This window comes from Triturus cristatus, chromosome 8 (assembly GCF_964204655.1).
Source record: "Triturus cristatus chromosome 8, aTriCri1.1, whole genome shotgun sequence".
NCBI lineage: Eukaryota > Metazoa > Chordata > Amphibia > Caudata > Salamandridae > Triturus > Triturus cristatus.
In genome coordinates this window covers 1292316948-1292461126 of record NC_140591.1, presented here as the reverse complement: position 1 = coordinate 1292461126, position 144179 = coordinate 1292316948, and positions in this window count along the sequence as shown.

The following is a 144179-nucleotide window of genomic DNA, read 5'->3' as shown; positions in this document are numbered from 1 at the left end:
TGCTGACGAGAGGCAACTACCTCGAAACACGTGTCCAGGGATGGCTAATGCGACACTTACTTTTTTCTAACACTGTGGCACAGGCGTACTCGCCGTCGCCACTACATGGACCATAGTTCCTTGGGGCAACTTGCTGGTAAGACGAACAGAGTGCGGCCAATTGGATTTGTTGTATTGACGCTCCCTTGAGCCATTGGGCTGACGAGCCCTGGACCAGCACCTGCGCGCCATGAGTGGTACGTTACCTGTTAATACATTTTTGACAGTCTACGCGGCACCCCCTTACACTCACCCACTCCCTGCTGATGAGAGGCAACTACCTCCAAACACGTGTCCAGGGATGGCTAATGCGACACTTACTTTTTTCTAACACTGTGGCACAGGCGTACTCGCCGTCGCCACTACATGGACCATACTTCCTTGGGGCAACTTGCTGGTAAGACGAGCAGAGTGCGGCCAAGGGCTCCCTTGAGCCATTGGGCTGACGAGCCCTGGACCAGCACCTGCGTGCCATGAGTGGTACGTTACCTGTTAATACGTTTTTGGCAGTCTATGCGGCACCCCCTTACACTCACCTACTCCCTGCTGACGAGAGGCAACTACCTCGAAACAAGTGTCCAGGGATGGCTAATGCGACACTTACTTTTTTCTAACACTGTGGCACAGGCGTACTCGCCGTCGCCACTACATGGACCATAGTTCCTTGGGGCAACTTGCTGGTAAGACGAGCAGAGTGCGGCCAATTGGATTTGTTGTATTGAGGCTCCCTTGAGCCATTGGGCTGACGAGCCCTGGACCAGCACCTGCGCGCCATGAGTGGTACGTTACCTGTTAATACGTTTTTGGCAGTCTACGCTGCACCCCCTTACACTCACCTACTCCATGCTGACGAGAGGCAACTACCTCGAAACACGTGTCCAGGGATGGCTAATGCGACACTTAGTTTTTTCTAACACTGTGGCACAGGCGTACTCGCCGCCGCCACTACATGGACCATAGTTCCTTGGGGCAACTTGCTGGTAAGACGAGCAGAGTGCGGCCAATTGGATTTGTTGTATTGAGGCTCCCTTGAGCCATTGGGCTGACGAGCCCTGGACCAGCACCTGCGTGCCATGAGTGGTACGTTACATGTTAATACGTTTTTGGCAGTCTACGCGGCACCCCCTTACACTCACCTACTCCCTGCTGACGAGAGGCAACTACCTCGAAACACGTGTCCAGGGATGGCTAATGCGACACTTACTTTTTTCTAACACTGTGGCACAGGCGTACTCGCCGTCGCCACTACATGGACCATAGTTCCTTGGGGCAACTTGCTGGTAAGACGAACAGAGTGCGGCCAATTGGATTTGTTGTATTGACGCTCCCTTGAGCCATTGGGCTGACGAGCCCTGGACCAGCACCTGCGCGCCATGAGTGGTACGTTACCTGTTAATACATTTTTGACAGTCTACGCGGCACCCCCTTACACTCACCCACTCCCTGCTGATGAGAGGCAACTACCTCCAAACACGTGTCCAGGGATGGCTAATGCGACACTTACTTTTTTCTAACACTGTGGCACAGGCGTACTCGCCGTCGCCACTACATGGACCATACTTCCTTGGGGCAACTTGCTGGTAAGACGAGCAGAGTGCGGCCAAGGGCTCCCTTGAGCCATTGGGCTGACGAGCCCTGGACCAGCACCAGCGCGCCATGAGTGGTACGTTACCTGTTAATACGTTTTTGGCAGTCTACGCGGCACCCCCTTACACTCACCTACTCCCTGCTGACAAGAGGCAACTACCTCGAAACACGTGTCCAGGGATGGCTAATGCGACACTTACTTTTTTCTAACACTGTGGCACAGGCGTACTCGCCGTCGCCACTACATGGACCATAGTTCCTTGGGGCAACTTGCTGGTAAGACGAGCAGAGTGCGGCCAATTGGATTTGTTGTATTGAGGCTCCCTTGAGCCATTGGGCTGACGAGCCCTGGACCAGCACCTGCGCGCCATGAGTGGTATGTTACCTGTTAATACGTTTTTGGCAGTCTACGCAGCACCCCCTTACACTCACCTACTCCCTGCTGACGAGAGGCAACTACCTCGAAACACGTGTCCAGGGATGGCTAATGCGACACTTACTTTTTTCTAACACTGTGGCACAGGCGTACTCGCCGTCGCCACTACATGGACCATAGTTCCTTGGAAAAACTTGCTGGTAAGACAAGCAGAGTGCGGCCAATTGGATTTGTTGTATTGAGGCTCCCTTGAGCCATTGGGCTGACGAGCCCTGGACCAGCACCTGTGCGCCATGAGTGGTACGTTACCTGTTAATACGTTTTTGGCAGTCTATGCGGCACCCCCTTACACTCACCTACTCCCTGCTGTTGAGAGGCAACTACCTCGAAACACGTGTCCAGGGATGGCTAATGCGACACTTACTTTTTTCTAACACTGTGGCACAGGCGTACTCGCCGTCGCCACTACATGGACCATAGCTCCTTGGGGCAACTTGCTGGTAAGACGAGCAGAGTGCGGCCAATTGGATTTGTTGCATTGAGGCTCCCTTGAGCCACTGGGCTGACGAGCCCTGGACCAGCACCTGCGTGCCATGAGTGGTACGTTACATGTTAATACCTTTTTGGCAGTCTACGCGGCACCCCCTTACACTCACCTACTCCCTGCTGACGAGAGGCAACTACCTCGAAACACGTGTCCAGGGATGGCTAATGCGACACTTACTTTTTTCTAACACTATGGCACAGGCGTACTCGCCGTCGCCACTACATGGACCATAGTTCCTTGGGGCAACTTGCTGGTAAGACGAGCAGAGTGTGGCCAATTGGATTTGTTGTATTGAGGCTCCCTTGAGCCATTGGGCTGAGGAGCCCTGGACCAGCACCTGCGCGCCATGAGTGGTACGTTACCTGTTAATACGTTTTTGGCAGTCTACGCGGCACCCCCTTACACTCACCTACTCCCTGCTGACGAGAGGCAACTACCTCGAACCACGTGTCCAGGGATGGCTAATGCGACACTTACTTTTTTCTAACACTGTGGCACAGGCGTACTCGCCGTCGCCACTACATGGACCATAGTTCCTTGGAAAAACTTGCTGGTAAGACAAGCAGAGTGCGGCCAATTGGATTTGTTGTATTGAGGCTCCCTTGAGCCATTGGGCTGACGAGCCCTGGACCAGCACCTGCGCGCCATGAGTGGTACGTTACCTGTTAATACGTTTTTGGCAGTCTATGTGGCACCCCCTTACACTCACCTACTCCCTGCTGACGAGAGGCAACTACCTCGAAACACGTGTCCAGGGATGGCTAATGCGACACTTACTTTTTTCTAACACTGTGGCACAGGCGTACTCGCCGTCGCCACTACATGGACTATAGTTCCTTGGGGCAACTTGCTGGTAAGACGAGCAGAGTGCGGCCAATTGGATTTGTTGTATTGAGGCTCCCTTGAGCCATTGGGCTGACGAGCCCTGGACCAGCACCTGCGCGCCATGAGTGGTACGTTACCTGTTAATACGTTTTTGGCAGTCTACGCTGCACCCCCTTACACTCACCTACTCCCTGCTGACGAGAGGCAACTACCTCGAAACACGTGTCCAGGGATGGCTAATGCGACACTTACTTTTTTCTAACACTGTGGCACAGGCGTACTCGCCGTCGCCACTACATGGACCATAGTTCCTTGGGGCAACTTGCTGGTAAGACGAGCAGAGTGTGGCCAATTGGATTTGTTGTATTGAGGCTCCCTTGAGCCATTGGGCTGAGGAGCCCTGGACCAGCACCTGCGCGCCATGAGTGGTACGTTACCTGTTAATACGTTTTTGGCAGTCTACGCGGCACCCCCTTACACTCACCTACTCCCTGCTGACGAGAGGCAACTACCTCGAAACACGTGTCCAGGGATGGCTAATGCGACACTTACTTTTTTCTAACACTGTGGCACAAGCGTACTCGCCGTCGCCACTACATGGACCATAGTTCCTTGGAAAAACGTGCTGGTAAGACGAGCAGAGTGCGGCAAATTGGATTTGTTATATTGAGGCTCCCTTGAGCCATTGGGCTGACGAGCCCTGGACCAGCACCTGCGCGCCATGAGTGGTACGTTACCTGTTAATACGTTTTTGGCAGTCTATGCGGCACCCCCTTACACTCACCTACTCCCTGCTGACGAGAGGCAACTACCTCGAAACAAGTGTCCAGGGATGGCTAATGCGACACTTACTTTTTTCTAACACTGTGGCACAGGCGTACTCGCCGTCGCCACTACATGGACCATAGTTCCTTGGGGCAACTTGCTGGTAAGACGAGCAGAGTGCGGCCAATTGGATTTGTTGTATTGAGGCTCCCTTGAGCCATTGGGCTGACGAGCCCTGGACCAGCACCTGCGCGCCATGAGTGGTACGTTACCTGTTAATACGTTTTTGGCAGTCTACGCTGCACCCCCTTACACTCACCTACTCCATGCTGACGAGAGGCAACTACCTCGAAACACGTGTCCAGGGATGGCTAATGCGACACTTACTTTTTTCTAACACTGTGGCACAGGCGTACTCGCGGCCGCCACTACATGGACCATAGTTCCTTGGGGCAACTTGCTGGTAAGACGAGCAGAGTGCGGCCAATTGGATTTGTTGTATTGAGGCTCCCTTGAGCCATTGGGCTGACGAGCCCTGGACCAGCACCTGCGTGCCATGAGTGGTACGTTACATGTTAATACGTTTTTGGCAGTCTACGCGGCACCCCCTTACACTCACCTACTCCCTGCTGACGAGAGGCAACTACCTCGAAACACGTGTCCAGGGATGGCTAATGCAACACTTACTTTTTTCTAACACTATGGCACAGGCGTACTCGCCGTCGCCACTACATGGACCATAGTTCCTTGGGGCAACTTGCTGGTAAGACGAGCAGAGTGTGGCCAATTGGATTTGTTGTATTGAGGCTCCCTTGAGCCATTGGGCTGAGGAGCCCTGGACCAGCACCTGCGCGCCATGAGTGGTACGTTACCTGTTAATACATTTTTGGCAGTCTACGCGGCACCCCCTTACACTCACCTACTCCCTGCTGACGAGAGGCAACTACCTCGAAACACGTGTCCAGGGATGGCTAATGCGACACTTACTTTTTTCTAACACTGTGGCACAGGCGTACTCGCCGTCGCCACTACATGGACCATAGTTCCTTGGGGCAACTTGCTGGTAAGACGAGCAGAGTGCGGCCAATTGGATTTGTTGCATTGAGGCTCCCTTGAGCCATTGGGCTGACGAGCCCTGGACCAGCACCTGCGCGCCATGAGTGGTACGTTACCTGTTAATACGTTTTTGGCAGTCTACGCGGCACCCCCTTACACTCACCTACTCCCTGCTGACAAGAGGCAACTACCTCGAAACACGTGTCCAGGGATGGCTAATGCGACACTTACTTTTTTCTAACACTGTGGCACAGGCGTACTCGCCGTCGCCACTACATGGACCATAGTTCCTTGGGGCAACTTGCTGGTAAGACGAGCAGAGTGCGGCCAATTGGATTTGTTGTATTGAGTCTCCCTTGAGCCATTGGGCTGACGAGCCCTGGACCAGCACCTGCGTGCCATGAGTGGTACGTTACATGTTAATACGTTTTTGGCAGTCTACGCGGCACCCCCTTACACTCACCTACTCCCTGCTGACGAGAGGCAACTACCTCGAAACACGTGTCCAGGGATGCCTAATGCGACACTTACTTTTTTCTAACACTGTGGCACAGGCGTACTCGCCGTCGCCACTACATGGACCATAGTTCCTTGGGGCAACTTGCTGGTAAGATGAGCAGAGTGTGGCCAATTGGATTTGTTGTATTGAGGCTCCCTTGATCCATTGGGCTGAGGAGCCCTGGACCAGCACCTGCGCGCCATGAGTGGTACGTTACCTGTTAATACGTTTTTGGCAGTCTACGCGGCACCCCCTTACACTCACCTACTCCCTGCTGACGAGAGGCAACTACCTCAAAACACGTGTCCAGGGATGGCTAATGCAACACTTACTTTTTTCTAACACTGTGGCACAGGCGTTCTCGCCGTCGCCACTACATGGACCATAGTTCCTTGGGGCAACTTGCTGGTAAGACGAGCAGAGTGCGGCCAATTGGATTTGTTGTATTGAGGCTCCCTTGAGCCATTGGGCTGACGAGCCCTGGACCAGCACCTGCGCGCCATGAGTGGTACGTTACCTGTTAATATGTTTTTGGCAGTCTACGCGGCACCCCCTTACACTCACCTACTCCCTGCTGACGAGAGGCAACTACCTCGAAACACGTGTCCAGGGATGGCTAATGCGACACTTACTTTTTTCTAACACTGTGGCACAGGCGTTCTCGCCGTCGCCACTACATGGACCATAGTTCCTTGGGGCAACTTGCTGGTAAGACGAGCAGAGTGTGGCCAATTGGATTAGTTGTATTGAGGCTCCCTTGAGCCATTGGGCTGACGAGCCCTGGACCAGTACCTGCGCGCCATGAGTGGTACGTTACCTGTTAATACGTTTTTGGCAGTCTACGCGGCACCCCCTTACACTGACCTACTCCCTGCTGACGAGAGGCAACTACCTCGAAACACGTGTCCAGGGATGGCTAATGCGACACTTACTTTTTTCTAACACTGTGGCACAGGCGTACTCGCCGTCGCCACTACATGGACCATAGTTCCTTGGGGCAACTTGCTGGTAAGACGAGCAGAGTGCGGCCAATTGGATTTGTTGTATTGAGGCTCCCTTGAGCCATTGGGCTGATGAGCCCTGGACCAGCACCTGCGCGCCATGAGTGGTACGTTACCTGTTAATACGTTTTTGGCAGTCTACGCTGCACCCCCTTACACTCACCTACTCCATGCTGACGAGAGGCAACTACCTCGAAACACGTGTCCAGGGATGGCTAATGCGACACTTACTTTTTTCTAACACTGTGGCACAGGCGTACTCGCCGTCGCCACTACATGGACCATAGTTCCTTGGGGCAACTTGCTGGTAAGACGAGCAGAGTGCGGCCAATTGGATTTGTTGTATTGAGGCTCCCTTGAGCCATTGGGCTGACGAGCCCTGGACCAGCACCTGCGCGCCATGAGTGGTACGTTACCTGTTAATACGTTTTTGGCAGTCTAAGCTGCACCCCCTTACACTCACCTACTCCATGCTGACGAGAGGCAACTACCTCGAAACACGTGTCCAGGGATGGTTAATGCGACACTTACTTTTTTCTAACACTGTGGCACAGGCGTACTCGCCGCCGCCACTACATGGACCATAGTTCCTTGGGGCAACTTGCTGGTAAGACGAGCAGAGTGCGGCCAATTGGATTTGTTGTATTGAGGCTCCCTTGAGCCATTGGGCTGACGAGCCCTGGACCAGCACCTGCGTGCCATGAGTGGTACGTTACATGTTAATACGTTTTTGGCAGTCTATGCGGCACCCCCTTACACTCACCTACTCCCTGCTGACGAGAGGCAACTACCTCGAAACACGTGTCCAGGGATGGCTAATGCGACACTTACTTTTTTCTAACACTATGGCACAGGCGTACTCGCCGTCGCCACTACATGGACCATAGTTCCTTGGGGCAACTTGCTGGTAAGACGAGCAGAGTGTGGCCAATTGGATTTGTTGTATTGAGGCTCCCTTGAGCCATTGGGCTGAGGAGCCCTGGACCAGCACCTGCGCGCCATGAGTGGTACGCTACCTGTTAATACGTTTTTGGCAGTCTACGCGGCACCCCCTTACACTCACCTACTCCCTGCTGACGAGAGGCAACTACCTCGAAACACGTGTCCAGGGATGGCTAATGCGACACTTACTTTTTTCTAACACTGTGGCACAGGCGTTCTCGCCGTCGCCACTACATGGACCATAGTTCCTTGGGGCAACTTGCTGGTAAGACGAGCAGAGTGCGGCCAATTGGATTTGTTGTATTGAGGCTCCCTTGAGCCATTGGGCTGACGAGCCCTGGACCAGCACCTGCGCGCCATGAGTGGTACGTTACCTGTTAATATGTTTTTGGCAGTCTACGCGGCACCCCCTTACACTCACCTACTCCCTGCTGACGAGAGGCAACTACCTCGAAACACGTGTCCAGGGATGGCTAATGCGACACTTACTTTTTTCTAACACTGTGGCACAGGCGTTCTCGCCGTCGCCACTACATGGACCATAGTTCCTTGGGGCAACTTGCTGGTAAGACGAGCAGAGTGTGGCCAATTGGATTAGTTGTATTGAGGCTCCCTTGAGCCATTGGGCTGACGAGCCCTGGACCAGTACCTGCGCGCCATGAGTGGTACGTTACCTGTTAATACGTTTTTGGCAGTCTACGCGGCACCCCCTTACACTGACCTACTCCCTGCTGACGAGAGGCAACTACCTCGAAACACGTGTCCAGGGATGGCTAATGCGACACTTACTTTTTTCTAACACTGTGGCACAGGCGTACTCGCCGTCGCCACTACATGGACCATAGTTCCTTGGGGCAACTTGCTGGTAAGACGAGCAGAGTGCGGCCAATTGGATTTGTTGTATTGAGGCTCCCTTGAGCCATTGGGCTGATGAGCCCTGGACCAGCACCTGCGCGCCATGAGTGGTACGTTACCTGTTAATACGTTTTTGGCAGTCTACGCTGCACCCCCTTACACTCACCTACTCCATGCTGACGAGAGGCAACTACCTCGAAACACGTGTCCAGGGATGGCTAATGCGACACTTACTTTTTTCTAACACTGTGGCACAGGCGTACTCGCCGTCGCCACTACATGGACCATAGTTCCTTGGGGCAACTTGCTGGTAAGACGAGCAGAGTGCGGCCAATTGGATTTGTTGTATTGAGGCTCCCTTGAGCCATTGGGCTGACGAGCCCTGGACCAGCACCTGCGCGCCATGAGTGGTACGTTACCTGTTAATACGTTTTTGGCAGTCTAAGCTGCACCCCCTTACACTCACCTACTCCATGCTGACGAGAGGCAACTACCTCGAAACACGTGTCCAGGGATGGTTAATGCGACACTTACTTTTTTCTAACACTGTGGCACAGGCGTACTCGCCGCCGCCACTACATGGACCATAGTTCCTTGGGGCAACTTGCTGGTAAGACGAGCAGAGTGCGGCCAATTGGATTTGTTGTATTGAGGCTCCCTTGAGCCATTGGGCTGACGAGCCCTGGACCAGCACCTGCGTGCCATGAGTGGTACGTTACATGTTAATACGTTTTTGGCAGTCTATGCGGCACCCCCTTACACTCACCTACTCCCTGCTGACGAGAGGCAACTACCTCGAAACACGTGTCCAGGGATGGCTAATGCGACACTTACTTTTTTCTAACACTATGGCACAGGTGTACTCGCCGTCGCCACTACATGGACCATAGTTCCTTGGGGCAACTTGCTGGTAAGACGAGCAGAGTGTGGCCAATTGGATTTGTTGTATTGAGGCTCCCTTGAGCCATTGGGCTGAGGAGCCCTTGACCAGCACCTGCGCGCCATGAGTGGTACGCTACCTGTTAATACGTTTTTGGCAGTCTACGCGGCACCCCCTTACACTCACCTACTCCCTGCTGACGAGAGGCAACTACCTCGAAACACGTGTCCAGGGATGGCTAATGCGACACTTACTTTTTTCTAACACTGTGGCACAGGCGTACTCGCCGTCGCCACTACATGGACCATAGTTCCTTGGGGCAACTTGCTGGTAAGACGAGCAGAGTGCGGCCAATTGGATTTGTTGTATTGAGGCTCCCTTGAGCCATTGGGCTGACGAGCCCTGGACCAGCACCTGCGCGCCATGAGTGGTACGTTACCTGTTAATACGTTTTTGGCAGTCTACGCGGCACCCCCTTACACTCACCTACTCCCTGCTGACGAGAGGCAACTACCTCGAAACACGTGTCCAGGGATGGCTAATGCGACACTTACTTTTTTCTCACACTGTGGCACAGGCGTACTCGCCGTCGCCACTACATGGACCATAGTTCCTTGGGGCAACTTGCTGGTAAGACGAGCAGAGCGCGGCCAATTGGATTTGTTGTATTGAGGCTCCCTTGAGCCATTGGGCTGACGAGCCCTGGACCAGCACATGCGCGCCATGAGTGGTACGTTACCTGTTAATACGTTTTTGGCAGTCTACGCGGTACCCCATTACACTCACCTACTCCGTGCTGACGAGAAGCAACTACCTCGAAACACGTGTCCAGGGATGGCTAATGCGACACTTACTTTTTTCTAACACTGTGGCACAGGCGTACTCGCCGTCGCCACTACATGGACCATAGTTCCTTGGGGCAACTTGCTGGTAAGACGAGCAGAGTGCGGCCAATTGGATTTGTTGTATTGAGGCTCCCTTGATCCATTGGGCTGACGAGCCCTGGACCAGCACCTGTGCACCATGAGTGGTACGTTACCTGTTAATACGTTTTTGGCAGTCTACGCTGCACCCCCTTACACTCACCTACTCCCTGCTGACGAGAGGCAACTACCTCGAAACACGTGTCCAGGGATGGCTAATGCGACACTTACTTTTTTCTAACACTGTGGCACAGGCGTACTCGCCGTCGCCACTACGTGGACCATAGTTCCTTGGGGCAACTTGCTGGTAAGACGAGCAGAGCGCGGCCAATTGGATTTGTTGTATTGAGGCTCCCTTGAGCCATTGGGCTGACGAGCCCTGGACCAGCACCTGCGCGCCATGAGTGGTACGTTACCTGTTAATACGTTTTTGGCAGTCTACGCGGCACCCCCTTACACTCACCTACTCCTTGCTGACGAGAAGCAACTACCTCGAAACACGTGTCCAGGGATGGCTAATGCGACACTTACTTTTTTCTAACACTGTGGCACAGGCGTACTCGCCGTCGCCACTACATGGACCATAGTTCCTTGGGGCAACTTGCTGGTAAGACGAGCAGAGTGCGGCCAATTGGATTTGTTGTATTGAGGCTCCCTTGAGCCATTGGGCTGACGAGCCCTGGACCAGCACCTGCGCGCCATGAGTGGTATGTTACCTGTTAATAAGTTTTTGGCAGTCTACGCGGCACCCCCTTACACTCACCTACTCCCTGCTGACGAGAGGCAACTACCTCGAAACACGTGTCCAGGGATGGCTAATGCGACACTTACTTTTTTCTAACACTGTGGCACAGGCGTACTCGCCGTCGCCACTACATGGACCATAGTTCCTTGGGGCAACTTGCTGGTAAGACGAGCAGAGTGCGGCCAATTGGATTTGTTGTATTGAGGCTCCCTTGAGCCATTGGGCTGACGAGCCCTGGACCAGCACCTGCGCGCCATGAGTGGTACGTTACCTGTTAATACGTTTTTGGCAGTCTACGCGGCACCCCCTTACACTCACCTACTCCCTGCTGACGAGAGGCAACTACCTCGAAACACGTGTCCAGGGATGGCTAATGCGACACTTACTTTTTTCTAACACTGTGGCACAGGCGTTCTCGCCGTCGCCACTACATGGACCATAGTTCCTTGGGGCAACTTGCTGGTAAGACGAGCAGAGTGTGGCCAATTGGATTTGTTGTATTGAGGCTCCCTTGAGCCATTGGGCTGACTAGCCCTGGACCAGTACCTGCGCGCCATGAGTGGTACGTTACCTGTTAATACGTTTTTGGCAGTCTACGCGGCACCCCCTTACACTCACCTACTCCCTGCTGACGAGAGGCAACTACCTCGAAACACGTGTCCAGGGATGGCTAATGCGACACTTACTTTTTTCTCACACTGTGGCACAGGCGTACTCGCCGTCACCACTACATGGACCATAGTTCCTTGGGGCAACTTGCGGGTAAGACGAGCAGAGCGCGACCAATTGGATTTGTTGTATTGAGGCTCCCTTGAGCCATTGGGCTGACGAGCCCTGGACCAGCACCTGCGCGCCATGAGTGGTACGTTACCTGTTAATACGTTTTTGGCAGTCTACGCGGTACCCCATTACACTCACCTACTCCGTGCTGACGAGAAGCAACTACCTCGAAACACGTGTCCAGGGATGGCTAATGCGACACTTACTTTTTTCTAACACTGTGGCACAGGCGTACTCGCCGTCGCCACTACATGGACCATAGTTCCTTGGGGCAACTTGCTGGTAAGACGAGCAGAGTGCGGCCAATTGGATTTGTTGTATTGAGGCTCCCTTGATCCATTGGGCTGACGAGCCCTGGACCAGCACCTGTGCGCCATGAGTGGTACGTTACCTGTTAATACGTTTTTGGCAGTCTACGCTGCACCCCCTTACACTCACCTACTCCCTGCTGACGAGAGGCAACTACCTCGAAACACGTGTCCAGGGATGGCTAATGCGACACTTACTTTTTTCTAACACTGTGGCACAGGCGTACTCGCCGTCGCCACTACGTGGACCATAGTTCCTTGGGGCAACTTGCTGGTAAGACGAGCAGAGCGCGGCCAATTGGATTTGTTGTATTGAGGCTCCCTTGAGCCATTGGGCTGACGAGCCCTGGACCAGCACCTGCGCGCCATGAGTGGTACGTTACCTGTTAATACGTTTTTGGCAGTCTACGCGGCACCCCCTTACACTCACCTACTCCTTGCTGACGAGAAGCAACTACCTCGAAACACATGTCCAGGGATGGCTAATGCGACACTTACTTTTTTCTAACACTGTGGCACAGGCGTACTCGCCGTCGCCACTACATGGACCATAGTTCCTTGGGGCAACTTGCTGGTAAGACGAGCAGAGTGCGGCCAATTGGATTTGTTGTATTGAGGCTCCCTTGAGCCATTGGGCTGACGAGCCCTGGACCAGCACCTGCGCGCCATGAGTGGTATGTTACCTGTTAATACGTTTTTGGCAGTCTACGCGGCACCCCCTTACACTCACCTACTCCCTGCTGACGAGAGGCAACTACCTCGAAACACGTGTCCAGGGATGGCTAATGCGACACTTACTTTTTTCTAACACTGTGGCACAGGCGTACTCGCCGTCGCTACTACATGGACCATAGTTCCTTGGAAAAATGTGCTGGTAAGACGAGCAGAGTGCGGCCAATTGGATTTGTTGTATTGAGGCTCCCTTGAGCCATTGGGCTGACGAGCCCTGGACCAGCACCTGCGCGCCATGAGTGGTACGTTACCTGTTAATACGTTTTTGGCAGTCTATGCGGCACCCCCTTACACTCACCTACTCCCTGCTGACGAGAGGCAACTACCTCGAAACACGTGTCCAGGGATGGCTAATGCGACACTTACTTTTTTCTAACACTGTGGCACAGGCGTACTCGCCGTCGCCACTACATGGACCATAGTTCCTTGGGGCAACTTGCTGGTAAGACGAGCAGAGTGCGGCCAATTGGATTTGTTGTATTGACGCTCCCTTGAGCCATTGGGCTGACGAGCCCTGGACCAGCACCTGCGCGCCATGAGTGGTACGTTACCTGTTAATACGTTTTTGACAGTCTACGCGGCACCCCCTTACACTCACCCACTCCCTGCTGACGAGAGGCAACTACCTCCAAACACGTGTCCAGGGATGGCTAATGCGACACTTAATTTTTTCTAACACTGTGGCACAGGCGTACTCGCCGTCGCCACTACATGGACCATAGTTCCTTGGGGCAACTTGCTGGTAAGACGAGCAGAGTGCGGCCAATTGGATTTGTTGTATTGAGGCTCCCTTGAGCCATTGGGCTGACGAGCCCTGGACCAGCACCTGCGCGCCATGAGTGGTACGTTACCTGTTAATACGTTTTTGGCAGTCTACGCGGCACCCCCTTACACTCACCTACTCCCTGCTGACGAGAGGCAACTACCTCGAAACACGTGTCCAGGGATGGCTAATGCGACACTTACTTTTGTCTAACACTGTGGCACAGGCGTACTCGCCGTCGCCACTACATGGACCATAGTTCCTTGGGGCAACTTGCTGGTAAGACGAGCAGAGTGCGGCCAATTGGATTTGTTGCATTGAGGCTCCCTTGAGCCACTGGGCTGACGAGCCCTGGACCAGCACCTGCGTGCCATGAGTGGTATGTTACCTGTTAATACGTTTTTGGCAGTCTACGTGGCACCCCCTTACACTCACCTACTCCCTGCTGACGAGAGGCAACTACCTCGAAACACGTGTCCAGGGATGGCTAATGCGACACTTACTTTTTTCTAACACTGTGGCACAGGCGTACTCGCCGTCGCCACTACATGGACCATAGTTCCTTGGAAAAACGTGCTGGTAAGACGAGCAGAGTGCGGCCAATTGGATTTGTTATATTGAGGCTCCCTTGAGCCATTGGGCTGACGAGCCCTGGACCAGCACCTGCGCGCCATGAGTGGTACGTTACCTGTTAATACGTTTTTGGCAGTCTACGCGGCACCCCCTTACACTCACCTACTCCCTGCTGACAAGAGGCAACTACCTCGAAACACGTGTCCAGGGATGGCTAATGCGACACTTACTTTTTTCTAACACTGTGGCACAGGCGTACTCGCCGCCGCCACTACATGGACCATAGTTCCTTGGGGCAACTTGCTGGTAAGACGAGCAGAGTGCGGCCAATTCGATTTGTTGTATTGAGGCTCCCTTGAGCCATTGGGCTGACGAGCCCTGGACCAGCACCTGCGCGCCATGAGTGGTACGTTACCTGTTAATACGTTTTTGGCAGTCTACGCGGCACCCCCTTACACTCACCTACTCCCTGCTGATGAGAGGCAACTACCTCGAAACACGTGTCCAGGGATGGCTAATGCGACACTTACTTTTTTCTAACACTGTGGCACAGGCGTACTCGCCGTCGCCACTACATGGACCATAGTTCATTGGAAAAACTTGCTGGTAAGACAAGCAGAGTGCGGCCAATTGGATTTGTTGTATTGAGGCTCCCTTGAGCCATTGGGCTGACGAGCCCTGGACCAGCACCTGCGCGCCATGAGTGGTACGTTACCTGTTAATAAGTTTTTGGCAGTCTATGCGGCACCCCCTTACACTCACCTACTCCCTGCTGTTGAGAGGCAACTACCTCGAAACACGTGTCCAGGGATGGCTAATGCGACACTTACTTTTTTCTAACACTGTGGCACAGGCGTACTCGCCGTCGCCACTACATGGACCATAGTTCCTTGGGGCAACTTGCTGGTAAGACGAGCAGAGTGCGGCCAATTGGATTTGTTGTATTGAGGCTCCCTTGAGCCATTGGGCTGACGAGCCCTGGACCAGCACCTGCGCGCCATGAGTGGTACGTTACCTGTTAATACGTTTTTGGCAGTCTACGCTGCACCCCCTTACACTCACCTACTCCCTGCTGACGAGAGGCAACTACCTTGAAACACGTGTCCAGGGATGGCTAATGCGACACTTACTTTTTTCTAACACTGTGGCACAGGCGTACTCGCCGCCGCCACTACATGGACCATAGTTCCTTGGGGCAACTTGCTGGTAAGACGAGCAGAGTGCGGCCAATTGGATTTGTTGTATTGAGTCTCCCTTGAGCCATTGGGCTGACGAGCCCTGGACCAGCACCTGCGTGCCATGAGTGGTACGTTACATGTTAATACGTTTTTGGCAGTCTACGCGGCACCCCCTTACACTCACCTACTCCCTGCTGACGAGAGGCAACTACCTCGAAACACGTGTCCAGGGATGGCTAATGCGACACTTACTTTTTTCTAACACTGTGGCACAGGCGTACTCGCCGTCGCCACTACATGGACCATAGTTCCTTGGGGCAACTTGCTGGTAAGACGAGCAGAGTGCGGCCAATTGGATTTGTTGTATTGAGGCTCCCTTGAGCCATTGGGCTGACGAGCCCTGGACCAGCACCTGCGCGCCATGAGTGGTACGTTACCTGTTAATACATTTTTGGCAGTCTACGCTGCACCCCCTTACCCTCACCTACTCCATGCTGACGAGAGGCAACTACCTCGAAACACGTGTCCAGGGATGGCTAATGCGACACTTACTTTTTTCTAACACTGTGGCACAGGCGTACTCGCCGCCGCCACTACATGGACCATAGTTCCTTGGGGCAACTTGCTGGTAAGACGAGCAGAGTGCGGCCAATTGGATTTGTTGTATTGAGGCTCCCTTGAGCCATTGGGCTGACGAGCCCTGGACCAGCACCTGCGTGCCATGAGTGGTACGTTACATGTTAATACGTTTTTGGCAGTCTATGCGGCACCCCCTTACACTCACCTACTCCCTGCTGACGAGAGGCAACTACCTCGTAACACGTGTCCAGGGATGGCTAATGCGACACTTACTTTTTTCTAACACTATGGCACAGGCGTACTCGCCGTCGCCACTACATGGACCATAGTTCCTTGGGGCAACTTGCTGGTAAGACGAGCAGAGTGTGGCCAATTGGATTTGTTGTATTGAGGCTCCCTTGAGCCATTGGGCTGAGGAGCCCTGGACCAGCACCTGCGCGCCATGAGTGGTACGCTACCTGTTAATACGTTTTTGGCAGTCTACGCGGCACCCCCTTACACTCACCTACTCCCTGCTGACGAGAGGCAACTACCTCGAAACACGTGTCCAGGGATGGCTAATGCGACACTTACTTTTTTCTAACACTGTGGCACAGGCGTACTCGCCGTCGCCACTACATGGACCATAGTTCCTTGGGGCAACTTGCTGGTAAGACGAGCAGAGTGCGGCCAATTGGATTTGTTGTATTGAGGCTCCCTTGAGCCATTGGGCTGACGAGCCCTGGACCAGCACCTGCGCGCCATGAGTGGTATGTTACCTGTTAATACGTTTTTGGCAGTCTACGCGGCACCCCCTTACACTCACCTACTCCCTGCTGACGAGAGGCAACTACCTCGAAACACGTGTCCAGGGATGGCTAATGCGACACTTACTTTTTTCTAACACTGTGGCACAGGCGTTCTCGCCGTCGCCACTACATGGACCATAGTTCCTTGGGGCAACTTACTGGTAAGACGAGCAGAGTGTGGCCAATTGGATTTGTTGTATTGAGGCTCCCTTGAGCCATTGGGCTGACTAGCCCTGGACCAGTACCTGCGCGCCATGAGTGGTACGTTACCTGTTAATACGTTTTTGGCAGTCTACGCGGCACCCCCTTACACTCACCTACTCCGTGCTGACGAGAAGCAACTACCTCGAAACACGTGTCCAGGGATGGCTAATGCGACACTTACTTTTTTCTAACACTGTGGCACAGGCGTACTCGCCGTCCCCACTACATGGACCATAGTTCCTTGGGGCAACTTGCTGGTAAGACGAGCAGAGTGCGGCCAATTGGATTTGTTGTATTGAGGCTCCCTTGAGCCATTGGGCTGACGAGCCCTGGACCAGCACCTGCGCGCCATGAGTGGTACGTTACCTGTTAATACGTTTTGGCAGTCTACGCGGCACCCCCTTACACTCACCTACTCCCTGCTGACGAGAGGCAACTACCTCGAAACACGTGTCCAGGGATGGCTAATGCGACACTTACTTTTTTCTAACACTGTGGCACAGGCGTACTCGCCGTCGCCACTACATGGACCATAGTTCCTTGGGGCAACTTGCTGGTAAGACGAGCAGAGCGCGGCCAATTGGATTTGTTGTATTGAGGCTCCCTTGAGCCATTGGGCTGACGAGCCCTGGACCAGCACCTGCGCGCCATGAGTGGTACGTTACCTGTTAATACGTTTTTGGCAGTCTACGCGGCACCCCCTTACACTCACCTACTCCTTGCTGACGAGAAGCAACTACCTCGAAACACGTGTCCAGGGATGGCTAATGCGACACTTACTTTTTTCTAACACTGTGGCACAGGCGTACTCGCCGTCGCCACTACATGGACCATAGTTCCTTGGGGCAACTTGCTGGTAAGACGAGCAGAGTGCGGCCAATTGGATTTGTTGTATTGAGGCTCCCTTGAGCCATTGGGCTGACGAGCCCTGGACCAGCACCTGCGCGCCATGAGTGGTATGTTACCTGTTAATACGTTTTTGGCAGTCTACGCGGCACCCCCTTACACTCACCTACTTTCTGCTGACGAGAGGCAACTACCTCGAAACACGTGTCCAGGGATGGCTAATGCGACACTTACTTTTTTCTAACACTGTGGCACAGGCGTACTCGCCGTCGCCACTACATGGACCATAGTTCCTTGGAAAAACGTGCTGGTAAGACGAGCAGAGTGCGGCCAATTGGATTTGTTGTATTGAGGCTCCCTTGAGCCATTGGGCTGACGAGCCCTAGACCAGCACCTGCGCGCCATGAGTGGTACGTTACCTGTTAATATGTTTTTGGCAGTCTATGCGGCACCCCCTTACACTCACCTACTCCCTGCTGACGAGAGGCAACTACCTCGAAACACGTGTCCAGGGATGGCTAATGCGACACTTACTTTTTTCTAACACTGTGGCACAGGCGTACTCGCCGTCGCCACTACATGGACCATAGTTCCTTGGGGCAACTTGCTGGTAAGACGAGCAGAGTGCGGCCAATTGGATTTGTTGTATTGACGCTCCCTTGAGCCATTGGGCTGACGAGCCCTGGACCAGCACCTGCGCGCCATGAGTGGTACGTTACCTGTTAATACGTTTTTGACAGTCTACGCGGCACCCCCTTACACTCACCCACTCCCTGCTGACGAGAGGCAACTACCTCCAAACACGTGTCCAGGGATGGCTAATGCGACACTTACTTTTTTCTAACACTGTGGCACAGGCGTACTCGCCGTCGCCACTACATGGACCATAGTTCCTTGGGGCAATTTGCTGGTAAGACGAGCAGAGTGCGGCCAAGGGCTCCCTTGAGCCATTGGGCTGACGAGCCCTGGACCAGCACCTGCGCGCCATGAGTGGTACGTTACCTGTTAATTCGTTTTTGGCAGTCTACGCGGCACCCCCTTACACTCACCTACTCCCTGCTGACAAGAGGCAACTACCTCGAAACACGTGTCCAGGGTGGCTAATGCGACACTTACTTTTTTCTAACACTGTGGCACAGGCGTACTCGCCGTCGCCACTACATGGACCATAGTTCCTTGGGGCAACTTGCTGGTAAGACGAGCAGAGTGCGGCCAATTGGATTTGTTGTATTGAGGCTCCCTTGAGCCATTGGGCTGACGAGCCCTGGACCAGCACCTGCGCGCCATGAGTGGTATGTTACCTGTTAATACGTTTTTGGCAGTCTACGCGGCACCCCCTTACACTCACCTACTCCCTGCTGACGAGAGGCAACTACCTCGAAACACGTGTCCAGGGATGGCTAATGCGACACTTACTTTTTTCTAACACTGTGGCACAGGCGTACTCGCCGTCGCCACTACATGGACCATAGTTCCTTGGAAAAACTTGCTGGTAAGACAAGCAGAGTGCGGCCAATTGGATTTGTTGTATTGAGGCTCCCTTGAGCCATTGGGCTGACGAGCCCTGGACCAGCACCTGCGCGCCATGAGTGGTACGTTACCTGTTAATACGTTTTTGGCAGTCTATGCGGCACCCCCTTACACTCACCTACTCCCTGCTGTTGAGAGGCAACTACCTCGAAACACGTGTCCAGGGATGGCTAATGCGACACTTACTTTTTTCTAACACTGTGGCACAGGCGTACTCGCCGTCGCCACTACATGGACCATAGTTCCTTGGGGCAACTTGCTGGTAAGACGAGCAGAGTGCGGCCAATTGGATTTGTTGTATTGAGGCTCCCTTGAGCCATTGGGCTGACGAGCCCTGGACCAGCACCTGCGCACCATGAGTGGTACGTTACCTGTTAATACGTTTTTGGCAGTCTATGCTGCACCCCCTTACACTCACCTACTCCCTGCTGACGAGAGGCAACTACCTCGAAACACGTGTCCAGGGATGGCTAATGCAACACTTACTTTTTTCTAACACTGTGGCACAGGCGTACTCGCCGTCGCCACTACATGGACCATAGTTCCTTGGGGCAACTTGCTGGTAAGACGAGCAGAGTGCGGCCAATTGGATTTGTTGTATTGAGGCTCCCTTGAGCCATTGGGCTGACGAGCCCTGGACCAGTACCTACGCGCCATGAGTGGTACGTTACCTGTTAATACGTTTTTGGCAGTCTACGCGGCACCCCCTTACACTCACCTACTCCCTGCTGACGAGAGGCAACTACCTCGAAACACGTGTCCAGGGATGGCTAATGCGACACTTTTTTCTAACACTGTGGCACAGGCGTACTCGCCGTCGCCACTACATGGACCATAGTTCCTTGGGGCAACTTGCTGGTAAGACGAGCAGAGCGCGGCCAATTGGATTTGTTGTATTGAGGCTCCCTTGAGCCATTGGGCTGACGAGCCCTGGACCAGCACCTGCGCGCCATGAGTGGTACATTACCTGTTAATACGTTTTTGGCAGTCTACGCGGCACCCCCTTACACTCACCTACTCCTTGCTGACGAGAAGCAACTACCTCGAAACACGTGTCCAGGGATGGCTAATGCGACACTTACTTTTTTCTAACACTGTGGCACAGGCGTACTTGCCGTCGCCACTACATGGACCATAGTTCCTTGGGGCAACTTGCTGGTAAGACGAGCAGAGTGCGGCCAATTGGATTTGTTGTATTGAGGCTCCCTTGAGCCATTGGGCTGACGAGCCCTGGACCAGCACCTGCGTGCCATGAGTGGTACGTTACATGTTAATACGTTTTTGGCAGTCTATGTGGCACCCCCTTACACTCACCTACTCCCTGCTGACGAGAGGCAACTACCTCGAAACACGTGTCCAGGGATGGCTAATGCGACACTTACTTTTTTCTAACACTATGGCACAGGCGTACTCGCCGTCGCCACTACATGGACCATAGTTCCTTGGGGCAACTTGCTGGTAAGACGAGCAGAGTATGGCCAATTGGATTTGTTGTATTGAGGCTCCCTTGAGCCATTGGGCTGAGGAGCCATGGACCAGCACCTGCGCGCCATGAGTGGTACGCTACCTGTTAATACGTTTTTAGCAGTCTACGCGGCACCCCCTTACACTCACCTACTCCCTGCTGACGAGAGGCAACTACCTCGAAACACGTGTCCAGGGATGGCTAATGCGACACTTACTTTTTTCTAACACTGTGGCACAGGCGTACTCGCCGTCGCCACTACATGGACCATAGTTCCTTGGGGCAACTTGCTGGTAAGACGAGCAGAGTGCGGCCAATTGGATTTGTTGTATTGAGGCTCCCTTGAGCCATTGGGCTGACGAGCCCTGGACCAGCACCTGCGCGCCATGAGTGGTACGTTACCTGTTAATACGTTTTTGGCAGTCTACGCGGCACCCCCTTACACTCACCTACTCCCTGCTGACGAGAGGCAACTACCTCGAAACACGTGCCCAGGGATGGCTAATGCGACACTTACTTTTTTCTAACACTGTGGCACAGGCGTTCTCGCCGTCGCCACTACATGGACCATAGTTCCTTGGGGCAACTTGCTGGTAAGACGAGCAGAGTGTGGCCAATTGGATTTGTTGTATTGAGGCTCCCTTGAGCCATTGGGCTGACTAGCCCTGGACCAGTACCTGCGCGCCATGAGTGGTACATTACCTGTTAATACGTTTTTGGCAGTCTACGCGGCACCCCCTTACACTCACCTACTCCCTGCTGACGAGAGGCAACTACCTCGAAACACGTGTCCAGGGATGGCTAATGCGACACTTACTTTTTTCTCACACTGTGGCACAGGCGTACTCGCCGTCGCCACTACATGGACCATAGTTCCTTGGGGCAACTTGCTGGTAAGACGAGCAGAGCGCGGCCAATTGGATTTGTTGTATTGAGGCTTCCTTGAGCCATTGGGCTGACGGGCCCTGGACCAGCACCTGCGCGCCATGAGTGGTACGTTACCTGTTAATACGTTTTTGGCAGTCTACGCGGTACCCCATTACACTCACCTACTCCGTGCTGACGAGAAGCAACTACCTCGAAACACGTGTCCAGGGATGGCTAATGCGACACTTACTTTTTTCTAACACTGTGGCACAGGCGTACTCGCCGTCGCCACTACATGGACCATAGTTCCTTGGGGCAACTTGCTGGTAAGACGAGCAGAGTGCGGCCAATTGGATTTGTTGTATTGAGGCTCCCTTGAGCCATTGGGCTGACGAGCCCTGGACCAGCACCTGCGCGCCATGAGTGGTACGTTACCTGTTAATACGTTTTTGGCAGTCTACGCGGCACCCCCTTACACTCACCTACTCCCTGCTGACGAGAGGCAACTACCTCGAAACACGTGTCCAGGGATGGCTAATGCGACACTTACTTTTTTCTAACACTGTGGCACAGGCGTACTCGCCGTCGCCACTACATGGACCATAGTTCCTTGGGGCAACTTGCTGGTAAGACGAGCAGAGCGCGGCCAATTGGATTTGTTGTATTGAGGCTCCCTTGAGCCATTGGGCTGACGAGCCCTGGACCAGCACCTGCGCGCCATGAGTGGTACGTTACCTGTTAATACGTTTTTGGCAGTCTACGCGGCACCCCCTTACACTCACCTACTCCTTGCTGACGAGAAGCAACTACCTCGAAACACGTGTCCAGGGATGGCTAATGCGACACTTACTTTTTTCTAACACTGTGGCACAGGCGTACTCGCCGTCGCCACTACATGGACAATAGTTCCTTGGAAAAACGTGCTGGTAAGACGAGCAGAGTGCGGCCAATTGGATTTGTTGTATTGAGGCTCCCTTGAGCCATTGGGCTGACGAGCCCTGGACCAGCACCTGCGCGCCATGAGTGGTACGTTACCTGTTAATACGTTTTTGGCAGTCTATGCGGCACCCCCTTACACTCACCTACTCCCTGCTGACGAGAGGCAACTACCTCGAAACACGTGTCCAGGGATGGCTAATGCGACACTTACTTTTTTCTAACACTGTGGCACAGGCGTACTCGCCGTCACCACTACATGGACCATAGTTCCTTGGGGCAACTTGCTGGTAAGACGAGCAGAGTGCGGCCAATTGGATTTGTTTTATTGAGGCTCCCGTGAGCCATTGGGCTGACGAGCCCTGGACCAGCACCTGCGCGCCATGAGTGGTACGTTACCTGTTAATACGTTTTTGGCAGTCTACGCTGCACCCCCTTACACTCACCTACTCCATGATGACGAGAGGCAACTACCTCGAAACACGTGTCCAGGGATGGCTAATGCGACACTTACTTTTTTCTAACACTGTGGCACAGGCGTACTCGCCGCCGCCACTACATGGACCATAGTTCCTTGGGGCAATTTGCTGGTAAGACGAGCAGAGTGCGGCCAATTGGACTTGTTGTATTGAGGCTCCCTTGAGCCATTGGGCTGACGAGCCCTGGACCAGCACCTGCGTGCCATGAGTGGTACGTTACATGTTAATACGTTTTTGGCAGTCTATGCGGCACCCCCTTACACTCACCTACTCCCTGCTGACGAGAGGCAACTACCTCGAAACACGTGTCCAGGGATGGCTAATGCGACACTTACTTTTTTCTAACACTGTGGCACAGGCGTACTCGCCGTCGCCACTACATGGACCATAGTTCCTTGGGGCAACTTGCTGGTAAGACGAGCAGAGTGTGGCCAATTGGATTTGTTGTATTGAGGCTCCCTTGAGCCATTGGGCTGAGGAGCCCTGGACCAGCACCTGCGCGCCATGAGTGGTACGTTACCTGTTAATACGTTTTTGGCAGTCTACGCGGCACCCCCTTACACTCACCTACTCCCTGCTGACGAGAGGCAACTACCTCGAAACACGTGTCCAGGGATGGCTAATGCGACACTTACTTTTTTCTAACACTGTGGCACAGGCGTACTCGCCGTCTCCACTACATGGACCATAGTTCCTTGGGGCAACTTGCTGGTAAGACGAGCAGAGTGCGGCCAATTGGATTTGTTGTATTGAGGCTCCCTTGAGCCATTGGGCTGACGAGCCCTGGACCAGCACCTGCGCGCCATGAGTGGTACGTTACCTGTTAATACGTTTTTGGCAGTCTACGCGGCACCCCCTTACACTCACCTACTCCCTGCTGACGAGAGGCAACTACCTCGAAACACGTGTCCAGGGATGGCTAATGCGACACTTACTTTTTTCTAACACTGTGGCACAGGCGTTCTCGCCGTCGCCACTACATGGACCATAGTTCCTTGGAGAAACTTGCTGGTAAGACGAGCAGAGTGTGGCCAATTGGATTTGTTGTATTGAGGCTCCCTTGAGCCATTGGGCTGACGAGCCCTGGACCAGTACCTGCGCGCCATGAGTGGTACGTTACCTGTTAATACGTTTTTGGCAGTCTACGCGGCACCCCCTTACACTCACCTACTCCCTGCTGAGGAGAGGCAACTACCTCGAAACACGTGTCCAGGGATGGCTAATGCGACACTTACTTTTTCTAACACTGTGGCACAGGCGTACTCGCCGTCGCCACTACATGGACCATAGTTCCTTGGGGCAACTTGCTGGTAAGACGAGCAGAGCGCGGCCAATTGGATTTGTTGTATTGAGGCTCCCTTGAAACATTGGGCTGACGAGCCCTGGACCAGCACCTGCGCGCCATGAGAGGTACGTTACCTGTTAATACGTTTTTGGCAGTCTACGCGGCACCCCCTTACACTCACCTACTCCTTGCTGACGAGACGCAACTACCTCGAAACTCGTGTCCAGGGATGGCTAATGCGACACTTACCTTTTTCTAACACTGTGGCACAGGCGTACTCGCCGTCGCCACTACATGGACCATAGTTCCTTGGGGCAACTTGCTGGTAAGACGAGAAGAGTGCGGCCAATTGGATTTGTTGTATTGAGGCTCCCTTGAGCCATTGGGCTGACAAGCCCTGGACCAGCACCTGCGCGCCATGAGTGGTACGTTACCTGTTAATACGTTTTTGGCAGTCTACGCGGCACCCCCTTACACTCACCTACTCCCTGCTGACGGGAGGCAACTACCTCGAAACACGTGTCCAGGGATGGCTAATGCGACACTTACTTTTTTCTAACACTGTGGCACAGGCGTACTCGCCGTCGCCACTACATGGACCATAGTTCCTTGGGGCAACTTGCTGGTAAGACGAGCAGAGTGCGGCCAATTGGATTTGTTTTATTGAGGCTCCCTTGAGCCATTGGGCTGACGAGCCCTGGACCAGCACCTGCGCGCCATGAGTGGTACGTTACCTGTTAATACGTTTTTGGCAGTCTACGCTGCACCCCCTTACACTCACCTACTCCATGCTGACGAGAGGCAACTACCTCGAAACACGTGTCCAGGGATGGCTAATGCGACACTTACTTTTTTCTAACACTGTGGCACAGGCGTACTCGCCGCCGCCACTACATGGACCATAGTTCCTTGGGGCAACTTGCTGGTAAGACGAGCAGAGTGCGGCCAATTGGATTTGTTGTATTGAGGCTCCCTTGAGCCATTGGGCTGACGAGCCCTGGACCAGCACCTGAGCGCCATGAGTGGTACGTTACCTGTTAATACGTTTTTGGCAGTCTACGCGGCACCCCCTTACACTCACCTACTCCCTGCTGACGAGAGGCAACTACCTCGAAACACGTGTCCAGGGATGGCTAATGTGACACTTACTTTTTTCTAACACTGTGGCACAGGCGTTCTCGCCGTCGTCACTACATGGACCATAGTTCCTTGGGGCAACTTGCTGGTAAGACGAGCAGAGTGTGGCCAATTGGATTTGTTGTATTGAGGCTCCCTTGAGCCATTGGGCTGACGAGCCCTGGACCAGTACCTGCGCGCCATGAGTGGTACGTTACCTGTTAATACGTTTTTGGCAGTCTACACGGCACCCCCTTACACTCACCTACTCCCTGCTGACGAGAGGCAACTACCTCGAAACACGTGTCCAGGGATGGCTAATGCGACACTTACTTTTTTCTAACACTGTGGCACAGGCGTACTCGCCGTCGCCACTACATGGACCATAGTTCCTTGGGGCAACTTGCTGGTAAGACGAGCAGAGCGCGGCCAATTGGATTTGTTGTATTGAGGCTCCCTTGAGCCATTGGGCTGACGAGCCCTGGACCAGCACCTGCGCGCCATGAGTGGTACATTACCTGTTAATACGTTTTTGGCAGTCTACGTGGCACCCCCTTACACTCACCTACTCCTTGCTGACAAGAAGCAACTACCTCGAAACACGCGTCCAGGGATGGCTAATGCGACACTTACTTTTTTCTAACACTGTAGCACAGGCGTACTCGCCGTCGCCACTACATGGACCATAGTTCCTTGGGGCAACTTGCTGGTAAGACGAGCAGAGTGCGGCCAATTGGATTTGTTGTATTGAGGCTCCCTTGAGCCATTGGGCTGACGAGCCCTGGACCAGCACCTGCGCGCCATGAGTGGTACGTTACCTGTTAATACGTTTTTGGCAGTCTACGCAGCACCCCCTTACACTCACCTACTCCCTGCTGACGAGAGGCAACTACCTCGAAACACGTGTCCAGGGATGGCTAATGCGACACTTACTTTTTTCTAACACTGTGGCACAGGCGTACTCGCCGCCGCCACTACATGGACCATAGTTCCTTGGGGCAACTTGCTGGTAAGACGAGCAGAGTGCGGCCAATTGGACTTGTTGTATTGAGGCTCCCTTGAGCCATTGGGCTGACGAGCCCTGGACCAGCACCTGCGTGCCATGAGTGGTACGTTACATGTTAATACGTTTTTGGCAGTCTATGCGGCACCCCCTTACACTCACCTACTCCCTGCTGACGAGAGGCAACTACCTCGAAACACGTGTCCAGGGATGGCTAATGCGACACTTACTTTTTTCTAACACTGTGGCACAGGCGTACTCGCCGTCGCCACTACATGGACCATAGTTCCTTGGGGCAACTTGCTGGTAAGACGAGCAGAGTGTGGCCAATTGGATTTGTTGTATTGAGGCTCCCTTGAGCCATTGGGCTGAGGAGCCCTGGACCAGCACCTGCGCGCCATGAGTGGTACGTTACCTGTTAATACGTTTTTGGCAGTCTACGCGGCACCCCCTTACACTCACCTACTCCCTGCTGACGAGAGGCAACTACCTCGAAACACGTGTCCAGGGATGGCTAATGCGACTCTTACTTTTTTCTAACACTGTGGCACAGGCGTACTCGCCGTCTCCACTACATGGACCATAGTTCCTTGGGGCAACTTGCTGGTAAGACGAGCAGAGTGCGGCCAATTGGATTTGTTGTATTGAGGCTCCCTTGAGCCATTGGGCTGACGAGCCCTGGACCAGCACCTGCGCGCCATGAGTGGTACGTTACCTGTTAATACGTTTTTGGCAGTCTACGCGGCACCCCCTTACACTCACCTACTCCCTGCTGACGAGAGGCAACTACCTCGAAACACGTGTCCAGGGATGGCTAATGCGACACTTACTTTTTTCTAACACTGTGGCACAGGCGTTCTCGCCGTCGCTACTACGTGGACCATAGTTCCTTGGGGCAACTTGCTGGTAAGACGAGCAGAGTGTGGCCAATTGGATTTGTTGTATTGAGGCTCCCTTGAGCCATTGGGCTGACGAGCCCTGGACCAGTACCTGCGCGCCATGAGTGGTACGTTACCTGTTAATACGTTTTTGGCAGTCTACGCGGCACCCCCTTACACTCACCTACTCCCTGCTGAGGAGAGGCAACTACCTCGAAACACGTGTCCAGGGATGGCTAATGCGACACTTACTTTTTCTAACACTGTGGCACAGGCGTACTCGCCGTCGCCACTACATGGACCATAGTTCCTTGGGGCAACTTGCTGGTAAGACGAGCAGAGCGCGGCCAATTGGATTTGTTGTATTGAGGCTCCCTTGAGCCATTGGGCTGACGAGCCCTGGACCAGCACCTGCGCGCCATGAGTGGTACGTTACCTGTTAATACGTTTTTGGCAGTCTACGCGGCACCCCCTTACACTCACCTACTCCTTGCTGACGAGAAGCAACTACCTCGAAACACGTGTCCAGGGATGGCTAATGCGACACTTACTTTTTTCTAACACTGTGGCACAGGCGTACTCGCCGTCGCCACTACATGGACAATAGTTCCTTGGAAAAACGTGCTGGTAAGACGAGCAGAGTGCGGCCAATTGGATTTGTTGTATTGAGGCTCCCTTGAGCCATTGGGCTGACGAGCCCTGGACCAGCACCTGCGCGCCATGAGTGGTACGTTACCTGTTAATACGTTTTTGGCAGTCTATGCGGCACCCCCTTACACTCACCTACTCCCTGCTGACGAGAGGCAACTACCTCGAAACACGTGTCCAGGGATGGCTAATGCGACACTTACTTTTTTCTAACACTGTGGCACAGGCGTACTCGCCGTCACCACTACATGGACCATAGTTCCTTGGGGCAACTTGCTGGTAAGACGAGCAGAGTGCGGCCAATTGGATTTGTTTTATTGAGGCTCCCGTGAGCCATTGGGCTGACGAGCCCTGGACCAGCACCTGCGCGCCATGAGTGGTACGTTACCTGTTAATACGTTTTTGGCAGTCTATGCTGCACCCCCTTACACTCACCTACTCCATGATGACGAGAGGCAACTACCTCGAAACACGTGTCCAGGGATGGCTAATGTGACACTTACTTTTTTCTAACACTGTGGCACAGGCGTACTCGCCGCCGCCACTACATGGACCATAGTTCCTTGGGGCAACTTGCTGGTAAGACGAGCAGAGTGCGGCCAATTGGACTTGTTGTATTGAGGCTCCCTTGAGCCATTGGGCTGCAGAGCCCTGGACCAGCACCTGCGTGCCATGAGTGGTACGTTACATGTTAATACGTTTTTGGCAGTCTATGCGGCACCCCCTTACACTCACCTACTCCCTGCTGACGAGAGGCAACTACCTCGAAACACGTGTCCAGGGATGGCTAATGCGACACTTACTTTTTTCTAACACTGTGGCACAGGCGTACTCGCCGTCGCCACTACATGGACCATAGTTCCTTGGGGCAACTTGCTGGTAAGACGAGCAGAGTGTGGCCAATTGGATTTGTTGTATTGAGGCTCCCTTGAGCCATTGGGCTGAGGAGCCCTGGACCAGCACCTGCGCGCCATGAGTGGTACGTTACCTGTTAATACGTTTTTGGCAGTCTACGCGGCACCCCCTTACACTCACCTACTCCCTGCTGACGAGAGGCAACTACCTCGAAACACGTGTCCAGGGATGGCTAATGCGACACTTACTTTTTTCTAACACTGTGGCACAGGCGTACTCGCCGTCTCCACTACATGGACCATAGTTCCTTGGGGCAACTTGCTGGTAAGACGAGCAGAGTGCGGCCAATTGGATTTGTTGTATTGAGGCTCCCTTGAGCCATTGGGCTGACGAGCCCTGGACCAGCACCTGCGCGCCATGAGTGGTACGTTACCTGTTAATACGTTTTTGGCAGTCTACGCGGCACCCCCTTACACTCACCTACTCCCTGCTGACGAGAGGCTACTACCTCGAAACACGTGTCCAGGGATGGCTAATGCGACACTTACTTTTTTCTAACACTGTGGCACAGGCGTTCTCGCCGTCGCCACTACATGGACCATAGTTCCTTGGGGCAACTTGCTGGTAAGACGAGCAGAGTGTGGCCAATTGGATTTGTTGTATTGAGGCTCCCTTGAGCCATTGGGCTGACGAGCCCTGGACCAGTACCTGCGCGCCATGAGTGGTACGTTACCTGTTAATACGTTTTTGGCAGTCTACGCGGCACCCCCTTACACTCACCTACTCCCTGCTGAGGAGAGGCAACTACCTCAAAACACGTGTCCAGGGATGGCTAATGCGACACTTACTTTTTCTAACACTGTGGCACAGGCGTACTCGCCGTCGCCACTACATGGACCATAGTTCCTTGGGGCAACTTGCTGGTAAGACGAGCAGAGCGCGGCCAATTGGATTTGTTGTATTGAGGCTCCCTTGAGCCATTGGGCTGACGAGCCCTGGACCAGCACCTGCGCGCCATGAGAGGTACGTTACCTGTTAATACGTTTTTGGCAGTCTACGCGGCACCCCCTTACACTCACCTACTCCTTGCTGACGAGACGCAACTACCTCGAAACTCGTGTCCAGGGATGGCTAATGCGACACTTACCTTTTTCTAACACTGTGGCACAGGCGTACTCGCCGTCGCCACTACATGGACCATAGTTCCTTGGGGCAACTTGCTGGTAAGACGAGCAGAGTGCGGCCAATTGGATTTGTTGTATTGAGGCTCCCTTGAGCCATTGGGCTGACAAGCCCTGGACCAGCACCTGCGCGCCATGAGTGGTACGTTACCTGTTAATACGTTTTTGGCAGTCTACGCGGCACCCCCTTACACTCACCTACTCCCTGCTGACGAGAGGCAACTACCTCGAAACACGTGTCCAGGGATGGCTAATGCGACACTTACTTTTTTCTAACACTGTGGCACAGGCGTACTCGCCGTCGCCACTACATGGACCATAGTTCCTTGGGGCAACTTGCTGGTAAGACGAGCAGAGTGCGGCCAATTGGATTTGTTTTATTGAGGCTCCCTTGAGCCATTGGGCTGACGAGCCCTGGACCAGCACCTGCGCGCCATGAGTGGTACGTTACCTGTTAATACGTTTTTGGCAGTCTACGCTGCACCCCCTTACACTCACCTACTCCATGCTGACGAGAGGCAACTACCTCGAAACACGTGTCCAGGGATGGCTAATGCGACACTTACTTTTTTCTAACACTGTGGCACAGGCGTACTCGCCGCCGCCACTACATGGACCATAGTTCCTTGGGGCAACTTGCTGGTAAGACGAGCAGAGTGCGGCCAATTGGATTTGTTGTATTGAGGCTCCCTTGAGCCATTGGGCTGACGAGCCCTGGACCAGCACCTGCGCGCCATGAGTGGTACGTTACCTGTTAATACGTTTTTGGCAGTCTACGCGGCACCCCCTTACACTCACCTACTCCCTGCTGACGAGAGGCAACTACCTCGAAACACGTGTCCAGGGATGGCTAATGTGACACTTACTTTTTTCTAACACTGTGGCACAGGCGTTCTCGCCGTCGTCACTACATGGACCATAGTTCCTTGGGGCAACTTGCTGGTAAGACGAGCAGAGTGTGGCCAATTGGATTTGTTGTATTGAGGCTCCCTTGAGCCATTGGGCTGACGAGCCCTGGACCAGTACCTGCGCGCCATGAGTGGTACGTTACCTGTTAATACGTTTTTGGCAGTCTACGCGGCACCCCCTTACACTCACCTACTCCCTGCTGACGAGAGGCAACTACCTCGAAACACGTGTCCAGGGATGGCTAATGCGACACTTACTTTTTTCTAACACTGTGGCACAGGCGTACTCGCCGTCGCCACTACATGGACCATAGTTCCTTGGGGCAACTTGCTGGTAAGACGAGCAGAGCGCGGCCAATTGGATTTGTTGTATTGAGGCTCCCTTGAGCCATTGGGCTGACGAGCCCTGGACCAGCACCTGCGCGCCATGAGTGGTACATTACCTGTTAATACGTTTTTGGCAGTCTACGCGGCACCCCCTTACACTCACCTACTCCTTGCTGACAAGAAGCAACTACCTCGAAACACGCGTCCAGGGATGGCTAATGCGACACTTACTTTTTTCTAACACTGTGGCACAGGCGTACTCGCCGTCGCCACTACATGGACCATAGTTCCTTGGGGCAACTTGCTGGTAAGACGAGCAGAGTGCGGCCAATTGGATTTGTTGTATTGAGGCTCCCTTGAGCCATTGGGCTGACGAGCCCTGGACCAGCACCTGCACGCCATGAGTGGTACGTTACCTGTTAATACGTTTTTGGCAGTCTACGCAGCACCCCCTTACACTCACCTACTCCCTGCTGACGAGAGGCAACTACCTCGAAACACGTGTCCAGGGATGGCTAATGCGACACTTACTTTTTTCTAACACTGTGGCACAGGCGTACTCGCCGCCGCCACTACATGGACCATAGTTCCTTGGGGCAACTTGCTGGTAAGACGAGCAGAGTGCGGCCAATTGGACTTGTTGTATTGAGGCTCCCTTGAGCCATTGGGCTGACGAGCCCTGGACCAGCACCTGCGTGCCATGAGTGGTACGTTACATGTTAATACGTTTTTGGCAGTCTATGCGGCACCCCCTTACACTCACCTACTCCCTGCTGACGAGAGGCAACTACCTCGAAACACGTGTCCAGGGATGGCTAATGCGACACTTACTTTTTTCTAACACTGTGGCACAGGCGTACTCGCCGTCGCCACTACATGGACCATAGTTCCTTGGGGCAACTTGCTGGTAAGACGAGCAGAGTGTGGCCAATTGGATTTGTTGTATTGAGGCTCCCTTGAGCCATTGGGCTGAGGAGCCCTGGACCAGCACCTGCGCGCCATGAGTGGTACGTTACCTGTTAATACGTTTTTGGCAGTCTACGCGGCACCCCCTTACACTCACCTACTCCCTGCTGACGAGAGGCAACTACCTCGAAACACGTGTCCAGGGATGGCTAATGCGACACTTACTTTTTTCTAACACTGTGGCACAGGCGTACTCGCCGTCTCCACTACATGGACCATAGTTCCTTGGGGCAACTTGCTGGTAAGACGAGCAGAGTGCGGCCAATTGGATTTGTTGTATTGAGGCTCCCTTGAGCCATTGGGCTGACGAGCCCTGGACCAGCACCTGCGCGCCATGAGTGGTACGTTACCTGTTAATATGTTTTTGGCAGTCTACGCGGCACCCCCTTACACTCACCTACTCCCTGCTGACGAGAGGCAACTACCTCGAAACACGTGTCCAGGGATGGCTAATGCGACACTTACTTTTTTCTAACACTGTGGCACAGGCGTTCTCGCCGTCGCCACTACGTGGACCATAGTTCCTTGGGGCAACTTGCTGGTAAGACGAGCAGAGTGTGGCCAATTGGATTTGTTGTATTGAGGCTCCCTTGAGCCATTGGGCTGACGAGCCCTGGACCAGTACCTGCGCGCCATGAGTGGTACGTTACCTGTTAATACGTTTTTGGCAGTCTACGCGGCACCCCCTTACACTCACCTACTCCCTGCTGACGAGAGGCAACTACCTCGAAACACGTGTCCAGGGATGGCTAATGCGACACTTACTTTTTTCTAACACTGTGGCACAGGCGTACTCGCCGTCGCCACTACATGGACCATAGTTCCTTGGGGCAACTTGCTGGTAAGACGAGCAGAGTGCGGCCAATTGGATTTGTTTTATTGAGGCTCCCTTGAGCCATTGGGCTGACGAGCCCTGGACCAGCACCTGCGCGCCATGAGTGGTACGTTACCTGTTAATACGTTTTTGGCAGTCTACGCTGCACCCCCTTACACTCACCTACTCCATGCTGACGAGAGGCAACTACCTCGAAACACGTGTCCAGGGATGGCTAATGCGACACTTACTTTTTTCTAACACTGTGGCACAGGCGTACTCGCCGCCGCCACTACATGGACCATAGTTCCTTGGGGCAACTTGCTGGTAAGACGAGCAGAGTGCGGCCAATTGGATTTGTTGTATTGAGGCTCCCTTGAGCCATTGGGCTGACGAGCCCTGGACCAGCACCTGCGCGCCATGAGTGGTACGTTACCTGTTAATACGTTTTTGGCAGTCTACGCGGCACCCCCTTACAATCACCTACTCCCTGCTGACGAGAGGCAACTACCTCGAAACACGTGTCCAGGGATGGCTAATGTGACACTTACTTTTTTCTAACACTGTGGCACAGGCGTTCTCGCCGTCGTCACTACATGGACCATAGTTCCTTGGGGCAACTTGCTGGTAAGACGAGCAGAGTGTGGCCAATTGGATTTGTTGTATTGAGGCTCCCTTGAGCCATTGGGCTGACGAGCCCTGGACCAGTACCTGCGCGCCATGAGTGGTACGTTACCTGTTAATACGTTTTTGGCAGTCTACGCGGCACCCCCTTACACTCACCTACTCCTTGCTGACAAGAAGCAACTACCTCGAAACACGCGTCCAGGGATGGCTAATGCGACACTTACTTTTTTCTAACACTGTGGCACAGGCGTACTCGCCGTCGCCACTACATGGACCATAGTTCCTTGGGGCAACTTGCTGGTAAGACGAGCAGAGTGCGGCCAATTGGATTTGTTGTATTGAGGCTCCCTTGAGCCATTGGGCTGACGAGCCCTGGACCAGCACCTGCGCGCCATGAGTGGTACGTTACCTGTTAATACGTTTTTGGCAGTCTACGCTGCACCCCCTTACACTCACTTACTCCCTGCTGACGAGAGGCAACTACCTCGAAACACGTGTCCAGGGATGGCTAATGCGACACTTACTTTTTTCTAACACTGTGGCACAGGCGTACTCGCCGCCGCCACTACATGGACCATAGTTCCTTGGGGCAACTTGCTGGTAAGACGAGCAGAGTGCGGCCAATTGGACTTGTTGTATTGAGGCTCCCTTGAGCCATTGGGATGACAAACCCTGGACCAGCACCTGCGTGCCATGAGTGGTACGTTACATGTTAATACGTTTTTGGCAGTCTATGCGGCACCCCCTTACACTCACCTAGTCCCTGCTGATGAGAGGCAACTACCTCGAAACACGTGTCCAGGGATGGCTAATGCGACACTTACTTTTTTCTAACACTGTGGCACAGGCGTACTCGCCGTCGCCACTACATGGACCATAGTTCCTTGGGGCAACTTGCTGGTAAGACGAGCAGAGTGTGGCCAATTGGATTTGTTGTATTGAGGCTCCCTTGAGCCATTGGGCTGAGGAGCCCTGGACCAGCACCTGCGCGCCATGAGTGGTACGTTACCTGTTAATACGTTTTTGGCAGTCTACGCGGCACCCCCTTACACTCACCTACTCCCTGCTGACGAGAGGCAACTACCTCGAAACACGTGTCCAGGGATGGCTAATGCGACACTTACTTTTTTCTAACACTGTGGCACAGGCGTTCTCGCCGTCGCCACTACATGGACCATAGTTCCTTGGGGCAACTTGCTGGTAAGACGAGCAGAGCGCGGCCAATTGGATTTGTTGTATTGAGGCTCCCTTGAGCCATTGGGTTGACGAGCCCTGGACCAGCACCTGCGCGCCATGAGTGGTACATTACCTGTTAATACGTTTTTGGCAGTCTACGCGGCACCCCCTTACACTCACCTACTCCTTGCTGACAAGAAGCAACTACCTCGAAACACGTGTCCAGGGATGGCTAATGCGACACTTACTTTTTTCTAACACTGTAGCACAGGCGTACTCGCCGTCGCCACTACATGGACCATAGTTCCTTGGGGCAACTTGCTGGTAAGACGAGCAGAGTGCGGCCGATTGGATTTGTTGTATTGAGGCTCCCTTGAGCCATTGGGCTGACGAGCCCTGGACCAGCACCTGCGCGCCATGAGTGGTACGTTACCTGTTAATACGTTTTTGGCAGTCTACGCAGCACCCCCTTACACTCACCTACTCCCTGCTGACGAGAGGCAACTACCTCGAAACACGTGTCCAGGGATGGCTAATGCGACACTTACTTTTTTCTAACACTGTGGCACAGGCGTACTCGCCGTCGCCACTACATGGACCATAGTTCCTTGGGGCAACTTGCTGGTAAGACAAGCAGAGTGCGGCCAATTGGATTTGTTGTATTGAGGCTCCCTTGAGGCATTGGGCTGACGAGCCCTGGACCAGCACCTGCGCGCCATGAGTGGTACGTTACCTGTTAATACGTTTTTGGCAGTCTACGCGGCACCCCCTTACACTCACCTACTCCCTGCTGACGAGAGGCAACTACCTCGAAACACATGTCCAGGGATGGCTAATGCAACACTTACTTTTTTCTAACACTGTGGCACAGGCGTACTCGCCGTCGCCACTACATGGACCATAGTTCCTTGGGGCAACTTGCTGGTAAGACGAGCAGAGTGCGGCCAATTGGATTTGTTGTATTGAGGCTCCCTTGAGCCATTGGGCTGACGAGCCCTGGACCAGCACCTGCGCGCCATGAGTGGTACGTTACCTGTTAATACGTTTTTGGCAGTCTACGCGGCAGCCCCTTACACTCACTTACTCCCTGCTGACGAGAGGGAACTACCTCGAAACACGTGTCCAGGGATGGCTAATGCGACACTTACTATTTTCTAACACTGTGGCACAGGCGTACTCGCCGTCGCCACTACATGGACCATAATTCCTTGGGGCAACTTGCTGGTAAGACGAGCAGAGTGCGGCCAATTGGATTTGTTGTATTGAGGCTCCCTTGAGCCATTGGGCTGACGAGCCCTAGACCAGCACCTGCGCGCCATGAGTGGTACGTTACCTGTTAATACGTTTTTGGCAGTCTACGTGGCACCCCCTTACACTCACCTACTCCCTGCTGACGAGAGGCAACTACCTCGAAACACGTGTCCAGGGATGGCTAATGCGACACTTACTTTTTTCTAACACTGTGGCACAGGCGTACTCGCCGTCGCCACTACATGGACCATAGTTCCTTGGGGCAACTTGCTGGTAAGACGAGCAGAGTGCGGCCAATTGGATTTGTTGTATTGAGGCTCCCTTGAGCCATTGGGCTGACGAGCCCTGGACCAGCACCTGCGCGCCATGAGTGGTACGTTACCTGTTAATACGTTTTTGGCAGTCTACGCTGCACCCCCTTACACTCACCTACTCCATGATGACGAGAGGCAACTACCTCGAAACACGTGTCCAGGGATGGCTAATGCGACACTTACTTTTTTCTAACACTGTGGCACAGGCGTACTCGCCGCCGCCACTACATGGACCATAGTTCCTTGGGGCAACTTGCTGGTAAGACGAGCAGAGTGCGGCCAATTGGACTTGTTGTATTGAGGCTCCCTTGAGCCATTGGGATGACGAGCCCTGGACCAGCACCTGCGTGCCATGAGTGGTACGTTACATGTTAATACGTTTTTGGCAGTCTATGCGGCACCCCCTTACACTCACCTAGTCCCTGCTGACGAGAGGCAACTACCTCGAAACACGTGTCCAGGGATGGCTAATGCGACACTTACTTTTTTCTAACACTGTGGCACAGGCGTACTCGCCGTCGCCACTACATGGACCATAGTTCCTTAGGGCAACTTGCTGGTAAGACGAGCAGAGTGTGGCCAATTGGATTTGTTGTATTGAGGCTCCCTTGAGCCATTGGGCTGAGGAGCCCTGGACCAGCACCTGCGCGCCATGAGTGGTACGTTACCTGTTAATACGTTTTTGGCAGTCTACGTGGCACCCCCTTACACTCACCTACTCCCTGCTGACGAGAGGCAACTACCTCGAAACACGTGTCCAGGGATGGCTAATGCGACACTTACTTTTTTCTAACACTGTGGCACAGGCGTACTCGCCGTCGCCACTACATGGACCATAGTTCCTTGGGGCAACTTGCTGGTAAGACGAGCAGAGTGCGGCCAATTGGATTTGTTGTATTGAGGCTCCCTTGAGCCATTGGGCTGACGAGCCCTGGACCAGCACCTGCGCGCCATGAGTGGTACGTTACCTGTTAATACGTTTTTGGCAGTCTACGCTGCACCCCCTTACACTCACCTACTCCATGATGACGAGAGGCAACTACCTCGAAACACGTGTCCAGGGATGGCTAATGCGACACTTACTTTTTTCTAACACTGTGGCACAGGCGTACTCGCCGCCGCCACTACATGGACCATAGTTCCTTGGGGCAACTTGCTGGTAAGACGAGCAGAGTGCGGCCAATTGGACTTGTTGTATTGAGGCTCCCTTGAGCCATTGGGATGACGAGCCCTGGACCAGCACCTGCGTGCCATGAGTGGTACGTTACATGTTAATACGTTTTTGGCAGTCTATGCGGCACCCCCTTACACTCACCTAGTCCCTGCTGACGAGAGGCAACTACCTCGAAACACGTGTCCAGGGATGGCTAATGCGACACTTACTTTTTTCTAACACTGTGGCACAGGCGTACTCGCCGTCGCCACTACATGGACCATAGTTCCTTGGGGCAACTTGCTGGTAAGACGAGCAGAGTGTGGCCAATTGGATTTGTTGTATTGAGGCTCCCTTGAGCCATTGGGCTGAGGAGCCCTGGACCAGCACCTGCGCGCCATGAGTGTTACGTTACCTGTTAATACTTTTTTCTCAGTCTACGCGGCACCCCCTTACACTCACCTACTCCCTGCTGACGAGAGGCAACTACCTCGAAACACGTGTCCAGGGATGGCTAATGCGACACTTACTTTTTTCTAACACTGTGGCACAGGCGTACTCGCCGTCGCCACTACATGGACCATAGTTCCTTGGGGCAACTTGCTGGTAAGACGAGCAGAGTGCGGCCAATTGGATTTGTTGTATTGAGGCTCCCTTGAGCCATTGGGCTGACGAGCCCTGGACCAGCACCTGCGCGCCATGAGTGGTACGTTACCTGTTAATACGTTTTTGGCAGTCTACGCGGCACCCCCTTACACTCACCTACTCCCTGCTGCCGAGAGGCAACTACCTCGAAACACGTGTCCAGGGATGGCTAATGCGACACTTACTTTTTTCTAACACTGTGGCACAGGCGTTCTCGCCGTCGCCACTACATGGACCATAGTTCCTTGGGGCAACTTGCTGGTAAGACGAGCAGAGTGTGGCCAATTGGATTTGTTGTATTGAGGCTCCCTTGAGCCATTGGGCTGACGAGCCCTGGACCAGTACCTGCGCGCCATGAGTGGTACGTTACCTGTTAATACGTTTTTGGCAGTATACGCGGCACCCCCTTACACTCACCTACTCCCTGCTGAGGAGAGGCAACTACCTCGAAACACGTGTCCAGGGATGGCTAATGCGACACTTACTTTTTCTAACACTGTGGCACAGGCGTACTCGCCGTCGCCACTACATGGACCATAGTTCCTTGGGGCAACTTGCTGGTAAGACGAGCAGAGCGCGGCCAATTGGATTTGTTGTATTGAGGCTCCCTTGAGCCATTGGGCTGACGAGCCCTGGACCAGCACCTGCGCGCCATGAGTGGTACGTTACCTGTTAATACGTTTTTGGCAGTCTACGCGGCACCCCCTTACACTCACCTACTCCTTGCTGACGAGACGCAACTACCTCGAAACACGTGTCCAGGGATGGCTAATGCGACACTTACTTTTTTCTAACACTGTGGCACAGGCGTACTCGCCGTCGCCACTACATGGACCATAGTTCCTTGGGGCAACTTGCTGGTAAGACAAGCAGAGTGCGGCCAATTGGATTTGTTGTATTGAGGCTCCCTTGAGCCATTGGGCTGACAAGCCCTGGACCAGCACCTGCGCGCCATGAGTGGTACGTTACCTGTTAATACGTTTTTGGCAGTCTACGCGGCACCCCCTTACACTCACCTACTCCCTGCTGACGAGAGGCAACTACCTCGAAAAACGTGTCCAGGGATGGCTAATGCGACACTTACTTTTTTCTAACACTGTGGCACAGGCGTACTCGCCATCGCCACTACATGGACCATAGTTCCTTGGGGCAACTTGCTGGTAAGACGAGCAGAGTGCGGCCAATTGGATTTGTTTTATTGAGGCTCCCTTGAGCCATTGGGCTGACGAGCCCTGGACCAGCACCTGCGCGCCATGAGTGGTACGTTACCTGTTAATACGTTTTTGGCAGTCTACGCTGCACCCCCTTACACTCACCTACTCCATGCTGACGAGAGGCAACTACCTCGAAACACGTGTCCAGGGATGGCTAATGCGACACTTACTTTTTTCTAACACTGTGGCCACAGGCGTACTCGCCGCCGCCACTACATGGACCATAGTTCCTTGGGGCAACTTGCTGGTAAGACGAGCAGAGTGCGGCCAATTGGATTTGTTGTATTGAGGCTCCCTTGAGCCATTGGGCTGACGAGCCCTGGACCAGCACCTGCGCGCCATGAGAGGTACGTTACCTGTTAATACGTTTTTGGCAGTCTACGCGGCACCTCCTTACACTCACCTACTCCCTGCTGACGAGAGGCAACTACCTCGAAACACGTGTCCAGGGATGGCTAATGTGACACTTACTTTTTTCTAACACTGTGGCACAGGCGTTCTCGCCGTCGCCACTACATGGACCATAGTTCCTTGGGGCAACTTGCTGGTAAGACGAGCAGAGTGTGGCCAATTGGATTTGTTGTATTGAGGCTCCCTTGAGCCATTGGGCTGACGAGCCCTGGACCAGTACCTGCGCGCCATGAGTGGTACGTTACCTGTTAATACGTTTTTGGCAGTCTACGCAGCACCCCCTTACACTCACCTACTCCCTGCTGACGAGAGGTAACTACCTCGAAACACGTGTCCAGGGATGGCTAATGCGACACTTACTTTTTTCTAACACTGTGGCACAGGCGTACTCGCCGTCGCCACTACATGGACCATAGTTCCTTGGGGCAACTTGCTGGTAAGACGAGCAGAGCGCGGCCAATTGGATTTGTTGTATTGAGGCTCCCTTGAGCCATTGGGCTGACGAGCCCTGGACCAGCACCTGCGCGCCATGAGTGGTACATTACCTGTTAATACGTTTTTGGCAGTCTACGCGGTACCCCCTTACACTCACCTACTCCTTGCTGACAAGAAGCAACTACCTCGAAACACGTGTCCAGGGATGGCTAATGCGACACTTACTTTTTTCTAACACTGTAGCACAGGCGTACTCGCCGTCGCCACTACATGGACCATAGTTCCTTGGGGCAACTTGCTGGTAAGACGAGCAGAGTGCGGCCAATTGGATTTGTTGTATTGAGGCTCCCTTGAGCCATTGGGCTGACGAGCCCTGGACCAGCACCTGCGCGCCATGAGTGGTACGTTACCTGTTAATACGTTTTTGGCAGTCTACGCAGCACCCCCTTACACTCACCTACTCCCTGCTGACGAGAGGCAACTACCTCGAAACACGTGTCCAGGGATGGCTAATGCGACACTTACTTTTTTCTAACACTGTGGCACAGGCGTACTCGCCGTCGCCACTACATGGACCATAATTCCTTGGGGCAACTTGCTGGTAAGACGAGCAGAGTGCGGCCAATTGGATTTGTTGTATTGAGGCTCCCTTGAGCCATTGGGCTGACGAGCCCTAGACCAGCACCTGCGCGCCATGAGTGGTACGTTACCTGTTAATACGTTTTTGGCAGTCTACGCGGCACCCCCTTACACTCACCTACTCCCTGCTGACGAGAGGCAACTACCTCGAAACACGTGTCCAGGGATGGCTAATGCGACACTTACTTTTTTCTAACACTGTGGCACAGGCGTACTCGCCGTCGCCACTACATGGACCATAGTTCCTTGGGGCAACTTGCTGGTAAGACGAGCAGAGTGCGGCCAATTGGATTTGTTGTATTAAGGCTCCCTTGAGCCATTGGGCTGACGAGCCCTGGACCAGTACCTGCGCGCCATGAGTGGTACGTTACCTGTTAATACGTTTTTGGCAGTCTACGCGGCACCCCCTTACACTCACCTACTCCCTGCTGACGAGAGGCAACTACCTCGAAACACGTGTCCAGGGATGGCTAATGCGACACTTACTTTTTTCTAACACTGTGGCACAGGCGTACTCGCCGTCGCCACTACATGGACCATAGTTCCTTGGGGCAACTTGCTGGTAAGACGAGCAGAGCACGGCAAATTGGATTTGTTGTATTGAGGCTCCCTTGAGCCATTGGGCTGACGAGCCCTGGACCAGCACCTGCGCGCCATGAGTGGTACATTACCTGTTAATAAGTTTTTGGCAGTCTACGCGGCACCCCCTTACACTCACCTACTCCTTGCTGACAAGAAGCAACTACCTTGAAACACGTGTCCAGGGATGGCTAATGCGACACTTACTTTTTTCTAACACTGTAGCACAGGCGTACTCGCCGTCGCCACTACATGGACCATAGTTCCTTGGGGCAACTTGCTGGTAAGACGAGCAGAGTGCGGCCAATTGGACTTGTTGTATTGAGGCTCCCTTGAGCCATTGGGCTGACGAGCCCTGGACCAGCACCTGCGTGCCATGAGTGGTACGTTACATGTTAATACGTTTTTGGCAGTCTACGCGGCACCCCCTTACACTCACCTACTCCCTGCTGACGAGAGGCAACTACCTCGAAACACGTGTCCAGGGATGGCTAATGCGACACTTACTTTTTTCTAACACTGTGGCACAGGCGTACTCGCCGTCGCCACTACATGGACCATAATTCCTTGGGGCAACTTGCTGGTAAGACGAGCAGAGTGCGGCCAATTGGATTTGTTGTATTGAGGCTCCCTTGAGCCATTGGGCTGACGAGCCCTAGACCAGCACCTGCGCGCCATGAGTGGTACGTTACCTGTTATTACGTTTTTGGCAGTCTACGCGGCACCCCCTTACACTCACCTACTCCCTGCTGACGAGAGGCAACTACCTCGAAACACGTGTCCAGGGATGGCTAATGCGACACTTACTTTTTTCTAACACTGTGGCACAGGCGTACTCGCCGTCGCCACTACATGGACCATAGTTCCTTGGGGCAACTTGCTGGTAAGACGAGCAGAGTGCGGCCAATTGGATTTGTTGTATTAAGGCTCCCTTGAGCCATTGGGCTGAGGAGCCCTGGACCAGCACCTGCGCGCCATGAGTGGTACGTTACCTGTTAATAAATTTTTGGCAGTCTACGCGGCACCCCCTTACACTCACCTACTCCCTGCTGACGAGAGGCAACTACCTCGAAACACGTGTCCAGGGATGGCTAATGCGACACTTACTTTTTTCTAAATCTGTGGCACAGGCGTACTCGCCGTCGCCACTACATGGACCATAGTTCCTTGGGGCAACTTGCTGGTAAGACGAGCAGAGTGCGGCCAATTGGATTTCTTTTGTTGAGGCTCCCTTGAGCCATTGGGCTGACGAGCCCTGGACCAGCACCTGCGCGCCATGAGTGGTACGTTACCTGTTAATACGGTTTTGGCAGTCTACGCTGCACCCCCTTACACTCACCTTCTCCATGCTGACGAGAGGCAACTACCTCGAAACACGTGTCCAGGGATTGCTAATGCGACACTTACTTTTTTCTAACACTGTGGCACAGGCGTACTCGCCGCCGCCACTACATGGACCATAGTTCCTTGGAGCAACTTGCTGGTAAGACGAGCAGAGTGCGGCCAGTTGGATTTGTTGTATTGAGGCTCCCTTGAGCCATTGGGCTGACGAGCCCTGGACCAGCACCTGCGCGCCATGAGTGGTACGTTACCTGTTAATACGTTTTTGTCAGTCTACGCGGCACCCCTTTACACTCACCTACTCCCTGCTGACGAGAGGCAACTACCTCGAAACACGTGTCCAGGGATGGCTAATGCGACACTTTCTTTTTTCTAACACTGTGGCACAGGCGTTCTCGCCGTCGCCACTACATGGACCATAGTTCCTTGGGGCAACTTGCTGGTAAGACGAGCAGAGTGTGGCCAATTGGATTTGTTGTATTGAGGCTCCCTTGAGCCATTGGGCTGACGAGCCCTGGACCAGTACCTCGCGCCATTAGTGGTACGTTACCTGTTAATACGTTTTTGGCAGTCTACGCGGCACCCCCTTACACTCACCTACTCCCTGCTGACGAGAGGCAACTACCTCGAAACACGTGTCCAGGGATGGCTAATGTGACACTTACTTTTTTCTAACACTGTGGCACAGGCGTACTCGCCGCCGCCACTACATGGACCAAAGTTCCTTGGGGCAACTTGCTGGTAAGACGAGCAGAGTGCGGCCAATTGGATTTGTTGTATTGAGGCTCCCTTGAGCCATTGGGCTGACGAGCCCTGGACCAGTACCTGCGCGCCATGAGTGGTACGTTACCTGTTAATACGTTTTTGGCAGTCTACGCGGCACCCCCTTACACTCACCTACTCCTTGCTGACGAGAAGCAACTACCTCGAAACACGTGTCCAGGGATGGCTAATGCGACATTTACTTTTTTCTAACACTGTGGCACAGGCGTACTCGCCGTCGCCACTACATGGACCATAGTTCCTTGGGGCAACTTGCTGGTAAGACGAGCAGAGTGCGGCCAATTGGATTTGTTGTATTGAGGCTCCCTTGAGCCATTGGGCTGACGAGCCCTGGACCAGCACCTGCGCGCCATGAGTGGTACGTTACCTGTTAATACGTTTTTGGCAGTCTACGCGGCACCCCCTTACACTCACCTACTCCCTGCTGACGAGAGGCAACTACCTCGAAACACGTGTCCAGGGATGGCTAATGCGACACTTACTTTTTTCTAACACTGTGGCACAGGCGTACTCGCCGTCGCCACTACATGGACCATAGTTCCTTGGGGCAACTTGCTGGTAAGACGAGCAGAGTGCGGCCAATTGGATTTGTTTTATTGAGGCTCCCTTGAGCCATTGGGCTGACGAGCCCTGGACCAGCACCTGCGCGCCATGAGTGGTACGTTACCTGTTAATACGTTTTTGGCAGTCTACGCTGCACCCCCTTACACTCACCTACTCCATGCTGACGAGAGGCAACTACCTCAAAACACGTGTCCAGGGATGGCTAATGCGACACTTACTTTTTTCTAACACTGTGGCACAGGCGTACTCGCCGCCGCCACTACATGGACCATAGTTCCTTGGGGCAACTTGCTGGTAAGACGAGCAGAGTGCGGCCAATTGGATTTGTTGTATTGAGGCTCCCTTGAGCCATTGGGCTGACGAGCCCTGGACCAGCACCTGCGCGCCATGAGTGGTACGTTACCTGTTAATACGTTTTTGGCAGTCTACGCGGCACCCCCTTACACTCACCTACTCCCTGCTGACGAGAGTCAACTACCTCGAAACACGTGTCCAGGGATGGCTAATGCGACACTTACTTTTTTCTAACACTGTGGCACAGGCGTTCTCGCCGTCGCCACTACATGGACCATAGTTCCTTGGGGCAACTTGCTAGTAAGACGAGCAGAGTGTGGCCAATTGGATTTGTTGTATTGAGGCTCCCTTGAGCCATTGGGCTGACGAGCCCTGGACCAGTACCTGCGCGCCATGAGTGGTACGTTACCTGTTAATACGTTTTTGGCAGTCTACGCGGCACCCCCTTACACTCACCTACTCCCTGCTGACGAGAGGCAACTACCTCGAAACACGTGTCCAGGGATGGCTAATGCGACACTTACTTTTTTCTAACACTGTGGCACAGGCGTACTCGCCGTCGCCACTACATGGGCCATAGTTCCTTGGGGCAACTTGCTGGTAAGACGAGCAGAGCGCGGCCAATTGGATTTGTTGTATTGAGGCTCCCTTGAGCCATTGGGCTGACGAGCCCTGGACCAGCACCTGCGCGCCATGAGTGGTACGTTACCTGTTAATACGTTTTTGGCTGTCTACGCGGCACCCCCTTACACTCACCTACTCCTTGCTGACGAGAGGTAACTACCTCGAAACACGTGTCCAGGGATGGCTAATGCGACACTTACTTTTTTCTAACACTGTGGCACAGGCGTACTCGCCGTCGCCACTACATGGACCATAGTTCCTTGGGGCAACTTGCTGGTAAGACGAGCAGAGCGCGGCCAATTGGATTTGTTGTATTGAGGCTCCCTTGAGCCATTGGGCTGACGAGCCCTGGACCAGCACCTGCGCGCCATGAGTGGTACATTACCTGTTAATACGTTTTTGGCAGTCTACGCGGTACCCCCTTACACTCACCTACTCCTTGCTGACAAGAAGCAACTACCTCGAAACACGTGTCCAGGGATGGCTAATGCGACACTTACTTTTTTCTAACACTGTAGCACAGGCGTACTCGCCGTCGCCACTACATGGACCATAGTTCCTTGGGGCAACTTGCTGGTAAGACGAGCAGAGTGCGGCCAATTGGATTTGTTGTATTGAGGCTCCCTTGAGCCATTGGGCTGACGAGCCCTGGACCAGCACCTGCGCGCCATGAGTGGTACGTTACCTGTTAATACGTTTTTGGCAGTCTACGCAGCACCCCCTTACACTCACCTACTCCCTGCTGACGAGAGGCAACTACCTCGAAACACGTGTCCAGGGATGGCTAATGCGACACTTACTTTTTTCTAACACTGTGGCACAGGCGTACTCGCCGTCGCCACTACATGGACCATAATTCCTTGGGGCAACTTGCTGGTAAGACGAGCAGAGTGCGGCCAATTGGATTTGTTGTATTGAGGCTCCCTTGAGCCATTGGGCTGACGAGCCCTAGACCAGCACCTGCGCGCCATGAGTGGTACGTTACCTGTTAATACGTTTTTGGCAGTCTACGCGGCACCCCCTTACACTCACCTACTCCCTGCTGACGAGAGGCAACTACCTCGAAACACGTGTCCAGGGATGGCTAATGCGACACTTACTTTTTTCTAACACTGTGGCACAGGCGTACTCGCCGTCGCCACTACATGGACCATAGTTCCTTGGGGCAACTTGCTGGTAAGACGAGCAGAGTGCGGCCAATTGGATTTGTTGTATTAAGGCTCCCTTGAGCCATTGGGCTGACGAGCCCTGGACCAGTACCTGCGCGCCATGAGTGGTACGTTACCTGTTAATACGTTTTTGGCAGTCTACGCGGCACCCCCTTACACTCACCTACTCCCTGCTGACGAGAGGCAACTACCTCGAAACACGTGTCCAGGGATGGCTAATGCGACACTTACTTTTTTCTAACACTGTGGCACAGGCGTACTCGCCGTCGCCACTACATGGACCATAGTTCCTTGGGGCAACTTGCTGGTAAGACGAGCAGAGCACGGCAAATTGGATTTGTTGTATTGAGGCTCCCTTGAGCCATTGGGCTGACGAGCCCTGGACCAGCACCTGCGCGCCATGAGTGGTACATTACCTGTTAATAAGTTTTTGGCAGTCTACGCGGCACCCCCTTACACTCACCTACTCCTTGCTGACAAGAAGCAACTACCTTGAAACACGTGTCCAGGGATGGCTAATGCGACACTTACTTTTTTCTAACACTGTAGCACAGGCGTACTCGCCGTCGCCACTACATGGACCATAGTTCCTTGGGGCAACTTGCTGGTAAGACGAGCAGAGTGCGGCCAATTGGACTTGTTGTATTGAGGCTCCCTTGAGCCATTGGGCTGACGAGCCCTGGACCAGCACCTGCGTGCCATGAGTGGTACGTTACATGTTAATACGTTTTTGGCAGTCTACGCGGCACCCCCTTACACTCACCTACTCCCTGCTGACGAGAGGCAACTACCTCGAAACACGTGTCCAGGGATGGCTAATGCGACACTTACTTTTTTCTAACACTGTGGCACAGGCGTACTCGCCGTCGCCACTACATGGACCATAATTCCTTGGGGCAACTTGCTGGTAAGACGAGCAGAGTGCGGCCAATTGGATTTGTTGTATTGAGGCTCCCTTGAGCCATTGGGCTGACGAGCCCTAGACCAGCACCTGCGCGCCATGAGTGGTACGTTACCTGTTATTACGTTTTTGGCAGTCTACGCGGCACCCCCTTACACTCACCTACTCCCTGCTGACGAGAGGCAACTACCTCGAAACACGTGTCCAGGGATGGCTAATGCGACACTTACTTTTTTCTAACACTGTGGCACAGGCGTACTCGCCGTCGCCACTACATGGACCATAGTTCCTTGGGGCAACTTGCTGGTAAGACGAGCAGAGTGCGGCCAATTGGATTTGTTGTATTAAGGCTCCCTTGAGCCATTGGGCTGAGGAGCCCTGGACCAGCACCTGCGCGCCATGAGTGGTACGTTACCTGTTAATAAATTTTTGGCAGTCTACGCGGCACCCCCTTACACTCACCTACTCCCTGCTGACGAGAGGCAACTACCTCGAAACACGTGTCCAGGGATGGCTAATGCGACACTTACTTTTTTCTAAATCTGTGGCACAGGCGTACTCGCCGTCGCCACTACATGGACCATAGTTCCTTGGGGCAACTTGCTGGTAAGACGAGCAGAGTGCGGCCAATTGGATTTCTTTTGTTGAGGCTCCCTTGAGCCATTGGGCTGACGAGCCCTGGACCAGCACCTGCGCGCCATGAGTGGTACGTTACCTGTTAATACGGTTTTGGCAGTCTACGCTGCACCCCCTTACACTCACCTTCTCCATGCTGACGAGAGGCAACTACCTCGAAACACGTGTCCAGGGATTGCTAATGCGACACTTACTTTTTTCTAACACTGTGGCACAGGCGTACTCGCCGCCGCCACTACATGGACCATAGTTCCTTGGAGCAACTTGCTGGTAAGACGAGCAGAGTGCGGCCAGTTGGATTTGTTGTATTGAGGCTCCCTTGAGCCATTGGGCTGACGAGCCCTGGACCAGCACCTGCGCGCCATGAGTGGTACGTTACCTGTTAATACGTTTTTGTCAGTCTACGCGGCACCCCTTTACACTCACCTACTCCCTGCTGACGAGAGGCAACTACCTCGAAACACGTGTCCAGGGATGGCTAATGCGACACTTTCTTTTTTCTAACACTGTGGCACAGGCGTTCTCGCCGTCGCCACTACATGGACCATAGTTCCTTGGGGCAACTTGCTGGTAAGACGAGCAGAGTGTGGCCAATTGGATTTGTTGTATTGAGGCTCCCTTGAGCCATTGGGCTGACGAGCCCTGGACCAGTACCTCGCGCCATTAGTGGTACGTTACCTGTTAATACGTTTTTGGCAGTCTACGCGGCACCCCCTTACACTCACCTACTCCCTGCTGACGAGAGGCAACTACCTCGAAACACGTGTCCAGGGATGGCTAATGTGACACTTACTTTTTTCTAACACTGTGGCACAGGCGTACTCGCCGCCGCCACTACATGGACCAAAGTTCCTTGGGGCAACTTGCTGGTAAGACGAGCAGAGTGCGGCCAATTGGATTTGTTGTATTGAGGCTCCCTTGAGCCATTGGGCTGACGAGCCCTGGACCAGTACCTGCGCGCCATGAGTGGTACGTTACCTGTTAATACGTTTTTGGCAGTCTACGCGGCACCCCCTTACACTCACCTACTCCTTGCTGACGAGAAGCAACTACCTCGAAACACGTGTCCAGGGATGGCTAATGCGACATTTACTTTTTTCTAACACTGTGGCACAGGCGTACTCGCCGTCGCCACTACATGGACCATAGTTCCTTGGGGCAACTTGCTGGTAAGACGAGCAGAGTGCGGCCAATTGGATTTGTTGTATTGAGGCTCCCTTGAGCCATTGGGCTGACGAGCCCTGGACCAGCACCTGCGCGCCATGAGTGGTACGTTACCTGTTAATACGTTTTTGGCAGTCTACGCGGCACCCCCTTACACTCACCTACTCCCTGCTGACGAGAGGCAACTACCTCGAAACACGTGTCCAGGGATGGCTAATGCGACACTTACTTTTTTCTAACACTGTGGCACAGGCGTACTCGCCGTCGCCACTACATGGACCATAGTTCCTTGGGGCAACTTGCTGGTAAGACGAGCAGAGTGCGGCCAATTGGATTTGTTTTATTGAGGCTCCCTTGAGCCATTGGGCTGACGAGCCCTGGACCAGCACCTGCGCGCCATGAGTGGTACGTTACCTGTTAATACGTTTTTGGCAGTCTACGCTGCACCCCCTTACACTCACCTACTCCATGCTGACGAGAGGCAACTACCTCAAAACACGTGTCCAGGGATGGCTAATGCGACACTTACTTTTTTCTAACACTGTGGCACAGGCGTACTCGCCGCCGCCACTACATGGACCATAGTTCCTTGGGGCAACTTGCTGGTAAGACGAGCAGAGTGCGGCCAATTGGATTTGTTGTATTGAGGCTCCCTTGAGCCATTGGGCTGACGAGCCCTGGACCAGCACCTGCGCGCCATGAGTGGTACGTTACCTGTTAATACGTTTTTGGCAGTCTACGCGGCACCCCCTTACACTCACCTACTCCCTGCTGACGAGAGGCAACTACCTCGAAACACGTGTCCAGGGATGGCTAATGCGACACTTACTTTTTTCTAACACTGTGGCACAGGCGTTCTCGCCGTCGCCACTACATGGACCATAGTTCCTTGGGGCAACTTGCTAGTAAGACGAGCAGAGTGTGGCCAATTGGATTTGTTGTATTGAGGCTCCCTTGAGCCATTGGGCTGACGAGCCCTGGACCAGTACCTGCGCGCCATGAGTGGTACGTTACCTGTTAATACGTTTTTGGCAGTCTACGCGGCACCCCCTTACACTCACCTACTCCCTGCTGACGAGAGGCAACTACCTCGAAACACGTGTCCAGGGATGGCTAATGCGACACTTACTTTTTTCTAACACTGTGGCACAGGCGTACTCGCCGTCGCCACTACATGGGCCATAGTTCCTTGGGGCAACTTGCTGGTAAGACGAGCAGAGCGCGGCCAATTGGATTTGTTGTATTGAGGCTCCCTTGAGCCATTGGGCTGACGAGCCCTGGACCAGCACCTGCGCGCCATGAGTGGTACGTTACCTGTTAATACGTTTTTGGCTGTCTACGCGGCACCCCCTTACACTCACCTACTCCTTGCTGACGAGAAGCAACTACCTCGAAACACGTGTCCAGGGATGGCTAATGCGACACTTACTTTTTTCTAACACTGTGACACAGGCGTACTCGCCGTCGCCACTACATGGACCATAGTTCCTTGGGGCAACTTGCTGGTAAGACGAGCAGAGTGCGGCCAATTGGATTTGTTGTATTGAGGCTCCCTTGAGCCATTGGGCTGACGAGCCCTGGACCAGCACCTGCGCGCCATGAGTGGTACGTTACCTGTTAATACGTTTTTGGCAGTCTACGCAGCACCCCCTTACACTCACCTACTCCCTGCTGACGAGAGGCAACTACCTCGAAACACGTGTCCAGGGATGGCTAATGCGACACTTACTTTTTTCTAACACTGTGGCACAGGCGTACTCGCCGTCGCCACTACATGGACCATAGTTCCTTGGGGCAACTTGCTGGTAAGACGAGCAGAGTGCGGCCAATTGGATTTGTGGTATTGAGGCTCCCTTGAGCCATTCGGCTGATGAGCCCTGGACCAGCACCTGCGCGCCATGAGTGGTACGTTACCTGTTAATACGTTTTTGGCAGTCTACGCGGCACCCCCTTACACTCACCTACTCCCTGCTGACGAGAGGCAACTACCTCGAAACACGTGTCCAGGGATGGCTAATGCGACACTTACTTTTTTCTAACACTGTGGCACAGGCGTACTCGCCGTCGCCACTACATGGACCATAGTTCCTTGGGGCAACTTGCTGGTAAGACGAGCAGAGTGCGGCCAATTGGATTTGTTGTATTGAGGCTCCCTTGAGCCATTGGGCTGACGAGCCCTGGACCAGCACCTGTGTGCCATGAGTGGTACGTTACCTGTTAATACGTTTTTGGCAGTCTACGTGGCACCCCCTTACACTCACCTACTCCCTGCTGACGAGAGGCAACTACCTCGAAACACGTGTCCAGGGATGGCTAATGCGACACTTACTTTTTTCTAACACTGTGGCACAGGCGTACTCGCCGTCCCCACTACATGGACCATAGTTCCTTGGGACAACTTGCTGGTAAGACGAGCAGAGTGCGGCCAATTGGATTTGTTGTATTGAGGCTCCCTTGAGCCATTGGGCTGACGAGCCCTGGACCAGCACCTGCGCGCCATGAGTGGTACGTAACCTGTTAATATGATTTTGGCAGTCTACGCGGCACCCCCTTACACTCACCTACTCCCTGCTGACAAGAGGCAACTACCTCGAAACACGTGTCCAGGGATGGCTAATGCGACACTTACTTTTTTCTAACACTGTGGCACAGGCGTACTCGCCGTCGCCACTACATGGACCATAGTTCCTTGGGGAAACTTGCTGGTAAGGCGAGCAGAGTGCGGCCAATTAGATTTGTTGTATTGAGGCTCTCTTGAGCCATTGGGCTGACGAGCCCTGGGCCAGCACCTGCGCGCGATGAGTGGTATGTTACCTGTTAATACGTTTTTGGCAGTCTACGCGGCACCCCTTTACACTCACCTACTCCCTGCTGACGAGAGGCAACTACCTCAAAACACGTGTCCAGGGATGGCTAATGCGACACTTACTTTTTTCTAACACTGTGGCACAGGCGTACTCGCCGTCGCCACTGCATGGACCATAGTTCCTTGGAGCAACTTGCTGGTAAGACGAGCAGAGTGCGGCCAATTGGATTTGTTGTATTGAGGCTCCCTTGAGCCATTGGGCTGCCGAGCCCTGGACCATCACCTGCGTGCCATGAGTGGTACGTTACCTGTCAATACGCTTTTGGCAGTCTACGTGGCACCCCGTTACACTCACCTACTTCCTGCTGACGAGAGGCAACTACCCCAAAACACGTGTCCAGGGATGGCTAATGCGACACTTACTTTTTTCTAACACTGTGGCACAGGCGTACTCGCCGTCGCCACTACATGGACCATAGTTCCTTGGGGCAACTTGCTGGTAAGACGAGAAGAGTGCGGCCAATTGGATTTGTTGTATTGAGGCTCCCTTGAGCCATTGGGCTGACGAGCCCTGGACCAGCACCTGCACGCCATGAGTGGTACGTTACCTGTTAATATGTTTTTGGCAGTCTACGCGGCACCCCCTTACACTCACCAACTCCCTGCTGACGAGAGGCAACTACCTCGAAACACGTGTCCAAGGATGGCTAATGCAACACTTACTTTTTTCTAACACTGTGGCACAGGCGTACTCGCCGCCGCCACTACATGGACCATAGTTCCTTGGGGCAACTTGCTGGTAAGACGAGCAGAGTGCGGCCAATTGGATTTGTTGTATTGAGGCTCCCTTGAGCCATTGGGCTGACGAGCCCTGGACCAGCACCTGCGCGCCATGAGTGGTACGTAACCTGTTAATATGATTTTGGCAGTCTACGCGGCACCCCCTTACACTCACCTACTCCCTGCTGACAAGAGGCAACTACCTCGAAACACGTGTCCAGGGATGGCTAATGCGACACTTACTTTTTTCTAACACTGTGGCACAGGCGTACTCGCCGTCGCCACTACATGGACCATAGTTCCTTGGGGCAACTTGCTGGTAAGGCGAGCAGAGTGCGGCCAATTGGATTTGTTGTATTGAGGCTCTCTTGAGCCATTGGGCTGACGAGCCCTGGGCCAGCACCTGCGCGCAATGAGTGGTATGTTACCTGTTAATACGTTTTTGGCAGTCTACGCGGCACCCCTTTACACTCACCTACTCCCTGCTGACGAGAGGCAACTACCTCAAAACACGTGTCCAGGGATGGCTAATGCGACACTTACTTTTTTCTAACACTGTGGCACAGGCGTACTCGCCGTCGCCACTACATGGACCATAGTTCCTTGGAGCAACTTGCTGGTAAGACGAGCAGAGTGCGGCCAATTGGATTTGTTGTATTGAGGCTCCCTTGAGCCATTGGGCTGCCTAGCCCTGGACCATCACCTGCGCGCCATGAGTGGTACGTTACCTGTCAATACGCTTTTGGCAGTCTACGTGGCACCCCGTTACACTCACCTACTTCCTGCTGACGAGAGGCAACTACCTCAAAACACGTGTCCAGGGATGGCTAATGCGACACTTACTTTTTTCTAACACTGTGGCACAGGCGTACTCGCCGTCGCCACTACATGGACCATAGTTCCTTGGGGCAACTTGCTGGTAAGACGAGCAGAGTGCGGCCAATTGGATTTGTTGTATTGAGGCTCCCTTGAGCCATTGGGCTGACGAGCCCTGGACCAGCACCTGCACGCCATGAGTGCTACGTTACCTGTTAATATGTTTTTGGCAGTCTACGCGGCACCCCCTTACACTCACCAACTCCCTGCTGACGAGAGTCAACTACCTCGAAACACGTGTCCAAGGATGGCTAATGCAACACTTACTTTTTTCTAACACTGTGGCACAGGCGTACTCGCCGCCGCCACTACATGGACCATAGTTCCTTGGGGCAACTTGCTGGTAAGACGAGCAGAGTGCGGCCAATTGGATTTGTTGTATTGAGGCTCCCTTGAGCCATTGGGCTGACGAGCCCTGGACCAGCACCTGCGCGCCATGAGTGGTACGTTACCTGTTAATACGTTTTTGGCAGTCTACGCGGCACCCCCTTACACTCACCTACTCCCTGCTGACGAGAGGCAACTACCTCGAAACACGTGTCCAGGGATGGCTAATGCGACACTTACTTTTTTCTAACACTGTGGCACAGGCGTACTCGCCGTCGCCACTACATGGACCATAGTTCCTTGGGGCAACTTGCTGGTAAGACGAGCAGAGTGCGGCCAATTGGATTTGTTGTATTGAGGCTCCCTTGAGCCATTGGGCTGACGAGCCCTGGACCAGCACCTGCGCGCCATGAGTGGTACGTTACCTGTTAATACGTTTTTGGCAGTCTACGCGGCACCCCCTTACACTCACCTACTCCCTGCTGACGAGAGGCAACTACCTCGAAACACGTGTCCAGGGATGGCTAATGCGACACTTACTTTTTTCTAACACTGTGGCACAGGCGTACTCGCCGTCGCCACTACATGGACCATAGTTCCTTGGGGCAACTTGCTGGTAAGACGAGCAGAGTGCGGCCAATTGGATTTGTTGTATTGAGGCTCCCTTGAGCCATTGGGCTGGCGAGCCCTGGACCAGCACCTGTGCGCCATGAGTTGTACGTTACCTGTTAATACGTTTTTGGCAGTCTACGCGGCACCCCCTTACACTCACCTACTCCCTGCTGACGAGAGGCAACTACCTCGAAACACGTGTCCAGGGATGGCTAATGCGACACTTACTTTTTTCTAACACTGTGGCACAGGCGTACTCGCCGTCGCCACTACATGGACCATAGATCCTTGGGGCAACTTGCTGGTAAGACGAGCAGAGCGCGGCCAATTGGATTTGTTGTATTGAGGCTCCCTTGAGCCATTGGGCTGGCGAGCCCTGGACCAGCACCTGCGCGCCATGAGTGGTACGTTACCTGTTAATACGTTTTTGGCAGTCTACGCGGCACCCCCTTACACTCACCTACTCCTTGCTGACGAGAAGCAACTACCTCGAAACACGTGTCCAGGGATGGCTAATGCGACACTTACATTTTTCTAACACTGGGGCACAGGCGTACTCGCCGTCGCCACTACATGGACCATAGTTCCTTGGGGCAACTTGCTGGTAAGACGAGCAGAGTGCGGCCAATTGGATTTGTTGTATTGAGGCTCCCTTGAGCCATTGGGCTGACGAGCCCTGGACCAGCACCTGCGCGCCATGAGTGGTACGTTACCTGTTAATACGTTTTTGGCAGTCTACGCGGCACCCCCTTACACTCACCTACTCCTTGCTGACGAGAAGCAACTACCTCGAAACACGTGTCCAGGGATTGCTAATGCGACACTTACTTTTTTCTAACACTGTGGCACAGGCGTACTCGCCGTCGCCACTACATGGACCATAGTTCCTTGGGGCAACTTGCTGGTAAGAGGAGCAGAGTGCGGCCAATTGGATTTGTTGTATTGAGGCTCCCTTGAGCCATTGGGCTGACGAGCCCTGGACCAGCACCTGCACGCCATGAGTGCTACGTTACCTGTTAATATGTTTTTGGCAGTCTACGCGGCACCCCCTTACACTCACCAACTCCCTGCTGACGAGAGGCAACTACCTCGAAACACGTGTCCAAGGATGGCTAATGCAACACTTACTTTTTTCTAACACTGTGGCACAGGCGTACTCGCCGCCGCCACTACATGGACCATAGTTCCTTGGGGCAACTTGCTGGTAAGACGAGCAGAGTGCGGCCAATTGGATTTGTTGTATTGAGGCTCCCTTGAGCCATTGGGCTGACGAGCCCTGGACCAGCACCTGCGCGCCATGAGTGGTACGTTACCTGTTAATACGTTTTTGGCAGTCTACGCGGCACCCCCTTACACTCACCTACTCCCTGCTGACGAGAGGCAACTACCTCGAAACACGTGTCCAGGGATGGCTAATGCGACACTTACTTTTTTCTAACACTGTGGCACAGGCGTACTCGCCGTCGCCACTACATGGACCATAGTTCCTTGGGGCAACTTGCTGGTAAGACGAGCAGAGTGCGGCCAATTGGATTTGTTGTATTGAGGCTCCCTTGAGCCATTGGGCTGACGAGCCCTGGACCAGCACCTGCGCGCCATGAGTGGTACGTTACCTGTTAATACGTTTTTGGCAGTCTACGCGGCACCCCCTTACACTCACCTACTCCCTGCTGACGAGAGGCAACTACCTCGAAACACGTGTCCAGGGATGGCTAATGCGACACTTACTTTTTTCTAACACTGTGGCACAGGCGTACTCGCCGTCGCCACTACATGGACCATAGTTCCTTGGGGCAACTTGCTGGTAAGACGAGCAGAGTGCGGCCAATTGGATTTGTTGTATTGAGGCTCCCTTGAGCCATTGGGCTGGCGAGCCCTGGACCAGCACCTGCGCGCCATGAGTTGTACGTTACCTGTTAATACGTTTTTGGCAGTCTACGCGGCACCCCCTTACACTCACCTACTCCCTGCTGACGAGAGGCAACTACCTCGAAACACGTGTCCAGGGATGGCTAATGCGACACTTACTTTTTTCTAACACTGTGGCACAGGCGTACTCGCCGTCGCCACTACATGGACCATAGATCCTTGGGGCAACTTGCTGGTAAGACGAGCAGAGCGCGGCCAATTGGATTTGTTGTATTGAGGCTCCCTTGAGCCATTGGGCTGGCGAGCCCTGGACCAGCACCTGCGCGCCATGAGTGGTACGTTACCTGTTAATACGTTTTTGGCAGTCTACGCGGCACCCCCTTACACTCACCTACTCCTTGCTGACGAGAAGCAACTACCTCGAAACACGTGTCCAGGGATGGCTAATGCGACACTTACATTTTTCTAACACTGGGGCACAGGCGTACTCGCCGTCGCCACTGCATGGACCATAGTTCCTTGGGGCAACTTGCTGGTAAGACGAGCAGAGTGCGGCCAATTGGATTTGTTGTATTGAGGCTCCCTTGAGCCATTGGGCTGACGAGCCCTGGACCAGCACCTGCGCGCCATGAGTGGTACGTTACCTGTTAATACGTTTTTGGCAGTCTACGCGGCACCCCCTTACACTCACCTACTCCTTGCTGACGAGAAGCAACTACCTCGAAACACGTGTCCAGGGATGGCTAATGCGACACTTACATTTTTCTAACACTGGGGCACAGGCGTACTCGCCGTCGCCACTACATGGACCATAGTTCCTTGGGGCAACTTGCTGGTAAGACGAGCAGAGTGCGGCCAATTGGATTTGTTGTATTGAGGCTCCCTTGAGCCATTGGGCTGACGAGCCCTGGACCAGCACCTGCGCGCCATGAGTGGTACGTTACCTGTTAATACGTTTTTGTCAGTCTACGCGGCACCCCTTTACACTCACCTACTCCCTGCTGACGAGAGGCAACTACCTCGAAACACGTGTCCAGGGATGGCTAATGCGACACTTTCTTTTTTCTAACACTGTGGCACAGGCGTTCTCGCCGTCGCCACTACATGGACCATAGTTCCTTGGGGCAACTTGCTGGTAAGACGAGCAGAGTGTGACCAATTGGATTTGTTGTATTGAGGCTCCCTTGAGCCATTGGGCTGACGAGCCCTGGACCAGTACCTCGCGCCATGAGTGGTACGTTACCTGTTAATACGTTTTTGGCAGTCTACGCGGCACCCCCTTACACTCACCTACTCCCTGCTGACGAGAGGCAACTACCTCGAAACACGTGTCCAGGGATGGCTAATGCGACACTTACTTTTTTCTAACACTGTGGCACAGGCGTACTCGCCGCCGCCACTACATGGACCAAAGTTCCTTGGGGCAACTTGCTGGTAAGACGAGCAGAGTGCGGCCAATTGGATTTGTTGTATTGAGGCTCCCTTGAGCCATTGGGCTGACGAGCCCTGGACCAGCACCTGCGCGCCATGAGTGGTACATTACCTGTTAATACGTTTTTGGCAGTCTACGTGGCACCCCCTTACACTCACCTACTCCCTGCTGACGAGAGGCAACTACCTCGAAACACGTGTCCAGGGATGGCTAATGCGACACTTACTTTTTTCTAACACTGTGGCACAGGCATTCTCGCCGTCGCCACTACATGGACCATAGTTCCTTGGGGCAACTTGCTGGTAAGACGAGCAGAGTGTGGCCAATTGGATTTGTTGTATTGAGGCTCCCTTGAGCCATTGGGCTGACGAGCCCTGGACCAGTACCTGCGCGCCATGAGTGGTACGTTACCTGTTAATACGTTTTTGGCAGTCTACGCGGCACCCCCTTACACTCACCTACTCCCTGCTGACGAGAAGAAACTACCTCGAAACACGTGTCCAGGGATGGCTAATGCGACACTTACTTTTTTCTAACACTGTGGCACAGGCGTACTCGCCGTCGCCACTACATGGACCATAGTTCCTTGGGGCAACTTGCTGGTAAGACGAGCAGAGCGCGGCCAATTGGATTTGTTGTATTGAGGCTCCCTTGAGCCATTGGGCTGACGAGCCCTGGACCAGCACCTGCGCGCCATGAGTGGTACGTTACCTGTTAATACGTTTTTGGCAGTCTACGTGGCACCCCCTTACACTCACCTACTCCCTGCTGACGAGAGGCAACTACCTCGAAACACGTGTCCAGGGATGGCTAATGCGACACTTACTTTTTTCTAACACTGTGGCACAGGCATTCTCGCCGTCGCCACTACATGGACCATAGTTCCTTGGGGCAACTTGCTGGTAAGACGAGCAGAGTGTGGCCAATTGGATTTGTTGTATTGAGGCTCCCTTGAGCCATTGGGCTGACGAGCCCTGGACCAGTACCTGCGCGCCATGAGTGGTACGTTACCTGTTAATACGTTTTTGGCAGTCTACGCGGCACCCCCTTACACTCACCTACTCTCTGCTGACGAGAGGCAACTACCTCGAAACACGTGTCCAGGGATGGCTAATGCGACACTTACTTTTTTCTAACACTGTGGCACAGGCGTACTCGCCGTCGCCACTACATGGACCATAGTTCCTTGGGGCAACTTGCTGGTAAGACGAGCAGAGCGCGGCCAATTGGATTTGTTGTATTGAGGCTCCCTTGAGCCATTGGGCTGACGAGCCCTGGACCAGCACCTGCGCGCCATGAGTGGTACGTTACCTGTTAATACGTTTTTGGCAGTCTACGTGGCACCCCCTTACACTCACCTACTCCCTGCTGACGAGAGGCAACTACCTCGAAACACGTGTCCAGGGATGGCTAATGCGACACTTACTTTTTTCTAACACTGTGGCACAGGCATTCTCGCCGTCGCCACTACATGGACCATAGTTCCTTGGGGCAACTTGCTGGTAAGACGAGCAGAGTGCGGCCAATTGGATTTGTTGTATTGAGGCTCCCTTGAGCCGTTGGGCTGACGAGCCCTGGACCAGCACCTGCGCGCCATGAGTGGTACGTTACCTGTTAATACGTTTTTGGCAGTCTACGCGGCACCCCCTTACACTCACCTACTCCCTGCTGACGAGAGGCAACTACCTCGAAACACGTGTCCAGGGATGGCTAATGCGACACTTACTTTTTTCTAACACTGTGGCACAGGCGTACTCGCCGTCGCCACTACATGGACCATAGTTCCTTGGGGCAACTTGCTGGTAAGACGAGCAGAGTGCGGCCAATTGGATTTGTTGTATTGAGGCTCCCTTGAGCCATTGGGCTGACGAGCCCTGGACCAGCACCTGCGCGCCATGAGTGGTACGTTACCTGTTAATACGTTGTTGGCAGTCTACGCGGCACCCCCTTACACTCACCTACTCCCTGCTGACGAGAGGCAACTACCTCGAAACACGTGTCCAGGGATGGCTAATGCAACACTTACTTTTTTCTAACACTGTGGCACAGGCGTACTCGCCGTCGCCACTACATGGACCATAGTTCCTTGGGGCAACTTGCTGGTAAGACGAGCAGAGTGCGGCCAATTGGATTTGTTGTATTGAGGCTCCCTTGAGCCATTGGGCTGACGAGCCCTGGACCAGCACCTGCGCGCCATGAGTGGTACGTTACCTGTTAATACGTTTTTGGCAGTCTACGCGGCACCCCCTTACACTCACCTACTCCCTGCTGACGAGAGGCAACTACCTCGAAACACGTGTCCAGGGATGGCTAATGCGACACTTACTATTTTCTAACACTGTGGCACAGGCGTACTCGCCGTCGCCACTACATGGACCATAGTTCCTAGGGGCAACTTGCTGGTAAGAAGAGCAGAGTGCGGCCAATTGGATTTGTTGTATTGAGGCTCCCTTGAGCCATTGGGCTGACGAGCCCTGGACCAGCACCTGCGCGCCATGAGTGGTACGTTACCTGTTAATACGTTTTTGGCAGTCTACGCGGCACCCACTTACACTCACCTACTCCCTGCTGACGAGAGGCAACTACCTCGAAACACGTGTCCAGGGATGGCTAATGCGACACTTAATTTTTTCTAACACTGTGGCACAGGCGTTCTCGCCGTCGCCACTACATGGACCATAGTTCCTTGGGGCAACTTGCTGGTAAGACGAGCAGAGTGCGGCCAATTGGATTTGTTGTATTGAGGCTCCCTTGAGCCATTGGGCTGACGAGCCCTGGACCAGCACCTGCGCGCCATGAGTGGTACGTTACCTGTTAACACGTTTTTGGCAGTCTACGTGGCACCCCCTTACACTCACCTACTCCCTGCTGACGAGAGGCAACTACCTCGAAACACGTGTCCAGGGATGGCTAATGCGACACTTACTTTTTTCTAACACTGTGGCACAGGCGTACTCGCCGTCGCCACTACATGGACCATAGTTCCTTGGGGCAACTTGCTGGTAAGACGAGCAGAGTGCGGCCAATTGGATTTGTTGTATTGAGGCACCCTTGAGCCATTGGGCTGACGAGCCCTTGACCAGCACCTGCGCGCCATGAGTGGTACGTTACCTGTTAATACGTTTTTGGCAGTCTACGCGGCACCCCCTTACACTCACCTACTCCCTGCTGACGAGAGGCAACTACCTCGAAACACGTGTCCAGGGATGGCTAATGCAACACTTACTATTTTCTAACACTGTGGCACAGGCGTACTCGCCGTCGCCACTACATGGACCATAGTTCCTTGGGGCAACTTGCTGGTAAGACGAGCAGAGTGCGGCCAATTGGATTTGTTGTATTGAGGCTCCCTTGAGCCATTGGGCTGACGAGCCCTGGACCAGCACCTGCGCGCCATGAGTGGTACGTTACCTGTTAATACGTTTTTGGCAGTCTACGTGGCATCCCCTTACACTCACCTACTCCCTGCTGACGAGAGGCAACTACCTCGAAACACGTGTCCAGGGATGGCTAATGGGACACTTACTTTTCTCTAACACTGTGGCACAGGCGTACTCGCCGTCGCCACTACATGGACCATAGTTCCTTGGGGCAACTTGCTGGTAAGACGAGCAGAGTGTGGCCAATTGGATTTGTTGTATTGAGGCTCCCTTGAGCCATTGGGCTGACGAGCCCTGGACCAGCACCTGCGCGCCATGAGTGGTACGTTACCTGTTAATACGTTTTTGGCAGTCTACGCGGCACCCCCTTACACTCACCTACTCCCTGCTGACGAGAGGCAACTACCTCGAAACACGTGTCCAGGGATGGCTAATGCGACACTTACTTTTTTCTAACACTGTGGCACAGGCGTACTCGCCGTCGCCACTACATGGACCATAGTTCCTTGGGGCAACTTGCTGGTAAGACGAGCAGAGCGCGGCCAATTGGATTTGTTGTATTGAGGCTCCCTTGAGCCATTGGGCTGACGAGCCCTGGACCAGCACCTGCGCGCCATGAGTGGTACGTTACCTGTTAATACGTTTTTGGCAGTCTACGCGGCACCCCCTTACACTCACCTACTCCTTGCTGACGAGAAGCAACTACCTCGAAACACGTGTCCAGGGATGGCTAATGCGACATTTACTTTTTTCTAACACTGTGGCACAGGCGTACTCGCCGTCGCCACTACATGGACCATAGTTCCTTGGGGCAACTTGCTGGTAAGACAAGCAGAGTGCGGCCAATTGGATTTGTTGTATTGAGGCTCCCTTGAGCCATTGGGCTGAGGAGCCCTGGACCAGCACCTGCGCGCCATGAGTGGTACGTTACCTGTTAATACGTTTTTGGCAGTCTACGCGGCACCCCCTTACACTCACCTACTCCCTGCTGACGAGAGGCAACTACCTCGAAACACGTGTCGAGGGATGGCTAATGCGACACTTACTTTTTTCTAACACTGTGGCAAAGGCGTACTCGCCGTCGCCACTACATGGACCATAGTTCCTTGGGGCAACTTGCTAGTAAGACGAGCAGAGTGTGGCCAATTGGATTTGTTGTATTAAGGCTCCCTTGAGCCATTGGGCTGACGAGCCCTGGACCAGTACCTGCGCGCCATGAGTGGTACGTTACCTGTTAATACGTTTTTGGCAGTCTACGCGGCACCCCCTTACACTCACCTACTCCCTGCTGACGAGAGGCAACTACCTCGAAACACGTGTCCAGGGATGGCTAATGCAACACTTACTTTTTTCTAACACTGTGGCACAGGCGTACTCGCCGTCGCCACTACATGGACCATAGTTCCTTGGGGCAACTTGCTGGTAAGACGAGCAGAGTGCGGCCAATTGGATTTGTTGTATTGAGGCTCCCTTGAGCCATTGGGCTGACGAGCCCTGGACCAGCACCTGCGCGCCATGAGTGGTACGTTACCTGTTAATACATTTTTGGCAGTCTACGCGGCACCCCCTTACACTCACCTACTCCCTGCTGACGAGAGGCAACTACCTCGAAACACGTGTCCAGGGATGGCTAATGCGACACTTACTTTTTTCTAACACTGTGGCACAGGCGTACTCGCCGTCGCCACTACATGGACCATAGTTCCTTGGGGCAACTTGCTGGTAAGACGAGCAGAGTGCGGCCAATTGGATTTGTTTTATTGAGGCTCCCTTGAGCCATTGGGCTGACGAGCCCTGGACCAGCACCTGCGCGCCATGAGTGGTACGTTACCTGTTAATACGTTTTTGGCAGTCTACGCTGCACCCCCTTACACTCACCTACTCCATGCTGACGAGAGGCAACTACCTCGAAACACGTGTCCAGAGATGGCTAATGCGACACTTACTTTTTTCTAACACTGTGGCACAGGCGTACTCGCCGCCGCCACTACATGGACCATAGTTCCTTGGGGCAACTTGCTGGTAAGACGAGCAGAGTGCGGCCAATTGGATTTGTTGTATTGAGGCTCCCTTGAGCCATTGAGCTGACGAGCCCTGGACCAGCACCTGCGCGCCATGAGTGGTACGTTACCTGTTAATACGTTTTTGGCAGTCTACGCGGCACCCCCTTACACTCACCTACTCCCTGCTGAAGAGAGGCAACTACCTCGAAACACGTGTCCAGGGATGGCTAATGCGACACTTACTTTTTTCTAACACTGTGGCACAGGCGTTCTCGCCGTCGCCACTACATGGACCATAGTTCCTTGGGGCAACTTGCTAGTAAGACGAGCAGAGTGTGGCCAATTGGATTTGTTGTATTGAGGCTCCCTTGAGCCATTGGGCTGACGAGCCCTGGACCAGTACCTGCGCGCCATGAGTGGTACGTTACCTGTTAATACGTTTTTGGCAGTCTACGCGGCACCCCCTTACACTCACCTACTCCCTGCTGACGAGAGGCAACTACCTCGAAACACGTGTCCAGGGATGGCTAATGCGACACTTACTTTTTTCTAACACTGTGGCACAGGCGTACTCGCCGTCGCCACTACATGGGCCATAGTTCCTTGGGGCAACTTGCTGGTAAGACGAGCAGAGTGCGGCCAATTGGATTTGTTGTATTGAGGCTCCCTTGAGCCATTGGGCTGACGAGCCCTGGACCAGCACCTGCGCGCCATGAGTGGTACGTTACCTGTTAATACGTTTTTGGCAGTCTACGCAGCACCCCCTTACACTCACCTACTCCCTGCTGACGAGAGGCAACTACCTCGAAACATGTGTCCAGGGATGGCTAATGCGACACTTACTTTTTTCTAACACTGTGGCACAGGCGTACTCGCCGTCGCCACTACATGGACCATAGTTCCTTGGGGCAACTTGCTGGTAAGACGAGCAGAGTGCGGCCAATTGGATTTGTTGTATTGAGGCTCCCTTGAGCCATTCGGCTGATGAGCCCTGGACCAGCACCTGCGCGCCATGAGTGGTACGTTACCTGTTAATACGTTTTTGGCAGTCTACGCGGCACCCCCTTACACTCACCTACTCCCTGCTGACGAGAGGCAACTACCTCGAAACACGTGTCCAGGGATGGCTAATGCGACACTTACTTTTTTCTAACACTGTGGCACAGGCGTACTCGCCGTCGCCACTACATGGACCATAGTTCCTTGGGGCAACTTGCTGGTAAGACGAGCAGAGTGCGGCCAATTGGATTTGTTGTATTGAGGCTCCCTTGAGCCATTGGGCTGACGAGCCCTGGACCAGCACCTGCACGCCATGAGTGGTACTTTACCTGTTAATACGTTTTTGGCAGTCTACGCGGCACCCCCTTACACTCACCTACTCCCTGCTGACGAGAGGCAACTACCTCGAAACACGTGTCCAGGGATGGCTAATGCGACACTTACTTTTTTCTAACACTGTGGCACAGGCGTACTCGCCGTCGCCACTACATGGACCATAGTTCCTTGGGGCAACTTGCTGGTAAGACGAGCAGAGTGCGGCCAATTGGATTTGTTGTATTGAGGCTCCCTTGAGCCATTGGGCTGACGAGCCCTGGACCAGCACCTGCGCGCCATGAGTGGTACGTAACCTGTTAATATGATTTTGGCAGTCTACGCGGCACCCCCTTACACTCACCTACTCCCTGCTGACAAGAGGCAACTACCTCGAAACACGTGTCCAGGGATGGCTAATGCGACACTTACTTTTTTCTAACACTGTGGCACAGGCGTACTCGCCGTCGCCACTACATGGACCATAGTTCCTTGGGGAAACTTGCTGGTAAGGCGAGCAGAGTGCGGCCAATTAGATTTGTTGTATTGAGGCTCTCTTGAGCCATTGGGCTGACGAGCCCTGGGCCAGCACCTGCGCGCGATGAGTGGTATGTTACCTGTTAATACGTTTTTGGCAGTCTACGCGGCACCCCTTTACACTCACCTACTCCCTGCTGACGAGAGGCAACTACCTCAAAACACGTGTCCAGGGATGGCTAATGCGACACTTACTTTTTTCTAACACTGTGGCACAGGCGTACTCGCCGTCGCCACTACATGGACCATAGTTCCTTGGAGCAACTTGCTGGTAAGACGAGCAGAGTGCGGCCAATTGGATTTGTTGTATTGAGGCTCCCTTGAGCCATTGGGCTGCCGAGCCCTGGACCATCACCTGCGTGCCATGAGTGGTACGTTACCTGTCAATACGCTTTTGGCAGTCTACGTGGCACCCCGTTACACTCACCTACTTCCTGCTGACGAGAGGCAACTACCTCAAAACACGTGTCCAGGGATGGCTAATGCGACACTTACTTTTTTCTAACACTGTGGCACAGGCGTACTCGCCGTCGCCACTACATGGACCATAGTTCCTTGGGGCAACTTGCTGGTAAGACGAGCAGAGTGCGGCCAATTGGATTTGTTGTATTGAGGCTCCCTTGAGCCATTGGGCTGACGAGCCCTGGACCAGCACCTGCACGCCATGAGTGGTACGTTACCTGTTAATATGTTTTTGGCAGTCTACGCGGCACCCCCTTACACTCACCAACTCCCTGCTGACGAGAGGCAACTACCTCGAAACACGTGTCCAAGGATGGCTAATGCAACACTTACTTTTTTCTAACACTGTGGCACAGGCGTACTCGCCGCCGCCACTACATGGACCATAGTTCCTTGGGGCAACTTGCTGGTAAGACGAGCAGAGTGCGGCCAATTGGATTTGTTGTATTGAGGCTCCCTTGAGCCATTGGGCTGACGAGCCCTGGACCAGCACCTGCGCGCCATGAGTGGTACGTAACCTGTTAATATGATTTTGGCAGTCTACGCGGCACCCCCTTACACTCACCTACTCCCTGCTGACAAGAGGCAACTACCTCGAAACACGTGTCCAGGGATGGCTAATGCGACACTTACTTTTTTCTAACACTGTGGCACAGGCGTACTCGCCGTCGCCACTACATGGACCATAGTTCCTTGGGGCAACTTGCTGGTAAGGCGAGCAGAGTGCGGCCAATTGGATTTGTTGTATTGAGGCTCTCTTGAGCCATTGGGCTGACGAGCCCTGGGCCAGCACCTGCGCGCGATCAGTGGTATGTTACCTGTTAATACGTTTTTGGCAGTCTACGCGGCACCCCTTTACACTCACCTACTCCCTGCTGACGAGAGGCAACTACCTCAAAACACGTGTCCAGGGATGGCTAATGCGACACTTACTTTTTTCTAACACTGTGGCACAGGCGTACTCGCCGTTGCCACTACATGGACCATAGTTCCTTGGAGCAACTTGCTGGTAAGACGAGCAGAGTGCGGCCAATTGGATTTGTTGTATTGAGGCTCCCTTGAGCCATTGGGCTGCCGAGCCCTGGACCATCACCTGCGCGCCATGAGTGGTACGTTACCTGTCAATACGCTTTTGGCAGTCTACGTGGCACCCCGTTACACTCACCTACTTCCTGCTGACGAGAGGCAACTACCTCAAAACACGTGTCCAGGGATGGCTAATGCGACACTTACTTTTTTCTAACACTGTGGCACAGGCGTACTCGCCGTCGCCACTACATGGACCATAGTTCCTTGGGGCAACTTGCTGGTAAGACAAGCAGAGTGCGGCCAATTGGATTTGTTGTATTGAGGCTCCCTTGAGCCATTGGGCAGACGAGCCCTGGACCAGCACCTGCACGCCATGAGTGCTACGTTACCTGTTAATATGTTTTTGGCAGTCTACGTGGCACCCCCTTACACTCACCAACTCCCTGCTGACGAGAGGCAACTACCTCGAAACACGTGTCCAAGGATGGCTAATGCAACACTTACTTTTTTCTAACACTGTGGCACAGGCGTACTCGCCGCCGCCACTACATGGACCATAGTTCCTTGGGGCAACTTGCTGGTAAGACGAGCAGAGTGCGGCCAATTGGATTTGTTGTATTGAGGCTCCCTTGAGCCATTGGGCTGACGAGCCCTGGACCAGCACCTGCGCGCCATGAGTGGTACGTTACCTGTTAATACGTTTTTGGCAGTCTACGCGGCACCCCCTTACACTCACCTACTCCCTGCTGACGAGAGGCAACTACCTCGAAACACGTGTCCAGGGATGGCTAATGCGACACTTACTTTTTTCTAACACTGTGGCACAGGTGTACTCGCCGTCGCCACTACATGGACCATAGTTCCTTGGGGCAACTTGCTGGTAAGACGAGCAGAGTGCGGCCAATTGGATTTGTTGTATTGAGGCTCCCTTGAGCCATTGGGCTGACGAGCCCTGGACCAGCACCTGCGCGCCATGAGCGGTACGTTACCTGTTAATACGTTTTTGGCAGTCTACGCGGCACCCCCTTACACTCACCTACTCCCTGCTGACGAGAGGCAACTACCTCGAAACACGTGTCCAGGGATGGCTAATGCGACACTTACTTTTTTCTAACACTGTGGCACAGGCGTACTCGCCGTCGCCACTACATGGACCATAGTTCCTTGGGGCAACTTGCTGGTAAGACGAGCAGAGTGCGGCCAATTGGATTTGTTGTATTGAGGCTCCCTTGAGCCATTGGGCTGGCGAGCCCTGGACCAGCACCTGCGCGCCATGAGTTGTACGTTACCTGTTAATACGTTTTTGGCAGTCTACGCGGCACCCCCTTACACTCACCTACTCCCTGCTGACGAGAGGCAACTACCTCGAAACACGTGTCCAGGGATGGCTAATGCGACACTTACTTTTTTCTAACACTGTGGCACAGGCGTACTCGCCGTCGCCACTACATGGACCATAGTTCCTTGGGGCAACTTGCTGGTAAGACGAGCAGAGTGCGGCCAATTGGATTTGTTGTATTGAGGCTCCCTTGAGCCATTGGGCTGACGAGCCCTGGACCAGCACCTGCGCGCCATGAGTGGTACGTTACCTGTTAATACGTTTTTGGCAGTCTACGCGGCACCCCCTTACACTCACCTACTCCCTGCTGACCAGAGGCAACTACCTCGAAACACGTGTCCAGGGATGGCTAATGCGATACTTACTTTTTTCTAACACTGTGGCACAGGCGTACTCGCCGTCGCCACTACATGGACCATAGATCCTTGGGGCAACTTGCTGGTAAGACGAGCGGAGCGCGGCCAATTGGATTTGTTGTATTGAGGCTCCCTTGAGCCATTGGGCTGGCGAGCCCTGGACCAGCACCTGCGCGCCATGAGTGGTACGTTACCTGTTAATACGTTTTTGGCAGTCTACGCGGCACCCCCTTACACTCACCTACTCCTTGCTGACGAGAAGCAACTACCTCGAAACACGTGTCCAGGGATGGCTAATGCGACACTTACATTTTTCTAACACTGTGGCACAGGCGTACTCGCCGTCGCCACTACATGGACCATAGTTCCTTGGGGCAACTTGCTGGTAAGACGAGCAGAGTGCGGCCAATTGGATTTGTTGTATTGAGGCTCCCTTGAGCCATTGGGCTGACGAGCCCTGGACCAGCACCTGCGCGCCATGAGTGGTACGTTACCTGTTAATACGTTTTTGGCAGTCTACGCGGCACCCCCTTACACTCACCTACTCCTTGCTGACGAGAAGCAACTACCTCGAAACACGTGTCCAGGGATGGCTAATGCGACACTTACTTTTTTCTAACACTGTGGCACAGGCGTACTCGCCGTCGCCACTACATGGACCATAGTTCCTTGGGGCAACTTGCTGGTAAGACGAGCAGAGTGTGGCCAATTGGATTTGTTGTATTGAGGCTCCCTTGAGCCATTGGGCTGAGGAGCCCTGGACCAGCACCTGCGCGCCATGAGTGGTACGTTACCTGTTAATACGTTTTTGGCAGTCTATGCGGCACCCCCTTACACTCACCTACTCCCTGCTGACGAGAGGCAACTACCTCGAAACACGTGTCCAGGGATGGCTAATGCGACACTTACTTTTTTCTAACACTGTGGCACAGGCGTACTCGCCGTCGCCACTACATGGACTATAGTTCCTTGGGGCAACTTGCTGGTAAGACGAGCAGAGTGCGGCCAATTGGATTTGTTGTATTGAGGCTCCCTTGAGCCATTGGGCTGACGAGCCCTGGACCAGCACCTGCGCGCCATGAGTGGTACGTTACCTGTTAATACGTTTTTGGCAGTCTACGCGGCACCCCCTTACACTCACCTACTCCTTGCTGACGAGAAGCAACTACCTCGAAACACGTGTCCAGGGATGGCTAATGCGACACTTACATTTTTCTAACACTGTGGCACAGGCGTACTCGCCGTCGCCACTACATGGACCATAGTTCCTTGGGGCAACTTGCTGGTAAGACGAGCAGAGTGCGGCCAATTGGATTTGTTGTATTGAGGCTCCCTTGAGCCATTGGGCTGACGAGCCCTGGACCAGCACCTGCGCGCCATGAGTGGTACGTTACCTGTTAATACGTTTTTGGCAGTCTACGCGGCACCCCCTTACACTCACCTACTCCTTGCTGACGAGAAGCAACTACCTCGAAACACGTGTCTAGGGATGGCTAATGCGACACTTACTTTTTTCTAACACTGTGGCACAGGCGTACTCGCCGTCGCCACTACATGGACCATAGTTCCTTGGGGCAACTTGCTGGTAAGACGAGCAGAGTGTGGCCAATTGGATTTGTTGTATTGAGGCTCCCTTGAGCCATTGGGCTGAGGAGCCCTGGACCAGCACCTGCGCGCCATGAGTGGTACGTTACCTGTTAATACGTTTTTGGCAGTCTATGCGGCACCCCCTTACACTCACCTACTCCCTGCTGACGAGAGGCAACTACCTCGAAACACGTGTCCAGGGATGGCTAATGCGACACTTACTTTTTTCTAACACTGTGGCACAGGCGTACTCGCCGTCGCCACTACATGGACTATAGTTCCTTGGGGCAACTTGCTGGTAAGACGAGCAGAGTGCGGCCAATTGGATTTGTTGAATTGAGGCTCCCTTGAGCCATTGGGCTGACGAGCCCTGGACCAGCACCTGCGCGCCATGAGTGGTACGTTACCTGTTAATACGTTTTTGGCAGTCTACGCGGCACCCCTTTACACTCACCTACTCCCTGCTGACGAGAGGCAACTACCTCGAAACACGTGTCCAGGGATGGCTAATGCGACACTTTCTTTTTTCTAACACTGTGGCACAGGCGTTCTCGCCGTCGCCACTACATGGACCATAGTTCCTTGGGGCAACTTGCTGGTAAGACGAGCAGAGTGTGGCCAATTGGATTTGTTGTATTGAGGCTCCCTTGAGCCATTGGGCTGACGAGCCCTGGACCAGTACCTCGCGCCATGAGTGGTACGTTACCTGTTAATACGTTTTTGGCAGTCTACGCGGCACCCCCTTACACTCACCTACTCCCTGCTGACGAGAGGCAACTACCTCGAAACACGTGTCCAGGGATGACTAATGCGACACTTACTTTTTTCTAACACTGTGGCACAGGCGTACTCGCCGTCGCCACTACATGGACCATAGTTCCTTGGGGCAACTTGCTGGTAAGACGAGCAGAGCGCGGCCAATTGGATTTGTTGTATTGAGGCTCCCTTGAGCCATTGGGCTGACGAGCCCTGGACCAGCACCTGCGCGCCATGAGTGGTACGTTACCTGTTAATACGTTTTTGGCAGTCTACGCGGCACCCCCTTACACTCACCTACTCCTTGCTGACGAGAAGCAACTACCTCGAAACACGTGTCCAGGGATGGCTAATGCGACACTTACTTTTTTCTAACACTGTGGCACAGGCGTACTCGCCGTCGCCACTACATGGACCATAGTTCCTTGGGGCAACTTGCTGGTAAGACGAGCAGAGTGCGGCCAATTGGATTTGTTGTATTGAGGCTCCCTTGAGCCATTGGGCTGACGAGCCCTGGACCAGCACCTGCGCGCCATGAGTGGTACGTTACCTGTTAATACGTTTTTGGCAGTCTACGCTGCACCCCCTTACACTCACCTACTCCCTGCTGACGAGAGGCAACTACCTCGAAACACGTGTCCAGGGATGGCTAATGCGACACTTACTTTTTTCTAACACTGTGGCACAGGCGTACTCGCCGTCGCCACTACATGGACCATAGTTCCTTGGGGCAACTTGCTGGTAAGACGAGCAGAGTGCGGCCAATTGGATTTGTTGTATTGAGGCTCCCTTGAGCCATTGGGCTGACGAGCCCTGGACCAGCACCTGCGCGCCATGAGTGGTACATTACCTGTTAATCCGTTTTTGGCAGTCTACGTGGCACCCCCTTACACTCACCTACTCCCTGCTGACGAGAGGCAACTACCTCGAAACACGTGTCCAGGGATGGCTAATGCGACACTTACTTTTTTCTAACACTGTGGCACAGGCATTCTCGCCGTCGCCACTACATGGACCATAGTTCCTTGGGGCAACTTGCTGGTAAGACGAGCAGAGTGTGGCCAATTGGATTTGTTGTATTGAGGCTCCCTTGAGCCATTGGGCTGACGAGCCCTGGACCAGTACCTGCGCGCCATGAGTGGTACGTTACCTGTTAATACGTTTTTGGCAGTCTACGCGGCACCCCCTTACACTCACCTACTCCCTGCTGACGAGAGGCAACTACCTCGAAACACGTGTCCAGGGATGGCTAATGCGACACTTACTTTTTTCTAACACTGTGGCACAGGCGTACTCGCCGTCGCCACTACATGGACCATAGTTCCTTGGGGCAACTTGCTGGTAAGACGAGCAGAGCGCGGCCAATTGGATTTGTTGTATTGAGGCTCCCTTGAGCCATTGGGCTGACGAGCCCTGGACCAGCACCTGCGCGCCATGAGTGGTACGTTACCTGTTAATACGTTTTTGGCAGTCTACGTGGCACCCCCTTACACTCACCTACTCCCTGCTGACGAGAGGCAACTACCTCGAAACACGTGTCCAGGGATGGCTAATGCGACACTTACTTTTTTCTAACACTGTGGCACAGGCATTCTCGCCGTCGCCACTACATGGACCATAGTTCCTTGGGGCAACTTGCTGGTAAGACGAGCAGAGTGTGGCCAATTGGATTTGTTGTATTGAGGCTCCCTTGAGCCATTGGGCTGACGAGCCCTGGACCAGTACCTGCGCGCCATGAGTGGTACGTTACCTATTAATACGTTTTTGGCAGTCTACGCGGCACCCCCTTACACTCACCTACTCCCTGCTGACGAGAGGCAACTACCTCGAAACACGTGTCCAGGGATGGCTAATGTGACACTTACTTTTTTCTAACACTGTGGCACAGGCGTACTCGCCGTCGCCACTACATGGACCATAGTTCCTTGGGGCAACTTGCTGGTAAGACGAGCAGAGCGCGGCCAATTGGATTTGTTGTATAGAGGCTCCCTTGAGCCATTGGGCTGACGAGCCCTGGACCAGCACCTGCGCGCCATGAGTGGTACGTTACCTGTTAATACGTTTTTGGCAGTCTACGTGGCACCCCATTACACTCACCTACTCCCTGCTGACGAGAGGCAACTACCTCGAAACACGTGTCCAGGGATGGCTAATGCGACACTTACTTTTTTCTAACACTGTGGCACAGGCATTCTCGCCGTCGCCACTACATGGACCATAGTTCCTTGGGGCAACTTGCTGGTAAGACGAGCAGAGTGTGGCCATTTGGATTTGTTGTATTGAGGCTCCCTTGAGCCATTGGGCTGAAGAGCCCTGGACCAGTACCTGCGCGCCATGAGTGGTACGTTACCTGTTAATACGTTTTTGGCAGTCTACGCGGCACCCCCTTACACTCACCTACTCCCTGCTGACGAGAGGCAACTACCTCGAAACACGTGTCCAGGGATGGCTAATGCGACACTTACTTTTTTCTAACACTGTGGCACAGGCGTACTCGCCGTCGCCACTACATGGACCATAGTTCCTTGGGGCAACTTGCTGGTAAGACGAGCAGAGCGCGGCCAATTGGATTTGTTGTATTGAGGCTCCCTTGAGCCATTGGGCTGACGAGCCCTGGACCAGCACCTGCGCGCCATGAGTGGTACGTTACCTGTTAATACGTTTTTGGCAGTCTACGCGGCACCCCCTTACACTCACCTACTCCTTGCTGACGAGAAGCAACTACCTCGAAACACGTGTCCAGGGATGGCTAATGCGACACTTACTTTTTTCTAACACTGTGGCACAGGCGTACTCGCCGTCGCCACTACATGGACCATAGTTCCTTGGGGCAACTTGCTGGTAAGACGAGCAGAGTGCGGCCAATTGGATTTGTTGTATTGAGGCTCCCTTGAGCCATTGGGCTGACGAGCCCTGGACCAGCACCTGCGCGCCATGAGTGGTACGTTACCTGTTAATACGTTTTTGGCAGTCTACGCGGCACCCCCTTACACTCACCTACTCCCTGCTGACGAGAGGCAACTACCTCGAAACACGTGTCCAGGGATGGCTAATGCGACACTTACTTTTTTCTAACACTGTGGCACAGGCGTACTCGCCGTCGCCACTACATGGACCATAGTTCCTTGGGGCAACTTGCTGGTAAGACGAGCAGAGTGCGGCCAATTGGATTTGTTGTATTGGGGCTCCCTTGAGCCATTGGGCTGACGAGCCCTGGACCAGCACCTGCGCGCCATGAGTGGTACGTTACCTGTTAATACGTTGTTGGCAGTCTACGCGGCACCCCCTTACACTCACCTACTCCCTGCTGACGAGAGGCAACTACCTCGAAACACGTGTCCAGGGATGGCTAATGCAACACTTACTTTTTTCTAACACTGTGGCACAGGCGTACTCGCCGTCGCCACTACATGGACCATAGTTCCTTGGGGCAACTTGCTGGTAAGACGAGCAGAGTGCGGCCAATTGGATTTGTTGTATTGAGGCTCCCTTGAGCCATTGGGCTGACGAGCCCTGGACCAGCACCTGCGCGCCATGAGTAGTACGTTACCTGTTAATACGTTTTTGGCAGTCTACGTGGCACCCCCTTACACTCACCTACTCCCTGCTGACGAGAGGCAACTACCTCGAAACACGTGTCCAGGGATGGCTAATGCGACACTTACTATTTTCTAACACTGTGGCACAGGCGTACTCGCCGTCGCCACTACATGGACCATAGTTCCTAGGGGCAACTTGCTGGTAAGAAGAGCAGAGTGCGGCCAATTGGATTTGTTGTATTGAGGCTCCCTTGAGCCATTGGGCTGACGAGCCCTGGACCAGCACCTGCGCGCCATGAGTGGTACGTTACCTGTTAATACGTTTTTGGCAGTCTACGCGGCACCCCCTTACACTCACCTACTCCCTGCTGACGAGAGGCAACTACCTCGAAACACGTGTCAAGGGATGGCTAATGCGACACTTACTTTTTTCTAACACTGTGGCACAGGCGTTCTCGCCGTCGCCACTACATGGACCATAGTTCCTTGGGGCAACTTGCTGGTAAGACGAGCAGAGTGCGGCCAATTGGATTTGTTGTATTGAGGCTCCCTTGAGCCATTGGGCTGACGAGCCCTGGACCAGCACCTGCGCGCCATGAGTGGTACGTTACCTGTTAACACGTTTTTGGCAGTCTACGTGGCACCCCCTTACACTCACCTACTCCCTGCTGACGAGAGGCAACTACCTCGAAACACGTGTCCAGGGATGGCTAATGCGACACTTACTTTTTTCTAACACTGTGGCACAGGCGTACTCGCCGTCGCCACTACATGGACCATAGTTCCTTGGGGCAACTTGCTGGTAAGACGAGCAGAGTTCGGCCAATTGGATTTGTTGTATTGAGGCTCCCTTGAGCCATTGGGCTGACGAGCCCTGGACCAGCACCTGCGCGCCATGAGTGGTACGTTACCTGTTAATACGTTTTTGGCAGTCTACGCGGCACCCCCTTACACTCACCTACTCCCTGCTGACAAGAGGCAACTACCTCGAAACACGTGTCCAGGGATGGCTAATGCGACACTTACTTTTTTCTAACACTGTGGCACAGGCGTACTCGCCGTCGCCACTACATGGACCATAGTTCCTTGGAGCAACTTGCTGGTAAGACGAGCAGAGTGCGGCCAATTGGATTTCTTGTATTGAGGCTCCCTTGAGCCATTGGGCTGCCGAGCCCTGGACCAGCACCTGCGCGCCATGAGTGGTACGTTACCTGTTAATACGTTTTTGGCAGTCTACGTGGCACCCCGTTACACTCACCTACTCCCTGCTGACGAGAGGCAACTACCTCAAAACACGTGTCCAGGGATGGATAATGCGACACTTACTTTTTTCTAACACTGTGGCACAGGCGTACTCGCCGTCACCACTAAATGGACCATAGTTCCTTGGGGCAACTTGCTGGTAAGACGAGCAGAGTGCGGCCAATTGGATTTGTTGTATTGAGGCTCCCTTGAGCCATTGGGCTGACGAGCCCTTGACCAGCACCTGCGCGCCATGAGTGGTACGTTACCTGTTAATACGTTTTTGGCAGTCTACGCGGCACCCCCTTACACTCACCTACTCCCTGCTGACGAGAGGCAACTACCTCGAAACACGTGTCCAGGGATGGCTAATGCAACACTTACTATTTTCTAACACTGTGGCACAGGCGTACTCGCCATCGCCACTACATGGACCATAGTTCCTTGGGGCAACTTGCTGGTAAGACGAGCAGAGTGCGGCCAATTGGATTTGTTGTATTGAGGCTCCCTTGAGCCATTGGGCTGACGAGCCCTGGACCAGCACCTGCGCGCCATGAGTGGTACGTTACCTGTTAATACGTTTTTGGCAATCTACGTGGCACCCCCTTACACTCACCTACTCCCTGCTGACGAGAGGCAACTACCTCGAAACACGTGTCCAGGGATGGCTAATGCGACACTTACTTTTCTCTAACACTGTGGCACAGGCGTACTCGCCGTCGCCACTACATGGACCATAGTTCCTTGGGGCAACTTGCTGGTAAGACGAGCAGAGTGCGGCCAATTGGATTTGTTGTATTGAGGCTCCCTTGAGCCATTGGGCTGACGAGCCCTGGACCAGCACCTGCGCGCCATGAGTGGTACGTTACCTGTTAATACGTTTTTGGCAGTCTACGCGGCACCCCCTTACACTCACCTACTCCCTGCTGACAAGAGGCAACTACCTCGAAACACGTGTCCAGGGATGGCTAATGCGACACTTACTTTTTTCTAACACTGTGGCACAGGCGTACTCGCCGTCGCCACTACATGGACCATAGTTCCTTGGGGCAACTTGCTGGTAAGGCGAGCAGAGTGCGGCCAATTGGATTTGTTGTATTGAGGCTCCCTTGAGCCATTGGGCTGACGAGCCCTGAGCCAGCACCTGCGCGCCATGAGTGGTATGTTACCTGTTAATACGTTTTTGGCAGTCTACGCGGCACCCCTTTACACTCACCTACTCCCTGCTGACGAGAGGCAACTACCTCAAAACACGTGTCCAGGGATGGCTAATGCGACACTTACTTTTTTCTAACACTGTGGCACAGGCGTACTCGCCGTCGCCACTACATGGACCATAGTTCCTTGGGGCAACTTGCTGGTAAGACGAGCAGAGTGCGGCCAATTGGATTTGTTGTATTGAGGCTCCCTTGAGCCATTGGGCTGACGAGCCCTGGACCAGCACCTGCGCGCCATGAGTGGTACGTTACCTGTTAATACGTTTTTGGCAGTCTACGCGGAACCCCCTTACACTCACCTACTCCCTGCTGACGAGAGGCAACTACCTCGAAACACGTGTCCAGAAATGGCTAATGCGACACTTACTTTTTTCTAACACTGTGGCACAGGCGTACTCGCCGTCGCCACTACATGGACCATAGTTCCTTGGGGCAACTTGCTGGTAAGACGAGCAGAGTGCAGCCAATTGGATTTGTTGTATTGAGGCTCCCTTGAGCCATTGGGCTGACGAGCCCTGGACCAGCACCTGCGCGCCATGAGTGGTACTTTACCTGTTAATACGTTTTTGGCAGTCTACGCGGCACCCCCTTACACTCACCTACTCCCTGCTGACGAGAGGCAACTACCTCGAAACACGTGTCCAGGGATGGCTAATGCGACACTTACTTTTTTCTAACACTGTGGCACAGGCGTACTCGCCGTCGCCACTACATGGACCATAGTTCCTTGGAGCAACTTGCTGGTAAGACGAGCAGAGTGCGGCCAATTGGATTTGTTGTATTGAGGCTCCCTTGAGCCATTGGGCTGGCGAGCCCTGGACCAGCACCTGCGTGCCATGAGTGGTACGTTACCTGTTAATACGTTTTTGGCAGTCTACGCGGCACCCTCTTACACTCACCTACTCCCTGCTGACGAGAGGAACCTCACTCGAAACACGTGTCCAGGGATGGCTAATGCGACACTTACTTTTTTCTAACACTGTGGCACAGGCGTACTCGCCGTCGCCACTACATGGACCATAGTTCCTTGGGGCAACTTGCTGGTAAGACAAGCAGAGTGCGGCCAATTGGATTTGTTGTATTGAGGCTCCCTTGAGCCATTGGGCTGACGAGCCCTGGACCAGCACCTGCGCGCCATGAGTGGTACGTTACCTGTTAATACGTTTTTGGCAGTCTACGCGGCACCCCCTTACACTCACCTACTCCCTGCTGACGAGAGGCAACTACCTCGAAACACGTGTCCAGGGATGGCTAATGCGACACTTACTTTTTTCTAACACTGTGGCACAGGCGTACTCGCCGTCGCCACTACATGGACCATAGATCCTTGGGGCAACTTGCTGGTAAGACGAGCAGAGCACGGCCAATTGGATTTGTTGTATTGAGGCTCCCTTGAGCCAATGGGCTGGCGAGCCCTGGACCAGCACCTGCGCGCCATGAGTGGTACGTTACCTGTTAATACGTTTTTGGCAGTCTACGCGGCACCCCCTTACACTCACCTACTCCTTGCTGACGAGAAGCAACTACCTCGAAACACGTGTCCAGGGATGGCTAATGCGACACTTACTTTTTTCTAACACTGTGGCACAGGCGTACTCGCCGTCGCCACTACATGGACCATAGTTCCTTGGGGCAACTTGCTGGTAAGACGAGCAGAGTGCGGCCAATTGGATTTGTTGTATTGAGGCTCCCTTGAGCCATTGGGCTGACGAGCCCTGGATCAGCACCTGCGCGCCATGATGGGTACGTTACCTGTTAATACGTTTTTGGCAGTCTACGCGGCACCCCCTTACACTCACCTACTCCCTGCTGATGAGAGGCAACTACCTCGAAACACGTGTCCAGGGATGGCTAATGCGACACTTACTTTTTTCTAACACTGTGGCACAGGCGTACTCGCCGTCGCCACTACATGGACCATAGTTCCTTGGGACAACTTGCTGGTAAGACGAGCAGAGTGCGGCCAATTGGATTTGTTGTATTGAGGCTCCCTTGAGCCATTGGGCTGACGAGCCCTGGACCAGCACCTGCGCGCCATGAGTGGTACGTTACCTGTTAATACGTTTTTGGCAGTCTACGCGGCACCCCCTTACACTCACCTACTCCCTGCTGACGAGAGGCAACTACCTCGAAACACGTGTCCAGGGATGGCTAATGCAACACTTACTTTTTTCTAACACTGTGGCACAGGCGTACTCGCCGTCGCCACTACATGGACCATAGTTCCTTGGGGCAACATGCTGGTAAGACGAGCAGAGTGCGGCCAATTGGATTTGTTGTATTGAGGCTCCCTTGAGCCATTGGGCTGACGAGCCCTGGACCAGCACCTGCGCGCCATGAGTGGTACGTTACCTGTTAATACGTTTTTGGCAGTCTACGTGGCACCCCCTTACACTCACCTACTCCCTGCTGACGAGAGGCAACTACCTCGAAACACGTGTCCAGGGATGGCTAATGCGACACTTACTATTTTCTAACACTGTGGCACAGGCGTACTCGCCGTCGCCACTACATGGACCATAGTTCCTTGGGGCAACTTGCTGGTAAGACGAGCAGAGTGCGGCCAATTGGATTTGTTGTATTGAGGCTCCCTTGAGCCATTGGGCTGACGAGCCCTGGACCAGCACCTGCGCGCCATGAGTGGTACGTTACCTGTTAATACGTTTTTGGCAGTCTACGCGGCACCCCCTTACACTCACCTACTCCCTGCTGACGAGAGGCAACTACCTCGAAACACGTGTCCAGGGATGGCTAATGCGACACTTACTTTTTTCTAACACTGTGGCACAGGCGTACTCGCCGTCACCACTACATGGACCATAGTTCCTTGGGGCAACTTGCTGGTAAGACGAGCAGAGTGCGGCCAATTGGATTTGTTGTATTGAGGCTCCCTTGAGCCATTGGGCTGACGAGCACTGGACCAGCACCTGCGCGCCATGAGTGGTACGTTACCTGTTAATACGTTTTTGGCAGTCTACGCGGCACCCCCTTACACTCACCTACTCCCTGCTGACGAGAGGCAACTACCTCGAAACACGTGTCCAGGGATGGCTAATGCAACACTTACTTTTTTCTAACACTGTGGCACAGGCGTACTCGCCGTCGCCACTACATGGACCATAGTTCCTTGGGGCAACATGCTGGTAAGACGAGCAGAGTGCGGCCAATTGTATTTGTTGTATTGAGGCTCCCTTGAGCCATTGGGCTGACGAGCCCTGGACCAGCACCTGCGCGCCATGAGTGGTACGTTACCTGTTAATACGTTTTTGGCAGTCTACGCGGCACCCCCTTACACTCACCTACTCCCTGCTGACAAGAGGCAACTACCTCGAAACACGTGTCCAGGGATGGCTAATGCGACACTTACTTTTTTCTAACACTTTGGCACAGGCGTACTCGCCGTCGCCACTACATGGACCATAGTTCCTTGGGGCAACTTGCTGGTAAGGCGAGCAGAGTGCGGCCAATTGGATTTGTTGTATTGAGGCTCCCTTGAGCCATTGGGCTGACGAGCCTTGGGCCAGCACCTGCGCGCCATTAGTGGTATGTTACCTGTTAATAAGTTTTTGGCAGTCTACGCGGCACCCCTTTACACTCACCTACTCCCTGCTGACGAGAGGCAACTACCTCAAAACACGTGTCCAGGGATGGCTAATGCGACACTTACTTTTTTCTAACACTGTGGCACAGGCGTACTCGCCGTCGCCACTACATGGACCATAGTTCCATGGAGCAACTTGCTGGTAAGACGAGCAGAGTGCGGCCAATTGGATTTGTTGTATTGAGGCTCCCTTGAGCCATTGGGCTGCCGAGCCCTGGACCAGCACCTGCGCGCCATGAGTGGTATGTTACCTGTTAATACGTTTTTGGCAGTCTACGTGGCATCCCGTTACACTCACCTACTCCCTGCTGACGAGAGGCAACTACCTCAAAACACGTGTCCAGGGATGGCTAATGTGACACTTACTTTTTTCTAACACTGTGGCACAGGCGTACTCGCCGTCGCCACTACATGGACCATAGTTCCTTGGGGCAACTTGCTGGTAAGACGAGCAGAGTGCGGCCAATTGGATTTGTTGTATTGAGGCTCCCTTGAGCAATTGGGCTGACGAGCCCTGGACCAGCACCTGCGCGCCATGAGTGGTACGTTACCTGTTAATATGTTTTTGGCAGTCTACGCGGCACCCCCTTACACTCACCAACTCCCTGCTGACGAGAGGCAACTACCTCGAAACACTTGTCCAGGGATGGCTAATGCAACACTTACTTTTTTCTAACACTGTGGCACAGGCGTACTCGCCGCCGCCACTACATGGACCATAGTTCCTTGGGGCAACTTGCTGGTAAGACGAGCAGAGTGCGGCCAATTGGATTTGTTGTATTGAGGCTCCCTTGAGCCATTGGGCTGACGAGCCCTGGACCAGCACCTGCGCGCCATGAGTGGTACGTTACCTGTTATGACGTTTTTGGCAGTCTACGCGGCACCCCCTTACACTCACCTACTCCCTGCTGACGAGAGGCAACTACCTCGAAACACGTGTCCAGGGATGGCTAATACGACACTTACTTTTTTCTAACACTGTGGCACAGGCGTACTCGCCGTCGCCACTACATGGACTATAGTTCCTTGGGGCAACTTGCTGGTAAGACGAGCAGAGTGCGGCCAATTGGATTTGTTGTATTGAGGCTCCCTTGAGCCATTGGGCTGAAGAGCCTTGGGCCAGCACCTGCGCGCCATTAGTGGTATGTTACCTGTTAATAAGTTTTTGGCAGTCTACGCGGCACCCCTTTACACTCACCTACTCCCTGCTGACGAGAGGCAACTACCTCAAAACACGTGTCCAGGGATGGCTAATGCGACACTTACTTTTTTCTAACACTGTGGCACAGGCGTACTCGCCGTCGCCACTACATGGACCATAGTTCCTTGGAGCAACTTGCTGGTAAGACGAGCAGAGTGCGGCCAATTGGATTTGTTGTATTGAGGCTCCCTTGAGCCATTGGGCTGCCGAGCCCTGGACCAGCACCTGCGCGCCATGAGTGGTACGTTACCTGTTAATACGTTTTTGGCAGTCTACGTGGCATCCCGTTACACTCACCTACTCCCTGCTGACGAGAGGCAACTACCTCAAAACACGTGTCCAGGGATGGCTAATGTGACACTTACTTTTTTCTAACACTGTGGCACAGGCGTACTCGCCGTCGCCACTACATGGACCATAGTTCCTTGGGGCAACTTGCTGGTAAGACGAGCAGAGTGCGGCCAATTGGATTTGTTGTATTGAGGCTCCCTTGAGCCATTGGGCTGACGAGCCCTGGACCAGCACCTGCGCGCCATGAGTGGTACGTTACCTGTTAATATGTTTTTGGCAGTCTACGCGGCACCCCCTTACACTCACCAACTCCCTGCTGACGAGAGGCAACTACCTCGAAACACTTGTCCAGGGATGGCTAATGCAACACTTACTTTTTTCTAACACTGTGGCACAGGCGTACTCGCCGCCGCCACTACATGGACCATAGTTCCTTGGGGCAACTTGCTGGTAAGACGAGCAGAGTGCGGCCAATTGGATTTGTTGTATTGAGGCTCCCTTGAGCCATTGGGCTGACGAGCCCTGGACCAGCACCTGCGCGCCATGAGTGGTACGTTACCTGTTAATACGTTTTTGGCAGTCTACGCGGCACCCCCTTACACTCACCTACTCCCTGCTGACGAGAGGCAACTACCTCGAAACACGTGTCCAGGGATGGCTAATACGACACTTACTTTTTTCTAACACTGTGGCACAGGCGTACTCGCCGTCGCCACTACATGGACCATAGTTCCTAGGGGCAACTTGCTGGTAAGACGAGCAGAGTGCGGCCAATTGGATTTGTTGTATTGAGGCTCCTTTGAGCCATTGGGCTGACGAGCCCTGGACCAGCACCTGCGCGCCATGAGTGGTACGTGACCTGTTAATACGTTTTTGGCAGTCTACGCGGCACCCCCTTACACTCACCTACTCCCTGCTGACGAGAGGCAACTACCTCGAAACACGTGTCCAGGGATGGCTAATGCGACACTTACTTTTTTCTAACACTGTGTCACAGGCGTACTCGCCGTTGCCACTACATGGACCATAGTTCCTTGGGGCAACTTGCTGGTAAGACGAGCAGAGTGCGGCCAATTGGATTTGTTGTATTGAGGCTCCCTTGAGCCATTGGGCTGGCGAGCCCTGGACCAGCACCTGCGCGCCATGAGTGGTACGTTACCTGTTAATACGTTTTTGGCAGTCTACGCGGCACCCCCTTACACTCACCTACTCCCTGCTGACGAGAGGCAACTACCTCGAAAGACGTGTCCAGGGATGGCTAATGCGACACTTACTTTTTTCTAACACTGTGGCACAGGCGTACTCGCCGTCGCCACTACATGGACCATAGTTCCTTGGGGCAACTTGCTGGTAAGACGAGCAGAGGGTGGCCAATTGGATTTGTTGTATTGAGGCTCCCTTGAGCCATTGGGCTGACGAGCCCTGGACCAGCACCTGCGCGCCATGAGTGGTACGTTACCTGTTAATACGTTTTTGGCAGTCTACGCGGCACCCCCTTACACTCACCTACTCCCTGCTGATGAGAGGCAACTACCTTGAATCACGTGTCCAGGGATGGCTAATGCGACACTTACTTTTTTCTAACACTGTGGCACAGGCGTACTCGCCGTCGCCACTACATGGACCATAGATCCTTGGGGCAACTTGCTGGTAAGACGAGCAGAGCGCGGCCAATTGGATTTGTTGTATTGAGGCTCCCTTGAGCCATTGGGCTGGCGAGCCCTGGACCAGCACCTGCGCGCCATGAGTGGTACGTTACCTGTTAATACGTTTTTGGCAGTCTACGCGGCACCCCCTTACACTCACCTACTCCTTGCTGATGAGAGGCAACTACCTCGAAACACGTGTCCAGGGATTGCTAATGCGACACTTACTTTTGTCTAACACTGTGGCACAGGCGTACTCGCCGTCGCCACTACATGGACCATAGTTCCTTGGGGCAACTTGCTGGTAAGACGAGCAGAGTGCGGCCAATTGGATTTGTTGTATTGAGGCTCCCTTGAGCCATTGGGCTTACTAGCCCTGGACCAGCACCTGCGCGCCATGAGTGGTACGTTACCTGTAAATACGTTTTTGGCAGTCTACGTGGCATCCCGTTACACTCACCTACTCCCTGCTGTCGAGAGGCAACTACCTCAAAACACGTGTCCAGGGATGGCTAATGTGACACTTACTTTTTTCTAACAATGTGGCACAGGCGTACTCGCCGTCGCCACTACATGGACCATAGTTCCTTGGGGCAACTTGCTGGTAAGACGAGGAGAGTGCGGCCAATTGGATTTGTTGTATTGAGGCTCCCTTGAGCCATTGGGCTGACGAGCCCTGGACCAGCACCTGCGCGCCATGAGTGGTACGTTACCTGTTAATATGTTTTTGGCAGTCTACGTGGCACCCCTCTACACTCACCAACTCCCTGCTGACGAGAGGCAACTACCTCGAAACACGTGTCCAGGGATGGCTAATGCAACACTTACTTTTTTCTAACACTGTGGCACAGGCGTACTCGCCGCCGCCACTACATGGACCATAGTTCCTTGGGGCAACTTGCTGGTAAGACGAGCAGAGTGCGGCCAATTCGATTTGTTGTATTGAGGCTCCCTTGAGCCATTGGGCTGACGAGCCCTGGACCAGCACCTGCGCGCCATGAGTGGTACGTTACCTGTTAATACGTTTTTGGCAGTCTACGCGGCACCCCCTTACACTCACCTACTCCCTGCTGACGAGAGGCAACTACCTCGAAACACGTGTCCAGGGATGGCTAATGCGACACTTACTTTTTTCTAACACTGTGGCACAGGCGTACTCGCCGTCGCCACTACATGGACCATAGTTCCTTGGGGCAACTTGCTGGTAAGACGAGCAGAGGGCGGCCAATTGGATTTGTTGTATTGAGGCTCCCTTGAGCCATTGGGCTGACGAGCCCTGGACCAGCACCTGCGCGCCATGAGTGGTACGTTACCTGTTAATACGTTTTTGGCAGTCTACGCGGCACCCCCTTACACTCACCTACTCCCTGCTGACGAGAGGCAACTACCTCGAAACACGTGTCCAGGGATGGCTAATGCGACACTTACTTTTTTCTAACACTGTGTCACAGGCGTACTCGCCGTCGCCACTACATGGACCATAGTTCCTTGGGGCAACTTGCTGGTAAGACGAGCAGAGTGCGGCCAATTGGATTTGTTGTATTGAGGCTCCCTTGAGCCATTGGGCTGGCGAGCCCTGGACCAGCACCTGCGCGCCATGAGTGGTACGTTACCTGTTAATACGTTTTTGGCAGTCTACGCGGCACCCCCTTACACTCACCTACTCCCTGCTGACGAGAGGCAACTACCTCGAAACACGTGTCCAGGGATGGCTAATGCGACACTTACTTTTTTCTAACACTGTGGCACAGGCGTACTCGCCGTCGCCACTACATGGACCATAGTTCCTTGGGGCAACTTGCTGGTAAGACGAGCAGAGTGCGGCCAATTGGATTTGTTGTATTGAGGCTCCCTTGAGCCATTGGGCTGACGAGCCCTGGACCAGCACCTGCGCGCCATGAGTGGTACGTTACCTGTTAATACGTTTTTGGCAGTCTACGCGGCACCCCCTTACACTCACCTACTCCCTGCTGACGAGAGGCAACTACCTCGAAACACGTGTCCAGGGATGGCTAATGCGACACTTACTTTTTTCTAACACTGTGGCACAGGCGTACTCGCCGTCGCCACTACATGGACCATAGTTCCTTGGGGCAACTTGCTGGTAAGACGAGCAGAGTGCGGCCAACTGGATTTGTTGTATTGAGGCTCCCTTGAGCCATTGGGCTTACGAGCCCTGGACCAGCACCTGCGCGCCATGAGTGGTACGTTACCTGTAAATACGTTTTTGGCAGTCTACGCGGCACCCCCTTACACTCACCTACTCCCTGCTGACGAGAGGCAACTACCTCGAAACACATGTCCAGGGATGGCTAATGCAACACTTACTTTTTTCTAACACTGTGGCACAGGCGTACTCGCTGTCGCCACTACATGGACCATAGTTCCTTGGGGCAACTTGCTGGTAAGACGAGCAGAGTGCGGCCAATTGGATTTGTTGTATTGAGGCTCCCTTGAGCCATTGGGCTGACGAGCCCTGGACCAGCACCTGCGCGCCATGAGAGGTACGTTACCTGTTAATACGTTTTTGGCAGTCTACGCGGCACCCCCTTACACTCACCTACTCCCTGCTGACGAGAGGCAACTACCTCGAAACACGTGTCTAGGGATGGCTAATGCGACACTTACTTTTTTCTAACACTGTGGCACAGGCGTACTCGCCGTCGCCACTACATGGGCCATAGTTCCTTGGGGCAACTTACTGGTAAGATGAGCAGAGTGCGGCCAATTGGATTTGTTGTATTGAGGCTCCCTTCAGCCATTGGGCTGACGAGCCCTGGAACAGCACCTGCGCGCCATGAGTGGTACGTTACCTGTTAATACGTTTTTGGCAGTCTACTCGGCACCCCCTTACACTCACCTACTCCCTGCTGACAAGAGGCAACTACCTCGAAACACGTGTCCAGGGATGGCGAATGCGACACTTACTTTTTTCTAACACTGTGGCACAGGCGTACTCGCCGTCGCCACTACATGGACCATAGTTCCTTGGAGCAACTTGCTGGTAAGACGAGCAGAGTGCGGCCAATTGGATTTGTTGTAAGAAGGGAAGCTGGTCATTGGGTGGCCAATATATTCTTCGAAGCATGTCATATAAATATCTTGGCATTGGCTACAAGTTCAGCTGTTGTACCGACTTAATTTTAATTCACTGAAACCAAGAATTGCGTCCTTGATTGCAGCATTTCAATTAATATATTGAAAACTACAAAGCCTGGACTTCCAGCCACTACTCAGAGCAATGAAAGACAAATGTATCCTAAAAGCTATGGGATAGAAGCCTTTCCACAAAAGTCTGGGGTTTTCCTCAACTGGTTTTCCTCAACTCATTGCAAAGCAAGATACTCCGTCTCCTGTTCCATCTCCCACAGAATGCGCCCCCTTCTCAGATTTGACTCGCATTCGGCATGATTAGCCAAGATCTAACACAGAAGGGCTCCTTCCTCAAATATATGTTGATTTTAAGGTCCACAGATGAAGATACACTACGCTCTCTGATGTGGAAGGAAATTTAAACTAGTCAAAGTGACGCATCTAGGTAGATGCGTCACTTTGTAAACCCCTGCGCTACATTATACTTGCGTCAGGTATAATGTATGCAGGGTCGGCGTTACAACGTAAGTAAGCATCGTAGAAGTGACGCAGTGAAATCTATGAGATTTCACTGCGCCACTTCTAGGGTGTAAATGCGTCAATATCTTACGCCTGCCTCACAGCAGCCTTAAGACTGACGCAGGCCCTTTCACATGGGGCTTGCCCCATGTGAAAGGACACATTGCTGGAGTTGCGTCACTTTTGGGACACACTCCAGCAATGCTTAATTTTTGCGCCTACAGATACGTCAGAAATACTGACTTATCTGTAACTCCTTGCGACATGATGCGTCATACTGTAAATATGGCGCATCCATCATGTCGCAAGGAGGGCGCACTGAGAAGTGACGCATCGCGGCTTTCACGCAGCGATGCGTCATTTCTCATAAATGAGGCCCGATGTGTATCTACTCAGCTTAGTTATTGTATTATTCTGTTGTTTTGAGGACTCTTGCACCATCTTCTTTTGTACTTTAAGCGAGGATGCATATACACCCCTGCACTTTTCCTTGGAATAAGGCTGCACTAAATTAAACACAGGGAGACCCTATGTTAAACACTCTAAATAGACTATAATTATCATCCTTGTTCTCCCTATTCAAACATTGTCTAATGTTTTATTTCCACCATCGTCCTTTATGGAAATGAAAGTACAGCTATAGAGATACCCTATACATTAATAATAATAATAATACTGGGTTTTATAAAGCGCGACAGCTACCTCGCGAGGAGGTGTCCCGGCGCTAGTAGAACACAGAAGACCTGGGAGGTAGTTAAAAAAGCAATACAGGAATTAAAAAAGCTAGCGTAGTTGGTTAAAAAGCCACGTTTTTAGCAGTGTCTTAAAACAGGATTCGGAAGGGGCCTGCTGGATTTCTTGTGGGAGGGTGTTCCACAGAGTGGAGACGTTAGCCGAAAAAGTCCGACCCCCGAGTCGGGCCTTTTTCGTGAGTGGAATAGCCAGTTGAACACGGCAGTTAGACCGCAGTGTGCGGGCTTGGGAGTATCTGGGAAGACGGTTTTTTAGGTATACTGGACAGGAGCCATGCAAAGATCTAAAAGCCAACGTTAGTGCTTTAAACTTTATTCTGCTGGCAACTGGCAGCCAGTGTAAAGATCGGAGGTGCGGAGAGACTGCCTGCTTGAGTGGAATTCGCAGTAACAGTCTCGCAGCCGCATTTTGAACTACCTGAAGCTTTTGTGTCAGGTATTTTGGTAGGCCTAGGTAGAGTCCATTGGCATAGTCCAGCCTTGAGGTCACAGTGGCATGGATCACCGTTTTCCGGCAGTCTTCTGGAAGGAGTCTGAGAATTTTATGCAGATTTCTCAGTTTGCTCATACAGCAACCGGCAACTTGTTGGATATGGGAGGTAAAGGACATGCAGTCATCCCATCTCACTCCAAGATTTTTTGCCGTGTGACTGGGTGTCGGAGCAGGACCCATCTCCGACGGCCACCAAAGATCTGACACGGGCGGGGTGCTCTTGCCAAAAAAGACAACCTCTGTCTTGTTGGCATTAAGTTTTAATTTATTAGCGTTCATCCAGTGGGCGATGTCTTGAAGACAGCCTTTGAATTTAGAAAAGGACTCTTGCGTGATCTCGGAATACGGAAAAACCAGCTGTGTGTCATCGGCATATGAAATTGCCTTGACACCCCAGTTGGCAATTAGCGTAAAGAGAGGAGCAAGGTAGATATTGAACAGAAGGGGGCTTAAAGCCGACCCCTGCGGGACTCCACAGCCAAGGGGCTTGGGTGATGACGAGATTGTTCCAAGTGCCACCTTCTGGGTTCTCTGAGATAGATAGGAGTGTACCCAATCCAGCGCCTTATCCTTAATTCCTATCTCGGCCAGCCGGCTGAGTAGTCTGGCGTGGTCCACCGTATCGAAGGCGGCCGACAGATCCAGGAGTACCAGCATAGCTGAGTTCCCAGCATCCATCGACCACCTGACTGACTCGGCAACCTCAATAAGCGCTGTTTCCGTGCTAAAGCCGGGCCGGAAGCCAGACTGTGTTTCATGGAGAATTTTGTTTACTTCTACAAATTTACTCAGCTGGCGTTGTATAACTTTTTCCAACATTTTTCCCGGGGCGGCTAATAGGGATATCGGGCGGAGATTAGTGAGATCTTCCGGGTCCCCGTTAGGCTTTTTCTTTAAGGGCAGGAGGGTAGCATGTTTCCATGCATCCGGAAATATGCCCGAAGCAATGGAGGAGTTCCAGATATGATGAAGTGTAGGAGTTACGAAGTCGGCTATAGAACTCCATAATTTTGCAGGGCAGGGGTCGTCGGGGGAACCAGATTTACATCGGAACAATTCTTGCCGTACCTCACTCACGGGGATATTAAGAAACTGGGTGAAAGTCTCACTTAGCTCGCTCTTATTCGCGCGGTCCTGTTTCACTGTTATTATTTCTGGACCAAAGGAGTCGTAGACCTTTTTAATTTTTAATTACATCTTGGCACACGCACTTGAACCAGAAATAATCGAAAATACTGTGGGGCTCATTTATGAGCCACTGCGTCACTTTTGCGCCGCCGGTGCGTCACTTTTTGTGACGCACCAGTGGCATAAAACATGCGCCATGTTGCGCCATATTTACATAGTGACGCATCTAGGTAGATGCGTCACTTTGTAAACCCCTGCGCCACATTATACCTGCGCCAGGTATAATGTATGCAAGGGGGGCGTTTTGACGCAACAAAGGGTCGTAGAAGTGACGCAGTGAAATCTACGAGATTTCACTGCGCCACTTCTAGTGTGCAAATGCGTCAATTTCTTGCGCCTGCCTCACAGCAGGCGTAAGACTGACGCAGGCCCTTTCACATGGGGCTTGCCCCATGTGAAAGGACACATTGCTGGAGTTGCGTCACTTTTGTGACACACTCCAGCGATGCGTCACTTTTGCGCCTACAGATACGTCAGAAATACTGACGTATCTGTGACTCCTTGCGACATGATGCGTCATACTGTAAATATGACGCATCACTGGAGTCGCAGGGAGGGCGCAGTGAAAAGTGGCGCATCACTTTTTACACGCAGTGATGCGTCACTTTTCATAAATGAGGCCCTGTGACTGTGGTAAATAAAATCTTCTTTACCGGACTGAATTTCATACGGAATCTTAAAATAAAGTAAAATAGCTCAAAATAACAAGAGGCAGAATCCGTGGTATAAGAGGTTTTCTAAATGGGCTTTATTCCACTCAAAATGGCCGACTCGAGTCGCGGCCTTCAGGTTCCGTCACCACGAGGGTTCAGGAAGTGAAGTACAATACTTTATTGACAGACATGCATTTTTATAATAAGTACATTACAATGAAACGAATGTAGAAGGCGTAACATTTGATAAGAAAAGTGACATAACAGGTACGTAATCGAAACTAGGCGTAATAAGGAATAAAAGAAACATGATTGGTTAGGATTATCAGACATAGGTGGATCTATAAGATAATACTTGGCATAGATGCGCGCGCAGCAGCATGACGTGTGAGTGACGTGCAACTAGGGGGTGAAGGGACTTGACATTTAGCTCTACATGTGGAGACGAGAAGTCTGGGGGGTCAAGTCAACCTAATCCCAAATCATATCTAACATCCTATGTTTAAAGAACTATGTTATCCACAAGGAAGGACTCTCGGACAGAATCTATTCTATACTAACTGTGTGTGCGTGTACAAGCGTCTAAGTGTCTATATGAGATGCGAGGGGCAGAAAACTTTCCATGGCAACAGGGCTATGAATCATTTGCAGGAGGACGGAAAGGCTGAGTCCTTTGCTTGTGAGCTAAAGGAAATGTTTACCTAAATCACTAGACAGGAATGCATCGGCTGAAGAGCAAGATAGATAATTCGAAGGTGAAATACAGCTTCTTGGCAGGCAGGCGAAAACTGGCCGAGGCAGGCACCGTTAGCTGCACAGGGAGTAGGACAAAGTTCATGGATACAGATACGAGCTCAAGCTGAAGCTGTCAGAGACAGAGAGCAGGGAAAGGCTTTGAGGACAGAATCGGGCCTACTTGCCTGAACTGTAAAAATGTAGTAACTTAGCCATATAAAGTCGGTGGCCTTTCATACTTAGGAATCGAATATCCAGCCCATTGATGGCGGATCTGACAGAGAACATGTCGACGGTAGACACACATATATTTGCGTTCTTAGAAACTGGAACTGGAGGGAACATACATGTATTTGTAACATGCATATAGAACCGTTGGGGTCCAAGATAGGGGACATAACTGATCAGGAAAATCCACATTTCCACATTCCCTCCTTGTCCCCTACTTGCCCTTTAAGAGATATCAATCTTCATCATTCCATCGATTTGCTCATGGAGCATCATTTCTTCTTCCTTCTTCTTCCGGTATTTTGAACGAGAACTGTGATATGGAATGCATGATGTGGCACACAGACCACAAATCGCTGGTCCACATTGCAGGCATAAACAACAACTGAAGAGCATAAGAAGGCCAATACCTAGGAAGGATAGAACTCTCCATCCCCAGGCTGATATCACACTCCAAAACCACCCGGACCACGTCCAAGTGCCTGGATTTTCGTGTATCTGGCTTACAATCTTATGAAGGCGTGTTATAGCTTTATATACAGATGGCGAATTTTCTGGTATAAATATGCAGCAGCTGGATCCGATGACCCTGCAAGCTCCGCCCCTATCGGCCAGGATGACGTCAAGGACAAGACGATTCTGGAGAACAACAATTCTCATCACTGATTGTTCCTCTGTCAGATTGCCTAGGGCGGCTATAGTCTCGTTTACTACAGCTTCAAGAGTCTTGGTGAGTCTGCGTATCAGCTTACTATTTGATATGGTACCTATATAGGGAAAGATACCTTTATTGAAATCTACATACTTGTCCCATGCCGTCTTAGTATAATCGACAACTGGGAGATCTCTACGCTCTCTTTTGTGTACTAAATGAACATTTCGATAATAATCAGGGGGAGCTAGGAAAACAGGTGGCAGAAGGAATGCTATGTAACAGGTACCATCCCAATCTAGAGGCAGACGCATATATGTCGTCTGACCACATATAAAGTAAGAATGGCGAGAAGCTCTAAATGAAGATTTACCTTGATCACGATATTCTACTGTAGTAACGCATTGGCTATGGCCCATATGTATGGAACCAACTTTTCTTACACATAATTCACCCTTAACTGGAAATACTGACATAGTGGGCAGAATTAGTTCAACTTCGGTTTTGACATTCAAAATCATAAGATTAGGCGTAAAATTACCTAATTTATACACTTCATTTTCTAAATCAGTTCCTGTTCTACTGGGGTGACCCTCCTTATTAGGGTGACAGACTTTGAATAAAACTAGATTCAGATTTCCCCATATCCAATGTTGTTGATAAACTGCTGTGTCTGGGTCTATGGAATTTAATAAACTAAACCATGCTCCACAGGAGCCATTGTGTGTGAACGGATGTGGAAAGAAAGGCAGAACTCCTTTGTTATTCTGATAGGGAGGGAGTCGGCCACACACCCAACAATTGGTGGCATTACTAGTCTGATGGGAATGATGTAACATACTAATGAATGTGTTATTGCGCAGCGCAAGTCTATAGGACAACTCATGTGGGGGTAGGTCACTAAAAGAATGTTCATCAGTTATATTGAAAGCACGTTTAGAAACAGGATAATACATATGCAACAATATACTTGCAGTAACTATTAAAAAACTCAAGGAAAACAAAATTAATAAAGTCACAATACAGTGGCTACGCAGTAATTTACAATAAGCATGTCGTTTCATTATGATTCTGGACTCTACATCATTCAGACCTAAGGGATACATGTCGGGACAGATTCAACCGCTTCACCTTGGAGAGGACTTAAACAATCAAATCGTCCGACAGTTTGGATCTGGACCTGAGTTTCTGCTTATAGAATTCGGTGCTACTGGCCTCAGCCAAGGGTAGCTTTGAGTCAATGGGGGAAGACACACGGGGAGTACTGTTTGTGTCAGGAGGAAGTCCATGAAATTTCTTGATATGGCTGGAATGCACCCAGCCTTTTCTCCCTTCGATCTTCACAGCTGTTCTGGTTGTCAGCAGGACCAACTTAGGAAGCCTCCACCTTGGCTCCAGTTGGGTTTTCCGATCGAAATTCCTGACGAGAACATAATCGCCGGGAATTACATCATGAGGTTTCACCTCGGTGTTGTCGGGAAAAGCTGCGACTACCTGTGAACGACAAGATTGTAGTGCAGACATCAAGGAAGCCAGGTAATCTGTCAGCATATTACAGTCAACATCAGTTATTTTACGGGGTATAGGCGTCCCCCACATATTCGGTGGTCTACCAAAGATCACCTCATAAGGTGATAGCCCTGTTCGAGAGTGTGCTACCATCCTCATGTAAAATAGCGCAACTGGTAAAGCTACTATCCAGTCCACACCTTTTTCCTGACATATTTTAGACAGTCTGATTTTTAAAAGTTGATTATGTCGTTCCACGAGACCTGCTGCCTCGGGGTGTCGGACACAGTGGAATTTCCACTGATATCCCAACAAAAGTGAGACATGTTTCATTAATTCGGATGAGAAAGGCTGGCCGTTATCTGAATATACAACACGTGGTAAACCGTACCGTGGGAAGAATTCTCGAACTAGCTGCTTGGCAGTAGTCGGGGCAGTGTAATCTGATACGGGATACGCCTCTGTCCAACGGGAGAGAGCGCAGACAACTACGAGAACATATTTGAATCCTCGACAACGTTCCATCTGAATATAATCCATCTGGAGGACTTCAAAAGGATGGTCAGGAGGCTGAAATCCACCCTGCTCTACGGGAACACCCTTTCCTGGATTAAACTGACAACATATCATACAGGTACGAACTTTTTGTTTAGCTGCTGCTCGTAAATGTTTGTTGAACCAAATGTGCTGAATGCTGTCTAGCATAGCCTTCTCTCCTAAATGTGCTGGACTGTGAACTGTAGCTATAATGGCTTGAACCATGGAATCAGGGAGAAACCATACAGATTTCTCCTTCGTCATCCATCCTTGATCTGTCTGGATCCCTCCTAGTTCAGTCCACTTCTTTATTTCTTCTGCTGTGGCATGTGTCTGTATGTCAATTACGTCAAGTGCGGGATCCTTAATTGTCATACACTGTGTTGGTGTCTGAACTATTGGCTTTGTCATGTCTAATGTGCGATTCTGAGCAGTCTGTTTAGCTGTTCTGTCAGCTAAATCATTGCCTTGAGAAATGGTATCAGTAACCTTCGTGTGTGCTTTACATTTCATAATCGATATAGCAGTGGGTAGATGTATTGCGTCTAACAAGGCATGAATGAGGGGTCCGTGCTGAATGTGGGCACCATGGGAGGTTAAATAACCTCTCTCTCGCCAGAGCACGCCGAAGTCGTGTACAACTCCGAATGCATAACGTGAGTCAGTGTATACATTAACTTTCTTATTTGTGGCTTGAATACAGGCTTGTGTTAGAGCAATAAGTTCTGCTGCTTGGGCTGACAAAGTATCTATACAATTTGTCTCAATAACTTCAGTGTCTGTTGTGACTGCATACGCGGTCACTAAATCTCCTGTATTTGTTCTCATGCACGATCCGTCTACATACAACGTCAGGTCTGGATCTAACAATGGAACGTCTGTCAAGTCTTGTCTAGGTTTCGTCTTTATTTCAATGATTTCAACACAATCATGAGCTAGTGGGTCTGTTCCAATTACAGGTAATAGTGTAGCAGGATTCAATGTATTACACCGTCGGATCTCTATGTGTGGTTGAAACAATGTCAGTTCATAACCGGTAAGTCTTGCTATGGTCAAGTGTTGTGTTTGTGTTCGGTTCACAAGAACCTCTACTGCATGTGGTACTTGTACTGTCAATGGGTGTCCTAATACTATGGCATCGCTTTGTCTGATTGCTAAAGCTGTCGCTGCCACTGATTTCAGGCATGCAGGCAAAGCCTGAGCTACGGGATCTAATGTACTCTAGACACATAGTGACCTTTAAAATCACGTAAAAACAACCTTACTCCTTCCGGAGAACAACATATTATGGCTCCTAGTGCTTTCAGAGTTTTAATTCCTAACAGATTTTCTGGGCATGATTTAGTAAGCAATAAATCTGTAGTTCGTGTCAAAGGTCCTATCGTAAGTGGTAGAGGCTGTGATACTTCATTAACAATAGGTTTTCCTGAAAAACCAAGGGAAACATTTTGAGAGCCTGAGAGGGGTGCCCCTGGAACTTCACTACGTTTTATGGTTGTTCGACTTGCCCCTGTATCGAGTAAGAATTTTCTATCTTGACCTAATAATTCACTATGTACATAAGGTCCTTCTTGATCTACAGGAATCTCGATAAGCGGTAAGTCAACTTCCCTCTCTAGGCTGGTTCATGCGTAACGCTGATACTCAGGGTATTCATACTGTGCAGTCTGATACATTTGTCGTGTTGTGGTTTGTGTGGCAGTAGCAGGCAACGGTGGTGCAGCTGGCACAAACTGTATGGGTTGCTGTGAGGCTGGCATGGACTGTTGTTGAACTGGCATGGACTGTCCATGCTGCATAGCTCCTTGTTCATTCTGATCTTGTCTAACTAATCGTGGTCTCTCCTTTGCAATACCTGTAGCTATATTACGTTTCAGGACTGGACAATCGTGTACATAATGGCCCAGTTGTTTACAGTAATTGCAGGTTCCCTTTACAGGAACTGCAGAATCACCAGAATGTGTCACACCCTTTTTGTGACCATCTGCTGGTACTGTCTGAGAAACTAGCATTTTCATTTTTGTATCCTTCATGCGTCTATGCTCGTGTTCTTGTTCATCCCTAATTCTATTGTGATGATACTGTAACATTTGTAGCATTTGCGACGGAGTGTTACTTTGCCAGGTACTCTCGAATTTCAATATTCTATTCTTTACTGGAGGCAATGCATTTTCCACTAATTTTGTCACAAATAAATGTGGATATGAGTCACTACTTGCTTTTATACCACTATTTATACCAAAACATTTTTCAAATCGAGCATAATAATCGCTTGTGTCTTCATCTTGCTTTTGTTTGCAGGCTGTGATTGCACCCCAATCTTCCTTTTTTGTAGTTAATAAACGTGGCAGTACCTGTACTAGTAAACCTGGTAACAGTTTAACTTTATCCCCGAGCCCTGAACCTGCAGTTCGGCCCCTTTCTTCCTCTGCTAATGCTGTCCAGTCTATCTTTTGGTCACCCACTTCCCACTCTTTTTCTTTCAGTTTTTCATAAATGCCAGCAGGCAAAAGCACCTTTAATATCGTCATAATATCAGGAAAGGTGTACTCTCCCATCAGTAACATGTCTTTAATTTCTCGGTGGAAACCCGCTGGGTCTTTGTCATGACTAGGTACTACTTTTTTCATTTCTAATAATTCCATTTTTGATATGGGTGTGTAAACAAATACACGGTGAAACTCATTGTCTTCGCCTTTTATTGGGTGCACTTCTCGTAGGGGATTTTGTCTATCCATATAGTACGGCGCTCTTTCTCTGCGGGGCAGTGAGAGAGAATCCGGACTTACAAAAAGGACATACTGCTTACGTGACACTAATATCTCTTTAATTAGCTTGTTACTAGAACCTCTCCATCTGTTCGTGAGTAGTTCCGTTAATATATCAGGTAAAGGACCAGGGTCAGCATGTTGGCTCTTATATAATATGAGGAGTTGCTGAATCATATAGATTCCAGCTAAACGTTGTTCATCTGTACTGAGATTAAAAAACGTGTGTGCTACGGTCTCATCACCGTATTTTTCAGGACTGTCAATCCAGTGAACGGCTGATCTGGCTAATTCTTGCTCATCCATGGATACGAGGAGGTGGTAACCCCTTCGTTCTCGTAGTATTTTATCTGCGGCTTGAAACGAATGTTCAGGAGACTTCAGATTTATTATAGGCGTCGGATACGTTCTGCTATTATTTGGGCATACTGAGTGTATGGGATCAGAAAAACATCTAGCATTATCACAGGATCCTCCTCTGCCTACATAGGCTATGGTCTCTGACTGTCTTGCGGAATTCCCTGATTCGGACACTTCATCTTGCTCAAACTCGTCTGTTCCCAATCTTTCTTCATGAATACGCTCTATTTCTTTACGGATTTTTCGGCACATGGCTATTATACAATTTTGCTTATCGTGTCTCCCTTCTGATATATTCTGACTCCATCTTGTAAGAATAAGCATTGCATTCGGGTCTACCCCCGGGCGGTCTTGATTTCTGATCACACAGTTTATGAGGAAACGTAACAGTTCCCCCTGTATTTCTACTTTCTGGAATTCCATAGCTCTGTTAATACATCCTGGATCTCGTCCTGTTTGAACAAAATGATATATGTTATCTAGATGCGTAGTCATTCCTGGTAACCTTGCTAAATACTCTGCGGCTCGCCTGATACGTAATGATGCCAGGACCATTTCGTCCTCTTTACCAACCACCGGGTCATATCTACAATTTACAAGGAGTTCCTTAAGCGTACGTTCACTTACGAATTTAGGTGTACGTGAATGTGCTGACTCTTGAAAGACAAGTTTATTTATTCTAGGTGGTGTAAAGGTAATGCTAGCACCTCCCGTGGCCCCATCTGGGGCGTCGGGTGTGAATGGGTTCGTTGAACGTGACACAGCAACTATGGGTGTCGATACCCCTGTAGAATCGACTGCGGAGACAGATGCGGAAACAGATGTGCTTGCCGACGCTTGTGTCGGGACTTGCTGTTGCACGGGGACAGATACCTGATCCTGACGTTGAACCCCTACACCAGACGGTCTATGTGGTGCGGCGTTAGCATACTCGGGAGCTGCGTCGTCTAGATATGAGGAAAGAAAAACATCTTCTGCGGTTCTGGGATGCCCTTTTGGATGTACCTTAATTGGAAATAATGGGGGTGGCAAGTCTTTTGGCATCTCTGGAGCAGCCTTAGGTAGTCCTTCGGCTAGAAGGGGATACATACCATTCATAAGAGCATTTCTTTGTCTATTTACTTGTTCTGATTTCACTCGGATACCTTCCTTAATTAATAGATTTTCTTGAACTTTATTTGAACTTTCTTTACTCCTCTCTTCTTGTCTACGTGCTTTTTCTGTTCGTCTATGAGATTCTTTACGCCATAACTCAACAGCGTCTTTCTGTGATTGTCTGACCTTTCTTTTCCATAACTCTTCCTCTACTTTCATGATGCACTCTGCATCCCAGGTTCCCGCTGCGGGCCACCTTTGACTTTCCGGCAATCCCTTGGTATAATCTACCCATAGATCAAGAAACAATATGGCATCTAAGCCATGCTTATGGTACATAAAATGCCCTGGAGTGTCCCTAGGAGGAATAGGAACTGCTTCTTCAAGCACCCCTTTTCTGGTAGTAATCTGTCTTAACTTCGAGAAAAGCGGCATATTGACAACTGATCTGATACTTACTCTTGAATTCACTTAATACGAAAAACACAATAATGAACAGTGAACAATGAACAATCATTCATACCACAATATGCAAGACATTTCTGAAAACATTAAACATTAAACATTTAACAATGACCGACAATGATGACAGTCTGCCTAACTAATCACCACGCTGAATTCTTGACAATAACTGCATACTTCGGAATACTTGATATACTGCTAAACAGTACATATACACTGCTAAACAGTGCAGACCGGATTTGTGTACCCAAATCCGTCTTGACCGGCACAACCTATGTGCGCGTCAACACGCCTCCCCGGCGATGGTACTCACCGAGTAGCTCCTTGAAACGGAAGGCCTCAGAGAATGGACAGGACTCGATGACTGCGGACAGCGGACCCTCTGGACATCGGGATTTCGAGAAACCTGGTGGGCCTCTGTATACCTCGGATCTTGCTCTCTCAGCTAGGCTCTGGTCGGGATACTTCGCACTTCTCACCGCCTCGTCTGGGTTGATCGCAGCCTCAGTCGCCCCCGCTTGACCGGAGGGAGCTTACAGGAAATCCTGCTGGTACGCGTTTATGGTCCGTCCAGCTGTGGCAGGAGACCGGGCCTGCAACGCACCGCCGGCGCGTGAGATGAGAAAGTGTCCCTGTTCGGGCGCCATTATGTGGTAAATAAAATCTTCTTTACCGGACTGAATTTCATACGGAATCTTAAAATAAAGTAAAATAGCTCAAAATAACAAGAGGCAGAATCCGTGGTATAAGAGGTTTTCTAAATGGGCTTTATTCCACTCAAAATGGCCGACTCGAGTCGCGGCCTTCAGGTTCCGTCACCACGAGGGTTCAGGAAGTGAAGTACAATACTTTATTGACAGACATGCATTTTTATAATAAGTACATTACAATGAAACGAATGTAGAAGGCGTAACATTTGATAAGAAAAGTGACATAACAGGTACGTAATCGAAACTAGGCGTAATAAGGAATAAAAGAAACATGATTGGTTAGGATTATCAGACATAGGTGGATCTATAAGATAATACTTGGCATAGATGCGCGCGCAGCAGCATGACGTGTGAGTGACGTGCAACTAGGGGGTGAAGGGACTTGACATTTAGCTCTACATGTGGAGACGAGAAGTCTGGGGGGTCAAGTCAACCTAATCCCAAATCATATCTAACATCCTATGTTTAAAGAACTATGTTATCCACAAGGAAGGACTCTCGGACAGAATCTATTCTATACTAACTGTGTGTGCGTGTACAAGCGTCTAAGTGTCTATATGAGATGCGAGGGGCAGAAAACTTTCCATGGCAACAGGGCTATGAATCATTTGCAGGAGGACGGAAAGGCTGAGTCCTTTGCTTGTGAGCTAAAGGAAATGTTTACCTAAATCACTAGACAGGAATGCATCGGCTGAAGAGCAAGATAGATAATTCGAAGGTGAAATACAGCTTCTTGGCAGGCAGGCGAAAACTGGCCGAGGCAGGCACCGTTAGCTGCACAGGGAGTAGGACAAAGTTCATGGATACAGATACGAGCTCAAGCTGAAGCTGTCAGAGACAGAGAGCAGGGAAAGGCTTTGAGGACAGAATCGGGCCTACTTGCCTGAACTGTAAAAATGTAGTAACTTAGCCATATAAAGTCGGTGGCCTTTCATACTTAGGAATCGAATATCCAGCCCTTGATGGCGGATCTGACAGAGAACATGTCGACGGTAGACACACATATATTTGCGTTCTTAGAAACTGGAACTGGAGGGAACATACATGTATTTGTAACATGCATATAGAACCGTTGGGGTCCAAGATAGGGGACATAACTGATCAGGAAAATCCACATTTCCACATCCTATCTCGGCCAGCCGGCTGAGTAGTCTGGCGTGGTCCACCGTATCGAAGGCGGCCGACAGATCCAGGAGTACCAGCATAGCTGAGTTCCCAGCATCCATCGACCACCTGACTGACTCGGCAACCTCAATAAGCGCTGTTTCCGTGCTAAAGCCGGGCCGGAAGCCAGACTGTGTTTCATGGAGAATTTTGTTTACTTCTACAAATTTACTCAGCTGGCGTTGTATAACTTTTTCCAACATTTTTCCCGGGGCGGCTAATAGGGATATCGGGCGGAGATTAGTGAGATCTTCCGGGTCCCCGTTAGGCTTTTTCTTTAAGGGCAGGAGGGTAGCATGTTTCCATGCATCCGGAAATATGCCCGAAGCAATGGAGGAGTTCCAGATATGATGAAGTGTAGGAGTTACGAAGTCGGCTATAGAACTCCATAATTTTGCAGGGCAGGGGTCGTCGGGGGAACCAGATTTACATCGGAACAATTCTTGCCGTACCTCACTCACGGGGATATTAAGAAACTGGGTGAAAGTCTCACTTAGCTCGCTCTTATTCGCGCGGTCCTGTTTCACTGTTATTATTTCTGGACCAAAGGAGTCGTAGACCTTTTTAATTTTTAATTACATCTTGGCACACGCACTTGAACCAGAAATAATCGAAAATACTGTGGGGCTCATTTATGAGCCACTGCGTCACTTTTGCGCCGCCGGTGCGTCACTTTTTGTGACGCACCAGTGGCATAAAACATGCGCCATGTTGCGCCATATTTACATAGTGACGCATCTAGGTAGATGCGTCACTTTGTAAACCCCTGCGCCACATTATACCTGCGCCAGGTATAATGTATGCAAGGGGGGCGTTTTGACGCAACAAAGGGTCGTAGAAGTGACGCAGTGAAATCTACGAGATTTCACTGCGCCACTTCTAGTGTGCAAATGCGTCAATTTCTTGCGCCTGCCTCACAGCAGGCGTAAGACTGACGCAGGCCCTTTCACATGGGGCTTGCCCCATGTGAAAGGACACATTGCTGGAGTTGCGTCACTTTTGTGACACACTCCAGCGATGCGTCACTTTTGCGCCTACAGATACGTCAGAAATACTGACGTATCTGTGACTCCTTGCGACATGATGCGTCATACTGTAAATATGACGCATCACTGGAGTCGCAGGGAGGGCGCAGTGAAAAGTGGCGCATCACTTTTTACACGCAGTGATGCGTCACTTTTCATAAATGAGGCCCTGTGACTTTAATGCCCATAGTTTACACAGCAATTCCTACTGTTTTTTTCTATGAATTCTGTAGAAACTTTTCCTGTGGAGCTATTTCCTATACGAATTTAAGTTTTTGAATCTAAGGAAATAGGAAAAAGTGCTTATGGTGTTATCTGGATTAGTATACAAATTTTCGTTTTTGCATTTCACATTTTTACACAGCAATTTACCCGAAATATTACCATTTACAGTCAGTAATTATGAAGTCATTTTGGTATTCAACCGATTGCGACTTTAAAATGTTATTGTTTTTTCTGTACAATTTATTGTGGTTTTTATTACTGAAATAAACTTACTTTGGCTTTGAAAATTGTACAGATGAGAACTCCTACATGCATATACACACTCCGGAAATGCATTTTCTATTTTAAATTGTGCGCTGACAAATGCAGCCTTGGGAGAATGAGTGTACAGAAAATTGTTTATGTAAAGGTCACCATGGTTTTGCTACAACTGAATAACAGAATATTCATGTCAGATATAAGTGTATTTGCCTGAGGCTAAATTGGTGAAGTGTACTACATTAATGTCTTGAAGAGGAAGCCACCCACCCTTCATCTATGTTTGATTACCTGACATAGAGTACTGAAAGTTAGCAATGACTGCTGCCTTGTGTAACTCCAGATGAGTCATGCAATGCAGCAGCACACTAGCTGAACCTTCTTGCCTTATTACTGCTCATTTATCTTAGTGAACCCCAACACTAAAAGTGTACTTAACTGCACAATTTCCTATTGACACATCATCATGAGTGTAACTCACTGTTCTGAATGACATGGTTCTCATCATACTGTGACTACATTTCCATAATGGACACCTACTCTGAGCTCACTCTGCTCAGTTTGCTTTGTTGCAGTAGGAGATGTCTTTGTACTGAAGGCATATTGTTGATAACTCTAACTTGTGGGTGTAGGTCTGGACTGGCATGCATGATTGTACAATAATGGTAGTCTATTTTAGGAAACATCATGTACATTTGCAACTTGAGGTAATATGTGTTTCCTTTAACTCCCTAAATAACATGACAGTTGACGAAGCAAGGACCTTTGACTTGATGGAGGCTGCGTCTGGCTACCAGACTTATCAAGGTCTTGCACTTCCTGTATTTTTTCCCGCATAACTTTCCTTATCAAACCTACTATTCAATGGAAGCTACTGAGTAATACTTTTCCGGACTTTTTGCTGGGTTTTACCATTTATTGATATAACACTGTTTCAAGTATACAGCCTTCAGAAACTCTTCAGAAGAAACACGTGTCGGCTGCCTATCTGTAATGAAGAATGTATTTCTACTGAACCACCACATGTCTATGCTAAGAATAAAGCATCTTTGACACCAAACTGTAAGTCTGAAACAATAAGATTATTACATCTAATTTTATCCTTCAACTGTGGACTGCATGTGTGTACTTGGGTTTTTTATTGACTGATGTGACATTAGCTTCAAGACACCACTTGCACCATGTCGCAAGAGTGCCTGCATTTCCTTTGATCTTTAATCATGCTATTTTGTTCTGCCTAACATATAATCCTACACTCTAGCTTTCACACAGCTAAACACACCAATCTAATTTTGAGGACTGTCTTTTATTCAATTTGTGCAATATTGTGGCCGGGGGGTCATATTTGACACACATCAACACAACTCTACATAGCAAGCAACGTTGCTGCACTGCATAAAATGGTAAAGGCATGTATATAACATACTTTAATTTTTTGTCTGGAATCTAGTAGTTTCTTAGCACACACAGTCATTCCCACAGTCCACTACAGTAGACACTGGGAACCATCTCTGAAGGGAATAGACACGGCCACACTTGGAAATACGCATTAGCTCCAGCTTTCTCTATTGCCTCAGAATCCAAGATGCTCATCTGCAGAGTCCCGCAAATCTCTTCACTCAGCCCACTCACTTGTACTGGTACATGATTCCTCTGCCAATCATCATTCAGACCCAGGGACTCTTCTTAATCTCACACACTGATGACACCCATATCATACATTGGCTCTCAGGAGACGCAAACACCACCAACATTTGTTACAGCTGCAATCGACCAACATGCCTACCTGTATGTGAGAGTAATAGCTCATAATGTGCCTCAAAAGATAGCAGTGAGGAAATTCTGCAACATGTACCTACCCTGGCTGCCGATATGACTAGGGCCAAACACCTCACCCTCCAACCATCCCAGAAACCTGTTCCTCATGCTGAATACCTCACCCTAACACTTCACAGTTCCATGTTTCACCTCCATCTGCTTTCACATGTTACATAGTTAGACTTTTCTTCTTATGGCTCACTCCTGACAGCTGTGACACTATCATCCAGGCCCTTATCACATGTAGACTGTAGTACACAAATGCCCTCAGCCACAGCATCTCGGCACGGGCTGTAGGAAAGTGGGTTTCTGTTCCAGTACCCCCCCCCCCCACTTTTTACCAGTTTTCTCATGCACTTTGACTTGATGTGCCCTGGGTCCCTGACAATGAGGTTCCCAGAGCCTGTGTTCTTTCCCAAGATGGTACCTTTGTGCCCTCAATTGGCACCTCTCTGTCCACATGTAAGTTCTCTGTAAAAGGTACCATGGGTACCAAGGGCATGGTGACCAGGGAAGGCCTCTAAGGGCTGCTGCAAATATTGTGTCTCTTTTAGAGGTCCTGTACCTTACCATACACACACACACACACTGCCATTGCAGACTGCATGTTTTGGTGCAGAGAAAAGTTAAGAGTCGACATGGCACACATACACGGGTGCCATGCCTGCAACCCACTGCCTATGGTATAGATATGACACCCCCCTACCTGGGTGCACTATACCACTGGTGAGGGTACAGTTGCATGAACAATGTACCCCTACAGTATCTAAGTCCATTCTTAGACATTGTAAGTGCAGTAAAGCCATATTGAGTATATGGTCTGGAAGTTTGCCAATACAAACTCCACAGCACCATAATGGCTTTTCTGAGTTCTGGGAAAATTGGTAGCAAACCTCTCATCATTATAAACCTACATTAATGCCAGTGTGGGATGTATTCTACCATACAATCAGAGGGAATCTTAGAGATGCCCCCTGAAAAATGACCAGCCTCTGGTGGGTTTCCCAACTGGCAAACACCAGCCTGCAACTAAGAGACATCTTTCTGGACCCCTGAAAACAGCAGGGCGCCCACTGACAAATCGGCACCCTGAACCCAGCTTCCCCTGTGCCGCTGTGGGTGCACCTTTTGGGTTAAATCAAATCCCCCTTTACACTGAGCTAAACCCTGGGAATTTTGCTCCCTGAACCTTGTAGCTTGCATGAGAACAGCCACCAACCGATGGCCTCTTAGCAGCATTGTCTAAAATCGGGCCTCAGCACTCTGCACCCGCAGCCCTAGTACCTGAGGGGGTCTTTTTGAGTGCATCCTGTACCCATGGGGAGCACTTGTTATAACCCCAGAAACTCAACCTTCAAGACTGGTTACTTACCTGCAAACCGATAACCTCATTTTCCTACATGGGATTGCATGGACTGTTTTCATCTGATATACTTTTACGTGTTGAGGGTGTTTGTACAGAAACATTAGAATGAGTTTTGATGATAAGTGTTTTACCTACCTTTTATTTAGTTAATGACCAGTGTAATATCTAGGCATATCACACTAAGTAGAACATTTAATCCAAGAAATACTCTCAAAAGTAATCAAAAGCAATCCAAAAGTAATTCCAACTGTATTTGAATATTCTACAAATCTGTAACAAAAGTCATTATGCATCCAGCTTGCTTGTTGATCAATCTGCCTGAAAAGTACTATTCCACTTACCTGTACCATGTCCTGCTTGGTTCTAAAAAATAAAATACAACAAAGCAATATTTTTAATACAAACAATTTGTCTGAGTCCAGTCTTCTGTGTGTGTGTCATCATTTCTTGTCTGAGTCTGTACAATAAATGCTTAACAGTACCCTTTGATAAAGACAAATTGCTTTCCCACATGGAGAGTAAGGTGATATCTACTTCTACATCTGTATGGCGTTGGGGATCCACTGGACTCTGTGCACACTATATCTTAATTTGGTATAGTATATGCAGAGCCAGCTTCCTACAACAGCTGCTTCATAAATGGCAAACTATCAAACAGAGCAGTGCCTGACTATTACACAGCCTACCTTGTGGCACACACGTCACACTTCAACTCACTGAGATAAAATGGCTCCTGTTCAGTCACACTGCAATTTCAATATGTTCAGCCACACTTACAAGATACTACGCTACCAGGGGCCTACCATCTATGCTTTCAACAATCTTGGACTCTGCTGTGCATCACCTGCATTCACCCCACCCCCAATATCCATTTGAGCAAGACAGGACGTAGCATGGTCTCTTAAATAGCAGGCAAAACCTGTAATAACCTCACCCAGAACATCAGGACAGTTGAGTGCAATATGGTTTAGTGCTAGTGACTTACATATGGCTCTTTATGAGATCCTACTTGGAGAACCTGCACATAGGCAGCACCTGGATACCCACTCGGGTAAGAAGTTAACCCTCTGGCAATCCACATTCCTTTAAATTACATTATATTCCACTTTTAGCTACCTAGACCCAAGACAAACACTCTTGCTTCATGTTTTCTAAGGTCCATGAATGATGTGCTACTCCAATCCATGTTTTTGCTTTATATGATTGGACTTGTATACCTGGTAAATCCAATTGTAGATTACACTAGAAATTCCAAGATTTAATGGGCAACCTGAATACATCATACATCACACATAGATCAGAGAAACTTGGCTGGTTAGGACATGAAAAATTGTGACTGGGCAATTAATTTACTGTCATATGATATATGAGTTCATATGTGAGACTGCCCTGTTCCTTGCACACAATGCAGTGCAGTGCAGTACAGCAAAGTGTCTTGCTGCACTGCACTGCATGACAGAATGAACCATTCATCCCTTGTTTTCACTTACCCTGTACTTTTTCCAGGTCCTCGATCACAGCACTGTCCTGTCCGAAAATTCCTGCCACCAGCTCTGCTTGAATGAGTGACACCACCTGCTCCTCCAATTGTTCCAACTCCTCCTGGACTTCAGGTCCTCCTCTGGTCCTCATGGATGCCCTAAGGTTCCTGGCCAGTTTCTCTTTGGTCCTGCTCTTGTAGTCATGCCACCTCTTCTTGCACACCAGCACTGTCCGTTTTTGTTTGGCCTACACTGTTAAGATTATCCACTATAGGTTGTCAAATGGTGACCTAGTTCCCTAAGGGCAATTTGGCAGTTACAAAGACAAGGTGTTCATTCTATTTCACTCAGATATTAATATTTGCTTCTGGTTATCACTAAAATTGCTCTTCCTCTGAACTTCTGTTTGTTCATCTTGGCTGGGGATGGGGTTGTTGTCCTCACTGCTTGTTGATGGTGTTCCCTCCATTTTTTTCCTGTTATTGGTCTTCATATGTTTGGTGGAATCAAATGCGTTGTTTTTTAAAGCTTTATGCTAAGCAACCCACTCCTGTGTGACGCAAAACGTATTTGCAGCACGTAAGGGTGCCTTATGACACACAAATCTGCTTTGTGTCATGTAGGTAGCAGAAGCATTTTGACACTTTGCACCATTCTTCCTACCGGTGCATCAGGATTTTTGACGCACCTTTGGTGCTTGTGATATGGTGCGCCATACCATAAATACGGCACATCCATGTAGCATTGAAGCACTGCAACACAGGACAAGTTCTTCTCATGCAACGCTGCCTCAATGCGGCATTGCATCAGAATTCATAAATATGCCACTGAGTTCCAAACAGGAAAGGTTGGAACCTCCTCAAAGTCCTAAGTAATATCCTTTTTAATGGCCGCCCAATTCTGTTGCCTAGGAAGCAGACAGAGACTGAGGAAGGCCATTAGACATTCTCAATCCATGTAATTAAATTGAACAAGTGCTGCTATAACTCCTTTGTCTGAAGAATCTGTCAGTACAAAGTAGATTGAACATAGTGACGTGCCTTCAACATGAGAATACTGCATAGTGCTGTATTCAGGTTCTCATAGGTCTTCTGACTTTCCACAGGCCAAATCATTTTCTTAGTCTTCTTTTTACATGTCAGGTTTGTTAAAAGTGCAATTATCAATCTATAATTGGCCACAACATTCTGATAATGTTCTGTGAGTTTTAAAAAGAGTCTCATATGTCAGGTTTGTTTGAGCATTCCAATCTGACACAGATTGGATCTTAGCACCCAATGGGTGGATCTTCGTGTTGCCCACCTGATACCAAAGGTAGCCTACAGACACTACCCCACTGGCACTTTGTTGCCTTGATGGTCATTTTCATCCCCTGCATCCTGACTAAAACGTGTTCTAGGTGCCTCAAGTGGTCCTTCCATAAGTTACTGAAGAATGTAATGTCAACAAGGTATATCACTCAGAACTCTTCAAGCCCTGATAGAAAATAGTTTGTAAAGCGCCGAAAAGGGCAGTAGGATTCTTAAATCCAAATAGATTGACCCTAAACTCTACACGCCCTTTTGTGTTGAAAATATTGTCTTCTCCTTCACACTAGTCCCCAATGTCACCTACTTATAAGCACTGGCCAGATCTCAGGTGCTCAAGAAGCTGGCAACAAATAACTGGTCTACCAGCTTATCGGCTCGGGGATTTGGTGGTCATCGGTTTTAATCAACTCATTGAGAGTTCCCTACTCAACACAAAAGCACAGGATGGGGACCCTTGCCTGTGCTCCAACACTTCTGATATGGCTACAGGGAAATGGATCACTCAATTACTCACAGGTCCAACATCCTACCAACCTTACTTTTATGCACTTTGGGACCAGATCTAACACCATATAGGTCATGAGCTGCACTAGCAAGTCAACCCCTATATCTGCAGCATGGACACAGACAGGTATGAACACTGGGTTCATTGAAGGGAAAGTGGAAAATCATGCAAGTACCTTTATATAATTGTGCTGCTAGTTAGGAGTTAATGCAGGGTCACACTGTACCCTTTTTATAAATGTGCAAAAGGTCAAGAAGTGGTTCACTGTACTCCTAACACTCTTCTGTCAATGATGCAATGTCCACAGTATTATTTTACTGGAGGTATGGTTTCCGCCAACCATGTGGAACACCCTCTCTGGCTCACATGTGGCACCTGTTTTAACAAAGTAGTACATTTCAGAAATCTTCTGCACTACATTGGATGGCCCCCATCTTTTATTTTACAAAGCTTGTGGTCATAGAGGCTTCAGCATCAATAACTCCTGAACCTCCTGGCATCCAGTCAGCTTTGCTTTCTGGTCATTCTACTCATTAATTTTCTCTTTGCTTGCCCAAACGGTTTTTCCCACCTGACTCATGTACTGGACCACAAACCTCCCGAGACCAGTAACATAGTCCTTGCATCCTTCTGAGGAGTGCAGATGTTTCTCTCCAATCTTAATTCCCCCAAAGTGAAAGAGTCATACAGAGGGTGCCTAAACAGATATTTTAGAGATCTAAATCCATCTCCTGTCTGTAGGATTTTTCTGGTGGTGAATAACACTCATTGGGTCGATTCCAGTTGATAGTCCCATCAAGAGCAGGGCTAAAATATCAAAGGTCAATTCCCTCTTTTTTTGTCCTGATAAATGCAGAAGACCAAACATTGAGCATTCCAGGGACTGAAACATATTGTTATGCTTAGTTTCTGTAGGAAACCTCTACAATGGACACCAGATTAGAAATCGGGTGACTCACTGCTATGATGTCTGAGTAATTGATAAACAAAACACATTGCCCACTGCTGCTATTTCATAAACACCATCCAGGCCAGGCTGATAGGGCTTTCTGAGAGCCTGTTAGAGAGGTGCTGCATGTCTGCTATTACTGAAAGCAAAAAGCACAGCTGATGGAGGAGGGAGAAAATCAGGAGAGGTGGTGGGGTTGGCTAAGGATGGCAGTGTAAAGATGAATCACACATGAAATTGAAGTGGAGCTCTTTATTAGAGTAAATACCTTGACACATAAGGTGGAGCAACCATACTAAACTGCAGTCAATGCCAACTGCCGGTCCAATTGCCACCAACCCATCAACATTCCAAAGTCGAACCCATTACATCATAAAAGTCAGAAACAAGGCAGTACAGTACCTGAAAGGTAGCACCTCTTAATAATTGTTGAAATGTACTTCACAACAGACTGGTAATTTACTATTTTCACATTTGGGCCAGGGAGAACATGCAATGTTATGTATGGCTCCCCAATCACTCCTCGAACCCTGCAGAGCAGCTGAAAGCAGGGGCAGATGGTTTAGGGACCTTACATAACAGAAAATATAGATGGGTAAATAGTGAATTACAGGGTTGTTTTTTTTCTCCTTGGGATTCTGAGTGACATCAGAGACAATTCGAGCTTTGCTCTTGTTATGTGTTTGATGTCACTCCGAACCTCTTAGTGAAAAACATCCCCAATTCACTGTTACCTATCTATAATTTGATATGTTGTACTTCTTACATCTAGGGCATATGTTAGATGTCTACACAGTGCGGTTTTATCCTTATGGAAAGGGGGATTACAATAATGTTAATAAGAACTACTCCTACATCATTTTAGACTATAGTTGTTGGTGGAGTCAGGTGTACTCAGGAGTCTGGATACAATCATGCGATCAGAAGAGCAGAAATGTTGAAGATTTAGGACACCTCAGATACAGGCCCCTTGTACGTCCCACATAACATCGCTAGCTTCCTGTTACCCTACACATGTTCCAGTAGATGTCATATTCTCACAAAGAAAGAGCCCTATGATAAAACATGCCATTTCGCATGTGTGAAGTTTTGCTTTTGTCATCTGTTGAAGGTTGCACTACACACAGCTGCGACCCATGCAGCTAAAAGCGTGGACGAGTGGGCCGGGTGAGGGGGATTTCGGCAGAGTACGATGAGGAAAAAATAAGTATTTATTTATTTTTCTCTTGTGGTCGTCTGTCGAATGCCCCCAACCCGGCCCCACCACTCTTATCTGCACAGGCCACGGCTGACTACACACAATCACATATACCATGTATACGGGGTGTGGACACGAGGTCAGAACTCTGGGAAATGTATAATTTGCGTCTTTCAATTGGTTCACGGAATATGCGGAAGATGCAGTATTTTGTTTCAAAGGGGCATATTAACAAGCCAGGCGATAAAATTATCGCCGCTTTAGCGGCAGAATACTGCCGCAAAAAAGACGATAATGGGCTTGATAATATGCTCTATGGAATTCCAAATGAAGCCCATGTTAGACGTCCTTCACATTTAACATAGGCTTCAATTGGGATTACATAGAGCATATTATCAAGCCCATTAGCGCCGTTTTAGCGGCAGTTTTCTGACGCTAAAGCGGCGATAATTTTATCGCCTGGCTTGTTAATATGCCCCATTGTTTCCCCTGCCTTTTCCTCCTATTGTGAGTTCAACGCTTGTTACTCCTGAATTCAGAGGTCAATAGGGCATGGGCATGCCGAGATTGTAAGTATGGCTCGAGGACCCACTTAGGGGCATATCAACAAGGGCTTTATCTCTGCTTTTTTGGCTTTAAAAGCCAAAAAAGCAGAGATAAAACTAGCGCCCTATCAACAACAGGGTGCTAACACGCAAATTTGCATGTTAGCACCCTTTTACTCTACGCTTCCCCTTGCATCTCTAATGAGATGCAAAGGGGGCGTTCCAGAGTAAAATAATAGGAGAAATGTCGCTAAGCGACATTTCTCCTATTATCAAGAATGTCGCTAACCCTGTTAGAGACAAAAAAAGCAGCGCTAACCGCGGTTAACGCTGCTTTTTTACGTCTGCTATTTTTCTGACTTAGCCATGATATCCTATGGAAGGAGGATATCATGGCTAAGTTTGCCTGTCCCTATCAACAAGGTAACGTGTGATTATCGCTGGGTTTCCAGCGATAATCTCACGTTAGCCTGTTAGCGTGTAGATTTTTATCGCTATTGAGATAAGCGTTGCTAATAGCACGCTATCTCAGCGATAAAAATTCATGCTAGCCGGCGATAATTATCCTCACGCTAAGAGCGCTGAGCGATAATTATCGCCGGTTGTTGTTGATATGCCCCATAGTTTTCTGTAGATTCCTCCTTCTGTTCTTTCCGCAGACCCTAAGGGCAAAGGATGCCTAGCGGGGGACATCCTGTGATGCCATCTGACAAAATGAGGTACGTGAATTCACTTCTGCGGCACTTTACATTTTGGTGAATCCAAGTCCATGTACAGTGTTGACATCGAGGTTAGTAATAAAAACGGAACCCAGATTTCCATGATGCATCTTTGTTTTGTGTAGGATGTCTTTTTGTGTTACATATATAGGTTAGATGCCTGTGTTCTATTTTAAGATGCATATTGTCAACCGCTGTCATGTTCAGTGAGTTCACAAAGAAAAGTTACATATTTTACAACGGAACCACTGAGCTAAATAAACCAACTGAACACTATTTTCGCTTTGAAACTCAATAGCTGACAAATTACCCGCATGTCTAATATATATATTTAAGTTAAACTCCAGCACTTGCACAGTGCACTTTAAATATGATCTGAGCTATTAGCGTCTTGGAGACAAGAAAATTGATTTTCCAGTACTCTGCATTCCGCCTGCCTCTCAAAGCTGCTTGAGCTTAGCATGGCCCTGCAAGAATAAACATGGCATTACGCACTCCTGATTGCCTGATTTATGTTATTCAATTTATAGGGCAAAGCAAGCCCCTGGTGCGGTATCAGCACATTTTGCAAGTAACAGAATGAAAATTAGAAGTACCAGACCTGGAAATGACTGAGAACGAAATGCAAGTATAGTGGGAATTGCTGTTGCAATGAATAAAATGGCAAAGCAAGAATTGCATTCTTAGGGACACAGAATTAGTTTGAGGTGGGGAGCAGCATAAAAGGCTACATGGGACACTTGGTTTGTTAAAATTACATTTAAGAATAACTGTAAATAAAGCTATGTAAATTGATGACCGGGGATCTTTTCAGAACGTCAACAACTAGAATTCGAATGTGCACACATACATTTACCACTTTGTAAATTAAACGTGAAGGGATTTTATTCCTAAAATGATGCCCCATTTGCTATTGACCTATTCACGCCTCAAATTAATACCTACTTAACCTATTATTTATTAATTTTCCCATTCCCAATGGATGAAATTGACTTAGTTAATTATGTTGTTTGAAAAAGAGCTAAATGCTTCAGACTTAGGTACCATTTGAATAATTGCAATGACCAAAGTGCATTTGGAAATAGTCAGTCAATCACTTTTATTCGAATCATTTTAGCCATAAAAGAGACATAAATAGGTACAATCTAGAGGCACATTAAAAATACATAAAAAAACAGAAAACTGGTAAAAACTAACAAAAATGTATAATTAGAACCCACGGCCATAACAAAGAATGGACGGAAACCCCCGGGGATTTTCAGATTTTAAGGGCACAGAAAATAAACCTAGTTACAGTTCTGCAAATAAACACTTTCCAAGCACTGGAGGAGTTTCAAACCTACAGAAAATAAATGGAGATAAGAGTAGGTTGGTATTATCACATGGGCAGCATGATAAGCAGGAAAAATAGCTCCCCTTTACAGGATAGGCTACTAGAAAATGGGATGTGGACAGTCTAAAAAGGGTCCATTGGAAACTGTGTTCCTGATTAGGAACCCACAGCAAATGATGCTCAATAGAGTTGAGCAAAACCAAAGGGGATTATGGACGGAGTGTTGAACATTGCAAGCACTCACCCCCAGTCAACTGATCTGGGTTTAATCCATCATCATTCTTTAGCTCACTCCGCCACCCCCGTTCAGACATGGCCATATGCAAATCAGTCTGACCCTGTGCCTCATGGTAACAGTCCAGCCCGAACTGCCAAGCCATGTCTTCCCTGGACCGGTAACAAGCATCCTGGTACCGGTTTCTGGCTAATCAGCCGTCATCAGCCAGGCTAGCTTGAATCCAGTGGCAAAGTGAGCAAGGGACCCACGTCTGGGCATACCCTGCCAACTTGGGGCGAACAAAGCAAAACCAAAGAGGATGATGGAGGGAGTGTTCAACATTGAAAGCACTCACCCCCAGTGAACTGGGGTGGCGGAGTGAGCTAAAGAAAGATGATGGATTAAACCCAGATCAGTTGACTGGGGGTGAGTGCTTGCAATGTTCAACACTCCATCCGTCATCCCCTTTGGTTTTGCTTTGCTCAATAGAGTTAGGCTATGTAATCTCCAAGTATGAGCGAATTGTCTCCATATAGTGGGAGTTATCTGCACGTATGAGATCTCTTCAGGAAATAATGATGCATACCTACCAACTCACACGGTACCACAATGTGACACACGATGTCGGCTCCCTTCACACGGTTTTCCAATGAGGAGCTGATATCACACGGGGCTGGGAAAAGGAGCTGAAAATCACTGTAATTAGTGGTTTTCCACCTCGTTTTCAAAGGCTTTGAACTGTCAACGTCCACTAACACCTCAAGACATGGGCACCAGCCTCAGCAAGCTTTTGTTTTGGGGGGGGTGGAGCTTAGTGGCAGGGTAGGGTTAAAAAGCACCTCATAGATACTTCTCGGCACGATGCCCAGACCCTTCAAGGTCTCACCCCCTCCTCACATGGTGAGATTGTTCTTCAAGTTGGCAGGTATGTAATGTGTGATCCCAAAACCTGCTTCTATGAAATGCAGAGCTATTATGTCTACAATGCAAAGGGAAATAAAAATAGAGGTAGAGATTTTAAAGTCAAATTACACACATGAGAGGCAATGATGCTGATTTGCTGCACTGCGGCCAGAACTCAGATGTTCTGGATTTAAGTTGTTGCTTCCTATGTGATGTTGACTACTGATGGGTGGAGATGTTCTTTTGCACCACAAGCAGATAATCCAACAGGGTCCACATCGTTATGCTACTGCTACAATCCACTGATGAGATCCAACCAAGAACTACTAAGTAGGATTAACCATTGTCCTGTTACAGTTGAACTAATAAATACATCAAATTAAAAGTATATATATATATATATATATATATGAGTTGATTATTCAAAATAATTACAACCAGAGCTTACCTTTGTAAAGACTGAATACAAAAAATGTATCAGATCATATATACAACAATTAAAATTCAATTTCTATTGTGGATGTATATGGTATTTGTATTGCGCATACCTAGCTGGGATAAGCACAGTGCTCTGCAGTAGGCGAAGGCCTGGACTGTGATGAAGATCGTTTACGAGCAACAAGTAACTGGGACACAATACTGTGGCGATAGGGGGAAGGTTTATGTTAGAGAGAAACTAATGAAAGATTTATATTGCTTAGCAGTTTTGGAACAAAAAGACACCTCACAAATCCAATACCTTCTCTGGTTTAGCACTTTACCTGAATACTATTATTGCACTATGACACTATTTGCATGCTTAATTAAGGTGCCAGTTCAAACTGCAATAATTGTATTAGTTTGAACTTCATTCTCCACCTACGATAGGCTTCTAGTTATTTGCTAATTAGTTCAAAAATATCTACCAGAATATTGACAAATGCTTCCCATAATAAGAGAAATGTGTTTCTACATCTTAGTGCTGCTGCAGTGTATTTTCTACGTTGGCCATTACGCAAGCATTGTCAAACATAGGAGTAAACACTTGTTGGAAAATGAACATCTCTGACTGGTCACCCTAAACGTTTTGCATTCCTCATCTTCTTTTTCCGGACCTCATTTTTGCTGGCTTTAGAACTCTGATCACTTTACCACTGCTATGCTCTCTTCCCAAAACATGGTAACATTGGCTCATTTCCGATTGGCATATTTAATTTACGTATAAGTCCCAAGTAAAGTGCACTACATGTGCCAGGGTCTGTAAATTAAATGCTATTTGTGGGCCTGCAGCACTGCCTGTGCCACCCATCTAAGTAGCCCTCTAACGATGTCTCAGGCCATCCACTGCAGGGCTTGTTTGTGCAGATTTTTGCCACTTCGACTTGGCATTTAAAACTACATGCCAAGCCCTCAAGTCCCCTTTTATTACAAATAAGTCACCCTTAAGCTAGGTGGGTGCTGTGTAACTAAAATGTAGGAAATATACTTTTATGTTTACATGTGCTGGTAGTGACAAACAGATACATTTGAATTTTCACTACTGTGAGGCCTACTCCGCTCATAGGCTAGCATTGGGAATTTGTTAAAACACTTTTAAGCTGTAATTCCTGATTAGAAAAGAGTAGCTGCATCAGGTTTCATATCTTTGGAATTGTAATGATAAATCTTCACAACTGGTAATGCTGGATTTAACATTACTGTTTTACAAATGCTTCTTTTGGAAAGTACGTGTAACAGGGGGAAAGGCCAGGACCTGTTTTGTTTTGGAGTCTTTAAATTAACGCTAGACCAAACAATTTATTTTCATTTGATCTGGTACTTTATTTATACCTTTTATTCAACTTTTTAGAAAAATATTTGTTATATACTCGGAACAGAAAGAGACGATAAAGTCCTTATACAGAAAGTGCTTACGTACATGTGGTTCACAAATCATTAAACAACAATATTGTGTTTACACAATATAAACAAACATAAGTGAGAAAAATCATAAACCATACATCCTATTATCTTGATGATCTTGTGCTACCTTTAGCATCAAGGTCTGAGTATTATTTCATATCTAAATATTATTTTATAGACATTTCAAAGATGTTATATACATCAACATTTCAATTAAGAAAGAGGGAAAACAGGGAAAACATTGGTGTCAAATACATGGGACTTTTCTCTGTATATAGACAAAAAATATTTCCTAATTCCTCCATGTTCGTATCCTATGTCATGATTAAGCCAACGCGTTTCGAGTCTCTAATAATGAATATGTGGACTCTCATCAGGACTCTTTGTTTTTTGGCAGCACTGCTTGTTTCTGGGCAGCAGTGTGTTTTCTGTCAGCTCAGTTGTCTCTATCTTTTCTTCAAGCCGGAGTTGTTTAACTTCTGCCTATTTTTTGTTTCAGTTATCGACTCTGGAAGCTGTGTTCTCTATTAAAGAGCGGGGAACTTTTCTTTGCGTTAATTTACTCACAGGAACATTTGTGAGCTTTAAAAGCTTCATGTGTGGGCTCTTGTCCTTGTGATGTACTTTTCAGTTAATGTGGCACGTGTTTCTTAAATTCTTCTGTTCACTCTCATCACGTTTTTTGAAGTGAGGCGATGGCATTTCCAATTTGAAACATCCCAGCAAATGCCATCGCCTCACTTCAAAAAACGTGATGAGAGTGAACTGAAGAATTTAAGAAAGACGTGCCACATTAACTGAAAAGTACATCACAAGGACGAGAGCCCACACATGAAGCTTTTAAAGCTCACAAATGTTCCTGTGAATAAATTAACGCGAAGAAAAGTTCCCCGCTCTTTAAGTTTTGGCACCCATCTTCGGAACTGATGCATTGCCTTCACTGCATGGTAAAGATCGATGAATCCTGCACCTGGAGGCCTTGAAATCGAGTAATCTTGTTGTTTGCGACCAGGAAAGATAGTTTGTTCTCCAGGGTTTGTGTGGGTCCTTTAGCCCGCCGACACTCAATTGCAGTTGGCCTGAACTTCGACTTTGCCCAGGTTCAGTGTGACCTAAAGTACTTTTTTTAGCACTGCTTGCTTCTAAGCGCTTTAATGCATTTATTTAAGTAAAATTCATTATCTCAACTTTCACACATTGAAGTTTTGTCATTTTGGTCTTGTTTTATTTATAGAGTCACACTTTATTTTTCTAAACTGTTATAAAGTCTTTTTGTGGTGTTATCACTGTGTTAATATATGAGTTATTGCACAAATACTCTATACATTTCCTTCTAAGTTAAGCCTGCCTGCTCTCAGCCAACCTACCAGGAGGTGAGCACAGGATAATTAAGGTTATTTTGAGACTTACCCAGAATAGGATTGGGGTCCCTACTTGAACAGGGTGCAAACCTCTGCAAACTAGGGACCCAATTTCTAACATTGCTGGTTAGCAGTGAGAATAGACTTGTGTTTGTGCAGTGCCTAGCAGTAATTTGGTGAACACTATCATCCACATCAAAGACCATTTAAAACATTTTCTAATTTTTTTCTTGCTTTGCATCGTTGATCCATCCTACACATTAGGTCTCTGGCAGATTCTGCAAGTGGAGTCATGAAGTAGGAGGTGGCCAAGCTGGAGGATTACACAGTAAACAAGTTGAAAAGCTTGTGCAAGGGGATAGGGGTACCTGTCAGAGAAGCCACAAAGAAGGTAGAGTTTCCAATGGCGCTGAGGGCATGGGCAGAAGCCCGATCCAAGGAGAATAATGGATCAGGAGAGACTGGGAATTACTCTTCTGCGGAACCACCTGCAGTGGCTGAGGGGCACATCCCTGAATTTGAGCTGAACAGATCATGCTCAACTGGACCCCACTCACCATGGACGACACACTCAAGAATACTCATGAATAGCATCCACTCTGGAGCCCCCTCGTACCCCTCCCCACACCACATCTTCCATAGAGCCACCGACTCCATCACCCCCGAGCTATGCTGCACCATCAACTGCTCCATCAAGATCGCCACCTTCCCCAATGACTGGACACGAGCAGAGATCAACCCCTGCTGAAGAAGTCATCCACTGACCCGGCAGACCTCAAGCACTTCAGACTCATCTCCCTGCTCCCCTTCTCAGCTCAAATTATCGAACAGGCCATCAGCGCCTAACTCTTTGAGCTCATTGAAGTCAACCACATCCTGGACATCTCCCAATCTGCTTTCTGAAGCAATGGCAGCACTGAGATCAGCCTCCTCACTGCCACCGATGACATCTGCTCCCTCCTCGGCAGGGGCGAAACCGCAGCCTTCATCCTTCTGGACCTCTCAGCCACATTCAAACTGTCTCCCACCGCATCCTAATCACAAGACTCCACATCATTGGCATCAGCCACAAGGCCCTGGAATGGAACTAATCCTTCCTCACCTGTTGAACACAGCCAGTAAAACTACTACGTTCCTCTCAGAACCCATAGAGATTAGCCCGTCTCTAGCCCACTCTGTTAAAAGTCTACATGGCCCCACTTGCAGATATCGTCAGTAACCACAGACTCAACATTGTCTCCAATGCTGATGACACCCAGCTGATCCTCTCCTTTACCAATGAACACACAGCCACCAGAAACAACTTCCACAAAGGAATGAAGGCTGTCGCCACCTGGATGAGAGACAGATGCCTTTAATTCAACTCAGACTGAAGTCCTCATCCTGAGACTATCCCCTCAGCTTGGGAAGACTCGTGGTGTCACACCATGCTAGGAACATCCCCCACAAGCATAAACCATGCACGAAACCTCAACATCATACTGGACTCCTCACTAATTATGAACCGCCAGATCAACGTTGCTTCCTCATCATGCTTCCACGAGCTTTGCCTGCTTTGAAAGACCATCAGATGGATCCCCACCAAATCCAGAATTAAGGTTACCCACGCACTCATCAGCAGCAGACTTGACTTCGACAATGCACTCTATGAGGGCGTCACCCAAAACTCCTCAGAAAACGACAGAGCATTCAAAACGCCACAGCCAGACTTTGTTTTAACATCGTCACACACAGAGAAGTAAGGATGTATAGATCATTTATTTTAAAAGAAGTAAAGAAATGGCATAGTGCAAAGTCTTGAAAAACTGCCCTCACCCCCAAAGGTTTGTGGCATGCTTCATCATAGGGTTGCTACTGACACTTCTGCGCTGACCAACGCCTGAGGTGGAGCAATAGGTTGATTACTACTCCTGTAATTAATATTCTTATTAAGGTCCTGTGACTGTACTCCTAATTGTATTGAGTTTACTGTGTAACCTGCTGGAACTGGTGCGGGAGTGAGGGCGCCCCCCTGTAGTCACACGTTCATCAAGGTGGGTTAACCTCTGGCTCTGTGTCCCTCCCAATGCAGCGTAGGTACGTCTTAACATCCCCTGCCACAGCCACATCACCGTACACCTGTGAGAACTCCACTGGCTCCCAGTCAACAAAAGAGTCACTTACAAGCTTCTCACACATGCCTTCAAAGCCATCCACGACTCAGGAGCACCATACCAAAACCACCGCCTCTCATTCCATGTACCCACCAGACACCTCCGTCCTGTCCAACTGGCCACAGTGCAATGGATCCGCAAGACCAGGACTGGAGGAAGATCCATCTCTTGCCTCGCCACCAAGACCTGGAACACCCTGCCTCTCCGACTTAGTCAATCCCTGTTGCTGACCCAATTCAGAAAGGATCATAAGACTTGGCTCTCCAACTGAACCCCAGCACGCAGACTGATCAGCATTCTCCCTCCCCATCAGCACCATGAGACCCTAACAATGTGAGTGGTTGCACTATACAAACCCTGATTGATTGATTGATTGATTGAGCTCCCTGTGACAGCAGGAAGCAGTGTCTCCTTCTATGCCCTATCTCCAGAGAAACTGGCTGAGAGGCAGGAGGAGAGACAGTTCAAGCGAGAGCTCACAAAATTAAAGATAGAAGCTGATGAGAAAAAGACTGAGAGGGAAGCCAAAAAGTCTGAGGCTGAAGGCTGAAAAAGCCTTAGCTGATAAGAAACTTGTGTTGGCTCATGAACTTAGTCTCAGGGAGCTGGAGATCAAGGGCATACAGTCTTATTCAAGCCGTGATGGGGAGGCATACATACAGTTCCTGATGGAGATAAAGTGTATACACCCAAGGACTTGGTGCACAGGTATGTGGTTAGAGATGTCAATAATTAGTGGTTTTATGCTTATGAAGTTGCACTGAAGGTACACAGGATTCTTGATGATTACTAGAGGATGGGTCAGTGGAAACATATGCCTCAACTGGAGAGGAACACACTTCTAACGTTAAAGGTTGAGGACCAAACAAGCTATACTCACATGAAAGCCATTATAATTGCCAACATTTGAGCTGACTCCCATGAAGTATCACCAAAGATTCAGTAACAGGCAGAATTTTCCCAACCAGTCCTGGATAGCCTTTGTTGATTACTCCAGTATGGCACAGAATAGATGGGTGAGGGGCAGCAAAGTAAATGATTATGTTGGGTTTTACAATTCGACCATGAGAGAGAACATGCTCAGTAATGCTTTACAGAGTTGCACCATCACTTAGTTGACAGTAAGCTGACTGACCCCAGGAATTCTGCTGAGGAAGCTGACCTCTGGGCTAGCACCACAGTGTCCAAGGCGGTACCTTGGAGTGACCCTAAGAAGGGTGGTTCAAGTTCCCCCCAACAGAGGGAGGGGGAGGTTAAAGATGACCCTGACAGATCTCAATGTAAGGGGGAGGAAAGGCTTAATCAGCCCAATCTGAGAAACAGCGGGTGGTTCTTTCTGTTGGGCAGTGGCCCAGGGCACCCAATTTCCAACCCTACTGCTTTGAGGTCTGCCAGTCAGGATACAAGCGGGGAGACTCTGTCTGTCCGAAGAAACCACCCATTGGTGGAAACTCCAAAGGGGTGGTTCATGTGGCCCTGGGGGAAGTAGTTTCCAGGGACAGGTCATTGAACATGCCCTAATCTCCTTAGTTATGAATAGATTCAGAGGGTGTGCTGGTGATCCCTGAGGATGGGAATCATCACCTCTACCAGGTGGAAGTCAATGGGGTCCCAGTTACTGCTCTGAGGGACACAAGGCTAGCCATGCCAAGATAGTGAAGGAGCTAGATTTCCCAGAGCGGTACACCGGCGAGGTGTGTAGGGTGACTCCAACCCATGGGCAGGACATTTCCATTCTATGTCCCCGGTATCCATGAAGTGGGGTGGGGAGGTGAACCAGAGGAGGGTCATAGTTAGTCCCCAGATGCCCATAGACTGCCTTCTGGGGAACGTGTTGCCTCTGGTGTCAGGAGAACTGGGAGGGGCGGCCTCCACAAGCGTTCTGACAGTTTAGTTTTCTGGGAGTACCACTCCTACATGGAAGATACAAGGGCCCAGATGGAGGGGCAGGGAGATGAAGGGCTCCCCCCCTAACTCCTGTTCAGCCTAATGGTGCAGACCTTCGGTTGAAGGACCAGTCTCAAGATACCACTCATAAACTGGAGGGAGGTCGAGTGGAAGTAGGATGCAAAACCCCTGAGGCTCCTCACCCAATTTGAGACACCTCAGAGATCAGGGAAACCTCAGAAGCCCATAGTGAACTCCTTGCCAGCCCACGGGCTGGAAGAGAAGTGTACCCAAAGGTCCCACTTGTGCTTTTTTGCTATGGCACCTGTCTTTGGAAGTGATGCATCACTTTCACTGTGTGTTCGAAGATCGCCAAATCCTGAGCTCAATGGGCTCGTCATTGATGCATCTGGTTGCTTGCAACCAGCAAAGGACTTTGATCACCATGGCCTGTGTGGGTCATGTAGCCGGTCAGCAATCCATCGCAATTGGTCCAAAACTTTGACATTGTCCTGGTCCAGCACATCCTAAAGTAACCTTTTAGCACTACTTGCTTCTAAGCACTTTCCTACATTTATTTCTTTAAAAGTCAATATCTCAACTTCTATACATAGGATTTTGGTGTTTTTGGTCTTGTTTAATTTATAAAGTCATACTTTATTTTTCAAAAATGTTATGTAGTCTTTTTGTATAGTTTTTAATGTGTTACTATATGAGTTATTGCACAAATACTTCAGACATTGCCTTCTAAGTTAAGCCTGCCTGCTAGTTTTCAAGCTGAATTTGCGTCTTTTTTACACATGCCTCCACGTCGTTACAATCCATGCCATTACCCCGCAAGTCGTAACAATGACTTGCGGAGGGGAGCGCTGGACGTTGTAATAGTATAATTTACTATTCCAACTCCAGTCTGTGCGGACAGTAGGGAAAGTGTTAAATTTTAAAGCCAACACCTTCTCCCCCTCCGCAAGTCGTTGACACGACCTGCAGGGAAATGGTATGCGTTGTTACAACGCAGTCATTGTAATGACCCCGTTGTAATTGCATGCGGGTTGACAGATTAGTTGTAAGGGCTGTGTACCTTCCAAGGTACCAGAGGGTGAGCACAGGATAATTTAGGTTATGTTGAAACAACTTACCCTGACTAGTATTGTGGCCCCTACTTGGATTGGGTGAATACCTCTGTCAATTGGAGACCCCATTTCTAACATCACTCCTTTCTAAAACAGGTTTCAACATGAAATTTGATGCTTCTAAATTTGAGGACAAAGCAGCAACCACAATTGCTTCTTCACAACTAACCGCAGTTTAGGCATTTTGACTCCAAGTCTCAAATACTATGTGAGCTATGCCTTCCCAATATTTGCCCGTTTGTCCCTTATCAATTCCCACCCCTTTTGCCTTTTTGGCAACAGCCTATAGAGCACCTAGTCATTTCAAACTCTTCAAACTGCAACCTGGTGCTTCTCAAGGGTACACATAGTTTTCCCTAAGATGGCAAACCCTCCGTGGGTCTGTAGTCTCAAGGAGAGAGATCCCCTGACTCGCTCTATAGATCAATTAGCTTGTAGCATTTTGTAGTTTTGGGGTGTAGTTTCTACAACAAGAGTTGATGACTATTTCACTCCGTATGTAAGTGAATTCTAGAGGCTTGGGACATATAGATGACACTTTGTATTTATTGTTTTATGTGTGTTTGAGGCATTTGTCAATTGTATGTGCATATACTTTGCAACATTAATCATGATCATACGCGTGTGTACTCTAAATGTCTCATGAACATTAACGATTTGCCAGAAATTAGAGCTACTCTCAGCTTTTCCTGAACATTTTATTATTATTAAAAGTTGTGGGTGTAAGATGAACAGTGGATGCTACTCAAAGAGAGTATCAACGAACCTGTCCCCTACTTTTCCCTTTGCAGTTAATTTGTTCCTATTGCTGTCTGGAGAGAATTATTAGGGTCTCCCTCCATTGTAATGACTGTAGAGTACACCTGGTCAGATACAGGTATGCAGTGGCAACTAGAGTACATTTTTAGAGGAGAGCAAGAAATGCCCATCTTAGAAACGACTCTGAGGAGAGAATATCTGTACCAGCCTGACTGGCTGAATTCTTGAACTGTAGAGGATTGTGTTGTGGTCCAGGTGCCAGAACTTGGAAATGTAAGGCAGAGCTTGATTTCAAGGTCCTGAAACCCTCTTCAACACAAACTTGCATGGAGCTTGCTACTGTTGTTGCTTCTGTGTATTAAGTGCTGCCATTGTACTCTTTTCTAGTTTGTAAATATGTTTATTGCTTATTATTTTGTAAATGATACCATTATGCCATAATAATAAAAAATCCGAAAAGCATCACCTAAATAAATAAACCACTTATTTGAAAAATTACCTAGATATTGGATGGGCTTCATTGCAAAAATGAAAACAGAATTGGACACCATTCTTCCTGGCACTTAGTAATCAACTAAAAATACAGTTGATAAAACGCACAGTTTTTATACAAATGTAATCCTACTCTCCTATTAAAACATAATGGAAAGCATCCTTTACCAATCTCTCGCCCGACCTGGTAAATACGTTCTTTAAATAAACACTTTTATTGACCCTCTAATGCTGGGCCGATACAATTTTAGGGCACTGTTCTCTAAAAAGAACCCTTTGAAGTACAAAGGCAGACTTACAGCTCTGCCTATGTGCTCTTTTACTTGTGCTTTATATTCAAAAACATGACTCAAAGTATACCTAAAAAGCTGCACAAGACACAGCTGTTACATGTGGGAATGTCATGTATTAACTGCCATGAAGTTCCATTTTCTGCACCAGATTTTACATAGTGTAGAATTCCACATACAGGTAAATATGCACCTTTTACTGTTTCTTGAGCGGACAGCATTTTTCCCCTGAGGAGAATCCCCTTCCTTTACACCTTAACAATTTCATTGGGGCCCCTGACTCTATGAACTAGGACATTTATATTTTCCCATTTAAGGGACCAAATCTACCCAACAATAAGTAGCATATCTTTCCGACCACTATAAAAGTCTAACCTCTCACACAAGGAAGGTATAGACTACAGGCGGCACAGCCTAATCAATTAAAGATCCAAAACCAAAAAATCTCTCACGAGATTGGTAGGCATGTTTGTATACACAACTATTTCTCTTTATACTGGAGTACAGAGTAATCTATAGAACACACTATATTCTGTTCTTTCCACATAACTGTGGAATATTTAAGTTATTCTTAACATTCTCTTGTCGGAAAACTGATGTCCTTGCTCAAGATGGAATAGTGACACAATATTGGAAAGAGAAATGTCCTGTGGACATATCATGTCAAAAATATTGAGAAGGTAAGTGCAAATAGGTAAGAGACCTTGAAGATATATATATATATATATATATATATATATATATATATATATATATATATATATATATATATATATAGATATATTATCTACTGCCGATTGCCAGTAGGTAGTTATGGTTAAGACCTAGTTTCCATAGGAAAAGCGTTTTTTGATTTGCCAATATCTTTGGCACCGTGTGACGAATCTTCGTGAAAGTTTCAAAACGTATGGGACGCTCCGGTCAGCTACTGTCTTGAAAGTTTCGGAGTGATTCATCAAGCGGGGAGCGCGAAAAAAGGAGGGTCCCAAAACGCGTTTTTTCCATTTTAATTTCCATAGGAAAATTTGGAAGAGGCTACAGCCTGAACTGCTGAACGGAATTACACGAAATTTGGCAAAAAAGGTAGCTCTTGGTTCAGAAAGCGCTCTTTTTGTTAAAGGGTGTAAATCCATTCAGTAGTTTCTGAGAAATTAAAAATTTAAAAAAATATTGATATCTGGTGATCACTGTGGATTCGCGAACCCTTCCGAGCACAAGCTTTATTCTGATTGGCTGCCAACACTTCAAACCAGAATGTGTCGGCAGCCATCTTGTGACTCGGTTGAATTGAGTCACAAGAAAAAAGGTTCAAAATGAAGAAAAGGGTGGCTGGGTAGAAACGCCCTGACCCCCTAGGCCTGCTCAGGGGGTCCCTGGCCCAAAAAAGCATTAAAAAAAAAAGTAATTTCCGGGATTCACGCTGAGTCTGTGAATGCAGCAGAAAATATGAAAAAAATAAAGTGCGGTCTCCAGATCTTCTTTTTCTTGAAGCTTTGGTATATGTTGATGCGGGGGCCCTGGTGAATGTAAGTACACTCATAGTACTGAGCCTTTCCTTAATGAAGAAAGCTATTTTCAACAAAATACATTAGTTCATGCAGTTGATACCAGTGGTCGTTGTTATGAGATGAAAGATGGTTGTCCAATTGAAAAAGAAAAGATGGTTCCTAGAAATGTGGAAGAAGTAATAGCTGAAGAAGTTCAAGGGAGACGTACACAAGCTCCAGTGCATAGGTGGGATTGTAGTAGTATTTGTAGTACTCGACAGGAATATATTGATATATTATGAGTTTTCTTACGAGAATATGCCAAAAAAGTATTAAACAGAAGATTAAGATGTTGCAACACCTAGATCCTTATAAAGTGAGAAAATATACTAAGTTGTAGGGTCTTTCTCTGGCTTATCTTTCTAGAAAAGTGTGTCAAAGTACCTTTCATCATTTAAGAATGTTAGCAGTACATCACTCAGAAATGAGGATAGTTAGTAAGGAGATCATACTAGGTAAAAAGTCCTGCATTATCTTTAAGTGAAATGAACACAGCTCTTTTGCATGGTTCAGTATAGATTGTAAAAAAAGTTTGTGATAATATAGAGTTTTGTTTCTTTGGTTAACAGGAGGAGTGCAGAGAAAGTGAAAGCTTGATAAATGTAGGTGTTGAAGAACAGGTGGAAGATATTAGTACTGTTTAAGATAGTTTCATCTGAAAAACCAAACTATGTTTGTATTTGTTCTTGACGTACTCACTATAGAAGTCAAACTAGGAATGTTGATGTATATTTAAAAAGTGAAAAGGAAAACAATGTTAAGTGGCAGCAATTTGGTGCTTATTTGTTGGTGGAAGGTCGTTTTGAGTTGGGTACTGATCAACGTATTTGTATATATTGTTACAACATGTTAGAAGAGAACAAAATGCCAGCTAGAGCTGTACATAACAACTTAGTGGTATATTCACAAGAACGTGTGATAACTACCGCCAGAGTAGCGTAATGCAACTTTCAATATCGCAGCCCACTGCGGGAAGATAACCCCGTGTCAACGTGGAATTCACAACACGGTGGTACCATGCGATAGTCTGCCGAAAACGCGGACAATGTCCGCAATACAACCACCCCGATGGAAATAAAAACACAAACCACAACACCTGAAAACCTGCGATGAACCCTTCCGCGATGAGGAAAGCACGGATAAGCAGTGCGAGGGCAGCAAACTCACGTGCAATGCGGGAACAAGCACAACAACAGCATACGGAAAATGCCACTGAACAAAAGACAGCTACAGTGGAGTTCCACGGATGCACCCTGGCCAACTGCAGAGGACAACATGAACACCACAACATCTAAGCACCGTGGAAGGACAGAACCGACAGGCACACCGCATGAAAGAGACCAGTGGCAGGCAAATCAGAGCCGCAGGAGTGACACACCCACCGTGCCGCATGCGCACATAAGCAGAAGTGCACCTTGACATTGGCAACATCCCGGTACAAACAGTAGCCCCTCCACAACTGAACACAGGACACAACTGGATTGGCAAATGTGCCCAACCAGGCAAATCACACATGCAACCCCAGGGATATGTAACATGACAATGCACAATTCCAACCTGTAACCTGCAAATACGTTTTACTCACACATGCAGTGCAATTGGACATCTACTACTGTCCCATGATTGCCATGGACGGACAGATTGTGACGTGCTCATGAGAAGTTGGTGTCAATGATGTTGTTCCTACAGGCCATTCCTGTCGCAGCTGCAGTGGGATGTGGGCCACCTGCCCCATCACCATCATCATCGTCCAGTACATCTGGAAGTGGGATCCATGGAGCCCTGGTGTGAACACAGATGTTGTGCAACACACAACATGCAACGATCATCTTGCACACGACATCCGGGCTGTATAGGAGCTTCCCACCTGTGCAGTCCAGGCACCTGAAACGTGATTTCAATACGCCAAATGTGCGTTCAACGATGCCCCTGGTGCGCATGTGGGCCGCATTGTACTGCCTTGAGGTGGGTGTGTTCGGGTCCCAGAGGCGTGTCATCATCCAAGGGCAGAGTGCATATCCTTGATCACCTGTGACATTGCAGGGAGATAAGAGTCAATAATTGTTTCGGCAGGATGTGATGGCAGGCCCACCAATTCAGTGATGCCTGTGCTAGCTGTGTGTGGGGTGAGTGTAAGCCAGCCCTCAGGGAGTAGCTGGTGCTGGCAACAACTCCAACATCAGGATCTCAGACATACAATGTCAGAACCACAAGGGGGGATTACTCGAGTCACACAGGGCCAGCTCTATCCTCCTGTTGGACTGTATATAGTTTGATTATCTCTGCTTGAGCGACGCCTATATCGACGATCCCGTTTTATTCTTCGGGTTCTGACCCGCTTGTTTCGCCTATTTGAAGCACAGCGTAGCAGAGAACCGCTGCGCACTGGTGAGGAGGATTCCATCCGACCTTCTTCTCATCGACTTCGTCGAATCTAAGGAACGTATACATCTCCATATCCTCCTTTTCTGGAACTGTACATCTTACTTTGCTAAAAGAATATACCTTGATGCAACTGATCTTCTAACCTGGACTCTGTTGTCCCTGAACGTCTATCTGAAGGTGACTCGACCTCGGAACTTACCTGTCTAGCTGTCTGACGCTCCCCAGTGTCCTTGAACTCTACCTAGAGGAACCACTTCTTAAATACATATCAGGCCTAAAGGTCTCGTTGTGTCCCACACGTTTAACATCATCGTTGCCCTGATGAAGGTGTAGCCCCGTATTGGGCAAACACCGAAACGTGCGTTGGCGTTTATTTGCGCGTGCCTACCTGAAGACTTCGCCTATTTGTAAAAACCTGGGAGTGCACAAGTTAATCCTTATTGTGTCAAATTGTATATTCTTTTGATACCAATTATTTTGAAACCTACTGAATAAATTTGTGTTTTTGTAAATATTAGGCCTGGGCGAAAATTTCGTTCCGTTCGCGGAAATTGCGATAATTTGACATTTTCGCGTTCCGCGTTCCGCGGAGAGCGCGAAAATGTCAAAAATTCCGGTTTCCGCAGCTTGGCGATAATTTGTTTCTTGCTCGCGCTGTAAAATAATACATTCTCGCGCGCGCGCGATCGCCTTACCTGAATCCCTGCGTTCGCCGACAAGTTTTCTTGATCCGGTCGCGTTCTCCATGAGATGTTGTATTGTTTTTAGCCATTTGCGCTGTCTCGCGACAGTTCGCGCCCACAGTGACGTCATGCGTCGCGCGATCACGTCTTTCTTCTCGCGATCATGCACCGCGAGACAACTCAAAACAAGATGGCCGCGCCCGCAAGCAACCACATGGATAAGTTGGCAACCCGCAACCATGCAGAAAATCTCGCAAACATGCCGGAAAAAAACTTCTGCATCTTCTCGATATTTCCGCTTGTTTGCGATAATTTTAAACATTTTCGCGATAATTTGCGAAAGTTAATTTTGCAAATTCCGCCCACCCCTAGTAAATATGCCCCATATTGAACCCACCAGTATGTTCTATGAATGACTGTATGTATGTCTGTTGTTGTGTGGGACCTTCTTATAATTGAATTGTGGAACCTATTGTTTCTGGCTTACTGTGTATACAAAGATTATTATCCTGACCTTTGTTTATTTAAATAAATCTAGTATTGACTAGGCCTGGGCGAAGCACTACGCTACGCTCGCTTAGTTTGCGAAGTTCGCGCTACTTCGCGCTACGCGAACTGCACGTAGCACAGTGCGAACACGCGTAGCGTAGTGTTGCGTAGTGCTGCGGTCATTTTTTGCTTGCTCGCAGTCCTCAACGTCAAGTAGGCGACCGCGAGCAAGCAAAATGACATCCTGGCGAGACTTTTTCCTTGTTCGCGATCGCGAGCATGGAAAATAAACCTCCCGGGGAGATTCCCAACGCGAGAAGGTCAGGTTTCTCATTGCGAGGGGTCGCGTATGCTCGCGACCGCTCGCGATGAGAAACTACCAGTTCGCGTTGAGAAAGCTGCAGCTCGAGTAAAAATCTACTCGAGCAGCAGAAAACTACAGCTCGCACTGTGCAAGATGCCATTTTCAATGATTGCACAGTGCCGGTTGCTTGTCCGCACTGTGCAATCATTGAAAACAACATCTTGCACAGTGCGAACATGTTACTTCGCAGTTCGCGAAGTGCTACGCGTAGCTCGCGTAGTGCGAACTTCACTTTGCGTAGCTTCGCGAAGTGCTACTTCGCGAACTACGCCCACCCTTAGTATTGACTACTGTCCCCCAGTTGTTTCTTTGTCTCTTGGGGTCAGCTTTTTAGCTTGTCGTTTTCTGGTAACCTAGACCGTAACTTGGGCTTATACATATTATCTCTGTGTAGGCAGTCGGTTTCTTCTTTTTTCCTTTTTGATTCTAGTTGTCCCCTATTCCTTCTGCCTACCCATCCTACATATAGGGTCCCCCCAGTGGCCCTGGATGCACAGCGGCTGACACGGGCCCACCGCCATGGGACGCTGACCTGAAGGAGAATGGGGCAGGGTCATGAGGGCAGAGCAGTGCCTCACATGTGTCATGGCTGCATTCTGCATCTCCACTTGTCAAGCCTTTGTGTGGCTGTGGTGCCATGAAATGTCTTTTAGGTGCAGGGGTAGCCCAGGATGACCATGGAGTGGTGAAGTCGTGTCTGGTAGTTGGTCATGTAGTCTGACATGTCGAATGTGGCTTGGTCACGTGTGCATCCCCACAGATGTGCCTTGTGCATTGGTGGCTGTGGCATGTGTGGTGTGTTGATTTGGTACTTACCAAAGTGCATTCCCGTTCCATATGTGCCATCCTGGAAGCGCTGGTTGATGACGGACTGTCGGAAGATGAAGGAATTGTGCACATTGCCTAGGTAGTTTGCGACGACATCGGTGAAGAGTCCCCGTTGGTCCACTATTGCCTGCACATTGATGCAGTGCAGTATGCGCAGGGGGCACAAGTGTAACATATGTGCAGTCAATTGCCCCCAACACAGCCGAGAATCTGGCTATGGCGTAGAAGCCTTGCTTTCTCTCCAGCTGTTCCTGCGCAGTGTTGTGGAAGTGAAGGTACTGAGGTATGAAGCTGAGGATGGCATCCAGGACAGGTGTGATGAACTTTGATAGGGCTGGCTGTGAGACTCCTCCGACTCTGGCAGTTGTTGGTTGGAATGTCCCAGAGGCCAACAGGTTCAGCACAGCCAGCAGCTTTGTCTGAGGTGGGATGTTGGTTCTCCGCTGTGTTGGGACTGTCAGCCTGTGGGCGATGTGGGTCATGATGCGGAGAATGGTTGTCATTTTGTGCCTGTAGTGGGCAATGACTTCCGCGGGCATTAGGGTGGTGCGTTTTCGGTAGGCCCGCTGCCTTACTCTACACTGCCTCTGTGGTGGTCCGGAGGGGTGTGGGTCTGGGTCCGGGGGGGGATGGTGGCCCTGGGGGTGGTGGCGGTGGGTGTTGTGGCCCTGCTGAGGCTCCGAGTTGCATGATGAGTAGCTCCATGGCGTTGTTTGTTCTTCGGGTATGGCTGTGTGCGGGGCTCCTTTGCATCTTTACACCTGCTTGAGGCAGGTATTAAATACCTGCCGCCACCGCAGCTTATCGCCTGTTTTTGGTTCACTTCGCAGTTCTGTAAGTTTGTTGTGAAAGTGGTGTTGTTGTTTTTTTGTGTGTTTTTGCACGGGAACGAATACTCTGCTTCTCATTAGAGTTAGTGGGTGGTGTCTGTTGTGGTGTTAGATTTTGGGGCAGATATAGCGGAAATACTGGTGATGTCTGCAGTTTGCACCTGCTTGTGAATGGGGTGTTAAATCTATATCCACTTTTGTTGCGTTAAGGTGGAGATAAATCGGAGATAAGTCCTTGTGAATATGCCCCTTAGAGTTGGTAGCTATACCTCTGGAACTGTCAGATTTAAATGCATATGAGTCCATTCTTCTTCAATATGTGCACCCATTTCAGGCCATAGTTTGTATGGAGCCTAAAACAGGTAAGCTGCCGCTAACAGATTTATTAAGAGGTCTGAAAGGAAGAGTTGTGTACTTACTTTTAGATTTTAGGAAAAAAATTGAATATGTTAGTATATAGAGAGAGAAAAGTGAGCCTGTAGTTATTCTGGTTAATGGTGAAACAACAAAGTGTCAAAGAATATGGCAAGAGTTAGTAGATGTTATCAAACTTCAAAAGGCTACATTATATCTTATGCAGAACAATATCTATTATACGACTGTAAATGTGGAAGAACAGGAAATATGTTAGAAGATGAAACAGAAATTTCAAGTGGCCAAATAGAAAAAGTGTTCAAGTCCAGGAGTAAAGAGATTTACGAATATTACTGTATGCATCTTCTACATTCAAAAGAAGTGATAGGAAACAGTATTGAATTATTTCAAATGAAGAAAGCAAAGGGAACTCCCATGAGTGTATGGGAAAAAAGTTTAGAAGCTCATTGTGTTCCACAGCTGTTCCCCACTGGTGAAGGTGGATAATATGATGAACAAACAGTACAGATTCCAGCTTCAGAATACCGCTCGACAAGATTTTACTAAGAAGATCCACGATTTCGGCAGAGCATTCAATAAATATTTCATCTTCTGTTTGAAAGTGACTTGTCTGCACTTTCATATGTAGTGAACCACATATTAAAAACAGGTGTTCATCTTATACATGTTTCTGCAAAGGAATTCATGGACAAAGTTCAAGAAAGAGATGATCATTTTGAATCTCAGTTAATTATTTTGATGGCGTGTCAATGTGGTACCAATGAGTATTGATATTGTTGTCATGGAGAACTGAAATGTATGTTAAGAAATTTAGGTACCCCTACGTGGTTTATAGCACTTAGCTGTGCTTAAAATGCATGGGACAATTTACTTGAATTTCTACGAGAAGCAAATTCAAATGTTAAAAATATTGAATTGAAGACAGCTGGAGAACTCTGTTCCTTGGATCCTGTAAATGTGTGCAGATATTGCATTCATAGGTTTCAAGCTATGATGTCTTTTATCTGCAATAAAAATAATCTACCTCTTGGAGAAGTTACTAATTTCTTTTGGAGAAAGGAGTACCAAGCCAGAGGTGCACCACATATACACATGCTATTGTGGATCAAGAATGTACCAAACTTTGGAACTGATACTGATGAAAGTGTTTTGTCTAAAACTTGGCGTAGTTCGAGAAGTAGCACTATGCGAAGCTACGCAAAGTGCAGTTCGCACTACACGAGCTACGCGTAGCACTTCGCGAACTGCGTAGTACCCTGTTCGCACTGTGCAAGATGCCGTTTTCAATGATTGCACAGTGCAGACAAGCAACCGGCACTGTGCAATCATTGAAAACAGCATCTTGCACAGTGCGAGCTGTAGTTTTCTGCCACTTGAGTAGATTTTTACTCGAGCGGCTGCTTTCTCAACGCGAACTGGTAGTTTCTCATCGCGAGCGGTCGCGAGCATACGCGACCACTCGCAATGAGAAACCTGACCTTCTCGCGTTGAGAATCTCGCCGGGAGGTTTATTTTCCACGATCGCCAACTTGATGTTGCTGATCGCGAACGAGGAAAAAGTCTCGCCGGGATGTCATTTTGCTTGCTCGCGGTCGCCAACTTGACGTTGAGGACCGCGAGCAAGCAAAAAATGACCGCTGCACTACGCAACACTACGCTACGCGTGTTTGCATAGTGCTACGTGCAATTCGCGTAGTGCGAAGTAGCGCAAACTTCGCAAACTATGCGAGCATAGCGTAGTGCTTTGCCCAAGCTTAGTTTTGTCTTTCATCGAAGAGTATGTTAGCTGTGCCATTCCAAAAGAAGGAGCAGAAAACAGCTTGAGACAACAAGTTTTACAGTTTCAAAGTCATCGATGTGGAAAAATTGTTGACGTAAATGGAAGCCGATGGAAACATTTTATACAAAATGTCGTTTTAGATTTCCACGTCAAAAAATTTCAAAAGGAAGAGTCAATAGTTTTATGTCAGCAGTAAGGCATACTATAACTCGGAAATCTCCGAAGACTACATACAACTTAAAAAGAACTGAAGATTCAAAGTATATTAACGACTACAATCCTGTGATTTTTACAGTGTAGAATGCAAACATCGATATTCAATATGATGCAGATAATTAAATTGCTGTTGCTCGCTATGTTACGTCATATATAACCAAATCTGAAAGGACAAAATTTAAAGAAATGTGGGGAGAAATTTCACAGGAAAAGAGTCTTAGCAAGAAATTGTACAGCTTTTGCTTGAAAATGCTTTCGCATAGAGCGATTGGATCCTAAGAATGTTCAGATCGGTTGAGCTCTGCCAGTTTATATTCAAAGTCAAGAGAAATCATTTGGGTAAGTCTAGGTCCTGCTGCCACACGAAATAGAGTATTGAAATCTCTACATGAAATCCAATACTTAGTAATAAATGAACCAGAAAATACAGATTTTGTTAAAAGTAATATGTTAGATACGTACTATCCCAAAAAGAGTCCACATCTGGAACATCTATGTCTCTAAGAAATACTTAACCATTACAGCTTTAAAAGAAATGTTATAGAAAATATAAATGAAGAAAAATATGCAGTAATTGGATGTGACGGATGTTTGGTAAAACATGCCAAAGGAAATCTTATTAACCACAGAAAACTTAGGGCCCCATTACAATGCCACCGTAACGGAAAACGGGACTGATCACCTTAGGTGCGGCAGTCCCGCAAGGCCAATTAGAATGCGCCCCGCCACCCTGGCACACATTCTGGACTTTAACATTGCAGCGGGCGGTGCTGTAACAGCACCCGCCACAATGTTAAATAGGCATGTTGTGCATTGTCACGCACAACGTGACAGGCACCGCACAGTGCCTGCCACCTTGTGTATGGCAATGTAGGGGGGTAACGGGCCCCCAAAACAATTCTTGCATGCCTTTCCATGGTGGCATCGCTGCCATGGAAAGGCCTTCACCGCCAGGCATCTTAATATGGATGGCGGTGTCTTCCAGACACCGCCACCATATAATTCCCGAGTTCCGACCGACCGGCAATCGTGACGATTAGCGACCGGCTGACAGACTTTCCGGCTGCCGCGGTACCCCCACCATGGTAATATGGCGGGGTGTAAATGGCAGGCGGGTGGTGAGTTATGGCGGGCGGATGTGATTAAACAAGAAACTACTATTGCAGCTGAAATAGCCAGAGACAGTTCTCAAGATAGTCAAAGTTCGGGTCCACTAAGTCAAGATCCACTGGGACAATCAGTTATCAAAAATGAAGCAGCAACTGCCATGAATGATGTAGAAACTGCAGTGCAACAAGCACAACGTGATATTTTCCAGTTAGAAAAGTTAGAAGAACAACTAAACATTGTACAAAAATAAATATATCAACAAGTTGCACAACAGATACAACATGGTTTGCTGCATGAAAAAAAAGAATGACAATGTTCATCAATTAAACCTATTTTAATGTACATCAGTGCCAAGCTGGAACAGGAAAACGTTTCTTAATTAAAGTTTTGACCAGTTATCTCCACCAAACTACAGAATCACATTTATCTTGTGTTTCACATGAAGGGTGCTCCCAAATGACGGCACCACACGCGGCGTGCTGCTTAAATTCTTTTATTGATCGTCTGACTGCAGGGCATGTATACTCGTTGTTGCAGCAAGATTAACCATATGCCAATTTTCTGCCCTATGCGTTTCGGGGCTGTCTGTCCCTTTATCACTGGCTTTGCTGTGGATGAGGAGGCTGGAAACAGTGACGCTGTACTCACGGCTGATTTATACATCTCGCCTCAGTGGGCGTATACCACCAGTGCATTATGGTCTTGTGTTTTAACAGCTGCAACTAGATTAGCAGCATAGAACATTGTGGGGATTACTTTACATCGTTTACTTATGCTACCAGTTGAGCATGATAAAAAATTGGAATATGAAAAGCTCTCTAGAGAAGCTTCTTATGAAGTTTCAAGAGTACTGAAGAAAATGAAACTTCTAATCATTGATGAGGTGAGCATGGTCTCAAACGTAATGCTTGCCTTTGTACACTTGAGGATGCAACAGAAAATGGAAACTGTTAATAAGACTGTAGGATATCCGTTGGAAAATAGTTCAGGTATCAACTGCTATGCTTACGTGATTTTGAATATTGCATTTTATCTAGAAGAGCTTTATTGTGAAATAATGGGAAATCATGAAAAAAGATGTTGATCTTTATTACATCATGTATTTGAACATACTGCTTCTGAAGTTCGTAATCTTTTGGATATATGTAGTGGTTCACTGACATTTACTCCTAATGTACAACAAGATGCTGAAGAACTTTTAATGGATATGTTTGCAGTGTTAGAAGATGAAGGAATTATGGTTGAATACTTATTTGGACTTAGTAACAGTTGGGATCATAAATGTGACGAGTGTTCTTTTTCTACTATCAGTTAGATACAAACAGAACGATTCTTATACTCGACAATACCAGACTGTGAATCAGTATCTTTTAACAAATTGATTAAAACAGCCAATCAGGACATGAGATGCTCACATTGTATATCAGAGATGTTGTCTACATTACATATAGAAAGATATGGTAAATATCTAATTTTAATGCTACGACGTTGTAGAGCAAATGGAAGAAAATTGGACAAAAAAAAAATTAAGATTTTGTTGCAAGTCAAACATCTATTTCAGGAAGAAATTTTATAGCAGTGGCTAATATTTTCCATGTTGGACCTACTACCACATCGGTACACCATACTGTATATTTAAAGTGTAATAAAAGATGGACACATTGCAATGATGATCACTTGGAATTCAAACCTAGATTGTCTTATGAATTACCAAATTCATATTTAATATTTTTGAAGCCAAAGTTTTGAATACATTATTCTGCCTATTGGAAAGATGTGAACACAAAATGACGAATTTCTGTTGGATTTTTTTTAAGCAAACATTTTAAATACATTATTCAGCCTATTGGGAAGATGTGAGAAGAACATAGACTACATTGAAATAATTACTAATAATAATTAGACTTTGGATTACTATTTGTGCTATTTGATGTTGCATTTGGAAAATTATTTTCAAAAGTAAATAGTTTTAATATGTATTGTCTATATTGTACCAGATGTAAATGAGAGTGTACAATTCAGCAAATGTACTTGAGAAAAATAATAGAGTTAATGTGCAAGAAGGACGTAATTAAGAAATTATAGATATACAAACACATAGCTACACATATTGGCAATAATTCTCTGCGCTGACTTTTTTTTTCACAATCTCGTTGATTGTTTTTTCCCCTACTTTTCATTGATGATACTACATTGAAATCACTGAGTACCGTGATACTCAATAGAATCTGAGAACAGCAAAAAAGGGAAACTGAAAATGTTATGTCATTCTAAAATTATATTGTGTTCTTAAAATATAATATATTTTGTATAATTCACTACATTACATAACAGTTTTTCTTCTTCTTGATTACAGTAGGTAATGGGGGAAGTTTGAAAAGAGTTTTAATGCTGTTCATCACGATACTACTCTAAAACAGTTCGAGATAGGTACGTATCTAAAACTGTAAAAAAGGTAAGAACATATACCATAATATGCATTATAATGAAAACAATGTTTAAAGTTCATTTTAATGTTATTTATTTCTAATAAAAATAATGTTGATCCTATACACTATATAAAAACTTTCAGAAAACATGAGCCATATAGTGCTCCTTTCCCACAAACAATATCCATCCTGTAATATAATCTCTGTAGCTTAACTTTTGCACTAATAGAATAACTCAAACATTATCTTTGCATTTTTCCTTTCACAGAGTCAAAACTCATGCACTCATACAATAACCCAGACACTATCCCTGCACTCTTGCAATTACCGAAGTATTACCCATGTAGTCATACAGTCACCCAGGCAGTACTGATATACTCATCCATTCACTCAGGCACCTCCCATGCATTCCTCAAATCACCCAGGCATTACCCCTGCAGTCATACAATCTGCCAAGTAATACCCATGGACTCCCATAATTACTCAGGTACTACCCATGCATTGCTCCAGTCACCCAGGCAGTATTCTTGCACTCATGAAATCAGCCAAGCACTTCCCTTGCACTTATCCATTCACTCAGGCATTATCCTTGCATCCATCCATTAACTCGTGCACTACCCATGCACTCCTCCAATCACCCAAGTAGTACCCTTGCACTCATGCAATCAGCCAGGCACTGCCCATGCACTCATACAGTCACTCAGGCACTACTGTTTCACTCATCCATTCACCCAAATAATACTCATGCATTCAATCAGGCACTACTAATGCACGTATCCATTCCGTCAAACACTACCCATGCACTCATCCATGCACTCATGGAACTACTCATGCACTCCTCCAATCATTCAGGTACTTGTATTCCACTCATCCATTCCCTCAAACAGTACCCATGAAGTTATCCATGCACTCAGGCACTACCCATGCACTCATGCAATCAGCAAGGCCCTATCCATGTACTCCTCAAATCACTCAGGCACTAGCTTACCCCTGCACTCACCTAATCACTCAGGCACTACTATTACACTCATCCATTGCCTCAACCACTAGTCATGCACTCATCCATGTACTCAAACACTACCCATGCACTCCTCCAATCACCCAGGCACTACCCATGCACTCGTGCAATTAGCCAGGCACTACCTTTGCACTCATCCAATCACTCAGGCACTACTATTGCACTTATCCATTCTCTCAAACACTACCCATGCCTTCATGCAATCACTCAGGCAGTACTCATGCACTCCTCCAATTACCCAGGTACTACCCATGTACTCATCCATGTACTCAGGATCTAACCATGCACTCATCCAAATTCTCAGGCACTACTATTGCACTCATCCATTCTCTCAAACACTTCCCATGCACTTCTGCAATCACTCAAGCACTATACGTGCACTCAGCGAGATGCTACTCCTCCACTCCTCCAATCATTGAGGCACTTCTATTGCACTCATCCATTCCCTCAAACATTAGCCATGAAGTAATCCATGCACTCAGGCACTACCCATGCACTCCTGCAATCACTCAGGCGCTACCCCTGCACTCATGCAATCACTCAGGCAATTTTTCTCTTTTTAACCAGTTTATGTGGTTCCATAAGAACCGTTTTTTCTAAAATAATTTTGGAATTATTTTATTTTCAATTTTTTGTTGTTGTTGGTGTTTTTGACTTTTTTTCTAACAAAAAAAATTAACAGTCTACCATGACTAGTTAAAAAAACTGGAAAAAGAAGATTGTGAAGCATATTAATAAAAAATAACACTTGTGAGTTTTTATTGAGTTGACAATTACATTAATGCATTACTCCCCAACACACAGTTTAGAGTCACATTTATGGCAATTGATGGAAGCATCTACTAGCTCTGGAAAAATATGTGGCCAGGGTGAAGGTAGAACTGCGGCACCCGATGCTGATAGTGCATTAGCATCAGCCTGGGCAGGCCTCTCATTTTTCTGACACACCATGACTTCTTTGGAGAAACAAATAGGATGCATTGTCTTGAGGTGCTTTTTTGGAGAGGAGGTGCCATACGAGTATTTTTTGTCTGACCCTCGAGAAAGCACTCTTTGGCACGGAGTGCAAGTCACTTTGCTGGTGTTGACCTTCTTTCCCCCTCAGGCACTATAAAAAAAGCCCATACTATTCTTTCTTTTCTCTTTTTTACATGCTCCTCCAGTTCCGCAGGCTCTTCCAGCTGATCTTCCACAGGATGACTGGATGCCATTTTAGTGAGAAAAAAATACAGGCATGATAGTGATTAGCATCACTAAAGGCATTTGAAAAAGGCTGGATAGCCAAAATGTGTCATGCTGAGTGAAGGAAATGGCACATTTTAATATACAGAATGGAATAAATGCTGTTTTTAACCCTGTTAGTGCTCTCTCTGTTTGTTCCTTGAGGAAGGGACCGTTGTTTGGCAATTAATACTTGCAGGCCACATGCACACCGGAGGCGCCCGTCATCAAAGAGTTTGACAGGTATTGTGACATTTGTTTGACTATTGTAATGGAATCTTCCAGAACCACCTCAGGCCCATGAAGGAATGTACCTGCTGAAAAGAAATCAGGACATGACCACATGTATAGGGATCTGTCACTTAGACAGGTACCTTCAGGTACAGGACTACAAAGGGGTAGAAAGTGGCCGATGAGGGGCATATCATGTCATGTAAACAGCTCCCAACTTACAACACACAGTAGCATTAAAACGTCATAAGCGTGTCATGGAAATATGTAACAATCTTTCCCCATTATGTGAATAGAGGGTTACTAAAATGTGTTGTCATGATGTAGGTGGTGCAAGACTATGTGATCAAGGCTCACCAAACACACACTAAGATGGCGGAATTGTGAGCTGAGGAAACTGCATCCAACTGTTGGTCCTTCTGTGATGGCCACTGTGCAGGGGACTGGACAATCAAATTCAAATGCAGGCATGATAGTGATTGGCGTCATTAAAGGCATTTGAAAAAAGCTGGATAGCCAAAACGCGTCATGCTGAGTGAACAAAATGGCATATTTTAATATACAGAATTGAATAACTCCTTTTTTTGACCCCTTGAGTTCTCCGTTTGTTCCTGGAGGAAGGGACTGCTGTTTGGCAATCAATTTGTGCAAGCCACATGCACGCCGGAGGCACCCATCTTCAAATAGTTTAGCAGATATTGTGACATTTGTTTGACTAGTGTAATGTAATCTGCCAGAAACACTGCAGGCCCATTAAGGAATGTGCCTGCTGATAAGAAATAAGGACATGACCACATGTAAAGGGATCCGTCACGTAGACAAGTACCTTCAGGTACAGTACTACGAAGGAGCAGATAGCGGCCGACGAGGGGCATATCATGTGATGTAAACTGCTCCCAACTTTCGATAACACAGTGGCATTAAAAAGGCATAAGCGTGTCATTGGAATATGTATAATTTTTTTCTCATTATGTGAATGGAGGGTTGCTAAAATGTGTTGTCATCATGCAGGTTGCACAAGACTACATGATCAAGGCTCACCAAACATACGCTAAGACATTGCAAGCTGAGGAAACTACATCCAACTGTTGGACCTTCCTTGATGGCCACTGTGAAGGGGGATGGACAATCCAAATCAAATACAGGCATGATAGTGATTGGCGTCACTAAAGACATTTGAAAAAGGCTGGATAGACAAAACGTGTCGTGCTGAGTGAATGAAATGGCATGTTTTAGCATACAGAATGGAATAAATGCTGCTTTTAACCCTGTGGGTGCTCCGTTTATTCCTGGAGGAAGGGACCGTTGTTTGGCACTATATAAGCATACATATATATATATATATAGACTGCTCCGATAGCTGCTATCGCAGTTCTCCCTCCAACGGTGTTGGTGGCTGCAACAATGGTAGCTGCCGTTATAAATTTAAAACCTCCCCTCCGGTACTCTGGGGAAAAAGACAAGCGGCACACCAGGGATATTGGCACAATTTTTTAATGTGCACCAAGACGACGTGTTTAGGCGTTAGCCTTTATCAAGTAATTTACTGATGACAAATTCCCTTAGAAATACACCTCTAAGTTCATAGGAAGCAACAACATACTATATCAGTCATTCTTTTGCGAGATTTCAAAAACTAAATAAAATTAATTTAATGCAATGATTCAAATGAACTTGTAATAACAGAATATCGCCACTTTAGATGTGAAACTGTACATTATAGATTCATTATTTGAAGTAGATAGTTATATACATATATACAATGTTTTATACATCACGTGATACGTGTCTGTTAATTCGACTCGCATTGTCAATAAAGTTTCAACTAGTATGCGTTGTGCAGTAGCTAGTGCTGGAAAATGATTTCAACATCCCAAATGGAACACAGCACAAGACATCTGAGGCTTATGTTGAACCAACGTTTACCATTGCGCCCTACAATGTCGCAACTCATATGTATTTGGTAATTGTTCAATAGTTGGACAGTTGATCATTCACTTCCAATATTGCGAAAGCATGGACATGTGACTGCTCAATTCACTGCACGTACGAATGATAGAAAATTACCATATATTCATAAACATAAATTTTTGATTAGCATTTCTTTAGTTCATTGTCTTCCACTACAATCCAGGAAACATCTTTATACATTCAATGTGCCATTTCACTGGCTGAGAATTGACAATCGCACCAAATTCAAAGCCCTCTGCTATATGCATAGAATAAACATGGGCTCAGCTCCCCACTATCTAAGTGCCTTGGTCCAACACTATCGCCCTTCACGCTTACTTCGATCCTCGAATCAATTAAAATTTCAGGTGCCCAGAATCAAACCAGCCAGAATGGGAGGATGCTCTTTTGACTTTCTGGCTCTCTCCCTATGGAACTCCCTTCCTATCCACTTACGTAATTAAAAAAAAGTACCTCAAATTTCACAAAAATTTGAAAACATGGCTTTTTAATCAGTAAATCCTGTGAATCCTTCTGCTGGTCCTTGCCTCTTGTCTTGCATTGTCCATAGGTGCTGGGAAACCTCCGGGTAGCTGTGCGCCATACAAATTCAATAAATAAATAAATAAGGTAATGTACCTTATCATCACATTATTATTGGGTATTATTTTACTTCCCTGCTTCCTTACATTTCACCATTCCAAATATAATTTTGTTTCTGGTATTGTACCTTGTCAATTGCCGTTGTTCCGCAATGCCTCACTAATGATTACTTGGTGTTGTTTCTGGGATTTGGCCTATACTGGTGCTTATGTTTGATAATAAAAGTGAGTTAAAACCTGAAAATCCCACATCTTCTAAATTAATCCAGGTAGGTAATAATCCAAAGAGATTAAAAGGTTTCTCCCCAAAAAAAGTAAAAATCCAACTGTAACAAAAATAAATCCTCCGTCAGTAAATCCACAATCTCGAAATCATACAAAGCCCGAAAAAAAGCTTAAAAAACCAATAAACCCTCCTTGAAACTCAAAAAATTTGGAAAGTGTTAAATAATTATGAGTTGCTAAAACTAATACACACTTCCTTAAATAAAAAAACACAATCTTCTGGCACCCGCAGCTTCTTTCGAATGAAACCTATAAAATAAAAACACAAACATCCCCTTCCACACAAAAATACACATAACATACCAAATAACAATGTTAAAAATTTTAAACACAAAATAGTAACACATATACGACTCTACTTTAAACTCTTTAAATAGGCCTCAAAAACGTAACACCATATAATTTGTTAATATCTAAATAATGCATTAAAAAAAACAACTTCTAAAACCTAACTCAACATACACTAAGTACAACCTAACTAGCTTTCAATTCTATTAAAAATGTAGTTTAAATAAAGAAAAGTAATCTTACCTTGCCCGACGTGAAGCAGCTCCCACCCACAAGCTTCTCCCCTTCGAAATAACCCAAAACACCATCGAGCGGTTAAAAAATACAAGCCCTAAACTAATATGGCAGCTTTAAACATATAAAATAAATGCTTTTTAATTTTAAAAATATTATAAGGTGATATAAAACTTACTAGTATGTTTAAATAAAATACTACAATTTATATCTCATTTTTTTAAATGCATTAAATATTTTTAGACTATTGTAAAATTATAATAATAAATTAAGATGGCGGGCGGAAGTACCACCGCAGTGCTGGCGGTGGCAGAAAATGCTATTTTCCACACGCCAGCAGCGGTCCTCACGCCCGCCATATTAGTATTGCCAAACATAGCCCATTTCCCGTCAGCCGCGGTGCGACGCAAACCGCCATCAAAGTGCATCCGCCACTGGAGACTCACCCTCATGGGGAATGACATCCCGTCCACTGTACAAATCAGGATGCCCCAAACACACAGTCGCACCGCAGCAGAGAATCCGCCCAACCAGAGACAGCGGAAGCACGACAGCGGAGCGCAAAACCAGATTCCCGGTCCCTTCCACCCAGTCCCGACCGCAATGGATCCAGCTCTACACGTCTTCGCGGTGCTGTATCTGATACACTACCAGCAAGTAATGGACCGTCGCGGACGACACTGCAGGTGCGCAAACACACAACTCCGCACACAACCACAACACACAACTCATGTGCTGATATACGGTTCCTGTCCACACCAGACACCCTGGTGGGACAGGAACACATCCACACGTGTACCCACACATGTCCTACCTGTCACAAAATCACCCCTGCGCATCCAGGTCACCCACCAACCACAATATTGATGCAATGTCCCAGTCACCTCACCGCAGCGGTGAAGATGCGGGAAAACATGCACACAATGCAGAAGGCATGGCCAGCACCAGGCATGGGCAGTGCACAAAGATCATAGGGACACACCTCCACCCTCCACACAATAGCCCCCCATTAAGGGACATGCTGTGTGCCCCTCCTGTGTTCCCCCATGCACAATTACCAGCCAGGTGAACCCACACCCTGCACCACGCACCATACAACCAGGGAGACCGTCTCAGCAGGTAGGACTGCAGAGGAACACACAGCACAGAAGCTCAGGGCCAGGACAACCCTCACACCACATCCACACTACACACATGGCAAGAAAACTGAGTCCAAGCACAAAATGAACATTCACACAGAATATGAACAATCATTCAACTGGACACACAGCCTGTCAAGTCACACAGACATATCCCATACTGACACACAGCCACATACTTAGAACAGATGTCAGAAGCAATAGAGAACAACAAATAGAGGAAAGCTAAAGTGAGGTGCACACAAATGGAAGGCCAAGGAGCCAAACACTAAGCATGTGTA